The sequence below is a fragment of the Sarcophilus harrisii genome, chromosome 3 (assembly GCF_902635505.1).
Source record: "Sarcophilus harrisii chromosome 3, mSarHar1.11, whole genome shotgun sequence".
In the NCBI taxonomy this organism is placed as follows: domain Eukaryota; kingdom Metazoa; phylum Chordata; class Mammalia; order Dasyuromorphia; family Dasyuridae; genus Sarcophilus; species Sarcophilus harrisii.
In genome coordinates, this window is record NC_045428.1 from 76,865,983 (window position 1) to 76,999,350 (window position 133,368).

The 133,368-nt window shown below is 34.5% G+C and overlaps 1 protein-coding gene across 21 annotated transcripts; it reads right to left on the minus strand.

The window, feature by feature from the left end:
• Positions 1–4,403: 4,403 nt before the first annotated feature.
• ZDBF2 (zinc finger DBF-type containing 2) lies at positions 4,404–115,907 on the minus strand. Of its 21 annotated transcripts, none has more exons than XM_031958230.1 (14): positions 115,595–115,907; positions 71,501–71,620; positions 55,106–55,153; positions 53,508–53,547; positions 53,098–53,152; positions 47,900–48,023; positions 47,772–47,808; positions 47,060–47,157; positions 38,974–39,025; positions 38,012–38,062; positions 36,502–36,607; positions 33,377–33,504; positions 17,995–18,632; positions 4,404–17,628 (listed from the first exon to the last, which is right to left on the minus strand). In XM_031958230.1, the coding sequence occupies exons 11-14, from the start codon at positions 36,559–36,561 to the stop codon at positions 7,763–7,765; spliced, it is 10,692 nt and encodes a 3,563-aa protein (XP_031814090.1). In that variant the 5' UTR covers positions 36,562–36,607; positions 38,012–38,062; positions 38,974–39,025; positions 47,060–47,157; positions 47,772–47,808; positions 47,900–48,023; positions 53,098–53,152; positions 53,508–53,547; positions 55,106–55,153; positions 71,501–71,620; positions 115,595–115,907; the 3' UTR covers positions 4,404–7,762. The 21 variants fall into 21 exon arrangements, with proteins under 21 accessions (XP_031814090.1, XP_031814088.1, XP_031814082.1 ...); XM_031958228.1 differs by adding an exon at positions 40,895–41,026 and having other exon boundaries at positions 4,404–18,632; XM_031958222.1 differs by adding an exon at positions 47,439–47,455 and having other exon boundaries at positions 4,404–18,632; positions 47,060–47,152.
• Between the last annotated feature and the right edge of the window lie 17,461 nt (positions 115,908–133,368).

The following is a 133,368-nucleotide window of genomic DNA, read 5'->3' on the forward strand; positions in this document are numbered from 1 at the left end:
CATCCTACAAGGATAAGCTAAAGCCAGTTTGTAAAAGATTTTAAATACCAAACAGAAAAGCTTTTATTTTATCCTAATAGCAATGGATAATGAAACACTTCATGAATGAGAATGACAGGATTGGACCTAGTGATACAACTTTATGAAGACTGGAAAAGGGATAAATTGGATATTGAACAGCAGATTAGTATATCAGTCTAGGGCTTAGGGGTAGTAGAGGGCTTAGATCTGGTTTTGAGTCACTACATATTTATTCTATCAATCAGAATACTACTACTACAGCTTATATAAGATCATGAAAATAAAATCAGTTTATGTGGGGAAATTATTCTCTATTAATTAAGAAATACATTCTCCCAGGGCCATGGATGAACTGATACAGTATCCAACTAGGTAAAACTCAATCAGTAATTTTCTAGACTGCCCCAGTGATCTTAGAAAACAGGGGACAGAAAATTAAGTCATAAGAAGCAAAAGGATCTAAGAATTTGGAATAGCGACAATGAATAAATGAATATTTTGAAAAGTAACAGAAGATTGGTCTTCTGGGGGAAAAAAAGTAGGGAAAGCTAGACATCTGTCTTTTGATACTACCTAGCAAATTATTTGAAAAATAGTACATAACAATAAAATTTTCATTTTCGAGTCAATAGGTGAGATGTTTCTGACTAAAAGTGTGATAGCTCTGAAAATACTAGGCAGCTACAGATGCCATCTTTTTTAGGAAATGGTTAAAATCTAGACTTACCCACATAGTGGTCCTGATGGTACTCGTGCAAGTCAGGGTCTCTGAACTCTAATGTTTTCTTAGTCAATTCCATTTGATTCTTATGCGCTCCTTGATTCTTTTTCACCAACCTAAAAGTGTCTCTATATTTTTTGTTGGATGATGTGCTCTGGGCTTTCATCCTAGAATGCAGTGTGGTTTCTGGTTAAATGACCATGATCAGTATTATAATTTGCAAAGTCAGCTACTGATAAAACAGAATTCTGACAGAAATATAAGTAAACTCAACAGAAATGAACCAGACAGATGAAGGTATCACAAGAAATTGTCTATCATTGATAATAAAACTACACAATATAGTCATATTAAATCTTAATAATTATATAAAGTACTTCAATTAACTTTTAAAAATCATTTTCCTTTAGTCTTCACATACCTCTGGAAAGGAGAGGAAATATATAATTAAAAAAGTCATTGTTTTTCTACAAGAAATGCTACATTTTATATGTTAAAGGTATGAAGGTATTCATTTGACCTCTGAGGCTGATCATGAAAAAGTTGGGGCAGTATCCCATAAGACAAAGCTTAGAGTCACTCTGAGCAGCTTTAGCATTTTCTCATTCCTTTTGGATGCCAGTTTCTCCAAACATCTTAAAAATTACTAAACATATTCATTTACTATCCTTAGAGATAGCTGCTTAGCATGGTTACTATGTGTACAGTATCAAAAGGAAAAAATACTGAGTTGTGGTTTCCCCCGACCCCCAAGGGAAAATCTACTTCTAAAAATATAAAGGCAGCTGACTTTTCATGGGTGTGGAAAAGGCCCATTTTTAATAAATTGGTATCATTTCTGACCATTACATTACATTTTTAAATGTGCTCCAAAGCACATTCAGATTTACTGTATGATTATGAAGTAAAGTCAAATAATTTACACAATAGTATAACATGCTAAGAGTCTACAGTCTGCCTAAGGTAAAAGAAAATTAATTTTCATTTAAAGACTGAAAACTTTTGGCCTCATAAATCACATGGCTAGTAACATGAAATAGTACTTTAAGAATAAAGCAAACACAAATATCCAAAATCCAGTCTTTTATTGTTAAATCAAAATTTGTGATTTTTTTCTCAATAGATTTGGTTAGAATAAACTGATTCACAGCTTTAAAACACTGCAGGTTCCAAAACCTTAATTTATGGGTATCCTCACTGAAAAATACTTAGGTAACTTAGTGGGAAAATCCCCTGTCTGCTGAAACTATCTTCTCATTTTTTTCTTTCTTTAGTTGTAGCAACTTAACATTTGGTATATTATCTATGCTTTTATGTTATGCTTTTAAGCTAATGTAGTGCCATTTGGGCAATTTTTTGTAGGAAGAAATTCTGTTCCAATTTTTGGGTTCTTTCAAATACAAAATAAAATTTCCTAAATTTAAACCAAACAAATTTTTATTGATGAACTATTTGTCATATAAGAGGCACAAGTGCACATTCCAGGAGATACTTGGTGCTTGTCCTCAACAATATTAAATTTGTAAAACAGAAGCCAATATTAGTTAAATGAATTTAGAAATTGAGGGCGAGAAATCAATAAACCTCCCCAAAGGTCAGATTTTTTAAAAATTTATTTGAAGTAAAACTTATAAATGTAGCATTCACGAAGCCTTCAGATAAAGGAAATGCCAGATAGTGTTAACTGAACAATTTTTTTCTGAACTAAAAATCAGTTTTGAAATGCATAGAGGAAACAAGAGTTTTGAAAATAAAATATCAAGAAATATGGGGAAGAGAAAAAATCCAAAAAGAGAGCATTAAAAAAGCTCTCTTTTAAAGAGGCCAGAAATTAATAAACATTAACTTAAAGGAATAAACTGAAAATAAAGCATTAAGAATTTCAAGACAAAATTGAAAAATAAAGAAAGAACAAAGGAAGAAACAAAAGGTAGTGGCTTCAGACATATGTGACTAATGAATTAGGTTGGTTCCATAAGACACAAAAGTAATTCTCATAATTTATAAGCTACATACTAAATACATTCATGGAAAAGAAAATTTTAAATTATATGACACCACAATAAGTTTGAGATCATTTCCTATAGAAATTTTAACATCTTATCTTCAGAACTGTGTGCATTTTTGTTCTTTATTTTTCAATTAAAATTTTCTACATTTGAAAAATTTCTGAAGACTTGCAATTTCGACAACTCTTCCCTTTTCTTTTATTCTCTAACCACTTTCAGATGAATGGTAGCTATGTTTGATGAATTTATCTTAGTAATTTTACCAGGCCATTTTGACAAAGCAACAGAGGGCACAAAATGGATTCCAGGAGGGGCTGAAAGGTTTTGTTCCACAATAAAGTCAGAAATAAAATTGTGAAGGAAGAAAGGAATGCTACAGAAAAGGGAAAAAAGAAAAATCAAAGGAAAAATCTGGGAGGTATTAAAGGGAAAAGGAAGAGAAAACCAAATTCTATTTTAAACAACCATGTTAAATTTCTGAATATGTAATCCTCACAAATTGGTTTCTTATCAACTCTACTTCCGTTTCATCATCTATAAAATGAAGGGAGTTGGACCAGGTGGCTCTGAATTCCTATCCAGCTGTAGCCAAGAAAAAGCTAGCTGCATGCATGACTCTGAACAAATCATTAAACTTTCCCCAAGACCATTTCTTTAACTATAATTGAAGAGGTTATGTAAAATACTCTTAAAAGTCCCTTTTTAATTCTAGAACTATCATTCCATGGACTACAATTAATGAAAACAAACAAGAAATCACAAATAGTTAGACTCACAGGATCACAGGTTGAAAGCTTGGAAATTATCTACTCCATCACCCTCATTTTAGACATAAAAGAATCCTGAAAGCTTAAGTGATTTCCTCAAGGTCACAAAGGAGGAAAGCAGCAGAGCTTACAATTCAAGCCCAAGTCCTTTGACTTGAAATTTAGTTCTCTTTTTATGGCCCCTTCTCATTCCATAAGATTATGTAAGTAATGTTCAATGAACTTTTTTTCAAAAACTTAAAAAAGTTAAAAAACTAAAAGTGCTTTGAAGTCTTCAGAAAATTTAACGAGTACCGTATCTGTCAGACTCCCATCACTCTATTACTGCTGCTGCCTTCTACAAAATAAGAGCCAGAGCAAGGAGTCCTGGAACTAGATTTGACACAGAAAACCTATGGGACTTTGAACAAGGGATTCAACACTCTAAACCGCAGTATTCTTTTCTAAGATGGGAAGCTAAGAATATTTCCAGTGCTAAAATTGCATCATTTCATAGTTCTTTATCTTTTTGAGCTGAAAATGAATAACAAAAATGCCTGGATGCCAGATATGAGGAAACCACAATGAAATGACTATGGACAAACTATACTCAACAATAATAAACAGAAGGAAATGTTTATACTAACAAAATTAAAAATTAGATCACAGATGTGTTTGTATGTGTATGTCTCAAACACAAGAAAATACTTATGAATGAAGTCTACTTTATACACATGACATTTATATCTTTATATATATATAATGTACATACACAAACATATTTACATACATACATATACTTACATATACACTATATACAGATGGATACATGAATACTTCAAGGCACAGCTTCATAAATATGCTATTATTCTAATATCTAGATTAAGTATTATCTAATACTATCACCCCTATTTTCTTAAGTTGCATTTTAGTACCAAATTCCCAAAACATTTATATTGGCTATTTTCCAATTTTTAAGTCTTTTCTTGAATGGATTGTGATCTATTTTTCCCGTTTTTCTTACGTAAGCAGGAATAGAATATGTTTACTTTAGGAAACTTTAGACCCCTAAAAACCCTTTAGTTCTAAAAATGACTACTGCTGGGTCCAAAGGCAGTGTGAATCAATGTCAAATGACAATTTTTTAATACCCCACATGGCAACAGGCCCAACAATACCACAATGCAGAATATTTTGAATTGTGAAACCAATCATTGTTACACTGATCCATTTATTATGGATAAATGAAGTGAAATATTATAAATTACTAAATTTACTTGGGGTGATTTGACTAGGGCAAGAATACTCTATTCCTTTTTATCTAATTATTTCTCAGTGTATTTGTATTTTTCACATCATCATCAATACTCATAACTCACCATATTTCCACCATATTTCCTAAGGTTGTTTTTTTTTTTTTGTTTGTTTGTTTGTTTTTAATTACTGGCTCCTTTACTGTCAAACCAACTTTAAAATGTACTTTGGTTATCATAATTCTCAGATTTCTTGTGCAGTCCAAGAAAAAGTTTTCTAACATATACAAAAAATATAGGCAAAGTTCAACGCACAATAAATTTTGTTATCTACACATCTTTGAAAACAAAAATTTACTAAGACTTACCCTTCAAATGTCTTTCTTTAAAAAAATAGCACAGTTAGTCTTTATACTGATTTTAAAAGGAAATATATAATTATTTCAATGTTTACTTAAATATAGTTAATCTTTATAAAAAAAAAAAGTTTTACCCTGATTATGAGCCCTATTTACATTAAGGACTTAAATGCACAAATGCAAAACAATTTTTTATATCACATGGTCCACTTTTGTGTATCTTATCAGTTAATAACAGAAAGCTCTATCATGGGTCAGGGACAAAGTCATTCATGACAACTATTATTCATAACAGTGGCACTCACATTTTTGCTATTAAAAGTTTTCATGTATTCTCAATAAAACATACAAAATAACTACACATTCTCTACCATGATTCAATGTGTAACCTACGAAATGGACAAGAAAATTTTTTGGCAGAAAAGGCATTGCTTGTATCATACAAAATTATTCTAGCAATAAATTTTCATGATATTAATTTTTAAATTATATTTTAAAACAATTTATAATGTATGCAAAGTGCTTTTTAACTGCACGCTATATAAATGGAAGTTATTACTAAAACATTAACAGAATTTTAGTATCAAAAGAAATAAATCAATACTGTATTATAACTTATTTTCAAATAGTTTTAGTCTTAACCACAAGACTCCTTGCTAAACTTAGATTTAGAATGTACTTCTATCCTTTTTTAAGTTATTTATTTGCAAATTTTAAAATGTTTGGTCATTTCTGAATTATAAGAAATTTTCACTCATAGTGGCTATAACAATATCTTGCATTTATGTAGCGCATTTATTTTCAAAGTGCTTTCACATAGATTCTTTTTAATAAAAGCATGCAAAATTATTATTAAGAGTACTTAAGGGAATAATGTGTACGTATCAGAGACCCCCACTCCATCTATATCAGGAGTATTTTTATATACCATAATTTCTTTACCTTCCATCTGTGTAAAAGGATATGCTTTTCTTCTGAGACTAAAGTTTTATATGCCATTACAGGATCCATGGTCCATGACATTTGGCGCAAAGAAATGAAAACATGTTTTGCCATTTACATATGAGTGTTATTTTTTAAATATTACCTTTTTTATAGGTCTTATTTCTGATTCAATCTAAGATTTGAACTATATATAGTATTATTCCGTTGTTACTAAGATCTTATTCTTTGAAACACAGCTGCATACATTAAAAGTATACTGTAAGTTACCCTACAAAATGAACTATTCCCTAATAGTAATGTTATTTTAAAAGGGCCCTACATTAGATTTAGGTTTTTCTTATACCAGAAAAATAAATTCATCAGGCCATGTTGTCTACTAAATAAAGATATATATTTTAGTCACTGTGGTTATCTCAAACTATAAGCATTACATTTCTTTTTGCTTGTCTGTGGAGGCAGAAACTATTTTATGGAATCTCAATAATGGAAAAATGTAGGTGAATGTTTATAAAAACTACAAAAAAGGCTTTAGCATTTAAATGTCCATATTAGATCTTTTTAAATACCTGGGCTCAAGTCCCACTTCTGACACATACAGGCTATGTGAGCTTAGGTAAATAACTTAACCTTTGAGTGCTCTAGGCACTTTTCTTTTATATCGGATGCACCAATCTGACTGCTTAAGAGAGTTTTCTGATCATGAAGTCTCCAACATCAATAAACTGAGTCTCTATCCCTTCCTCTATATCTGGATAATATAAGATCATAAGACAACTTGAATCTTTATATTTTAATTATATGCTCTCTAGGGGTTTCAGATTTTAAAAAAAATCAAATGCAATTTCTAATGTGCAGGAAAAAAAAAGAAACAGAAGCAAAAGAAACTTAAGAGATTTTCCTCTCACCCACAAACCTAGATTGTTATTAACTGTAAAGTCAAAAGGGCATTTTTTAGTGGTGGTTGTTGTTGGTTTGTTTTTATTTGGTTCAAATGAATGAAACTGGAGCATGAGGGAGTTCATATTTCTATGGCTGAAAGAACTGATAAGACAATTTTTTGTTAACTGGGAGGTTTTGGAACTTCTTTCCATCTAAGTCTTCATAAACAAGGTTAGTTCTCATTTGCCAAATATTTTAGTAGAGACTCTACCAACAAGGTAAAGGATACTCAATTTTTCATCTCATGGTCCCTTCCAGTCTTATGATTGAACTGTATTTCATTTTCATTTGCTAGTCTCATACGGTACTGACACTGCTCCCAAAGCAGTCCTAAAACACATAATACATGTGCATACAACCACCAATTTGTCATTAAAAATATGACCGCATTTGTTTTACTGTATTTCCTGGGTGTCATTTTGACAATTTATTACAATCTGAGGATACGAGAGGTACAATCACAAAGACTGAGAGGGAGAGCATCAAACTGGGGGCCAATTTTAATATTTTATACTAAATTATAATATTATACAAGATCACAGTTTTTTCTGCAGAAAAGGGTGGACAACAAGTGCATTTAAGTCTAAAAATAAGGCCCTAAGTGCTAAATTCAAACAAATACAAAACTTCTGAAAAAACATTTATAGCAAAACAGTGCAATGTGTACTGTGCCCACATCCCAGCCATGTGAACTGAGTTATTAGCTTATTAATTTAAAATATATTTGAGCTGAGGGTTTTGAATCCTCAACTAGACAACACAAAAATCTTTAGTTCATTTTCTCGTTCAATTTGCCACTGGTTGATGGCAAGGAAAGGATTTCTGTGTTAAATAACGGTGTCCCAGTAGGACAAGATAAAGCAGGTAGTGTAGCAGTACTAGAAGGCTGTTTTTCTGTGCTAAGTAGTCTCTCATCATCACTCACCTCCCACCTTGTAACTTTGGAAGAAGCCCACTCTGATTGCTCCAGAATAGACTCTGCTGAGGCTCTCTCTGTTGTTTCAGTAGCACCTGATGTGACTGTGGAGTTCAAAAACATTTTCCTGGGTCTTTTCCTCTTCTTTAGCATTTTAAAATCAAGTTTTTGCGTCCTCAGGTAGTTTCCCACAACAGTTTTTCTAGCTAAATGTCCACAACCCAAAACAGCAGAATATTTAGAGAGCAAAGGTGATATATATTTTCTTATAATCTCATTCTTTCTGCTTCTAACCCAGGATATTTGTTTTTCTGAAGTGTTCTTAATTCTTACTCTAGCAATTCCATGATGAAGAACCATAGGTCCAGAAGTCTTTTTGGAAAAAAGTGAGTCCTTAGTATTTGCTTCTTTCCTTTTCCAGATTCTCTTTGGATTCTTCTTCATTAATAGCTCATTTCTGATAGACTTAACAGGCATTTTTGCAACCTTTTGCTTACATGAGGCTGATCTGGAATAATTTTCTTTTTGAACATGAGTAATGTCATTAGGTGAGATTACTGACAACTGATAAGATTTATCTGCAGGGCTATCAATGGAAATTTCACAATTCTCTGAAGAAGCGGAAGCTTCATTCAGCATTTGACTTGATGTTAAATTATCCCTTTTGGCTGAGGAAAAGCAAGGTCCATCCAGCATTTGACTTGATGTTAAATTATCTCCTTTAGCTGAGGAAAAACAAGGTCCATCCAGCTTTTGACTTGATGTTAAATCATCTCCTTCAATTGAGGAAAGGGAAGAACCATCCAACTTCTGACTTGATGTTGAATCATCTCTTTTATCTGGGTCTGAAGCATAGCTTTCAAGTTCTAATAAATCAGAAGGCTGGCTAGCTGGTAAACATTTTTTCTGAGAAGCAAGACCTTTGTTCAACTTAACATTTAAGTTGAGACTTTTAAACAGTTGTCTCACATGGGCAGGTTTTTTATCCTTTTCTCCAGATTCATCAGTAGGAATTGTTTTCAGGACTCGATTGGTCATTGAATCATAATATTTAAATGAACACTGTTTGTATCTATATTTTATAGAATCATTATCTATGGAACTGAGATTTCTTCTCATTTTAATTTCATCAAGAATTGCTTTATTCTGACTAGTTTCTGGGCAAGAAAGAACATAAACTACTGTTTCAGGTTGCACAGGACTCAAAATTTTGCTGTATGATTCAGGAAGCTTAAGTGTACAAAATCTGGTACTCATATTTGGTGTCCTATCATTCTCCAACCAAATACCTGTCTCGTTGTCACATAACTCTTCCTCAGTGAATGTGTGTCTTCCAAATATTGAATAGTCTATCACACTTGTCTGAGTCCCATGGCTGACTTTAACAACTTGGCATCGAGAAGCCATGCGCCATGTTCGCTTCCTAGGCCTCTTAGCTGGTGGTGCATTGCATAGCGTATCTGAGGCCTCAGAAAAGTTGCCAAAACTACAAACACTTGAAGTATCATTAAATTCTCGCAGTCCATTAGTAGATTTTCTAGCTTTCTGCTTATTTTTGCTGGTTTTCTTAGGCTCAGGCTCATCATTAAAGTAACAGCGGAAATTCCGGCCTTCCCGGAATTCACGCACCATAGCTTCGATTTTTAAGTCATCTTCATACATTATCTGAGTCCATGTTTTTCCCACAAAGGAAGGAGGCACATGAGGAAGTGCAGGAAGCACTGGCTCATCACAATGTTCCACTGTATTCACATTTGCTTCCTGTGTGTCCTCTACAGAACTAACTTTGAGAACAGAGCTCAAACGAGATTGATAGTTCTCATCTTCCAGGTCAACATGCACCTCAGTCAAAAGATCTATTTCTTTCACAGATAATGAATGCTGGCCAGCTACTGATTGAAATGGGGCATCACAATCGAAACTCATGTCAGAATCTGTTGTACTTTCATCCAAAATGGCAGATATATTTAAAAAGGAACTCTCCTCCTCTTGGCTGGACTGTATATTGGGCAGAATGACGTCTTCAACGACTCCGTTAACAGGAACTGTACCAATACTGCTCAACTTTGTTTCTGAGTTTTCTCCTAATATGGGGGTGGACTCAAAGTTTAGTGAGCCACCAGTACCCATACACATAATGCTCAATTTTGTTTCTAAGTTTTCTCCTACTTTGGGAGTTGAATAAAAATTTAGTGAGCCAATAGTCCCCATACCCACACTGCTCACCACTGTTTCTGAGTTTTCCCTTTGATTAGGAATTGACTCATAATTTAATGAGTCATCAGTCCCCATACCCATACTGCTCACCTTTGTTTCTGAGTTTTCTCCTAGTTTAGGAGTTGACTCAATTAGTAGATCATCAGTACCCAAATCCATACAGATCAATGCTATTTCTGAATTTTTTCCTAATTTGGTAGTTGATTTAAAATTAGGTGAGCCAGCAGTCCCCATATCCATTTTAATCAAATTTGTTTCTAAATTTTCTCCTAATTTGGCAGCTGACTCAGAGTTAAGCGAGTCATATCCATGCCCTATATCCATAATGGATAACAATGGGTCTGAGTTTTCTCCTAATTTGGCAATTGATTCAAAGTTTAATAAGTTATCATTCTCTATATTCATACTAGTCAACACTGTTGCTGAATTTTCTCCTAATTTGGGAGTTGACTCAAAATTGCAAAAGCCATCAGTACCCAGAGACATACTGCTTGATTTTATTTCTGATTTTTCTCCTAATTTGGAAGTTAACTCAAAGTTTAGTAAATTATCATTCCCCATATCCATAATGCTGAATTCTGTTTCTGAATTTTCTCCTAAAATGTCAGCTGACTCAAAGTTTAGTGAACCATCAGTCCCTACATCTATATTGGTCAACTTGGTTTCTGAGTTTTCTCCTAGTTTGGGAGCTGATTCAAAATTTGGTGAGCTACCAATCTCCATCCCTATATTAGTCAAATTTGGTTTTGAATTGGCGCCAAGTTTAGAAGGTGACCCATGGTTTACTGAATCACTAGTCCCCATAACAATACAGTTTATCATATTCTTTAAGTTTTCTCCAAATCTGGGAGGGTTTTCAAAGTTGAATGAGCCATCAATTCCCATACTCTTACTGATAAACTCCGTTTCTGAATTTTCTTCTACATTAGATGCTGACTGAAATTTTAACAAGTCCTCAATTCCTATGTCCACATTTACTGAACTTTCTGAATTTTCTTCTATATTGGAAGTGGGTTCAAAGTTAAATGAATCATCAACTGCCATACCCGTATTGATTAACTGTGATTCTGAATTTTCTTGTTTGGTAATTGACTCAAAGTTTAATGAATTAAAAGCACCCACTCCAATGTCAGTCAACAATTTTTTGGAGTCTGCTCTAAGTACAGGACTTGATTCAAGTTTTGATGATTTAAACATAATCTCCAAGTTTTTTTCTACTTTGTGCACTGACTCAAAGCTTCCTGGGCTACCAGTCCTCAAACCCACATTGACCAACTTTGCTTCTGAGTCTTTATCTAACTGGGGATATGACTTTAAAAATAATGAGCTACTAGTCCCCAAATTCATACTGATCAACTCTGTTTCCTCCTCTTCTGGAGATAACTTACAGTTTGATGAGTCAACAGTTGCTACACTCCCAATGACTAACTCTGATTCTGAATTTTCTCTGTGATTTTGAACTGATTCAAAACTTAATGACCTAACAGTCTCCAGTGTTACTGAGTCTGCTTTGGGTATGACACTTGGTTTGATGTTTGGTGAGCTTCTAGATGCAGTAAGGATACAGCTGAACACTGTTTCTAAGTTTTTTCCTATTTTGGGAATTGACTCAAAGCATAGTGAACTACCAGTATCCTCTACAATACCAGTCAACATTGTTTCAGAGTTTGCTCTAGGTATGGGACTTGACTTGAGGTTTGATGAATTCAACATTGTTTCTAAATTTTTTCCTATTTCAGGCACTGATTCAAAGTTTGCTGAGCTATTAGTTCCCAAACTCATATTGACCAACTTTGTTTCTAAGTCTTTTTCTAATTTGGGATTTGACTCAAAGATTATCGAGCTAACAGTACCCAAACCCATTCTGATCAACTTTGTTTCTGAGTTTCCCCCTGACTCAACGTTCCATGAGCCAACAGTTCCCATTCTCACATTGACTAATCCTGTTTCTGAATTTTCTATTTTGGAAGTTGAATCCAAGTTTGAGCTACTAGTCCCTACACTTGTAATAACAAACCTTCTTTCTGAGTTTTCTTCCAGTTTGGGAGTGATCTCAAAGCCATCAGTTACCATAGTCATACTGTCTAACTGCGATTCTGAATTTTCTTCTTTAGAAATTGACTCAAAATTTAGTGAGCTATCAGCACCCAAATCTATACCAATCAACTTTGTTTCTGAAATTTTCCCTAATTTATCTGACTCAAACTTTACTGAGCCACTATTTCCCAAACCCATGCTCATTAACTCTGTTTCTGAGCCTTCCTCTACTTTGGAAGTTGACTCAAAGTTTGAAGAGCCATCAGTTCCTATACCCACATTAATTAAACTTGTTTCTGAATTTTCCCCTAATCTGGGAGGTGAATCAACATTTAGTGGATCCCTAGTCCCTACACTCATAATGACAAACCTTTTCTTGGGGTTTTCTCCCAGCTTAAGAGTTGAGTCAAAGTTCACTGAGCTACCCATACTCATCAACTTTGTTTCTAAATTTTCTCCTACTTTGGGAGTTGACTCAACTGAGCCATTAGTTCCCATATCTATACCAACAAATCTTATTTCTGAATTTTCTCCTTGGTTGGGAGCTGGTTCAACAGTTAATGAGCCACTAACAATGAACTTTCTTTCATTTTCTTGTTTGAGAGGGGATTCATCAAAGTTTAGTGAGGTACCAGTCCTCAAATCCATACCAGTAAACACCGACTTTGAGTTTGTCCTGGATATGGGAGTTGTTGACTCAAAAGTTGAGCAGTGACAGCTTCCCATTAAAACAGAACTCATGCTAGTTTCTAAATTTTTTTCTACTTTGGAAGTTGACTCAAAGTTGAATGAGCCACTAATATCTACATGCCTACCAATAAACTTAGTTTCTGACAAACTTTGTTTCTCACAAACCTTTTCTGGTAATTTGGTACTTGACTCAAAGTTTATTGAGCCATAAGTCCCTATATCAATGCTAGTCATCTTTGTTTCTGAGTTTCCTCCTAGTCTGAGATTGGATAAATTGTTTATAGAGTCACTAGCCCCCAAATCCATATTAATTAACTCTGGCTCTGATCTTGCACCTAGTTCTGGAGTTGACTCAAAGTCTGTTGAGCCACTAGTCCCCAAATGCATGCTTATTAACCTTGTTTCTGAACATTTCACAAATTCAGGAACTGAATTAAAATCTGGGGAACTATCAATTCCTGCACCAATTAACCTGGCTTCTGAATTTTCTCCTAGTCTGGGAATTGATTCAAAGTTTACTCGGTCACCAGTCCCCAAAGTCAAACCAATCAACTTTGTTTCTAAGTTTTCCCCTACTTTGGGAGAAGACTCAAAGTTGAATGAGTCACCAGCCTGTGTACCAATGCTAATCATCCTTGTTTTTGAATTTCTTCTTAGTTTGGAAGTAGAAGCAAACTTAAGTGAGCGATAAAACCCCATACTTGTACGTCTCATTTTTATTCTTGACCTTGCTTTTAATTTTGGGGTCAACTCAAATTTTAACGAACTACTAGGCCCTATACCAACACTGGTAAATTTTTTTTCCGGGTTTTCTTCTCCTTTGGCAGCTGACTCAAATTTTAGTGAGCCACCAGCCCCAACACCAAAACTGGTAAACTTTGCATCAGAATTTGTTCTTAATTTGGGAGTTGATTGCAAGTTTACTGAATTACCAATCTCCATAGCAATGCCAGAAAACTGTGTTTCTGAGTTTGTTCCTAGTTTGGGAGTAGATGGAAAGTTAAGTGAACCACTACTCCATTGGATCAAGTTTTTTTTTGAGTTTTCTTCTAATTTTGGAGCTGATTTAGAATTTCCTGAGTAATCAGTCTCCATATCTATACTGAATAATCTTGTTTCTGAGTTTGCTTCTAGTTTGCAAGTTGACTCAAGGTTTACTGAGCTATGTGTTCCCACATCCATATGGTTAGACATGGTTTCTAAGTTTCCTCCTGGTGTGGGAGTTGACTCAAAATTTACAGAATCAAAAGTCTGCACGCTTACATTGATCAATTTTGTTTCCGAGTTTCCTAATTTGGGAGGTGATTCAAAGTTTACTGAGTGATAAGTCCCCATATCCATACTGCTCAACTTTATCTCTGAATTTTCTCCACAAGTGAGAGTTGACTCAAATTTTAGTGAGTGACCAATCCCCATATGACTCAATTTTGTCTCTGTCTCTCCTTTTAATTTGGGGCCAAACTTTATTGAGCCACCAGTCCCTATTCCAAAACTGCTAAATTGTGCTTCTGAGTTTGTTCCTAACTGAGGACTTGACTCAATGTGTAAAGAGCCATCAGTTCCTATAGACATATGGCTCAACCATGATTCTAGATTTTCTCCTAGTGTGGAAGTTGGCTCTAAGTTTACTGAGCCATTTGTCTCCAACCCCATACTGATCAACTTTGATTCTGAGCTTTCTCTTTTAGCTGACTGAAATTTTACTGAGTGACCAGTCCTCATATGGATGTGGCACAATTTTGTCTCTGACTTTGCTCCTAGTTTAGGAGTTGATTTAAATTTTAGAAAGCCACCAGTACTCATATCCATACTTCTCAACTTTGTACCAGTGCTTTTTCCTAATTTAGGAGTCGACTGAAAATTGAATGAACTACCAGTCCCCATATCCATCTTGACAAATTTTGTTTCTGAATTTACTCCTAATTTTGGAGCCAACTTAAAGTTTAGTGAGCTGCCAATATCCATACCCATATAACTCAATTTGGTTTTCAAGTTTTCTCCTAGTTTGGGTGAAGACCCAAAGTTATGTGAGCTACCAATCCCCACAACCCTACTGGTTAACTTCATTTCTGAATTTTCTCCTGGTTTGGGAGTTGACTTGAAGTTTAGTGGGCTACCAGTGCCCATACCCATATTTAACAACCCCGTTTTTGACTCTGTTCCTAGTGTGGGAGATGACTCAAAGTTTGGTGGGCCACTAATATCCATACCCATGCTGAACAAATTTGTTTCTGAGTTTTCTCCTAATTTGGGGGTTGACTCAATGTTCAATGAGCCATCAGGTTCCATATTCATATGGTTCAACTTTCTTTCTAAACTTTCTCCTAATTTGATGACTGACTCAGCCTTTCCAGTGCTACTGGTGTTCATACACAAATTGCTCAGATTTGTTTCTGTTTTTTCTACCAGGTTGGGGGTTGCTTCAAAGTTTAATGAGTTACGAGTGTCCATAGATATTCTACTCAATTGTGTATCTGAGCTTTGTCCTAATTTGATGACTGATAAAACTTTTAAAGAGTCACAAGTACTTTTAAGAATACTGCTCAATTCTGTTTCTGAGCTATCTCCAAATTTGATGACTGACTCAAATTTTTGTAGGTTAATAGTTCTCTTACTGGTACCACTCAATTTTGTTTCTGAATTTGTTCCTAATGTAGGGGTTAACTCACATTTTAAGGCAGTATCTGTACTTACATTTATACAGGTCAACTTTTTTCCTGAGCTTTCTCCTAGTCTTTTTACTGATTCAAAATTTACTAAGCTACTAGGGTCTGTGTCCAGACTGCTAAAATTTATTTCTGAACTTTCTTCCAGTTTGAGGGTTGATCCAAAATTTAACGAGCCACCAGAATTCTTACTAAGATAGCTCAATTTTGTTTCAGAGTCTTCTTTTAATTTAGGAGTAGACTCAAAGTTTCCTGAGAAACCAATACCCATAGAAGTACTGTTCAACTTTATTGTTGACTTTTCTCCTAGGTTAAGGGTTGACCCAAAGTTTACTGAGTCACTAGTATTCATGCTAATATTGCTTAACATCGTTTTGGATCTTTCTCCAAATCTAATGATTGACTGAAAGCTTTCTGAGTTACCAGTACATAAATTAACACTGTTCAATTCTTTTTCTGAATTATCCCTTAACTTGGAAGTTTTCTCATTCATTTTTAAACTGTTCAATTTTATTTCTGAGCTTTCTCCTAATTTGGGAACTGATTCAAAGTTTGGTGAGCCATCAGTACGCAAACTCATACTAGTCAATTTTGCTTCTGAGTTTTCTCTTACTGTGGGAGTTGCCACAATATTTGGTGTGCCTACAATACCTGTACTTATACTGCTCAACTGTGTTTCCGAACTTACTCCAAATTTAATGACTGATTCAAAGTCATGTGAGCCCATCATATGCATACTGGTCAAATCTGCTTCTGAACTTTCTCCAAGTTTAGGGATGGATTCAATGTTTCTTGAGCTACTAATATCTACATCAGTACTGCTCAATTTTGTTTCTAAGTTTTCTCTTAATGTTGAAGTTGACTCAAAATTTTGTGAGCCACCATCAGTTCCCATGCAGATTTTTCTCAACTTTGTTTCTGAGCTCTCTCCATATATAATGACTGACCTAAAGTTTCCCGAGTCACCAGAATTCATACCGATATTCCTCAATTTTGTTTCTGGGTTTTGTCCAAATCTGAGCAACTTAAAATTTTGTGAGCTGCCAGTACTCATTCTGCTTAACTTTCTGTCTGTATTTCCTCCCATTTTGATGGCTACTTCAAAGTCACCAATTCCCATATCATTAATGCTCACCTTTGAGTTTTCTCCTAGTTTGGGAGTTACCTCAACATCTTTTGAACCACCGGTACTTACATTGCTGAATACTATTTCTGATTTTTTCCCCAAATTGAAGGATGACTCAAAGTTAAGTGAGCTACCAGTCCCCATAGCAAAACAGCCTAACTTTATTTCTGAATTTTCTCTAAATTGGGTGTTTGACTCAAAGTTGCCCAAGTTACCAGTTTCCATACTCATATGGCTTAATTTTGCTTCTGAATTCTGTCCAAATCTGATGACTGTGTTTTGTGAGTCACTAGTACCTGTACCCCTCAACTTTGTTTCTGTATTTTCCCCCAATTTTGAAATTGGCTCAAAGTTTAATTCAGTCTTACGTTTTTCAATACTACTTAACTTTGTTTTTGAGATTTCTCCTAATTTAGGAATTATCTCAAAATTTAGAGAACTATCACTTTCCTGATCAATATTACTCAATTTTGTTTCCAAGTCTTTTCCAAATCTGATAATTGAGCTAAACTTTTGTGAATCCCCAATCCCTATACTTACACTGCTCAATTTTGTCTCTAGATTTTCTTCTACTTTGGGAGTTGAATCAATGTTTTGAGAGCCTTTGGCACTCATACCAATACTGTTCAATTTTGTTTTGGAGATTTCTCCTGGTTTGGGAGTTGAATGAAGGTTTAATGAGTCACCACTAGCCAAACCAATATTGCTTAAATTAATTTGGGGGTTTTCTCCCCTCCAAATTTGAGGGGCGGTTGCCTCAAAGCTTAATGAGCCACTAGTTCTCATACCAAAAATACTCAAATCTGATTCTGAGTTTTTTCCAAATCTGATAATTGACTTCAAATTTTGTGTCTCTTCAATATTCATACTCATACTGATCAACTCTGTTTCTGAGATTTTTTCTGATTTTGGGGTTGCTTCAATGTTAAATGAGCTACCAGTAGTCAGACTCATATTTCTTAACTTTGTTTTAGAGTTTTCTCCTACTTTAGGGACTGGATCAAAGTTTAATAAACTATTAGTATCCATACTACTATTTCTTAGTTTTTTACTTAATTTTCCCCCTAATTTGGAGGTTAAATCAATCCTTAACAAACCACCAGTTTCAACATTAATATTGCTCAACTTTATGTCTGGCCTTTTTCCAAATCTGAAGATAGAATTAAAGTTTTCTGAGCCACCAGTACCCAAACCCAAACTGCTCAATTTTGTTTCTGCATTTTCTCCTACTTTGGGGACTGAATCAAATTTTAATAATCCACCAATACCCATAGGTTTCCTGAGTTGGAAGTCAGCCTCCCAAATTTTACCCTGAGATTGTAAACCATCTCGTTGCAAAAATGATTTACCTGAGGTCATATGGAAAGAGTTCCCTTGTCCAACTTTAGGGCTCTGACGTAAAACTGAAGAAGCTCCTAACTGGAGTGATGACTCGAAAGAGTTAGGACATTTGTCCAACTGTACATCCTTATTGCACGTATCGTTCCTGTCTGGGGTACATCTGATTACCGAAATTGAATGATTTTCTGGGGATGATAAACTGGCATTTTCAGTCGTAACTGGACTAACAGCAGGATCTCGAGGTAAAGAACTAATAGAACTGGGGTACTCTGTAACCACTGGTGAACTTTGAATGTTATGGCTACTATTTGAAGTTTGAATACTTTCCTCAGGACTGTGGTTTATCATGTTGTTATCGATGCATATGGTCTCCTCCTGAGAGTCTTCCATAGACAGCTGCTGCTCATTTCCACTTGTTTGGGTAACTGTTGATTGATGAGAAATCTCCTCCATACTGTCCTGGGATTTACAAGAAGAACATGAATCTGCAATGGATTTCAAGTCCCTCATTGATGAATCTTCTCTGTCATCATCAAGAGAATCCTCATCCTCCTCAGCCCCATTTTCTGGAACCTGATCATTATCCAATTGAGCCTCCTTGGGAGGGGGCAGATGGGTGAGAAATGGCATGTCATCATATGTTGACCTAAAATATGGGGGGAATAAATTTCATTATACATACATACATACATATGCATATATATATATACACACATATACACAAATCCACACACACCCACACACCCCCCACATACACAAATTCTAAAGTACACTTAAAATTTTAAATAAAAGATTTTCAAGAACTTCAGAAATGAAGATTCCTCCTACGTAGAAAGGACAAATCAAGGTGACTGAATCAGTCTCTGCCACTGGGAGCTGGGAAATGATTCAGGGACCTGTTAATAGGAGAAAGAGATAGTTTCTGCAACTGGTGCTAAAAAAAAAAAAAAAAACCCTAAGACTCTTACTCACTTCAAAAACATTCAATTCAACAAAATCATTAAGCACTTGCTAGGTGCAAATTATGATAACTATATAGCAAATGCAAAACAGGAATTATCCAAATCAGAGATAAAACAGAAAATACTTGATCAAAATAACAATTACTACAATATAATTTTTATCAACTTCAGAGGTATTTATTATTAATAGTTTGACAGAATAATTAAACAATTATTAAGTATTTAAAATAGCTTTAATTCTAGACAAATGGAAAAAAAATTGTTACCCACAGGAGAATCACGTATGCTATTAAAATGTTACATTAGCTTTTCAGGACATTCAGAATTAGACTGAAACTCTGAAACTTTTCATAACACTGAATTTGGGTTTAGCGGCCCTAGATTTAAAAATGACCTTTGAAAAGTCACGATTTCTCCAGGTCTCAATTTCCTCCTCTGTAAAATGAAACAGACCAAATAACATCAATTCTTATCATCATCAAATGAATCATTTACGTACAGTGCTTTGCAAACCTCAAAGCATAATACTAATTATTAGTAGTATTATTCTTTCTTCACTAGTCAGTTCAGAACATGAACTGGCCTTCTAAATAGAAAGGGATAAGAAGGGAGTTTGGCTACACACGTCAGTAGAAACAGATGTGACAGGCAAGTTAATGACTTATCATTTGCAGTACTAGCTTTAGGGAAGACTGTTTACAACTGTTTCTATAGTGGGTTTGGGAATAAGCTAATTCTGCCTCCTTTAAAAGACTAGACACAATCAATATATCTTCCCTTTTTTAATTACCTAATACATATAATATAAAAACCTAAATCACAAGATCATATTTTTTTGTTTGTTATATTTGCTATGTATACTTCTAAGTTTTATGGGGATATTCAATCTGATCATGTGACAGAATTTAGGAATTTTTTACTTACCTGAAAATATATCAATATAAAAGAAGAGGAAATAATCATGCTGAGCAATAGATTAAAATTTCTGAGATCATAATTATCTACAACTTTTTTTATGAAACTTTTTATTAAAAAGTTACATAACTATACATAGTTAAAATAAAGGATCCAAATTAAATGTCACAAGAATATTTATTACCAAGAATATGAACCAACTCAGCATAAAGACTCAGATCTATGAAAAACTTTAAAGTGACTTAACAGAAAATTAGCAAGGTTAGTAACTACCATTTTTTATAATGAAATTAGTTAGTCTCCATTGGAGAATTACAGAAATCAAAAAGGCTTAAATTGCAAGATGAGGTACTTAGGTGAGATGTGAAAAATAATTACCCAACAATGAAGGTTATTATACACTGAAATCTTACAGGATCCACTTTGCATCTTTAAAAAATATATACATATATAATCTTATGTTTACAAAATGTTTTTGTCAATGTCCCTATCTGTATTCTAGAAGAGGTAATAGCTTTAATATGAAATTTCCTGGGTTCTTTTGGTAAATTTAGTTAGTGAAAAGTAATTCAAAATTATGTTTTGACCATACTTTCTAACTAGGGAACTTCAGTAAAAATCTGAGTTAAGAGTAAGGGTTTCTTTATAAATCTATTTTAACAAACAGAACTATCTATTGAATACTATTACTAGAACAAGAACCATTGCTGATATCAAGAATCTCAATCACTATGACTAAAGAAATCTGTATTAACAGGCCTTTAAGGGAGAACTCTCTAATTAATTATTTTGGGGAGAATAGTGGCTGAAAACAAACTATATACTCCTTTGTGACCTAGTTCCCCTGAATTCCAATAATAATGTTAACTTTGCTGCTGAAAAGATTTATCCTAACATTGCAGTTTTGCAGCTAAAATTAATTATACACTTTCCCTAAAAATTTTAAATAAATCATCTATTAAAAATACTTATACTCATCTATAAAAGTGTTTATATTAAATCTGTACAAAGATCTATATCTATATATGCCTATGTAAGTATCAATGTGTATCTCCCTATAACTCTACATATACAGTAAATAAATGCATGCACTGAATAGATGTCTCCCTGCCTGTGTTTATATATCCTGGCCATCTTCTCACCATCCACATTACCAACACGGATGTCTTTCAACAGTCTCATCACTTAAATGATGGAATTATGATGAAATCAATTCTGCAGTTGCAATTGGAAAAGCTGCATCAATAAGACTTTTCTATAGGTTACTTATCATCCTTATAATTTTCCAAAGCAAAATACTATCCCCCAAGGTGATAATTGACCTCTATGTGTTGTCTCCCCTATTAGTATGTAAGTTCCTTGAAGGTAAAGACTGTCTTCAATTTTGTATCTGTATCTCCACAGCTTAGTACAGTGCTTGACATATAGTAAGAACTTAAAATAATTTTTTTACTGAATCATTCATACATTCATGTACATGTGCATTCATTCATACATATATCTTAAGTATGTAAAAAAGATGCATATTATCTCACCAATTAAATAAAAATCAAAATATTTTAGTAAAATACTGGTAAATTACTCTAAAAAATTTACTACTAAAAAAGTTATGTGATTCCTCTAAACATCAGTGTTCATTTAGCAAAATTAGTTCAAATAACTAAGATGGCCAAATTGCCTTCCTGATAACCCTCAATTGTCACTGATAAGACTGTGCTTAAAAAACTAACTGTATAAAAGTGATAATGAAACATGCAAAATGTGTTGATGAGTATAAAACATTGCTTATTTTTATTCATTTTAAATTAATTACAAAAATTACAATATAAAAAGGAGGGATGATTTTATGCAAAAAACATTTTATTCTTAAAATGTATTTTAAACTTGAAATTGATGGCAATTTCTAGGGGCATATGTATGCTTTCATGAAAGTCATCTATTATTTATTACTCTAAATGGAATTACTCCCACTACCCTTCTTATTTTATGAAAGTATGTCAACTCTCATTAACATTAGGTTATACTGGAAAAACAAAAAAGTTGACCTTTATACAAAATACCTTTATTAAAACATAATGCTGCATTTAAAAAAAATTAAATTGTATTGATATGTTAATTTATTCAAAAAATAAATAAGCTTTAGTATAATTATTACTAATCCTGACTAATTCCCCAGTATATTCTTAATTATAGTCTCAACAATAGCTCTGGATCCCAGAGAGCATATAGAAGAGGAAAGAATCCTAAAAATAAATCAAATAAAAGGATAGTACAATTTCATAAATGACTGGGCCTAAGTGATTTTTGTGTTTTGATTGAGCTGCTCTGTTTGTATGTGTGTAAGACATGAATTATGACAGCTAAAATTTATAATAGTTATTTTACTTAGATTACTATTCCATTCTATCTTATCTCAAAGTTAATGTGCATAAAATAAGTGGTATTATTGGAATAACCTCATTTTTAACTTGATAGAAGTAAAAGCAACCATCTTCTATCTTATCTCAAAGTTAATGTGCATAAAATAAGTGGTATTATTGGAATAACCTCATTTTTAACTTGATAAAAGTAAAAGGAACCATCTTTTCTTATACTGTAAAGAATGCATCATTTTAATTGTTTATTAAAAAAAACAATACTTCTACAGTTTTACATTTTTATCATCTTAGTGGTTTTGCACAAACATTTTTTTTTCTTTCCTCTCTCCACCATACCAGGTATGGTGAGTAGTCAGGTGGCTCAGTGGTTAAAGAACAGCATTGGTCTTAAGAGTCAAAAACTGTAGTCAAATCTGGCCTCAGACAATTATCAGCTGTGTGACTGTAGGCTAGTAACTTATCCTCTGTCTGCTTCAATTTCCCCAACCAAAAGAGTTATTTTTAAAGCCCCAAGAATGGGGCCTGGCACATAGAAGGGCCTTAATAAATACTGTTGTTTCCCTTCCCTTCTCCCATGACAACTACTCATAATTTGAGAGAAGGGGTGAGAAATCCTTTCAACAAATACAAATAAGCAAAACAAATTACCGCACTGTAGTTTAAAAAAAAAAATTGTGTTTCACTTTGCTCGAAATGCATCCATCACTATTCTGTCAGAACTGAAAATTTTCTGTCATCTTTAGTCCTTTGGAATTATGAGGTTGTCATTGCACTGATCAGAATTCAAAGTTTTTCAAAGTTGATTTTCTTCATAATGTTACTATAGAGTCCTACTTCTATTAATTTTACTTTGTTATTAGTTCCCATAGTCCTCAATTCTGAGCAAAACCATACATTTCTTCATTTCTTAAAAAACAGTAATATCCCGAAACATGTACCATGATTTGTTCAGCTAGGAGCAGGTAGGTGGTACAGAACACAGAGCACCAAGCCTATAAGTGAAAGACAAATCTGATATCGGACATAAACTTTGTCCCTTCATCCTTAAAAATTAGGATGATAACAGTACTTAACTCCCAAATTTGTTGTGGGGATCAAATGAGATAATCAAAGTACTTAACAAGGTACCTGGTAAGCACTGGAACATTAGTGATTGTTAACTGTTATCATTATTACAAATGATAGGCAATCCCTTACTTTCCAATTCTATGCCACTACAAAGAGTGGCTTATGTTGTGGCTTATGTTGGTCCATTTCCTCTTTAACAATTTCTTTGAGGTATGCACCTATCTTTCTATGGATCTACCACTAGATCAAAGGATACAAACAGTTTAGTGATTTTAGATGGCAAACTCCATATTGTTTTCCAGAATTGTTAAACCAATCACAGCTGCAATGATGTTATTAATGTTATCTCTTCCCCACAGCACGATCAAAATTTATCACTTCTTTTTTTGTCCTCTGACAATCTGATAGATATGAAGAATTACAAAAGTTTTCTAGTGATTGGGAGCATTTTTTCCATCTAGTTGTTGATAGGTTAGAGTTCTTCCTTGAAAAACTGGCTGTTCATATCTTTTGACCATTTATCAACTAAGTAATGACCTTAATTCTTACAAACTTAAATCAGTTCCTTACATATCTTAGATATGAGATCTTTATTGGGGAACTTGTTGAAAAAATATTTTTCCCAGTTATATTTCCCTTTTAATTTTTAATAGTATGGTTTATACAAATGTTATTTCAATTTTGTGGAACCAAAATTCTCCATTTCATCATTTGTGAATTCTCTCAATCCCTTGTTGTCAGGAATTCTTCCTGTTTATAGAAAAATAAGGAGGTCAATTTCTTCTCCAAGTCATATAGCCATTTGAAACTTATCTTGGTGTATAATATAAGATATTGTTCAAAGCCTAATTTTGCTTAAATTGCTAAGTAGGGTTCCCACAAGTTTCTGTGGTAGAATGAGTTTTTACCCCACTAACTGGAGTCCTTGGATTTACTGAACACTATACTACTATGTTAATATGCTTTTATATATTATAGATCTGATAATGATCAACCTATTGTTCAATCAATTACCCAAATTGTTTTGAAAATTAATGCTTTTGAAAATGACAGTATTGAAAAATACAGGTATAGCTAGGCTTCCTTGTTCACTTTTTTCATTACTTTCCTTAAGATTCTTGATCTTCATTATATACTTCAACAACAATACTATATGATGACCAGTTCTGATGGATCAGGCCCTTCTCAGCAACGAGATCAACCAAATCATTTCTAATGGAGCAGTAATGAACTGAACTAGCTATGCCCAGAAAAAGAACTCTGGGAGATGACTAAAAACCATTACATTGAATTCCCAATCCCTATATTTATGCACACCTGCATTTTTTATTTCCTTCACAAGCTAATTGTACAATATTTCAGAGTCTGATTCTTTTTCTACAGCAAAATAACGTTTTGGTCAGGTATACTTATTGTGTATCTAATTTATATTTTAATATATTTAACATCTACTGGTCATCCTGCCATCTAGGGGAGGGGGTGGGGGGGGTAAGAGGTGAAAAATTGGAACAAAAGGTTTGGCAATTGTTAATGCTGTAAAGTTACCCATGTATATATCCTGTAAATAAAAGGCTATTAAATAAAAAAAAAAAAGAAAAGAAAAAAAGAAAAAAAAAAGATTCTTGATATTTTGTTCCCCTACATTAACTATTACTTTTTTCGTAATCCTTTATAAAATATTTGCATAATTTCAGCATTATGGCACTTGTAAATCCATCTGATACCACACCATGGTAATTTAATTATAGCTATTCCATTTTCCCCCCATAATATTTTGCCTTCTACTTTCTGAATATTTTATATTTTTCTATGTATTCACTAATTCATCTCAGTTGTTAGCTTTGCTAAGTACTTAAGCAAAATAATTTTTAATTTTTTTCTTAGTTCTTTAATTGTGGATTCTCCCATTTTATTTTTTATAACAATCTTTTTTCTTCTTTCTAATCACATTAGCTATGCCTATTTATTGTCTTACTTTTAATGTATTTGAATACAAAGGTTGTTTTTCCTTTCAGTTTTATTAATCTCTTATTTTTCTACTTTAATTTTTTATATTTTGTTGTTCAGCTGGAGTTTTGTCTATCATTCTCAGTATTTTAGTTGGCTCCCTAGTTTTATTTTTTTTCCTTCTTTTATCAATGAAAGCACTTAGAGATATGAATTTTCCCCTTAGAATCGTTTTTACCTGAACACAGTAATTTTTGGTTTTGTCTCATCATTTTCATTTTTTAAATCCAAGTTTTCTATTGTTCCTGTGTTTTTTGATATGCTAGTTTATTAGAATTAAACTACCTTAATTTTTAATTCTTTGAAGAAAGACTTCTTCAAAGTGTTTTGACTTTGACTTTGAAGAAAGAAAATTCTTCAAAGGTTTATTAAATGTATTTTTATTATATTGTGATCAGTAAAGAATATGTTCAGTATTTCTGCTTTTCTGTATTTTTGTCATCAAGATATAGGGTTGATTTCTGCAAAGGGATCATATACATACAGCTGATATATTTAAACTACTTTCTGTTCCCAATATTAGAATTCTTTTAACTCTTAATTTTTCTATATTCTATTATAGGAGTTTAAATTCTCTCTTGGTTATCTTTGTGTTAAGATATATATTTGGTATGAAAGAATTACATTGAGATTCCCCACTATTACAGCTATACTATTGTATGTTTAGAACAAAAATAACTATTATATTGACTTGTTATTCACTGTGACTTTAAGCATATTCTAATTTTCCTGTCTCTTATATCATGTCTACATTTACTGTACCTTTATTTGAAATCATGACTTGGATCCCTGCTTTTCTGAATTCACCTGAAACACAATGGATTCTGTTATAACCAATTTCTTTAACTTTATGTAAACCTTAAGTGCTTCAAATGTGTTTCTGGTAAAAAGATATATATTGTATTACACCTCCTAATCCATTCTATCATCTTTCATTTTATAGCTGAGGTCATCCTATTCAACTTTACAATTATGACTATTAATTATGTATTTCTCTATATCTACCCGATTATAGTCGCTTCCTCTCTGTCCCCAATCTATTCCCCATCCTTTACAAATAAGAAGGTAAGAGAGTTTGTCTATGATTGATAAATGAAGTGCTTTTCCCTCCTCTGATAACAGATTTTTTTTATTTTTCCTTTTCTCTCAACTTCCCATTCTTATCCCCACCTCCAATACTAGAGGTTGTTTTGCCCTCACCAAAATTGCTTTCCTTCTCATAACCTCCTCTCTCACCCATTCCCTGTTGTTTTCTATTTTCTTGTTGAATTTGATATATTTCTATTCCAAGATCTGTGTGTGTGTAATTATGTCAACCTTTTTATTTCAGATGAAAGTAGAGTTCTTGAGATATTGTTTCCCCTACTCCTTTCTATATGTTTGGATATTCTTCCTCTCATAAACTGCTATCCTGTGAAGTAGTAAGTGCCTTTCTCTCTCCTCCCCAGTATTGTCACTTCCCTCTCCCATTTCAGTATTTTCCTAAGATCCTCAAAAGAAAAACAAAACTAACTTCACCTCCCCAGGCCTTTGGTATAACTTATGTACTTCTCTCAGTGATTCTTTCTTGTAAGTTATTATCTAATATAGTCCCAAATGAACTAATGTATGTTTTTCTATATTTTTCTTAACTACATTTCTATTTCACTTAGCGACAATCTTTTTGTTGAGAATTCCTAGAAATTCTGTATTTCATTAAAGATTCATTTTCTCTCCAGTCCAATTTTAATCAGTTTTAATAGGTTATTTTTTTGAATATCACTCCAAGCTCCCTTCTCCTTTAGTGATAACTCCTGTTGTCAAATGTGGTTTTGACTGTGATTCATCTTTCCTTTTGGCTGCTTGCAATCTCTGATCTGAAAGTATTAGATTTTGGCTATGATATTTCTGGGTGTTTCATTCTTGGGTTTCATTTTGAGCTTTGCTTCTAAGTGATGTAGCTATAGTATCTCTATTTGTAATTTCTTGAAATACATGTCCAAGTTTACATTTTATTTTGGGAGCTTTTTTGGTCATGATTTTCAATTAGTACATATAAATATTCTTAGATTATCTCTCCCTTTAACCATTTTCCAGGTCAGTTGTTTTTAATATATTCCTTAAAATTTCTAATTTTTTCAATATTTAGATTTCATTTTAATATTGCTTGTTGTCCAATGTTATCCAATGTCATTTTTTAGGGATCAGTTTTGATTTTCAAAGCATTCAATTCTTGGTTATGGTTTCCCACTCTGTTGTATCAATTCTCCTTGCTATTCTTTCCCTTCCTAGTTATTCCATTTTGTATCTCATTTAAGTTCTTATAAGTTCTTCTGTATTCTTTATAGCCATAATTGCTCATATTACCAAATTTCAACTGAGGGTTTGTGCTTGAATTAAACTCTGCTCATATATTCTTGTAAGGCATGAGCAGTTGAGTATAGTGGCTAAGACATCTAAGAAATTGGCTGAATCATCTGCTATAACTCAGGCAGAGTTTTCATAAATGCCATTTGAGGCCCTTCTACTACTATTGCAGGGACTCAAGATTCCCAACTGTGGGACCCCGCTCTTGCTACTCTCTTTAATGGGAATCCAGGGACAACTTAGGCCAGATTCTGCTCAGGAAATCTCTGGAGCTGCCTTGCACCCAATACTACCATTCAAGACTTTCCTATTGGGATTCTGGGAACCCCCTCCTTTGTATGTCCATAGATTACGTCACAATATCACTGTATGACATCTTTCGGGCCAAATATTTCTCTGCAACATCTTTTATGCTATATCTTAACTGTAATTGTGGTTGATAATGTGTTTCAATTTGTTTTGTTTTATTATGCATCTCTACTTTTCATTCCAGAACTTAACTAGTCCTTTATTAAGTTATTCAGTTTGGTTTTAAATTTAAAGTCTTAAAGGAAGAACTGAAACTCTGAAGAACTGCTATTTCAAGACAAGAAGAATAGATTCAGGCTCACTTTAAGATGATTCATGAAGATGCATACATATACACATAAATGTGTGTATACACACTCATACATATGTATAGATATATATCTGTATCATCAATATGCACACATATATTTGCACATATACATATGTATAAGATCAAAGCATTAAGAGGGAATAGGAAGGAAAAAATAGAAGGTTTCGTTTATTTTTTTTCATTCTAAGGTGGCTCCAAATCTCCTCTCATGGTCTTGAAATCATCTATGTTTTTAGACTTTAACTTCACCTTCTAAAGTTTTAAAATAAACACCATACTGAACAAAAGGGCTAAAATAAGAAATGATGAGATATAATAAGACAAAAAAAGAAGAAAACAGCAACACATTCATGACAGAGGTTGGGAGGGAATATATGTGTATGTGTGTGTATGTATGTATGTGTGTGTGTATATATATATATATATATACACATATACACACAAATATATGTAAAATAATATACATATATACAGAGAGAGAGAGAGAGCACTTTAATTAAGATTTATTTTTCCTTTATACTACTTGGGAGAACATAGTAGGCCTTTGCTTTAGTCCAGAAGACCAATTAGAAGGCTACCACAACAGGCCAGGCAAAAGATGATGAAAGTAGTGGACATGAGTAGAAAGAAAAGGATGTATATAAGAAATGTTGTGTAGATAGAAACAAGATTTAACAACAAAATGAACCTGGGAGTCCTATACTAATGAAAAAACATCAGAGAAATGGTCCAATCCCCTCCACACATACACAGCCATATACTCTGTTCCTATTGAATAGACCCCAGTGATATTTTGTCAGTAATAAACTTTGTAGACCTAAGACTAAAGGATCCTTCTCTCTCCATTGAAGTTATGGATCCAAACACAAAATACTTCCTACTATACACTTGACAGTGGGCAGATAAAAAAGGTTCTTTAAAGACTCAAACTTAAGGTCTTTGAAAATAAACAATTACTACAAAGTTAAAAACTTCATAGACTTTTTTCCTAGCCATTGTCACTTACATAAGAGGTATTTGACACCCAGTGTAGAAACCAGATCAAAATATAATTGAGAAACACTTAACAAAATAATTTTTATAGACTATAAATGCTGTTAATATGTAGTTTTTTACAACAATATATAGCAGTAATTCCACTTAAATTTGGCAATCCTGATATGAATACAACAGTGAGACCAACAAGTTGATTCAAAGGTGGACCCACTGAAATCCTGGAGGACCATAATCCTCCAAATGGAGGCATTAAGCAGCAATGTTCCTATAGTTCTTCACCATGATACTGAGCCAGTCACCATTCTGCAAAATATTCTTCCCATAAATTTAGGTTCAGAAAAATTAACTTTGTATACATGTGTTAGACTTTATTTTCTGGCATGGCCCCTGACTTAACAAAATCACTATTTAGAAAACATTTGGTGCTAGGTCATAAGGAATAAAAAACAAAAAAGCTTGACCGATCAACTCCTTTGTCTATAATAAGCCCACTAAAGCCTTCCCAATTCAGATAATGTATTCAATAACTTCTAAGATAACAATCTGTTCTACTGAGCAGCTCTACTAATAGCCAACAAATAAGAAACCAGTATCTTGAATTCTCTTTATTTCTCAGGCAAATGATGGCTATAAAGATGAAATTAGATGTAAAATAATTTGTTATTATCTACAATGCTACTTTCTCAAGCTTATGTCAAGGATGGTCTTGATGTCTATTCCAATTATTCTCACAAAAACTTTATAGAGGGAAGAAAATTGGGATACTGGTCAATTGTTATTCTTTTTTTTTTTTTTGGATCATACTTTTTTGGTAATAGGTTCAAATTTTTTTCCAAGAAAATTCTTGTACTTTTACTTCAAATTCTTTCAAAACTGACCTCTCAATATTTTATTCAAATTTTGCAACTTCCAATATGGATTTCCTCTGTGTACCTTCATTCTAGCTAGTCCAAGTTCTCTTTTTTACATGTTTTCTTCAGACATTTCTACTTCCTTACTTGACATCCTGAGGGCTACGATGCTAAAATCCAAATGTAACAGCTCCACCATCACAAGGTAAAGAGGTTTTATGAAAACATGTACAGATTTCTTCCATTTTTGACCAATTTTCTGTACTCAATTTTCATCTCTTGGAATAAACTTTGTTCTCATCAAGCTTTCTATAAATTAGTTTCCTGCTCTATCAGTAGTACTGCTTTTCCCACTGAGAAAATATTACTAGTAATCTTCCATACCACCCTCCTTTACTAGATTTTACAAATGAGCTTATATTCCAAACTGGCATTGGCCTTGGCTGTCAAATCTCTCAAGACAATAAAATCAGACTTAAATGACACAAGTGGTTTCCAAGCTCTCTGCATCTCATGAAAACAATAGGTTTACCCTGGCTCAATTTCCTTAAGATATAATGATAGTTTCAGTAATTTAGGTTGTTTAACTCAATTTCCAATTCATTTTATTTAAATAAATCAGACAGAAACTGTCCTACTACCATGCCATATCTTCTTGTTATTATTATTATTATTTTTTTTTTTTTTTTTTTTTTTTTTTTTTTTTTTTTTTTTTGCTAAAGCAATTGGAGTTAAATGAGTTGCCCAGGGTCACACAGTTAGGAAGCTTGTTAAGTGTCTGAGGCTACATTTCAACTCAGGTACTCCTGACTTCAGGGCTGATGCTCCATCCACTATGCCACCTAGCTGCCCCTTATTGTTATTCTTTCACCAAGAAAAGCAACAAGCAATTATTAAGCACTTCTTACCTGCCAGGTACTATGCTAAGAGCTGGATTTACATAAAAAGGCAAAAGCAGTCCCTGCCATCCAGGAACTTGCATTCTAATGGCAGAAGGATATCTAAATAGCTAGGCATATGCAAGAAACAAAAGAAGTGCTTTAATCAATTCCAATTTGGTCTTTGATAAAGAGGCTAGACGCAGGATCTAGATTCACATCTATATAATATGATCTAACCTCTCTGGGTTTCAGTTTCTTCACCTATTAAATCAAAGGTTCCCTTCTAGCTCTACGTTTGTGCTCCTATGAAATCAGTTGTCTAACTATACCCAAGCAACTGATTTGAACAGGCCTCTCACATCAGTTACTAATCACATGCTGTTTAAATATAATTTCATTTTAATGCTATTGGCTGCCTAACATTGTTATGATGTTAACTGGTACTCACTTCCCAATCTTTTCTCAAAGAAAATATTCCAAATAGGTGTGAATCTTTTGGAAGACTTTATCTTTTTTATTATTAATCCTGAACCAAGATTTCTAGACATATTTTGTGCCTTTCTTCTCTGCCTATCTTTGTAGCTTTAGTGTCCAAGCACTAAGTGTATATTGATGTAATTTGAAGGCTCTTACTATAGAGTCTTCATAGAATTTTTCTAGCTCCTCATTCTCTACCACAGATGCTGATACATAAATAAGCTACTGTTATGTTCTCTTGCAAATGTTTACAAAATACAAACAACCAACATGTCCCATGAAGGTTTTTTTCTTATTAACCTTGAGTGCATGATTAAGTCAATTGTTCAAATTTATTTGTCACTCTAAAGAAAACCTCTGAGTTTTCCTTCTATTTAACTGCAACTTCCTTTCATCTTCTACTTTCATTTATAATAAAAATGTCAAGATTGATATAATTTAGATCCACAAACAGGCTAACAGTATTTATGAATAAAACTTGCCAAAAGCAAAAGATAGGATTCAGTGTTTCTCAAGTTATCACTTTAAGTTTCCATTAAATGGGCTTATAGATGTCTGAACCGTAGATGTAGAATGTAACAAAAGACTTTCCCAACTAAGTTCCCAAATAGGTCCATGAAAAATTTCCATAGCAGTTTCTTTTTACCATGATACTATATTCTAAGGAAACTTTTTTTTTTTTTTTTGAGGGAGGGAAGTGTGAGGAAATTGGGATTAAGTGACTTCCCAGGACAGCTATGAAGTGTTTGAACACAGGTCCTCCTCACTCCAAGGTCTATGTTCTATCCAATGCACCATTTAGCTGACCTCTAAGGAAACATTTTTAAAAACCATTTTTCTGATGCTTCTATATCATAGCTAATTTTGGGTTGATCTATTTATATATAGCTATATATAGCCTTTTCAGTCCTATCTTCTATCTGTATAAACTAGTCTAAATGTGGCAAACTCCCTAAGTCTGATTTTCTGCATTCTAACATATTTCAAGGATGTGTGATTTCATCTATATAGGACCTCCTCCCTCCAAAATATAGAACAAGCCCTCCACTGTGTTACTAAATGATTAAATTTTTCTTTTAACAAATCATTACCTCTTAGCCAACCTTCTAATACTAAGATTCTATGAACTAAATCAATACAGTCCTCAGACACATGCACTACAGTACAACGCTTATAGTCAAAAGCTCACTGTTAAATCACAGAGAGACAACAATGTTAAGATTTTTGTTTATCCTATCATTTGGCAAAAGAAAAAAAAAAAGTCCAAGATGATAACTATAAAATAAACACCTAACTGAACAAATCTCATCTAAAGTAAATGCTAGGTAATATAGGGGCTAAAAAAGATAAAGGCAATCACTATCACAAAGGAACTTACATAAAATATCACAGAAAAGGATAACTCTCTTAAAGGGTCTTTCTGTCAGTTCTTCTTTTATTACTTAAAGCTTTCTGACCTAATAGATTTTATTCTTCTTTTTCACTAACTTTTCAGTCACTAATATTTAAAAAATGTTTTCCAATGCATTGAATCTTATATTGACAGTGAATTGTGACACTGTCAGTCACAAAGACAGTGAACAAATTGACATTTGTTTCGAATGTGATATAGTAAGATACCATTTATCATCACTGAGCCAAAAATTTCTTTGGGAAAAAGCAAGAGAAGAAACCAAGTCTATGTAAATGAAAGTTCTTATTTTTAAAAACTTGACATACTAACAGAAATTTTTTATATAAAACTTTTTTAACCTTTGTTCTCTGATGCAAAAATTCACCTGGAGAGCTCTCTACTAAAACATTTCACACTTTTATTTACCGTGATGTGGGCTATACCAATGCACTATATCAATAACTTCTCTCACCCCACCCACTACCACCCTGTTTTACCTGTTATCATAATACTGATGTGGATGATACTGCATAACATCATGAAGGAAACGATCCAAAAGGCTACTGGTACCCAGTCGATATCTACAGTATGTAGCAAAGTATCTGTGTTGGGGGCTGATTATATGCTGAAAAGAAAGGAAGACATATTTTACTCAAAGGGAGGAACAAATGATACAAAGACAATTTCATGAAAAGGTTATAAGGTTCAATTCTAATCAAACCAACATACTTTTATGGTGTGCTGATTATCTGTGAGGTACTATGCTTGATACTGAAGACAAAAATTCCCAATTTTAAAATAAAAGATGCTAGATAAAACTTGGGTGATTATTTTTTAAATTCCATGCATTCCTTAAATTTCTCATACTTTGAAACATTTCTGGACACTTTTTATATTCTTCCACATCTTATATTCACTGCTTTTCTTATTCTATTAGATTAAAAACACAATTTATCGTTAGAAGAGACCTAAAAGATTCTCAGATCTAACTTGCTCATCTGACAGATCTAAGTGATATCCACCGAGGTATCCCCACAGTAGCAGCACAGTTAGCTCTGAATTAACCATTTCTTTCAAATTCAATGCTTTCCCCAATAAACCAAGTTCCTCAATTACAGGAATTATGACTGGTTTTACCTCTGTACTCCTAAACCTGGAACATGCTTTGGTCTAGCTAAACAAGCTAATAAATTATAAGTATTTGTTGGAGTGAATTGAATTCACTACATAATGTAAGGGCTCAGTTACTTTTGCTTAATTATCTTTGGCAATATGACAAGACTAAGAACACAAGTGTTTTATGTTTAAGTCATATTAACAATATTGGAAAATTGAATTGTCTCATTAATAGGCTTATGTAGACTTATGAAGAAGGATTTTTTCAAAATATAAACTGCAGAGAGAATTATCAGAAGTATTTCTTCCCCAGGGTTACTTGAAAATTCTGAACTAGGACCATTTATCACATTGATGGTCTCAACTAATCATGCCTATCACAACCTCATCTGACTCCAGGCTTCCTTCCAGCTGCTTTACTCCTTCAGGCCCTGACAAGATAACCTGAGAGATGGAAAAAAAAAAAAACAACCCTAAAGAGGAAAAAAATAAAGCCACATTTAAAATCTAATCTAGCCCTTATTCTCACCTTGCTCTTCCAAGAAAGGTTAGAGCCACATGATGGACAAGCAGATGATGACAAAGTAATAATGGCTCTGTCTTATACAAGCCACATCTAAAACCCCACCTACAAACTTTTTCCTCTCTTTCTTTCCAATAAACATACCATCTATCTCAAGAGAAAATACTGAGACTCCTCAAAGAGACTTGTAAAACGGATGTGTAAATCAAAATTAACCAAAAAAAAAAAAAGTTAATACTTTAAATTTTAGACAATGTAATTGAATTTCTATCAAGTCAATTTCAAAGGTAAAAAACCTATCATGTTTAGCTGTGTGTTTGGCAAAAGTACAAACCGACAAAAAATTCTTGATTAAGCGATAATAGTGCAAAAGATTAAAAGGGAAGACATATACACTTATCACAGTAGTGAAATGGTGTAACTGAGGGGTCCGCAAACATTTTAAATAGGTTGCCAGTTCACTGTCCCTCAGACTGTTGGTGGGCCGGACTATAGTAAAAACAAAAACTTTGTTTTGTGGACCTTTAAATAAAGAAACTTCATAGCCCTGGGTATGGGGGATAATCGTCCTCAGCTGCCACATCTGGCCCAGCGGGCTGGGCCAGTAGTTTGAGGACCCCTGGTCTAACCATTCTGAAAGACAATTTGGAATGCTTTAAAAAGTGACTCAAATACCACTACACTCCTGTGAGACTGGCTAGACTAACAGGGAAAGATAATGCAGAATGCCGGAGGTGATGTGGAAAAACAGGGACACTAATACATTGTTGGTGGAATTGTGAACACATCCAGTCATTCTGGAGAGCAATTTGGAACTATGCTCAAAAAGTTATCGAACTGTGCATACCCTTTGATCCAGCAGTGTTACTACTGGGCTTATATCCCAAAGAGATTTTAAAGAAGGGAAAAGGATTTGTATTGCAGGAATGTTTGTGGCAGCCCTCTTTGTAGTGGCCAGAAACTGGAAACTCAGTGGATGCCCATCAATTGGAGAATGGCTGAATAAAATGTGGTATATGGCTATTGTGGAATATTATTGTTCTGTAAGAAATGACCAACAGGATGATTTCAGAAAGGCCTGGAGACTTACATGAACTGATGCTGAGTGAAACGAGCAGGGCCAGGAGATCATTATATACTTCAATAACAATACTATATGATGATCAATTCTGATGGACCTGGCCATCTTCAGCAATGAGATGAACCAAATCAGTTCCAATGGAGCAGTAATGAACTGAATCAGCTATACCCAGGGAAAGAACTCTGGAAGATACTAAGAACCACTACATAGAATTCCCAATCTCTATATTTTTGTCCGTTTACATTTTTGATTTCCTTCACAGGTAATTGCATACTATTTCAGAGTCTGATTCTTTTTCTACAGCAAAATAACAGTTTGGACATGTAAACTTATTTTGTATTTAATTTATACTTTAACATATTTAACATATATTGGTCAACATGCCGTCTAGGGGAGGGAGTGGAGGGAAAGAGGGGAAAAATTGGAACAAAAGGTTTGGCAATTGTCAATGCTGTAAAATTAATCATGCATATATTAAAAATAACAAAAAAAAAAGAAATACTACAGTAGAAGAGTACAAACTGTCAGATTCAACTGATGTGTTGGTTAGTTTTAATGAAGGGTTTTTTGCTTCCTAATTTTTTTTTCTTTTAGTAAATAGATTAGGATAACATCAGGAATAAAAGTGATATAAAAAACCATTAATGTGAATTTACAATTAAGAGAAAGAACTTCATTATATCACTATCTAACCTTATAACCTCATCGTACATCTTTTAACCTGAAGACAACCTCTGAATTTTAAGTCTAAAATAGAAGGGGAAAGAAAACCTCAACTTTACAAATCTGAATCTCACTTCTGAAGATAGAGATCCTACAACACACAATACTTGAGATAAGAAAAGACACAGGTTAAAAATACATTTCCGTCTTGTTCTGCCATATCATCAGGCAGCTCTTACCTGTTCCAGGTTAATGTAGTGCATATGGCAACAGTTGCAATACCCTTGTCGGTTCTGCATGACGGATCTGTGAAGGCCAGCTGTCCCCTGGCTCTGAATCCTTAAGCTAACAGGAAGAGAGATGAACAACAGTCCCAAGCCCAGTAAGAAAACTGCTAAATATTTGTTACACTCATTTGTTTGTTTTAATGGGGGACAGGAGGGCAGGTAGTTAAGAAAGGAGCAAAAAACAAATGCTTTTTAATGAAATAAAATAAGTTTTTTAAAATTTTTAAAGAAAAAAATACCAGTGGGCAGAACTTCACTTCCTATTCCCAAGATACTATGTGCAGAATCTAGAAGCTACAACAGGATATCTAGCTCATCTCTAATAATCTCAAACAGTTTCCAGCATTTGGAAAAAATAGAGACTAGATTTACAATAATTTTTTCAAAGTTAGTCATTTTTAGTATTAGAATTGGATTCTGTGAGAATTAACATCACCCTAGGGAAGACCATAATATTTTACAAGAAAAATTACTTCTCTAAGTTACTAATACATCATGTACTTGAGTGTATTAGTTTAATATCTGAAACATTTCTATTTTTGCAAAGTTCCTTTGCATTTTAATAATTCAAATAAAGGATTTATACTACAATGTCAAGTGACACTATAAATATATTCTTAAAAACTCACTCCTACAATCTTTTTCCTTATTTTAAATGTCCCCAAGCTATATCTTTACTAATTAGATCAAAAATAATGATGATAAATGTTTAAAGTTATAACTGGAAGAGAAAGGGGTTGTGAACCTGTATCATTATCTTAGTAAATTCCAATGTAGACAAGAAGCTCATCTAAAACTTAAAATCCCAAATAGTTGTCTGGGACAGAAAGTGCTGATGTGGTCTGCCCCAGTTACTAATATTCATAGCAGATCTTACCATACTAGTGGAACTTGAAATTAATTTTAAGATTTGAAACATTAGACAAATCATACTATAAAGATTTTACTCAGATTCAAGAAAATAACAATATATAGGTGTGTTTTTTTAACTGATGTTTTTAGTTTCTCTGTTAAAAAAATGATTTATAATAGTTCTACTATAATAATCTTGACTACAGATAACTATAGTAATCTCTCACGAACATTTGGCACTATGTATTCTATGACATTATTCAAAGGATTTTACAGAAGTTTTAGGAGTGGAATGGCCTTTAGAAAATATCTATTCCAAATCCTTCCATTTTCCTGATGAGGAAAGAAAGGCCAAGAAGGTAATGACTTCCCAATGTTTAAATCACTACACTGAGAAGACATCTGGCTTTTCTCAATATTGAAAATATTATTGTATGACCCTACAATTTGGGTCATTATAAGCAGAGCAGAATAAACAAGCCACTATTTTGCAACTGAAAAGATTTTTATCATTAACATCAATGAAATACAAGATATAAAAGCCTTAAATATCCAACTGTTTATATTCTTTAAGCTAAAATGTCCATTTCTACCCCTGGAACTAATTTACCTGCGATTTCTCTCTCTCCTTTGAGAGCCTTTAATGGCCTGCTTCCGATACCTACAAAGAAAATGAAGTAATGTATACAATGAAAACATAAAGACATAAGGAAATGATCTGTAAGTTTATCTTTTTCTTTACTGCCTTACTAACTGAATGGAAACTACAATGCAAAACTCCTCAACTAGTTTTTTATTTTAGTAAGTATAATCACCAGACTTCAAGTCTTGTTTTAATTCTGAGCCATTAAAAAATAAGTACTTTCTATATGCAATAAGATTATTTAAGATCAAGTATAATTTCAACAAAAATTCTCATAAATATACAAAACTAAGTTTTATATCATTTATATCATTCAAACTTAATAATGTGCATATATTTTTTATGTCTCCCACTACACATTAATGAATACATAAAAAAAGTCCATGAACAAAATCAGGCCTGAAAGTACAGAACTACTATATAGGGTATTTCTATTATACTAATAAAATTCTTAATTATTGCAATTCTTACATGTGCTTAATGTTCAAAATAGGATTCTAAAAGAAGAAACTGTTCTTCAAGCTATTAAGCATTTAAATGTCCAATTTTTAAGTATAATGTATGTGAATTTAAATGAGTAAAATTCAATAGATACTAACAACAGCAAATATAACCCCCCAAAAATAACAATAGTGAAATACTTGTCACTATCATAGGCAATAGCAGATAACCTAAGGAGAAGCACAGATGAATAAAGGTTTCAGCCCAAAGAGCCAAACAAGATTCCTGTGTAGTAGTAAACTCTACCATTTAGATGCCAAATGAATGGTGAAACATTTAATTAATCAGGGCAGACTGTTGGAAAAAAGTTTTAATTTAGAATCTATGCTTACACTAATCTGGGTGCTTCAATTGAATTCATCTATCTTAGGAGCTTTATAGTACTCCATTAGTACTGAGTAGTTTAATAAAATTAACAAATATCCTACCTTAAATGGAAGAAGCAGAAGCCACCTCAGCAGTTTTAATCCTGTTAGACATCTGTGAATTAAAGAGTAGATAATTTATTTGCCTCAATTGCTACCTACCCTTAATTACTGAATGAGCGGGACCTTAGTCAGACTGAGACCTGATGAACACTTTATCTTAAAAAGGTCAAGGTCTCCCACAACATCCAGGGCCATCTCCAGTTATCCTGATCTGGAACTGCCCACTTCACCCATATGGATCTGGAGGGGAAGGGGAGGTTTTACCCAGTCCTTCTTCCCTTAAATCAAAAACACTTGAATGTCATAGCATTACCTCCTTGATGACCTGATCCTCATCCAGATTATGATTACTTTCATTGACTAAAGTAATGCTATCTCCAGTAGTAAAGACAAAAGTCTCACCTTTACACAATATTTCAACCCCAACAAGATTAGGAAGGATTGCTTTTTAAACAAAAAGCCCTTCAACAATTTTTCTCTGCGTTCCACTACATAACTTCATCAGAATGATGCTAGTTTTGGTAAGGATTCTTGAGCCATCAAACTTATCATGAAAACCTAAAACTTTAAGAAAGGAAATAAGAGCTACTAAACATACACTATAAGTTGTATAGCATAGCTCTTAGTTAGAATTAGAAAAGGGGACAAACAATATGGGAATTTGTTTTACTTTATTATGCTTATTTGTTAGCAGGACTTTGTTTTCTATTTTCTGGGGATTTAAGTGAAAAAAAAAAAATATATATATATATATATATATTTTTTTTTTTCAGGGTGTGTGTGTGTGTGTGTGTGTATTTCCCTATATCCCTATATAGGGATTCTATAGGGAATAGAGACAATTTTTTATTGTCAGGGACAATAGAGAAAAAAAAAGAACAACAAATGAAAAAATAAAATTTAATTTAAAAAAATACAGACACAAATGAAGACCTATATAAACTGATACAAAGTGAAGTTAAATACCACTACAAAAACAATAACGTAAAGAAAGAGGGAAAAAAAGATATATATAATACAGAGAGAGAGAGAAACTGAACAGTGAATAATTTTTAAAAATCACAGTTGGCCCTGAAGAAGAAATATATGAGAATGTACCTCCTTTTATTCTGTTCAAAAGAGAGAGAAGATAAGTGTGGAACACTGAAAAGAATATGAAATTGTATGCTAGTGATGTATTGGTTAGTTCCACAGAACTGTGCTTTTTTTTTTCCCTCTAATAGTTTTTCTTTATTTGCACAATTAATAATCAAATCAACGTAAAATAAAAGGCTAAAATCATATGGCAAAGGAAAAAAAAAAAAGAGGAAGTAAAGTAAATACTAAAGTCAAAAGAATCTTTAAGACCATAAGGAAGAAATTAATTATCTCAACACAAAAGTCATTGATTTCATTAAATGTAAGGAATTAGCAATGTGAGAATTCCTTCCACTCCCACAGCTAAAATCATAATTCATGCCTAAATCATAAAGAAGTCAAAAGAGGAACAAACAGCTCTTAACATCTGAGGAAGAGTGAACCCAGTGCTGTATCCCCTAAGGCACCCTGCCCCTACCCTATAAGAAAGAATTATTCTATACAAAACAAGACAAAATCTTAGATACTAGTAGGGTGAATGTGAGTTCAGATTCTAATCCAATCATAACTGAACAAGAGATTGTTCTACAACATCTCAAACAAGAGATTATTCCTGCCTTCCTGCAAAAGTTTGCAGCGAGTTCCTAGAAGCCCAATAAATTACCTCTTGAGGAAGACTATTCCACTTTTAGATAGCTTTAATCACTAGGGACTATTTCTTAGCAATCAAGTTAAAATTTGTTCCTCTGCAAATTTCTTAGTTCTGACTCCTAAAACAATTAGAACAACGCTAATTCCTTTCCTAATCAATCAATAACTTTTACATTAAGTATTAAGGTATTACCTTGTACACATTTCAGTCTTTAAACTTCTTCAACTATTTCGATTTTTACTCTCTTCAAAACTAAACATTTCTAGTTCTTTCATCCAATTCTCATATGGCCAGGCTTAGAGTTTATTTCCCATCTTGATTGTTCTACAATTTATAGATGTCCTCTTTTAAACATAGCACTCAAAATAAAAAAAAAAAAAAAGGAATAGCAGATTCCAGATATAATCTAATAACAATAGAGTAAAACAAAACCTTGCCAGCAACTCTCAGCACAGACTAAGATCAAAGCAGCTTTTTTGGCTGTTCAATAACATTACCGACTTATCCTGAGATTACAGGACACTAAAATGAAGATTATTTCTATTTGAAATGCATTTCTACTTACCCTACCTCGTACCTCATCATGTATTTGTAAAATTAATTTCTGAATCCAAGGGTAGGACTTTAACATTTATCTCTGAAATTTTGCTTTAATGAATTAGTCTCATCATTCTATCAAGTCAAATCTCTCTTGGATCCCAACTTCATAAAAAGACTACTGAGGCTCCATGTTATCTGGAGTTCTAATAAGCATTCTTTTATATCTCAATTAAATCACTAAACAAATTCTGTTATCGTTTGTCCTTCATTTCTTGAAGAGGACCATGACATCAGGGAGGGGATGCCAGGACATGCAAGCGAATTGGATTTAAGTGAGGGAGGGTTGGGCAAAATCATCATCAGCCTCCTTTTCTCCTCTGGATGACCCTCAGTATGCTGAAATTTCAAAATATATCTTGGAGTTTATGGGCTAGGTTTCTTTCTTAAGGAAATATAACCCAAATAACTCTGGCTCTCATTGACTGACCAATAATAGGTTTAGGTCAAACCCTATTTGGTCACTGTTTGAGTCCTGATTGATTCAGAGTGAATTTAAGCAGCAATTGTTTCTGTTTGAGCCCAGAAATCCTGACAGATACACACACACACACACACACACACACACACACACACACACACACGATGGATAGATGGATGGATGAATAGATATATACATAAAGAGAAATAGAGACATAGACTTTTTTTTTTAAACTAGATAAAAGAAGCCATTCTCGGTCTCAATTTTTATCTAGCCTTAATCATTTATTGCGTACTGCCTCAGTCAAACTGAGACCTGTTAAAAGACAACAAATAATAAAACACAAAAAACTAAACATAAATCCCTAGGGCTTTCCACCCCAGGATGACTTCCAAGTTAACACCAGCCCCTTTAATGAGTAGTCATCACTCATGGGTTTAGTCATTCAATCATTTCCAAATTTAGCTAAATATCTTCCCATTTTGACTGAAGGAACTCCTTCCTGATCAAGAGCTGCTAAATGATGAAACAAACAAGGAGTCAAAGGGAAAGTAACATTTTATATGAACTTAATTAGGAATGTTATCTTTTTAATCTTATCACATATTAACTTATTTTTATTTAATTTAATGGTCCAAGTATGTATCCCTACAACTAACCTGAGCCTAAACTACTAGACTTGACTGAGTTAAATCTAATAAATAAAGGTAGATAAGAACTTTCTCTGATTATCAATCAATAAGTTTTTATTTCAGTTACTTCTTATGTATTAGGCACTGAGCTAGGCACTGTGAATATAAACATTTTAAAAAATGCAACAATTTCTGCTTTCAAAGGGTTTTCACTTTACTCAAGGAGACAACTTGCACATATTTAAGTATATATGTAGTAAAAACAAGACAGTTAAAAATAAAGTACTTTGGAAGAAAGGGCAACAGAGGGGAATAGAAAAGGTTTTTAATGTAGGTGAGACCTGAACTGGGTCTTGAAGGAAAAGAGGGATTCTGTGAGATAAAGGTTAAGAAGGAATACATTCTAGACATAGGGGTCAGCCTGAAGAAAGGCAGAGATTGGAAATGGAGTGCCATGTAAAAAGAATAGAGGAAAGACTGTTCAGCTCAACAGGAAGAAGAAAAATAGATAAAAATGAGGTTTTTGTTTAATGAAGCTAGTTGTTTGGGACCTCGCCCTGGAAGCAAACAGCCAGCTTATGATAGGGGCAGGACTTGAAGCTAAGGGCTTTTGATTTCCAGGTGATCTTTCTACCCCATTGCACCACACTGCCTTTCACCATCTTTTTCATTTAATTTGTTGGGTACCCTTCAGGGTATGAAGGTTTCTCTAGAACTTTTTCATTCCTCTTTTTTTTCTTCACTGGAATTACTTCTGTTTAATCATCAAAATAAAATTCCTACATGTTTCACATTACTCCTGGACTAATAACTTCCCCCTAAGATTTTGAATATATTCAAAGAAATTTTGCCTTTTTTTCTTCTCTGAATATGTAATCTCTTCTCCCACTACAATATGTATTCAACCATGCCCAGCTTTCCTTCTCTTTTTTCATAAACTCTAAAATAAAGTCATAAGCTCCTTCCAAGGGTTTTAACATTTCTACTCAGCCAATAGTTGAATCCATACTAGTCATAATCAAGCCTAGAGTAGCATTTCTTCTTTTCCCAGCTTCCATCATTTTAAAGATACAACTCTCTCACCAAACAAAGACAAAATAGCCTTTGGCAAACTTGAATTTCTAATGCAGAACAAAAGAAAGTTTACTAAAATATTAAGTGACATTTAAAGAGATGACAAATACAATGATTTTAAGGAGAACAACTTTTATGGTATAGATTTGGTAATAAATTTTGTAAAAAGATTAAATAGGGAGTCCCTGGAATTGACCAAAAAGGGCAGTGACATGGTCAGACTTTTAGGAAATCATTTTGACAGGTTGAGTGAAGAATTAATTGAATGACATAGAAGATCGACCTAAAGGCCAAGTGTGAAGTGAAAAAGGTCTATACCAGGATAGTGTCAGAGGAAAGAAGGCAAATGACACTATGATAATCAACAGGGCTTGGTAACTGATTATATATGGAGAGTAGTACAGGGAAGAGACTAAGGAGAGGAAGATGATGTGTGTGCCCTTGGGAAACTGTAGTTAGAAATGGGAGACTAGAGGGAAGAGAAAGAAAGAAAAAGTCAGCTTAGACAAACCTGAGACTCATCCCCATAAGGATAATAATTGAATCTATGGGAAGACAAGATCACTAAGAGATGCTGCACAGAACCACAGGGGATTCCTAGGGTAGGTAAGCCCCGTGGGACCTGGATGGACAACCAACAACAGAGACTAGAAGGGGTAGTGCAACAAACAGGCAAAGCAAGAGATAAAAACACAAAAACCTAAAGAATTATTAAAAAGAGGGAGATGAACAGTCTCAAAAGGCTAATGAAAGCTCAAGAAGAAAACAGATTAAGAAAAAGGCTTCAATCTAGAAATTAAAGGGATCATGGGTAGATCTGAGAGGAGCAGTTCCCACTGAATGATGAAATCAGAAGCCAGAATACTTTTTGGAAGTTCAGAAGAAAATGAATGGGGAAGAAATGGAAGCACTGATTACAGATGGCCATCTTAAGAAGTCTGGTCATCAAAATGTTTGTGGCAGCCCTTTTTGTGGTGGCTAGATACTGGAAAATGAATAGATGCCCATCAATTAGAGAATGGCTGGGTAACTTGTAATATATGAATGTTATGGAATATTATTATTCTGTTAGAAATGACCACCAGGATGAATACAGAGAGGCTTGGAAAGACTTACATGAACTGATCCTAAGTGAAATGAGCAGGACCAAGACATTATTATACACTTCAACAACAATACTGTATGAGGATGTATTCTGATGGGAATGGATATCTTTTGACAAAGAAAAAATCTAATTCAGTTCCAACTGATCAATGATGGACAGAATCAACTACACCCAAAGAAGGAACACTGGGAAATGAGTGTAAACTGATTGCATTTTTTGTTTTCTTCCCGGGTTATTTTTACCTTCTGAATCCAATTCTTCCTGTGCAACAAGAGAACTGTTCAGTTCTGCACACATATATTGTATCTAGGATACACTATAACATATTTAACATGTATAAGACTGCTTGCCATCTAGAGGAGGGGATAAAAGGAGGGAAGGGAAAAGTCGGAACAGAAGTGAGTGCAAGAGATAATGTTGTAAAAAATTACCCATGCATTTGTACTGTTAATAAAAAGTTATGATAAAAATTTTTTTTAAATTAAAAAAAAAAAAAAGAAGTCTGGCCATGAAAGGGAGGAGTGATAAATTAACAATAGGCAGTAAACAAGATCAGACCAAGTGAGGTTTTTATAAGGATGAAGGAGATATGAATGTATTTGTAGGCATCAGAGAAGCAACCAGCAGAGAAGAGACTGAAAATTAGTGAGAAAGAGAGGATAATACTTACTGGGGCCTATCAACTGAAGAAGACAGGATGAAATCAGATAAATTATATACACAGAAGGGTCTGCCTTGACAGAAAAGGCTACCTTTTCATTGCAGATAGGTGGTAGAAATAGTGGCAGAAAGTATTTGAACAATATAAGATAAATCCTAATTATAATCAAGAAGAATTTAAATTATATCTATTTTTTTTCCACTAAGCTAAGAATTATATAATTTACTTGAGTAACACTGCCATTAAAAAAAGAATGAAACCCCAAATGCAGTTATGATGAAAATTCATTTAGAAAACAAATTCCCTACCTATATCAGATCACTGCATTTTGTAATTATTGAAGAGTTTCTTAAAGGCAAAAACCTAACCATTTCCAATTTTCTTATGAAGGCAGTTATTAATTGTAATGAACAAACACAGCCATACAAATGTTGAAACACACTTCGATTCTCTTAGTAGAAGAGGAGGAAACAATGAGTGCATATCTGTCAGAAGCAGTTGCTACACCAACTGTTTTTGATTTACTGTTTTTCTGTCACAAAGTCGAGTTCAATAGTGGAAATTGGAGGAAGGGAGGCAGAAAAAGATTATAGGTAAAAACAGAAAGCATCAATAAAAAAACTAAAGTAAAATTTGCAGTCTACAAAGCTACAATAAAAATATATTTAGTGCAAGGGACCCATTTATTCTTTGACAATTGCCTCAGTACCCCAAATAACTTTTCACCTGGAAGAAGCCACGCAAATGTGAGAATTCTAGAAATTCTCCCAAAGGTTTATAATCTACACAAAAGGTCATGGTGTACCCCAGTTCAGTCTAGTATCACTTATCTTTATGTGACTATGACTCTCAAAAGGGGATCAAAATTACAACCTACCTTTCAAGGTTGCAATGAGAATCAAATGAGATAATATCTCTAAAAAGCTCAGCACGGTACCTGGCACATAGTAAGTACTATAAAAATGATAGCTATAATAATTATTAGATTTTTTAAATTAAATAGTATTTTTCTGACCCATAGCGAATTTTAATCAAACTACTTACTTATTTGATTATCTACCTGAGTTCTCAACTACAATCTTCAAAGTTCTAAAAGCTTTTCTTTCATAAGGCTGGATCAACAAGAATGTGATGTTTAACAATGTTTCCTATACTGTCTGATGGCACAAATTATTAAATACTAGTGCTTACTGAGAGAAATTATGACATTTCTTGTGAGTCTTTCAAACATAGATTATCCACTAAAAGCAGAGGAATAGCTAAGTCTCAAGGTTGTTCACTGTAATCCTATTTATGAGCATGCTGTTTCTCTCTTTTCCCTTTACAAAATTAGCAAACTAATGAAGCAGGTGAAGAACCACAAATGCATGAAGAGGATAACTGCTAGAGCTACTCATCAAGCAACTGGGCAGAAAAAAAAAACAACACTAAAAAGCATTCTAAAATGCATTACTGCTAGAGAAGAAGCCCCAGGTTAAAACCTAAAAAAGCAGATGAATGCTTTTTGACAATTTTGCTTTATATTTTTCTTTCTGAAAAGAAAAATGAAAGGCATTTAATTAAATAAAAGTGTCTGCTGAATATTTTTAAGTCCATGAGAGGAGAAAAAAAATCTTCATTTAAGATTCTTATCTTTTTAATTTTGTGTTTCCTAGTCTCAAATCCAAAATTCAATAAGTGGTTCCCATATGCAATGAAATTTTCTAGGTCCTACAGACAGAGAAATAAGATATGTTCCTTTCTTTCAAAAAAAGTAACTACCTAATATCAAAGGCTTCATAGCATCATAAATGCAAAACTGAATTTGAAGAGATTGCTCATTTTACTGAGGAAATGAAGACCCAAGAAGTTTAAATAACTGACTTACCCAACATCATACTGGCAGTAAGTGGGAATACAGGTAGTAAGTCAGGAAGTAAATTTAGGTCTTCTGACTAAATCCAGCACTCCTGCCGTTGCACTACACTGAGATTAAAAAGGTAAATAAATCACAAGGAAATCAATCAACAACCATTTATTAAAAAGCACATATCAGACATAAGGTTAGAAAGACAAGAGTTTACAGATTGTCTGCAAAATCAGAATAACACCATGGAGTAGAATAGAAACTTTTTTATTTATTAAAAAAGTCATTTTCTTCTAGGAACAGACACAAACAAGAAATTAAGATACTTGTGTTTACTGTCTAACAGGATTTACCAAAAATTGTACTTTTTAAAAAATAACACTAAATTTTGGAAACTTACCAGAAATGTTAAAATACCTGTAAGAAAATTAAAGTTCATAACTTTGTATCAAGTTAGACAATGTAAAATATATCAAAATATTTTAATTAAAAATGGGTTATGTTCATAAAAGATCTTTAACTTTTTAATGGAGCTCCCTTAATGCTAGCACTACTTTGAGGAGATGAGTTTTCCTATAACCCAGAGTAGAAAACCTTAGATCACAAATGCATTCTAACTCAAACTGGGGAAATAAATAATACATTTATATTTTTTTTTATATCTACATGCAAATTTAATATTTCATTTTCACATGCAACACAAAAGAAGCAGTAAAGTGCCTACTTTTCTTACCAGAACATGATACAGTGTTGGTATTTTCATCAACAACCTGTTGGAAAGATAAGTACAAAGGGCCCAAATTGCCAATTTAGTTTTATAAGTCTTAAATATAAACTAAAGGAAGATTACTAGATACTAACCTTAATAGTAGCCCTTTCCCCCATAAAATAAGAATATTTCAAATATATCAGACATTAGATTTCAAAGTTGTAGTCTTCTTCAGTCTCAGGACTTTAAGTCAATACAAACATCTGGGTTGGAAACCTAAAAATACAGAAAAACATAAGAGTCATTGTTTATGGACATTTTCTAGCAATCATTAAGAAAATGTTAAAATATCTTAAAACTGTCCTAACCATAAATCTACCTTATATTTATGAAAAACTGATTAACAAATATTAATTTTTATATAAAAGACAAATAGCAAACCAGTTCCACTTGTTTAGTGATTAAGAGAGCCATCTACTCCCAGACAGAGAACCATGGAAACAGTGTGGAACACAACATAGCATTCTCACTCTCTGTTGTTATTTGCTTGCATTTTGTTTTCTTTCTCAGTTTTTCTTTTCCTTCCTTCTTCATCTGATTTTTCTTGAGCAGCAAAATAACTGTATAAATATGTATACATATATTGGATTTAACATGTATTTCAACATATATAACATGTATTGGACTACCTGCCAGCTAGGGGAAGGAGTGGAGGAAAGGAGGGGAAAATTTAGAACAAAAGGTTTTGCAAGAGTCAATGTTGGAAAAATTACTCATGTATATGCTTTGTAAATAAAAAATAAAAAAAGAGAGAAATCTATGTTACCTAAGACACAATACCAACGTATCATGGTGACCTTATTTTCAAAGGGTTTAACAGGAAAAGGAAGACATAAGTTAATTATAAAACTATATATCATAGCTATCCAACTACTCAGAATCTAACTTAATTGCAATTTCTTTCATCTAGGATAAGCAAAGAATCAGGAATAAGCAAAATCAATCTAACTGATGTGGAACAAGGACGTTAATCAGCAACTTTAATCCATCCAACCAGTTTCCATTGCCACAGAGTTAAACCAACTTGGGAGACTATGCTGATTAGCATATTTTAAGATAATCACAGAGCTAGTCAAAGTCATATGGACTCTATCAGATCCTTTGTTAGCCCCTCCCCAAATCTCCCCTAACTCTTCCCCTTATTCCCTAGACCCTGTCTTTATTTCCCTATTTTCCCCTCCAACTGTAAAAGGCCCACTGCTAGAAGCCCACTGCTTAATTATATATGATTCTGTCTTGCTCAGGCTCAGTCACATTTGGGTGAACTGATGAGCCATTTCGTGTACAAATGGAATCCTTTGGCCATGATAAATCAGTTCATGTCTTGAACTACTCTCCCATCTAATAACATGGTATTTCATCTAAATTATACCACTTCATAACCACCTATCAATGCATCCATCCATTCAACCAACATTTATTAAGTGTCTACTGTGTAAGAATCTATATGCTAAACACTGAAAGAGAAAGTTTAAATAAATAAGACACATCATCTGTCATCATCAAAGTAATCACAAATAACTAAAACACAACATTATAAAGTGTAACATGGTTGCATGCAAAATGCCAAATAAATGAAATCCAGAGGGAAAATAAGTGATACCAAAAAGTTCATGTACAAAGCTCATATATTTTATAGTTAAGTGCATCTTGCTCACAAGTAAAACTAATTTTTTTATTAATACCATCAATCAACAAGTATTAACTAAGAAATAACTGTGACCTAAGGTATTGTGCTAGGAATTGGGAATATAAATTCAAATTTTAGGGAGGAAAGAAGTACATATAAAATACATACAATATAATTAGAAAAGTAACAAAATACAAGTATATACAAAATAATGGAGCACAAAAGAATTTAGGAAGAGTACTAATAGTTGGGGAAATCAGGAAAGTCTTCATGAAGATGATGCCTGAGCTGCATCTTTTTGGGGAGGTCCAATTAACTGATGTTTCTTTTCTCCCTTTTCCACCTCCCCCCTTACATTGAAAAGAAAATCCTTCAAAGAAATATGATGATAGTCAGGCAAACAAATTTTCCCAATGGCCACATCAAAAATGCACCCTCATTTCATCAGACCTGCCAGAGATATGTAGCATCTATCATCACTGGCACTTGGAATTATGGCTGGCCATTAAAATTATCAATGTTTCTAAATGCTCCATAAATTGTCTTTGTGATGCTATTATTGTATAAATTGTTGTTCTGATTCTGCTTATTTCATTCTGCATGAGTCTTCCCATATTTCTTTGAAATTATCCCTTTTGTCATTTCCTATGGCATAACAGTATTTGATTATATTCACATAACTAAGCTATATCTTAAGAAGTAGAGAGGGATTCTGCAGTGGAAGTAAGATTTGTCCTTCACTCTCGAAGAGGATCATGACATGAGAAAGGTGATGTCATGACCTGCAAGTGAACTGAATTTAAGTGACAGCGAGCTATACAAAGTTACTAACCTTACTTTCCTCCAGAGCCATCTGGGTCCAGTGGTAAGGTATAGATTAAGACAACTAGAGATGGCCCTAGATGCTGTCGGAGACCTTGGCCTTTCTGAGCTAAGAGCAGTCTTCCCAGGTCTCACTTTGTCTGAAGCAAAGCCCATTCAGTGATTGAGGCTAAGTAAGAAATGAGACAGAGAATGGCCTCTTTTACCTAGTTTAAAAAACACCAACTGGGAGAAAACCCTCACGGTTTTTGACCAAAATAGAAAACAATTGTGGACTCACTTGGCCATTAGAGCCCAAACAATGACCAAGAGAGGTTTGAGCTGGGACCTACTGTCAGCCAATCAACAAGAACCAGAGGGACTTGGGTTTAAGGCATGATTCTTTTTTTGTTTGTTTTGTTTTGCTGAGGCAATTGGGGTTAAGTGACTTGCCCAGGGTCACACAACTAGGAAGTGTTAAGTGTCTAAGGCTGGATTTGAACTCCGGTCCTCCTGACTTCAGGGCTGGTGCTCCATCCTCTTATCCATCTAGCTGCCCCTTAAGGCATGATTCTAAAAAAAAAAAAAACTAGCACATAATCCCCAAGATCTCTCAAAAGGTTTCCGCGATCAAAGCTTTTATTGCTTTGTGCAGGAGACTGTACACTGAAGGCATTTGTCCTTCCTTCTCCAAGAGGACCATGACTTCAGGGAATTGATGCCATAACTTGCAAGGCAGTGAGGCAGAAATGCGAAAAGTCATCTGCCCCACTCCCTCAGAGGTCATTTGGGTCCCTTGAGAAGATACAGATCAGGATAGCTGGAGAGAGCAGCCAATAATGAGGGACAGCCAATGCAAAAAAAACTAATACTCGAGAAGGATTATCATGTTTGACCAACAGAAGGCTAGTTTGGCAGGATTGCAAAGATTGGGAAGGAGAGTAAAAGCCCAATGAAGCTGGAAAGACAGGACAAGGAGAGTTACATAGGGCTTTAAGAGCTAAACAGAGATGGTTTTATATTTTGTCCTAGAGGCAGCTATATCAAGCTAAGAGCAGTCACAATGTCAGATTTGTACTTAAAGAAAAATATTTTGACAGCTAGGTGTAGGACACATAGACCCATTAAGGTGGTTGTTGCAATAAGACTGCAGTTTATACAGTTCGAGAGATTCCTCCACAGACCAACCATGAAAAGTTAAGATGTCAACTAAGGTGTTAATAGCAGTGCTTAAAAATAACCAAAGTAACCAAACTACTAAGGAGTGTTCTCAACTTCTTCCTCATTTCCCACCACACACACACACACACACACACACACACACACACACACACACACACACATATATTCTGATATGGACAACATAAAGATCCTAAGATATTCATGAAAAAAAAGGCATTACTCATAGTAATGGAGAAGAAAAAATAAAAATATCATGCTTAATCACATATTATGTATGTAGACTATAACTTCTATCAGAATGTGATAAAGCCAATTCTAAAACCATCTTTAGGATAAGTGAAATAGACTACAAGCAACAGCCGAGTATGTCTAAATTCCAGGCCTATTTCAGAAATAGTGCCAATGTGATACTTGTCCGAAGTGGGCAACACAGTACAGCAGAAAGAGCATTGGCTTCAAAGCATCTGGATTCAAACAGGAACTTGGGCCTTAGACTAAAACTCCAGGGCCAATTATTTTATATGGATCCATGATCTTCCTTTGGAAAATATGGATCATAATTTCATGAATAATGCTAATATGTCCTCTATGCTACAGTCAGTCATACACTCTAAGAGTGTATCCTACCAAAACAAAGAGATGTTAGTGCAGACAGATAGGAACCAGATAATTGCAACAGCTTCCTGTCTCCCTGATTTCTCATCCCTCCACTCTGTCCTTAGTGATGCTGCCCCTAAAGTAATTTTCTTTATGTGCTGATCTGACCATATGACCAACTCGACCAACTCCAGTGGTTTTCTTTTATCTTTAAAATAAAATGTAAATTTTGCATACAGTCCTCTATAACCTGGCCCCATCTGAACTTGCTACTATTAGGGGGTGTCACCATACCTGGGCTCTGTCTGCTCCTCACTCCCCACATTCTCTTTCCTGTTCCAAAGCCTTAGCCTCAACGATACCTCACACATGGACCATCCACTCCTTGACTTACTTCTACTTTAAAGTCCCTTTCTTCCTTTCAGATGCAGCCCAGGCACCATATCTTCACAAAGCCTTTCCTGATCCTCAGATTCCTAGTGCCCTCCCTTCCCAAATGTTTCTACCTAATAATTTTGTGTGTATATGTATTTAATTTTATATGTTTTATACATATATATATATATATATACACACATACATATGTATATGTGTATGTACATATTTTTATGTACACATACACACACACACACACACACACACACACACACACACACACACGTCTTGACTCCCCCACCAAATAAGCTCAGTTAGATGGAATAAAATGTGCTACCCACCTCTGTTGAAGATGAGGAATCAAGAGAACATTATGAGATAGATGTAAAAACACCAATGCAGAACAATGTTTTGTTTGCTTATACATGTTGTGACAAGAGTTTTCTTTTTCTTATTTTTTTTAAAGACATACAAAGAATAAAAATAAGGGGTTGAAAAAATTTACTATGCTTTAAGTAAATCCAAAAAAGCAGCAGCTGCAATCATGCTAACAAAGTAAAAATAAGCATTTAAAACATAAAAAGAATAAACAAAAAAAATTATATTACACTGTTAAGAACCAGAGACAACAAACCAACGTCAATATTAAACTCATATTTTCCAAATAACTGAGGTTAGGATCTAAATTCACATAATGAACATTACCTGAGCTACAAGAAGACAAGAATTTTTGGTGTCTCTCCCTCACGTCTGGATAAATCTAATGAAAAGATAAAACAAAAGAAAAAATACAGACCTGAACAAATTGCTAAAGAAGCTAGACCTAAAAAAAAACTTATGGCATATTATAAATAAGACTGTAAAACAATATTTGTATTTCCTATAGCATCATAATGAACATTTTACTTTTGACCACATGAGAGATATTAACAAATGAAAAACAGTAGAAATATAAACACATCCCTACAGACAAAATCTAACAAAAATAGTCATTGGGTTCTAGGGTCACACAAAAAAGACTCAGAGATTTAACAATAATAATCTAATGAGGGTGTCAAAGAACAAATCATAGAAACGATAGTTATGTGTGAGAAAATGATAATGAAAAAACATACCAAAATTTTGAAGGTTCAGGTAAAGCATCTTTAAATAAACCTAAAATAAATAAGACGACAATATTGTAAATTAGAAGAGAAATAGATATGTTAGAAATGAAAAACAATATAAATATGATAATCTATAATTAATAGATAGTAATAAATAAGCTAGTAAAATCTAGATCTCCGGAAAGACTAATAAGTGATAAATTTTTTGCTAATCTGATTAAAACAGGCAGAAAACCAAATCAACGAAATATAAAATGAACTAAGTGAAATTACAACAAAATCAGAATAAAAAGAATAATCATAACATATGCAATTATGTGCTAACAAAATTGCAAACACCAAAGAAATGAGTAACTTTAAAAATATAAAATATTCAAACTATCAAAAGGCCAGATAAAGACCTTCCCTAATACAATCTCAGAACAGAAAATATAGCTAGTTTTAAAGGACCTACTTAAGAGGGGAGGGGAAAAAAAAACTGATCTGATGGATTCAAATGAGAAATTTAATTTCTCCTCTAAATTAAAGAACAGTTGATACAAATATTTTACCAGCTATTCTCAAAAACTAAGAAATAGAAAGAAGCCCTTTATGAAACAGATATAGACTAAAACCTAAACCAGGGAAAAACAAAATACAAAAAGAAAACTACAGGCCCATATACTAATAAATAACGACTCAAAAATTTTAAACAAGAACTTGTCAGACTATTCTAACTTATCCTAGGAATTATTCATTATCGCCAAATTGGATTTATACCAGAGATGCAAGCATGGTTCAACCTTAGGAAAGCAATCAACATCATTAACATTAAAAACAAAAACACCAAAACCACATGAGCATCTCAAAAGATGAACAGCCTTTGCCTTTGACAAAGTGCAACAGAGTCTTATGTTGAAAACCCTACAAAGACTAGACATACAGAGATACTTTTTAGTACCATAAAAATTACCTAGATAAATCCAAAAGCAAACATCATATGTAATGTGGATACACTAGAATCTTTCCTAATACCTTGAAGCAAGGATGCCCACTCTCCCCACCATTATTTGATATAGGTCTGGAACTGCTAGCAACCATAACAAGAAAAGATAAAGATATTAAAGGCATAAAGATAGGCAAAAAGGAGCTAAAACTGTCAATAACTATCAATTAACTTAAAAAATGCCTACTGTGTACCAGGTGCTGATGATACAACTTAAAAAATCCTATCAACAAGGACCTTAAGACAATTATAATGTTTCAGCAAAGTTGCAGGCTATCAAACCCTCAAAAATCAACCATTTTTCTATAGAACTTTCAAATCTCAAACTATATCAAAATTATTTATTAGTTGGAAAAATAGAAAAATCAATCAATGGAAGAGACTAAACAAGGTAAAATCAGAACCAAGACAATTCAACAACTCATTGTTTGAGAAGTGAAAAATATGTTACCCAAGGAAAAAACTCCTTATTTGATTAAAAAAAAAAAAAACAATTGAGAAAACAAAAGTTTAGATATTAGGCTTAGACCAACACCTTATACCATATTTCACAATGCATTCTAAATGGATATAGGACCTTAATATCATGATCAAAATATCAGAAGAGAAACAGATCACATACCTCATCCAGCTGTGGGTAGGAGATATATTCTCTGAACAATAGAGAAAACTACAAAAGATAAGAGAGATAATCCATATTACTTGAAACCAAAGCAGAGACAAAATCTATGTACCTAAGAAAGGAAGCAACTGAACGGGAAAAAAATCTTTGTATTAAATTACTCAGATACAAATTTGATATTCCAGATATATAATTAATAAATATATGTAAAAGTAATAGCCATTCCCCAAAAGACAAAAATAAACATTTCTTAAAAGATGTATTTATAGCCACATAAAAAAAATGCTCCAAATCACTAAAGAGAAATTCAAATCAAAAACATCCCTGAGGCTTCACCTCACAGACAGAAAACTGGCAAAGCTGATTTTAAAAATGGTAATAATCAATCTTGGAGGAACTGTGGAAAGATAAGCACACTAATACACTGTTGGTGGAGCTGTGAAAAAAAAAATCTCAAATTTCTTAAAGAAAGTGACTAAGATATCCAACAAACCCTTTGAACTAGAGATTCCATTACTAGGCTTATACCTTAAAGAAGCTATTAAGAAAGCCCCTACATAAACCAAAATATTTATAGCAGCACTTTTTGGAAACAAAGTAGAAAGAAGCCCATCAACTGAGAAATAGCAAAGCAAATTGTGGAACATGAATGTATTAGAATACTACTATATTGTAAGAGTGATGAATGTAATAAATATAGAGAAATGCAGATTTCCATGAACTGAGTTATATTGATTTTTTTCTCATCCTTCACTCCCCACCTTTCAAAATCAATATTATATATTGGGCAACTAAATGGTAAAGTGGATGGAGTGCTTGGCCTGGAATCAGAAAGCCTCATCTTCCTAAATTCAAATCTGGCTTCAGACACTTACTTGCTATGTAATCCTGTCACTTCACCCCGTTTGCCTCAGCTTCCTCATCTGTAAAATGAGCTGAAGGAGGAAATGGCAAACCATTCCAGTATCTTTGCCAAGAAAACTCTAGATGGGATCAGGAAGAATTGGACGTGACTGAACAACAATTTGTTATATGTGATAGCATTCTGGAAGAGAAAAAGTGAGGGATTCTGGAGAAAACGAACTTGATATATTAAAAAAAAAAAAAAAAAAAAAGTCAGGGCAGCTAGGTGGCAAAGTGGTTAGAGCACTAGCCCTGAAGTCAGGAGGACTCGAGTTCAAATCTAATTTCAGATACTTAACATTTCCTAGTGGTGTGACCCTGGGCAAGTCACTTAATCCCAATTGCCTCAGCAAAAAAAAGGAAGAAAAAGAAAAAAAATCATCAAATATAAAAACATTTGATTTCTTAAAAAGTTATATAAAAGAGATTAAAAGTTCCTATTTCTGTTCTTGGTATATGGAAATGCTGGTGCGCTGGTGTTCCTGATGTTTGTCCCAGTACCTGGGCACATCACTGGTAAGAAATAAATGTTCACCAATTTATTGAAAAACAAAAAATCAACATGATAAAGTTTAATGATGTGATATTGTCAAAATATATAATGTCCTAGGACTAGAGGATTTGGATCTAGAAAGCACTTCAGAGATCATTTAGTCTGATCTCAGTGGATAAAGTTCCAGAGTCTGGAGTCAGGAAGGCTTTCATTCAAATGTGACCTCAGACACTAATAAGTGTCTGTGTGATCCTAGACAAGTCATTTCACCCCATTTGCCTGTTTCCTCATTTGTAAAATGAGCTGGAGAAGGAAATGGCACACTACTCTAGTATCCCCGCGAAGAAAACCCCAAATGAGGTCACAGAAAATCAGGCAGCACTGAATAACTTCCTGACTCTAAAACTAACACTCTTTATCATCAACTGCAATAGGAGCTATCATGTGTATCTATAGTGCTTTACAGATTCAAGATGTTCCATGCTGTCTTATGTGAGGTAACACAGAATGAGATACTTACACAAATGAGCTGAAGTCAAACTTTTTAGAAGTTTGAATGTTAGAAATTTATACTTTAATCTATAGGTAATGAGTAAGCACTGAATAGAGAATGATAAAGCAGCAAGGTGTTGGAAGGAAGGATTACTCGGGCAGCCATGCAGAAGTCAGAGTGGAGAGGGGACAGCCTGAAGGGGATAAGGATAGTTATACTATGACTACAATCTACACTAAAGTGAGGGTCTGAATTATTATGATGGTGGTTGTTGTCCAAAGGAGGAAGGGGTCACTATGAAGGTAGAAAGAGGAACTGGCAACTAATTGGAAGGAGAAAGAGAAGTTAAAGGTGACTTCTGGATCATGTGTATGGGATAAAGGGACTGGATGAAGTAAAGCCCAAAATAGGTGAAACTATCAAGGGAGAAGAAATCACTAGAAGAACTATAAAATGTACAACAGCAGCCTTAGGGCAATATCTAGTTTCTCAAAAAAGAAAGAAAGAAGCTAATAAGGATTAAAAAAGAGAACTATTTGTTTATATGATGTGCCTTCATTTTACAGATTAGTAAACTGAAAGCCAAAGAGATAACCTGACTTTTCCAAAAACTTAAACAGGCTCAGAAGTGGTCAGAAAGGGACTGAAATCCAAGTTATCTAATTCCACAATTATTTATTTCCATGACCTAAGAATGTCATCTTAAAGAAATAAGAGAATGCCTTTGAGAAATAAAGAATGACAAATAATTGGAAAGATGATTCATCATTTATGTTTGGAATATGGCAATATGATAACAAAAAATGGTATCTAAATTCATTCACAGACTTAGTATGTTATCAAAACTTCCAAAGAGATATTTTATATAACTAGACAAAAAAATAATGCATTTGAAAGAATAAAAAGTCTGCAATCTTCAAAGAAAAAAAAAGTGGAGGTGAAAAGGGAATATAACAGCACTTCTACACCTCAACTTTTATTCTATGAAGTAAAATTTATTAAAACCATTTGGTACCGATTTTTTTTTAATTGAAAATAAAAACAAATCGGTAGAAAGACAAACAAGTGAACTCAAAAACAGAATGTAGAAACATAAATAATAAATTACTTCACAAAAATTCCTTATCTGCAAAGATTTTCTGAGAAGACTAAAAAAGTAGTTTGGCAAAATTTTGATTTAGAGTAAACCAATATCCCACAGCATATGCCACAATAAAAGCAAAATGCATACATACAATGAATACTAAAGATCACACCATAAACAATTATGAGACCTAGATCAGGTATGTTCAGTAATAGCTAGGGAAAAGATCACTTAATCAATTAAGGAATATAGGTGGTGGATCACAAAGCTAAAAACAGGTCATTTCAAGTAAGTGAAATTTAAAAGTTTTGCTGAACACAACTAAGAAAAGGGAAGTATAAATATAGATCAAGGGAGAAAAAAATCTTCAAGATATATTAAATATCTAATAAGGGATCAGATACCAAGATAAAGACTAACAGTCATACAAGACAAAGAGTTACTCTCCAAGGATGAGTAAAGGACTTGAATAAATACTTCTCAAAAGAATTATAAACTATTAATAATTATACACAACAATGTTAAGTGACTAATAATGAGATATTCAAATTAGAACAAATAAGGTATCATTTTATACAGAGCAAAGAGTCAAAAAAAGAAGTAAAGTCAATGTAGGAGTGGCAGCAGAAAGGTACACTAAAGCTATGAATTATTCCAAATATCATGGAAAGCAATTTTAAGCGACTAAATAAACACATCTATATTCTTTATCTATAGGCCACACTGGTTAAGGCATATACTTCCCCTACACTGACAAAGAAGATCAAAAACATAAAAATCCTATATATTTCCAAAAGTCTTGGCAGAACTTTTTGTAAAAAGAAATAAACAGAAAAAAAATTAGATGCCCATCAACTAGTTAACTAATCAAGTTATGTAAATGGAATGGAATAGTGATGCTCTGTAAGTAATTACCAAATAGTGAACTGAGAAAAGGATTGGGGGACCTAAGAAATGATGCAACGTCAATAGAACAGGAAAAAAAACTGTCCCCCCAAAGTTAAACTAAATACCGTGCGATTATGAAAGAACAGATGAAAAAATGTGCTTCTCTCAGCCTCTCTGCAGAAAGCATAGGGGCATATCCACATGAAACCGACTTCATGCTTTGCTGTATTAGATTTGTAAAACTACTCTTTAGTTTTTTCCCCTTTGCCTTTCAGCTTTTCTTCCAAGTGGGATAGGGGAAAGGATGAGGGAAATATGTGAAAATAAAGTTATCAATAAATAAAATTTAAATTAATGAAAATAACGAGGGAAGATTCCAGAGCGCTGCTAATGAAAGACACCTCTCCGCTCTCAGTCGAGTAGATCCCTTAACTAAGCCTTCAAGTACAGTTTGGTTATAACGTGTAAAGATTCAATGGAGAGGGGAAGGAAAAAAAAGATTGGGAAAATGATTGTCACAAAACAAAAGGCAACAGAGTTCTAAAAACAAATGGAATAGCAGTGTGGAAAGCAAACCAAGAGCAGAGCCACAAGGAAGGAAGCTCCAAGCTGTCCAAAGGCTCGCAAGAGAAAACCCCCGGGAGACTGGGGAGTAACCGCTCGCGGACAGCCCGCGAAAGCGTTTTCAGCAGCTACAAGAGCGAGTGGCCGGGTGAGGGAATGAGGAAATGAAAGCCTCCGGGGAGAGGGTCGGGGGGCGAGGCAACGGCAGCAGAGCTAACAGAACGGAGGGCGGTTTTGTTTTTAAATGCCGGGGGGACCTGAGCCTCCAGGAGCCGCGGAGAGGGAAATGCAGCATTCTGGACACAAAAAAGGGCCACTCACTAAAGGGACCAAACCGCGCCGCGGTGACAGGTGGAAGGGCTGCATCCCCGAGCCTTGTCTGGACAATTAAACCGAGACCCGAGAGGCGCTACCTGGCGGCGGCCCACGGCGGCCCGCGCAGTTCCGAAGCAGGGCCACGGGCGGCCTCCCAGGGCTCGGGCCGGGAACGCGGGGGCTGCATCGCGCTCCTGGGAGAAGCGGAGGGCAAGGGGGCACGGCCGCAGACGCCCCGCTCCGAGGGCTCCCCCGCCGCCAAGGAGAGTGCGGAGGACGCGGGCAAGGGCCCCGGGGGGCCGGGACCGCGGCGCTCAGTCCGTCTCTCCTCAGTCGATCCCTCTTCCCGCTGCCTCCTCCCTCTCTCCTCTCCCTCCTGACACACGCGTGAGTCCGGCTCAGAGAAGAGCCGCCGGGCAGTGGGAAGAGGGGGGAGGGGCCGAGAAAGGAGTGGGGAGGGGGAGAAATCGGCGCAAAAGCTGGAGAGCCGGAGGAGGCCCCGAGTCCGCGTCCGACAAGCGGGGGCAGCAGCCAGTGCAAAGCGAGACTAGGCGGCCGCTGCCTCCCGGTCCCCGAGCGGGCTAAGCCCCGCCCCTTGGGTGGCGCGCCATCGGGGGCGGCCGGGAGCCCCCAGCCGGGCGAAGTAGATGGTCGGCGGACACCCGTTCCGAGCCGCGCCCCGTAGAGCCGAGGGCCCCTAGGCACCTTTCCAGCCGACGGGAGGGGACGCCCCACGGTAGTCTAGGGGCCCCCACGCGGAGTAAACGGGGGAGCCGTGGGCCCTTGTCTTCTACCCATCCCCTCCCCCTCCCTGACACTCACCTCAGCCGAGTCCCTCGCGGACTCCTTCCGGGCCGCAGAGGGGTCGGAGCTGAGGGAGGGGGGGAAAGGGGGGGGTTTCTCTTCCTTTTCCGGGGTCAGTGAGGCGGGGAGCGCCCGGGCTCAGGGAGGTGAGGGGCGGGAGGGAAAGGGGGAGAATAGCAGAGGTCGGCTCGCACGAGCCCCGACTCTCCCCACGGGAAGGAACGGGGCTGCGTGGCCGCCGTCCGGCGCGCTCACCCGGGATGGGCTGGGGGATTTGCGACGGCCTTGACAACCCAGTCGGGATTGGGCGCCAGCAGCCGGCTGACCCCACCCCCAGCCGCGCAGCCGCTCGGCTCCCGGCTGGGCCTGCAGCCAGGCTACCCGCCACAGTATGCACGGATCGCGTTGGACCCTCTCAGCCTCAGCGTCGAGGATGCGGAGCTTGCCGGGATTGGTCCCCTCTCCCTCAGGTGGCTATGCCCACCCCCGCAAAGCACTGACGAAAAGAGGGCAGGCCCGGAGGGGATCCAGAGAACCCCCCTCCCCCAAAAACGACCACACACCCACCCGCTCAACCAAGCCCAGCCAACTTCCGATTACCGATCCGAAAAGAGCCCTCGCAGCTAGACAAGGTCCGCTCGACTGCCGCTCCAGATGCGAAAGGAGACGATCCTGTGACGTCATTTACCAATAGCTTTTTCGCGTCATGACTGTCGGGCAGCTGGAGCGATGGAGCAACCCTAGCACTAATTTCCCAGGGAAGGAGCACCTAAGATACAGTGTATATACGGAGCTTTGCAAGCCACAAAGCAGTGCATAAGTGCAGTGAGAAATCAAAGCGAGCCACGTAGAGGTCACTGTATATCACGGAGATTTTCCTTTGATTTCTCCCAGTCCGAAATCTCGGACTACCCTCTGCAACCGCATTTTGTAATAGGCGAAGAGCTCGGAGTAGATATTTTTATGTCCCCAGGGCCTAGCATTAAGCACCTTGTAATTAGCAGATGCTTGTTAAATAGTTTTTTTTTTTTTTTAATTCGCTTGAGACCTGAATAGTTTTCTGATTAGGAAGAACCCTTGGGACTCAACCCTCTCAAAAAACTCATAGGGGCACAAACAAATATGCCTAATGAAACATGGTCAAAATGTTGACCATGAAAAGATGAGTAATATTACCATTCCTTGTAGAAATCATGTGCTAAATTGCACTTTGACTATTAATAGGCTTATCTGTCAAGTTTATTTTTGTCAGCTCAGATAAGTTACATTTCCATTCATTAAAAAACATAATCGACTGTTTAATTTTTTCATTTTCAGTCTCTTTATATCACCATTTTTTATCTACAGCATCCTATTGCCTCTTTGTGCTCTTGATTCTCTTTGCCAAGTAAACACCGTGTTTCTGAGTTACTAGATTTATAAAACTACTATAATGCTACCAAGTAGAGAATAGAAACTAGAGCTGTGATTTCGCTGCTAAAGGAAACTCTTTCCAAAGCTGGTCAACATCTTTTCTACAACTTAAAAGTCTTAGAAAGTTATTTCCAGTAATTTGCTGGAAATCCAGGAAGCTAGTTTGTGCCCTAAATAGAATTTGGACTAGGCTTCTTGACTTCTTGGACAATTTCCACCACACACGCGAGTACCTCCTGCCACTAGCAGTCATTTAACCTGCTGCCTTTTCTCCAAATTTTCATACTGTGAGTAAAACACAGAAACTTTGCCCTTACTTAGAAATAAATGTTTCACCCACATTTATTTCCTTATTCACGATTAATCTTTTTCTGATATTGCTTTATGAAAATATCAAATCACCAATCTATCCTTCCAAGCTAGTATTCTGACAAGTGGTGGCATGAAACTCCTAACAACTTTCTTCTACCTCTCTGATTTCAATTATCACCTCTTATAGAAGCAACTCCAAAATCTCTATATCCAGCAGCACAATATTTCACAAACTCAACTGTACTTCTACTTCCTATACATCACCCAAATCTGCCATCAGTATTTCATCTTAACATACCCAAACTAAAATTAGCATCTTTTTCCTACCCCAAATTCCCTAGTTTTGTTAGCAATCACCCAGACTCAACATCTTAACTAATAAGCATCTCTTCCCTCTATCTTTTTTCAGTTCACAGTCTTTATGCTTTGAGGCCCTTATCACCTCTCACTTAAGTAACTGTAATAGCTTTGTAACTGCTCCTGTTTTCAGTTGTCATCTTGCAACCATTTTTCACAAAAAGGATTCATTCAGTGTGCTGGGAGCCTTCCTCATTCTCTGGATGTTGGGTAGAAACCCCCAAAAAACACATTAACTGTCCATCAATCATTTTTCTTGTTATGTGACAAGTCCCGTCTTTTTTTTTTTAACCAGCAATGAATTTTAATGACATTATCCCATTCTCCTGTTTAATTCCCTAATTATAATGTTTCAAGTTCCACTTGCTCATTTTCACTTCTGAAAATGATCTATATTTTCTCTGTATCTTACAATAAAAATCATTTCTTTAAAAAAAAAACAAAGGATTCCTTATTTCATAGGGATATAAAAAATTAACAAAAGACTATACATATTATAAACATTCAACATAAAATCCATTAGTAATATTCAAAGGTTAAAACCCAACTTGCTAAATAAGATTACAAATTTATCATACTCTTGAGGAAGGATAAAGTTTCGAAGTTATAGCAATTGTGTGCTGTGAAGTTATCAGGGTAATATCTGATTTGTTAGGAAGGTGTCAAAGGAAATAGATGAGGTTTTAGAAGGACATCACCAATCCAAGATGAAGGTATAAAGGCATAAGAGGACTTCTGTAATTAAGACATCTATTGAAACTCTCTGCCAAAAGCAAAGTTGCTAATAAATTCTTATCTTGCTAATGATAATTTCATCCTTGAAAAGGTAAAAGTTGCAGCTAAGGAAACTGCTATGCTGCTAAACCAGATTCTCTTTAATTAATACAGAGGAACTAGTAGCTGAAGTAGAAATGAGAGGAAGGGAAGTAGTCACTCCATCTTAAAGTTTGTAATAAAAGAAAGTCAGCCATCATCTAACATACATATTAAAATTAGTGATTGCAAATTTCAAAGGGCTCAGAGATAGTATAGACTAAGATTCTGCAGGGAGAAGTCAGCTGAGGAACAGAAGAAACTCTTAAGGATAAAATTCTCAAAAGACAATTCCAATAGGAGGAAAAGAGGAAAATGTCAAGAGAGACTAGTCTTGGATACTCAATGAACACTTCAACCAACTTGGTATTTCTTAGGCAGACAGAAATATGGATCAATATCAATTCAAAAGTTTTAATAAAACCAATCCTGGCAAAAGATAGTGCAAAACAAACAAAAGATCTCATCCCACTGTGCTTAAATCGAGATGAAGAAGAGTTTGATAAGGGCCGAGGTGGGATTGGCAGAGAAAACCTGATAACTGATAAGATTGTAATATTCCCTGAGGCAAGCAGGGAAGGACATTGATAGGGATCAGCTCAGCCTTACAGTCTTATTCCTGTGGAGGTTTTGGGAAACCCCATCTTACTATATCCAATCAGACAGCCCAGTTATGATGTCAAAACTCCAAGGTTAAATTTCCCCAATAAATCTGTCCATGACCTGCGCCAGTTTTGCTGAATGCCTATTGGAGATTCTTCCTCATGGTGTCTTTCTCTCCTTCCCCTATGCCTCATAGTATCTTTCTTCTTGTCACAGCTCTTTTAGTCTGCTAAACTCTACTAAGGATTTCGCCTGCTAGTGAATGGCTTACTCCCACCTCATGGCATATTTCCTTCTCCTCTGGTTAATTGTGAGTGCCACTAGGAAATTTGTCTTTTCCCTTGTTAATTGTTAAAACGACTTTCCTTGCTAACTATATTGTCTCTTAATACTATTTCATATTTACCACTTCTAGTAAATTTACCCACTTCTGATGTCTATTTTACCTCTTCATTTGTCAGTAACATCTAGTAAAGGTACCTTTTGGCATAAAAAATTGTGATGTTAAGACTAGGAATTGCTACCAAACCCCATCATTTGGTGCTAAATTTCATTTCGATCTCATCAGTTTGACATTAGGAAAACAATTATGTTAAAAACTAAAACATCCCAAACTATATGATAATATTAATAGATGAATAAATGATTTATAATAAATACTGAAGAAAAAATCCTATAAAGCATAGGTAGAGAATAAAGTTTTTTTTTTATCATGTTAAAAAGTATCTATCTATGGAAGCATATTTAAAAGCCTCTTTTTGTAATAAAATCAAAAATATTAATACACTACAAACTCTAAAATCTTTTCCATACTCCTAAGCAAAGACCCTTGAAAAGGTGGGTGATGGGTTAATAGTAAAGAGACCTTCCATGGGGAAATGGATTGAGAACTAACTTTTATTTGGTTTACATTATTGTCCTCTTCACCCCAGAAGTGGTTGGAGTAAAATCCAGGCATCTCAATAAAAAAAAAAAAAAAGAATAAGATATTGATTGAAAACATAACGTTTAAAAGAAAAAGATAAAAAAAAACTCCAGACCACCAATTTCTTAAGGGGGGAATGATTAAAGAAGTAATAGAATTCAACTTGTTTGGAATATCGACCCCAAACTGTGTTTTTCTAATTTGTTATCTTGTGCAAGATTCCTGTTATCTCAGATCATCTTGGGGAAAACAGAAATATTTGAGAGCAGAAAGAAATTTCTATTTGACAAGAATTACTGGGGAAAAAATTGAACAGAAGTCTAGCAGAAATCTGTTGTAAACCAACAGCTTAAACCATGTCTCATAATAATTTGAAAATTGATATTATTTGCATATTAAAAATCATACCACAAAAATTTGAAGATGAGACCATATACATGTTATAGCTATGGATGGGTGATGAATTCTTAAAGCACAGAAGTAGTTTTCAAAAATAAAATAGATAATTTCAATTTCATTAAATTAAAAAGCTTTTACATGAGCTCAATTAAGGAGAAGAAGGGAGTGGTCAACTGGATTTGCTATCTAACAGACAAATAACAAAAATATATGATATGACTAAATCTCAAAAGAATTTTAAACTATTAATAATCATAAGAAAGAATTCTCTGGCTCACTAATAATAAAAGAAATACACATCAGCATGATAACAAGGTTTTACCTCACACACCCAGAAAATCGGCAAAAATGACAAAAATTTGAATAGACAGTATTGGAAAGCTTGTAAAAAGGTGGGAATGTAATATGTTGTTGTTGGAGCTGTGAATTAGTATATCCTAGTATATCTAGAAAGCTATCTGGAATTTTTGAAGAAAGTAACAACATTCTGTATTTTATTTATACTCTCTGGGGCTATATTCTTTGGCCACTGCTATACATGGACCTAAGAATATAAATGACAAATGGCAAAGCTCTCACTATATTAAAATATAATATCTCTTTTTGTAGCAGCATAAAATTTAAAACAATGAGATGCTCATTAATTGGAAAATGGCTAACAAGATATATTATGTAAATGTAATGAAATATTCATGCATTATAATAAATTTCGAAAACAAACAACTATAGGAAGACTTCTATGAACTCAAAAAAATAACAAAGCCAAGAAAACAATATACACAAAATACAATAATGTAAATAAGAATAACAAAACCACCAGAACCAATGTTTGCAAGATTCTAATGATCAATTTAATTTCAAAGAAGAAATATGAGAAGACAGTACTCCCCTAAGCTTTTTTGCAGAGACCAGAAACCATAAATGTCAATTGCTATATATAAAGTCATATTTTTTTTAACAATAATTTGTTTACTGAACATTTTTTCTTCCTTTTTTTCCCTTTATTTTACAAAAAGGCTCTCTGGGAGAAGTTTGGGGTAGAAATGATGGAAGACATAGAGAATGTTTAAAAAAAAAAAAAAAGACACTAATTAAATTTTATTTTTTAAAAGATGTGAAGATGGAATGTCAGAAAATTACCAATAATCATATGTTCCCTTTCATGCATTCCATTCCCTGCATAAACTCCAACCAAAGCAGCCTATTATCTGTTCCTTGAATTTAACACACTATATCACGTGTTTGGGGGTAGTTTGCCTCCCATTGAATGGAAAGCATTCTCTTTTTTACCTTTCCCTCTAAAAATATAGTTATTTTGTATTTCTTTATCTGTGTATAGGCTGTTTTCCCATATTGACCTAATCACCTTGAAGGCAAGTAATATCTATATATCTGTCTAGCCTCTAAGTAGTGTCTTTCACAGAGTATATACTTTCTAAATATTAATTTTATTGACTAGAATACTGAAGTCTAAAATTAGTAATATGGTAACATACCCCTTATGTTCTTGATAAGTTTCTTTACTAAAGTTCAGAAAAAACTCATGCCAAAATACTGGGGGAAAAAATAGTGGATGGTATTGATTAATTGCTTTTAAGTGATATTTGAAGCATAGTGAAGAATGGAAAAGGTTTTAAGAAGCACTAGTATTCTGCTGATTTTCAAACAAGTAAACATTAAAGTCAGCAAAACTAGTTATCAGTGAACTTTGATCTTGGCAAAATTCTTGAGCAGGATTTGTTATTTTACATTTAGTAAAGGATGTAGTGATCACAAAGAGCCAGCCAGCATAGTTTAATAGTGTTTAGGGAACTATAAGGGAATGCTTTTGACCTATTATAGCCTTATTTCAGCAAAGCATTTGATTTAAGTATCTTATGCTATTCTTTTAGAAAAGATGAATAGATGTAGCATAGATAATAGTGTAAGGAGGTGGATTCAAAATTAGTCAAATGAGTGGTCCCCAAAAATAATGATTAATGGCTAATTGTCAACTTGGAAGCAAGTTTCTATTGGAATATTCCTTTGTTCTATGTTGTTTTGACATTTTTGTCTATGATTTAGATGGAACCATAGTTCCATGTTGCATATAATGCAAAGCTAAGAAAGATAACTAATATGTTAGAGAGCTGTCAGTATCCAAAAAGAAGCTAGAACACTGGGATGAACCTAAAAAGATGAAATTTAATTGGAATAAAATATCACACACACTTGGAGTCCCCTCCCCTGAAAGAAAAAATCAGCTTCACAAAATACAAAGAGAAGATTTTCCTAAAAGCAGATTGCTTGAAAAAGATATGTATGTTATAATGGACTACAAATTCAATATGAATCAATAGTATTCAGCAACTAAAAATCCTAATATGATCTCAGGCATACACTATTCAGTATAATAATAATTCTGCTGTCCTTTTCTTTGTTCTGAATTTGATTTAAAATATTGAGTTTAATTTGGAATGCCACATTTGAATCCAGACATTAATAAGCTAGTGAGTGATCCCAGAAGGATGATCAGGATGAAGAAAATTCTCAAGATCATGCTTTTAAATAATATTTTGAATTGGGAATATTTAATCTAAAGAAGAGAAAATTTAGAAATAACCTAATAGTTGGCTTCCAAGTATTTGAAGAGTCACAAAGAAAAGGGCTTAAACTTAGTCATAAAGTTAATAAGACAGTGTATATTCAATGAAAACAGGATGTTTAATAGTTTATTTTTTCCACTCTGTTACTGAGCATAGTTCTTAAATATTGTAAGGAAGTGCTTAAAAATTTTTAAATGAATTAACCCAAACAATCTTAAATTCATCATCCTCAGTCTGCAGAGCTAAAAGAATTCATAGTATTCTCCACTTTATTTTAAAACCACAGTAAGGGTACTCTTGAGCCTTGGGTCAAGCCCTAACTCCATTAGGAGAATCAACAACCTAGTCTACAAAATAGAAATTACGTTTTGCCCCTACCCTTAATTCCCCCTCCCAAAAAAAAAAAGAATCAGGTTCTCCATCTACCTGGCCTTTTTCTGAGTACCATTCTCCCAGTCACTGAGGCTTGAATTCAATCATCACTGAGTCACCTTTTTTTCATCCCCCATATTTTATCCCCCATCAGCCACCAATTCCTTTCATTTTTTCCATGTCTTGCAGATCAAACCTTTCCTCTCTATTTCTGATTGTGCCTTCAAGTTTATCCTTACTTCCTCTCCTAAATTTAATCCTATATTGTCTCTAAAATCTCTATTTTATCATCTAACCAAACGTTATGCTCCACACAGCACCCCCAATGCCCTTAGTATCTCCCTGTTTTCTGTGATATAAAGCACTGTACAGTACTTGCTTTTGGCTAAAAAAAACTTGCTTTTGGCCCACTTTTGCTTCTTTTACTTCTCAGCTAAAGCACTCTACTTTACTCGAACCAAACTCTTCATCCCACAAATGTGCAGTATTTGTTTTCATCTCTGTGCCTGTGTAGGGAAACTTACATTGGAAGGGAAATTAAAGGCCATCTAATCCAACTCCTTCACTTTACAGATGAGGAAACTGAGACTCCCAGAACAGAAGCGACTTTCCCAAATCACTCAGGTAATAAATACATGGCTGAGCTAAAAATCCAACCCAGAGCTTCTGCTGGTTTAGAGCCCTTGCTATTTCACTGCCTAGCCTTTCACTTGAGAGGTTCCTAATCAACTGCCTGGGCTGAAGCACCCCATTATCTCTCTCATCTGACTTCTCTTCATTTAAACTTAAACTCAATAGGTCCATTATCTTTCCCCAAACCTTTCCCTCCTCCCAATTGTTGTTATTGTCAAGAGTACCAACATCTTCCCAGTCACCTAACTCCTCATATGCCCTCACTGTACACATGCAATCTGTTTCTAAATCTCATTTCTGCCTTCACAGGAGTCTCACCTATGTTCTCCTCATATAGCCCATGGCTTTTATCTCTTCCCACCTGGACTATTTGAGTAGTCTCCTAATCGTGCTCCATTCAACTGTTGATGGAATTTTCCTAAAGCAAGGATTTTACCACATCACTTCTTCATTAAATTCCATTGACTCTCCATGATTCCCTGCATCAAATATAAAACCCTCTCTTTCCATTTAAAGTTCTTCACCATTCGGGATCTTCCTACCTTTTCAGACTTCTTTCCTTTTACTACTCTCTACGTACTCTACAATTCAACTACACGGACTTACTTTCTGTTCTTTGTACCTCACAAGCCCTCTGCCTTGTCTGGGCCTTAGCACGAGTTGTTCCTCACACCTGGAATTTTCTCCTTCCTTACCTTCAACTTTCAGGCTCCATGAATTCCTTCAGTTCAAATCTCATCTCACCACCTAAAAAAAAAGCCTTTTCACCTACTCCCAAGGGTCTTCCCTCTGAGATTAACTACAATTCATTCTGAAAATCCCTTTCATGTATGTTTTCTTACTCATTATAAATGAGAGTTTCTTGAAGGCATGAACCACGTTTTTACCCTTTTTTTTGTATACTCAGTGCCAGGCAAAATTATGGGCACATAGTAAATGCTTAAAAAAGACTTGCTGAGGGGTAACTAGGTGGTGTAGAGGATAGAACACCAGCCCTGAAGTCAGGAGGACCTGAGTTCAAATCTGACCTCAGACACTTAACACTTATTAGTTGTGTGACCCTGGGCAAGTCACTTAACTCCAATTGGAAAAAAAAAAGACTTGCTGAATGACATTCATGTAGCTACCACCCTAGCTTAACCTTAATTACCTGAACTATTCTAATCATCAACTAATTAATCTCCCTACTTCCAGCCTCTTTCCTCTGAAATTTATATCCCATAATGCTGACAAATTGATATTCTTTTTTTTTTTTAAATCTCATTATATCAAAAATCCTGACTGCCTTTCTATTTTCTCTAGGATAAAATACAAATCCTTAGCTTGGCACTTGAAACTCTATGGCTCCTACTCACCATTCCAAACTCTTTATGTTGTTTTCTTCACACATTCTTCATTTCAGTGAACTGCTGTCTCCTTATAAGACATTCTGTGCCCAGCCTGAGTATCTACCTTTAACACAAGTCATGTCACTCAGTGATTAGAATACACTCTAACTTCTTAGAATCCCTAACTATCTTCAATGGACAGCTCAGAAACCGCCACTTCTGATCTAAACCACTTCATCTCCAAGCTGTTCATTCTCACTTCCCTTGAAGTTATTTGATTTCTTTTAAGTTGATCTATCTGTGTACATATCTGTATGTGAACTTTATCAATATTGATATTCTAGCTGTAAACCAGAAGAAAGAAATTGAAGTTAAATGGAAGAATGAATCTATAGGTAAAGGAATTGATACAGTGAGTTTTATCATGTGTCTACAGACAACAAGAAATACTCTTTAATGGAACATTTGATCACCATGTGCTGCAGAACTAATGATATGTATTTGCGCATGTACCAACAATAGTTGCTGAGGATGAAAAAAGAGAGGAATTCTAAAAAGAATTTGATAAAACTCTGCAGATCAACTCAACATAAACTGTGATGCTTATTTACTCCAATTAAAAGTTTAAAAAATAGATAAAGGAAAAGGAAAAAGATAAGGGTTTGGAGAAATACATGAGAAAGTTTGGTCCAGGAAGAACGTATAAGACCAAAGACTTATAGATTGCACAGAAACCTCACATCTTTATATCAAGACTTATTTCTTTAAAAAAAAAAAAAAAAAAAAGTTAGTGGGATGTAGCAAGTACCAGACAATACCATAACAATTATCAGTCAACTTGTCAGAATATCACATTTAGTTTTTTAAACCAAGAAAAAATAATAATAATGAGACAAATATGGCATATAATTGAAATAACCTAACCTTGAACTTCTCACATTTAAAATGGAAAAAATGGGAAATGAATTATAAACTCTTTTACTACAAATTGTCTCCTCTTCATACAACAGTCATCAAGATTCCTTGGAAGATTACAACAGAAACAACATATTTAATAACTCTCTAATTATAAATATATGGTTAGGAAAAAAAGAGGGAGATGCATGCTCACCAAAAGGTCCAGTGCAGATTCCAGGTCACATAACAATTCACTGTGGACTATAGAGTCTTCTAGAAGTTTACTGCCGACATTGTGCTGAATGCATCAAATCCTGGAACATTCCAGAGTCTCCTGAAAAAAATTTTTAATCAATCCAAAATTTGTCCTGCCCATCCACCTAGGAAAGACCCAGGTAAATGAAGAATGTTGCTCAGATTTTGGCATGCACTTGGGATAAACAACCAAGGAGGAACTCAAAAGAACAGGAGTAAAAGATGTCATCAAGGAATTGTATGATGGGAAATCTGTCTAGCCTGACAATACTTACTTGTTTTAAGGGAGAGTTTTGGGGGTAAGAGAAGTGCGTGATTAATGATAATGATGCAAGAAAGAAAGAAAGAAAGAAAGAAAGAAAGAAAGAAAGAAAGAAAGAAAGAAAGAAAGAAAGAAAGAAAGAAAGAAAGAAAGAAAGAAAGAAAGAAAGAAAGAAAGAAAGAAAGAAAGAAAGAAAAAGAAAAGGAATTATCTAAAAGGAAGAGGGTCACATGGCCAAAAATGAGCTATGACATGTGAATTGCCAGAGTGCTCCACTGGTACTCTTTCAGCCATGGAAAGCCTCCAGCATGTTGAGTGGACCTTCCCTTCTACGTTTTAATTTCTAGAAGAACATGGACAAGAGTAGCACAGGATTAGCAAGCACAAGTAGGTTGAGATTTGCCATGTTGGAAAGAACCATCAAGCAGATGAAATAATGGATCGGTCTGAATATAGCTGTAGTTCATTGTATGCCAGCAAGGGAAGGAATGTAAATTCCTTAAGGTCAGGGACCCTTTTGTCTTTTACAAATTCTCAGAACCCAACACAATTCCTTAGACACTGGAAGCAATTAATAAATAAGTGATGAGCTGAATTAAGTTGAAGCACCGAGTTAGCAGTGACTCAGAATTAATAGAGTCGTATGGTGCAACATAAAGACAATTTAAGTATGCACCACAGGTAAGGCATATTTACCAAACAAAAAAAAAAATACATACATTTTCTAAGTTCTACCATCTGAATTCTGTTGCCTTTTGATATCTAGAGTTTGAACTTAAATTGAAAACCACCTTCCTATTGAGTTCCCTAATAAAAGAAACAACTCAATGCTAGGCCTAGGGAACACGAAAGCAAAAAAGGAAACAATAGCTGCCTTCAAACGCTTTTCCCCAGCACGCATCCTTCTGGTTCCCCAGTCCGGATCGCCCTCCGCCCCCCTCCAACCGCCAGGTGCCTGCCCCGCCCCCTCCTGCTCCCCCACCCCCCCACGCTCACCAAGCTGCCCCTCCAGCAGCTTGCACTCCACAACGCCCATTTCCAACCCCAATCTCCTCGTTTGTCCACCCTCCCCACTCCCTCCTTTACAATCAATCTTTCCTTCACCTTGATCATGACCTCTGTTGTCTTCACTCCTTCCCGTTCACCTAATGCATCTCCCCTATTATGGCTCCACTTGCCTCTGTAACCCCTCTTAGCTTGCCATTTTAGTGAGCATTGCCATGGAAACAGGAGACGCCCGGGAGTATCTATGGCAACAGAGCAGGCTTTTACCCACTTTTCATAGGACCTGATATGCCGACCTTGGAGGAGAGGACTCTGGGAAGAAGAAGGATGGGGAGAGTCCATCTTGGCCAGCGGGGGAGGGGGAAGGGGCAAGCCCGCGTCCAGGAGAGAGGGATTCAGAGGAGCCCGGGGACGCCGGGTGGCCATTGACGCCCTCTCCAGTCACAGCCCCCACTGCCACTGAAAGGAAAGGAGAGTGAGGAGAAAAGGGACACACACACACACACCCCACTGTGTCACTGAGGATGCTGCCTGAAAGGACAGGAGAGTGATGACATGAGGAAAAGCTCCAAGAACTCACACACCAAGTCCTGGACCAGCCCTTCTTGTACCTCCATCCATCCCCAGGCAGCACATCTCTCACACACACACACACACCCCTTAGCACTAGTCTAAACATTTGCCTCCTGGCTCTCCTTTGTCCTGAAAAGGGGAAGACTTAAAGAAGAAAAACCTATTCTCTCCCCTATAGGCTGCCACCGTTCCAGTTTATTGTAATCTGTTTAATCTTTTTTTGCTCATAAGTTTGTTTGCAATGATGCAAAAGAAAATCTAGTATCATTAAAGCTCTGATTGATATAATTTAAGAATAATGAGTTTGGCAAGATTTGGGAAGAAAATTTGAATGAGAGACAGGGTAGGGGGGAAAGGTGGAGTAAGGAAAGAGAGACCTAAAAAGAGATAGGGAGGCAGGGAGGGAGAGAAAGATATATACAGAAAGACAGAGTGGTCATTATGCTCCACTTTTCAATAAGAGTAACCATTAAGACAACTATGAGTCAGAGAGAAGGGGACTTTGGTCAAGGTGAGTACTAGAAGAGGAAAAAGGCAGCTACTGACTGGTACTGAGGCTTTTTGGGTCTGGGTTAGTGTAGCCAGTCAGTTAGCTAGAAGAATTTACAACATCAAGCCAGTAATCCTATCTCATAAGAAGAGTTTCTTCATATCTCACATTAACATTTCATATCTCACAATAAGAATAGATATATGTATTATTATTACACTCAGATCATCATTACTATTACATACAAAAATGAGAATGCTCATTAGAGTCCATTCTTTATATTAAAAACTTTCCTGAGAAGTATAAATGTAGAAAGCTATATGCATATACCTCATCCTATACATGTATATTTGTTATACCAGTCTATGTAGGTTTATTATTATCCCTCTGTACCCAGTCTTAATACCATGTTTTCCACTTTAATGATTCACTAGCCATGAATCTTTTCCTTTCTTGCCTTCTGTTATTCCCAACTACTAATTCTTCAATCTGAGTTCATGCTAGAGTCTAGTATAAAGAATATAGTCCATATTCTTTATACTAGACTCTAGCATGAGCTTCAAAAAATAACCCCACAAATTTGAGCTGATTTCACTTGTTATAAATGCATGAAGTATTTCTAGCCTCCTCACCATAATTCTGTAATATTTCTAAAAAATTTTACTTTTTTTTTTAAATGAGCAAAAACCTTCCTTCTGACCATTCCATTCTCCCACCCTACTTCAAGTGAAAAATAAAGCCCTTTACAAACATGTCAATCAAAACATATTTTTACACTGGCCACATCCAAAAGAAATTTTCTTATCCTGTATTTTGAGTCTTTCACTTTTCAATCAGGAAGTAACTAATATGTTTCATCAATCATCCTCTGGAGTCATGGTTGGTCATACACTGAAAATTTCCTTGTTCTTTAAAAGTTGTATATTACCATATTGTTGTCAGTATATAAATTGTTCTCCTGATTCTCTTCACTCTGCTTTACTTCTTACAAGTCTTTCCAGATTTTTCTGAAAATATCCCCTTCGTCATTTCTGATAACATAATATTCTATTGCATTTATATGCTGTAATTTGTTCATCCATTCCCTAATTTGATACTAATCCCTCTTATTCCCATTGTCACTTCAAAAGACCTATTAATATTCTTCTACCTCCTTAGAATTGGTTTTGTTTAGAATTAATCTTTCCTTCTAATTCTTTCTCCCTTCTCCCCTTTTCCTCCTCTATTCCTGTTGAGTGAAATTTATTTCTATATTCAACTCTATGTATGTGTATATGTGTAACCAGTACAGGTTGAAGTGAGCTTGAAGTGTCAGCTGCTTCCTTCTCTTCCTCCTAAATTGCATGGTTGTATACCATCATTATGGTGTAAACAATTCTCCCTAACCCTTCTTTCTCTTTTCTCTCCAACTCTACTGTATTAAATATCTCTTCACTTTCTATTCTTCTCTTAACAACATCAAGACAACAGAATATTCCCAGCCTGTCTAATTAGCCTCTTTCTATGACCCATTAAATCAGTAGAGTTCAGAGGAACCCATGTATCCATATTAGAATATAAGCAGTTCATCCTTTGTTAGTCCCTTATCATTGCTCATTCACATTTATCTTTTTGTTTCTCAACTTTGTTGAACTTCAAAGTTTCTATGAATCCTTGGAAGTTCTCTATTTCATTAAAGATACTGTCCCCCCATGTGGTATTGTACTCAGTTTTGCTGAGTAAATTATTCTTAGTTGCAAGTCCATATCTGTTGCCTTTTGGAATATCACATTTAAATTTCTCCCCTTGTTTATAGTGGTGACTGCTAAATCATGTGTGATCCTGATAGTGGTTCCTCAATATTTGAATTCTTTATTTCTAGCTGCTTGCAGTATTTTTCTTTGACTTAGAAGCACTGGATTTGACCTATGATATTCTTGGAAGTTTTCATTTTAAGGTTTCTTTGGAGGATTCTTTTCTATTTCCACTTTAATTTCTTGTTCAAAGAGAACTGGACAGTTTTCTAAGATTTCTTGAAATGAGCTATCTAGAATTTTTTTTGGTTTTGTTTTTATTATGATATCCAGGGAATCTTTTTTCTCCTCAATCTGTTTTCCAAGTCAATTGTTTTTTGCCTTGAGATTCCTTACATTTTCTTCTTCTTCTTCTTCTTCTTCTTCTTCTTCTTCTTCTTCTTCTTCTTCTTCTTCTTCTTCTTCTTCTTCTTCTTCTTCTTCTTCTTTAACAGCTTTTGTAGTTAATTTTAACATTTCTTGTTGTCTTGTGGAGCAAAATGTACCATGAATTTACTTTTGAATTTAATATGCATTATTAGAATGTTCTCCATCACTTTCTTAAGCCTAGAAAATCAATAAATCAAACCCTGATTTGTAGCATCTTCTGATTTCCAATGTGTAAATGCTCACACTGATCATTTTAACAATTGCTTTTTCTTAGCCCTACATAGCTTTAGCATTGCCCTGTCAAATACCCTGAGAGAGTAATGAAGTAGATCTTACTCTGGGAGAACATGCAATCAACTATAGGAAGGAAATGAAGTAAAATAAAAAGTCTCAGCTGAGAGAGGGGAAATAGGGAATGATGATGGGGAGGAAGTCAAGGATAATGAAAAGGTTTGGAAAAGCCACTGTGGGATAATGAGTTGATTAGAGAGATTTAAAAGCATTGCCTTGTTGCAGTGATATGAAGGATGAAAGAGGAAGAGGATAGAATAAGATCTGTTAAGAAGTTATTGCAATAATTCAAATAAAGTATAACAATGTCCTCTAATAAATCTAATAAATTCAAAAACCCTTCTCAGGCTCAAGTGCTAGGTACTTCTATGCCAGGATCTTTGCAGTTTTGGCTCCAAGTTCATCATGGCTTAAAATCCCAGGTGCCACGAGGATCACCTTCAGCACATGAAATTAGGCTCACAAATGTTAACAAACACCCATAGAGCCATTTCTCAGAGCCAGGATAGAAGGGCAATCAGGGGACCCTACCTCTGGTTCAGTTCATGTCACTCCTGCTGTGGGTGACTGGGATATCCATTCTCTGGACACAGCCAGAAGAAGAGGCTGAAAAGAGTGATTTAAAAAATGACAGTGGGCTCGATCTCATGGTTTAAATATGCAGTCAACCAAAGCAGGCTACCCTGACTCACCTGGTAGGCCATTATGTTAGGCAATCTGGACATCCAAAAATACCTCAAAAGTGCCTCTATGAGACCTACACAAACTGATGCTAAGTGAAATGAGCAGAACCAGGAGGACATTATACACGGCAACAAGACTATAAAATGATCAATTCTGACAGATGTGGCTCTCTTCAACAATGAGATGATTCAAAGCAGTGCCACTTGTTCAGTGATGAAGAGAACCATCTACATCCAGAGAGAGGCCAGTGGGCACTGAATGTGGATCACAACATAGTATTCTCATTCTTTTTTGCTGTTTGCTTGCATTTTGTTTTCTTTCTATTTTTTTTTCTTTTTGATTTGATTTTTCTTGTGCAGCATGATAATTGTGGAAATATGCATAGAAGAATTGCACATGTTTAACATATATTGGATTATTTATCATCTAGGGGAGGAGGTGGGAGGCAGGGAGGGAAAAATTTTAAAACACAAGATTTTGTAAAGGTGAATGTTAAAAATTATTCATGTATATTTTTTTGAAAATAAAAAACTTTAACATATAAAAAAGTACCTCCATGTTAGATCAACATACTCCCCAAACCCTAAAATGTAAGTGAAATCATCTTTGGCTTTTGAAGCCCTTTATAACCTGGTCCCTCTCTACCTTTATAGTCTTCATTGCCTTATTCACCCTCCCCACTCCATATTCTTTGTAGTCCACTAATCTTTCTTTCTGTATCTCAGACAAGACAACTCAGTCTCCTGACTGCATTTTCATTGGCTGCTCTCCATTTCTAGAATCTTATTATCTCTACCTCCTTGTTTCCCTGGCTTCCTTCATATCTCAGATAAAATCTTACCTGCTATAAGAAGCCTTTCCCAATTCATCCTTGATTTTAATGTATTCTTTCTGAGATTGTCTCCAATTTACCTGTATATATTTTGTTTGCATATGGTTACTTTAATGTCATCTCCTCCATTACGTTGTGAGCTACTTAAGAGAAAAGCCTATTTTTTGTATGTTTATAAATACATATGTGCCTAACATGGTTTATAAACAAATGTGTATTAAAAAAAAGTTAATACACATGTATAACCAGAAAAATAAAACAATTAATTAAAAATAAATGTATATGTAACATGTATTGGTCAACCTGCCATCTTGGGGAGGGGGTGGGGGAAAGGAGGGGAAAAATTGGAACAAAAGATTTGGCAATTATCAATGCTATAAAATTACCCATGTATATAATTTCTAAATAAAAAGCTATAAAAAATTTAAAAATAAATGTATATGTATATACATATATGTGTATGTATGTATGTAGATTTTTTGCCTTTACTTATACCCCAGTACTTAGCACAGTGGCTGGCACATAGAATGGGCTTAAGAAATGCTCCTTGACAGAATCCTCTGCTCCAAAATTCTGCAATGACTCCCTATTGCCCACTAAATAAAGTTCATACTCCTTTTCCTGGCACTCAAAACTCTTCATATTCTGTTGGCACCCTACTTTTCCAGTCATATCTCATGACATAATACTACCTGTCATGTACTCTATACTCTAGAAAAATTAGACTATACCTGTCACTCCAAACAAGCCCTTTTCTTTCTCTGCATTTTTTTTTTAATCCTACCCTATGCATTAGATGTATCCCACCTTCCATTTGCTTTCACATATTGAATTCCTAAATACCCCTAAAATTAAATATTAGCACCTCTGGAAAAGCTCTCCTGATCCCTCTCATCAGTACAAGCTTTCCTTCCTTGAATCTCACTTAGATTCATGTCTCACATTTTGCTTCACATCTCATGCATTCCAAATATATTATTTTATAGTATACCAGAGGCAGAGTAGAATGACAGTGACAAATGGCTTTGAGAGGCGCTGAGGGAATTATAAGCGGCAGAGTTCTGGAGCAATGAGACCTAGCTGGTTGCTAGGAAACAGGGCCAGATGAGGAGTTCCAGCCATGATACAGCCATTCCTCACTTCATAATATTAGCTTATCAGGGAATGCATGGGAGTCTTAGACTTTGAATATGTGTGTATTTTTCTTTTTTTTCCCCCACTTATTTACTCACTTTGCTATTCTGTCTCAATTAACTGCTTTACTATTTAAATGATGGTTCCTATCTGTTCTGTTGATAGAGAATGGACTGGATAAGGACCAGAGTTTTATTTGCATAATTATGATTAAGCAAAACATACCATCCTGAACCTCAAATAGGAAGAAGTTTCAGAATTGAGAGAGACCATTTCTATAATTGTATGGTTGTTTATGATTTTTAAAGACCTGAAGCAGCCTTGCTGCCTGGATAAAAAAAAACCTGCCCTGGACGTTTTAACTCTTTACTCTCTGAAATTTCCATCAAAGAGCCCTATTCCTGACTAGTGACTTAATCACCTGACTCCTATTTCAGAACCATGATTCATTTCACTCCCTAGCTATCTTCTTGACAGCCTCCCCACAGAGCAGCCTTATCAGGTCTCCAAAACACACCCCGCCCCTCTCCAGTTTTTGGAACCATGGTCAAATAAACCTTGCCATTTTTCTGGAAGGGATGTGTTAAGTATCATAATTTCTTAATCTCTTCATTTCCCTATTACTCTACAGACATCATGTAACTTTCTGTTCAAAACTGCTTCTCTGGTCACTATGCCCTTAAAGGCATTATCACTCCCTTTTAAAATGCAACCTTTATGATGGTTTTTGTATTTTTATCTTTTTTTTTTTTTTATTAAAGCTTGTTCAAAATGCATGTACAGATAATTTTCAACATTCACTCCTTGCAAAACCTTGTGTTCCAAAATTTTTTCCCTCCTTTTACCCCCTCTCTGAATGGCAAGTAATCCAATATATGTTAAACATTTGCAATTCTTCTAAGCTCATTTCCACAGTTATCATGCTGCACATCCACAAAATCAGATCAAAAGAAAAAAATGAGAAAAACCAAAATGCAAACAACAAAAAGTGAAAACTTAAAACAATATTTGGCTTAATGTTTTTGTCATTCATTTGTTATTTCTTGATATGAAAAGCTACCTGAATTTTTATTGCAAAAATGTATTGAGAACATTTTTTCCCCTTCAAAGTCTGAGCTATAATTTGGCAGCATTTTTTTTTCCTAAAAAAAAGCTTGTGACCAAAGAGCTATCACACTGTGCATACCCTTTGATCCAGCAGTGTCTCTATTGAGTCTACATCCAAAGAGATCATAAAAAAGGGAAAGGGACCCACATGTGCAAAAATATTTGTGGCAGCTCTTTTTGTAGTGGCAAGAAACTGGAAACTGAGTGGATGGATGTCCATCAGCTAGAGAATAGCTGAATAAATTATGGCATATGAATGTTATGGAATGCTATTGTTTTGTAAGAAACAATCAGCAGGATGATTTCAGAGAGGCCTGGAGAGACTTACATGAACTGATGCTATTTGAAGTGAGTAGAATCAAGAGAATATTGTACACAGCAACAAGAAGACTATATGATGATCAGTTCTGATAGACATGATTCTTTCCAACAATGAGATGATTTAGGCCTGTTCCAATGGTCTTGTGATGAAGAGAGCCATCTGCACCAGAGAGAGGACTGTGGGCATTGAGTGTGGATCACAACATAACATTTTCACTCTTTCTGCAATTATTTGCTTACATTTTGTTTTCTTTCTTATTTTTCCCATTTTAATCTCATTTTTCTTGTGCAGAACGATAAATGTGGAAATATGCATAGAAAAATTGCACATGTTTAACATATGATTGCTTTCTATTTTAGGGGAGGAGGTAGGGAGAAAGAAGGGAGAAAAAAATTTGGAACACAAGGTTTTACAAGGATGAATGTTGAAAACTATCTATGCATATGTTTTGAAAATAAAAAGCTTTATATAAAAAGAACGAAAGAAAAAGCTTCTTGGGGAGAAGGGGGACAGCTAAATGACACAATGGATAGATCATTGACCTTAGAATCAGAAGGACCTGACTTCAGATCAGAAATCTGACACTTAAAACTTACTAGCTGTGTGACCCTGGGCACTTAATCCCAAGTGCCCCCCCCCAAAAAAAAGTTTATGACCCAGGAGGCAAGTTGATTCAAGGTGTATTGAAATGTATTCAATATAATTGATTCAATTGTATTGAAATTTCATTCAATTTCATATATCATATGTTGGAACTAATAGACAAAGACTACTCAGGAGAACTGGTATTGAGTGGTGGGGTTAAACCCGCATAGGACTATTGATTAGAAGCTGTGAGTGTGATGGAATTGTCTCTCTAATACTCAGAATTGATCCACTCATTCTATGAAGAAAAGAAAGAGTATATGGACAGTTAGAATGCTAAATCACTAAAAAAAAAAAAAAAAAGTTTCACAGGATCCAGACAATCAAAAGTTTCTACATAGTCTGTTGGTAAAGAATGAACAAGATGGAAGCTTGAGCCATATTTGCAAAATTATGGTTATCTAAAGTATTCCATGATGAACCATGGATAACAAGGAGTTCCAAAATCAAGGAGTACTCATGTAACCAGTAGTTACTTTTGCATGTGTATATTTTATTCTCCTTTCTGGACTGTAAGATAATTGAAGGAAAAGATCATGGGATCATTGATTTAGTACTTTAGTGACTTAAATTTTGGATTTCACCAAATGTCTTGCACAATATTCTGCACATGTTGAATTGAATTTGGAAAATAAGGTGAAAATATTGAACAATAATGACAGTGTCAGGTAACTAATAGAGATAATAAATACTTTGATATTTCAAGGGGAGGAAAAATGAAATGTTATAGTTAGGATAATTTAGGACTACTAAATATTTTTTAAATCTGCTTCATAAATAAGTCTGTCCAAAAATTAAAAGGTTTCTACTTTCAGGCATATTATAGAGATGCTTTCTGTTCAGAAGATGGTTGGAGTAGATGATCTCAGAAATTCCCTCCAAATTTAAGGTTGTGATTTTGTGAGATCATTTCTAGTTAGGGTTGTTAGGGAGGAGTAGAGGGCAGATTTCCATATATCAGAGATGGGAATTCTGGTGCAGACATTAGCTAGGGTGGGAAGGAGGAGAAACAATATAATGAATAAAAGGGCAAAAGGAAAAGAATATAAGACATACTCAAGAGACCAAGAGACAATGACTTGCTCCCCTTAACTAGAACAAAGAATTTGTGTAGGTGACTTGTGAGAAATAAGAATGGAAAATCATGGTTAATATAGGGTGTAGCCTTCTGAAGCACAACTTTAATAACAGAGTTCTAAATCATTTCTTTCACCATATAAGATGTAAATACTTTGGAAAAAGTCCTGGTTCCCAAATTTAAAACAATCTCATATTATGGGAATGGTAAATGAGGTTAGGTATCATCATCCCCAATTATGTCATGCTAATTCAAAGAAATGCAGGATTATTTAGGGAATGGTTAACTTTTTTGTAAGGTAAACCAAAGTTATTCAATTAAAATCTTTTCTTTAAATGTTTATTTTCAAAAATGTTGTTTGACATTATTTTTATGTGACATTTTGTAGCCTGATTAATATAAGTAGAAAACATTTGAATGTTTTACTTTTAGATACAGGTATATCTGACTTGAACCAAAATTTTTACTCTTATTCTTGTATTGTAAAAGTGCAATTGCTCATAAATCAATGTAAAAGTTCAAACAAAGTATGTTTTCCTTGACCTTCTCAAAAGTCAAAATACAATATTTTGGAGTGATGCCTAGAAAAGAGTGGGAGGCAAATGATGGAAACAACTGGAAATTCAATGACCTATAATGTTTAAATTCAAAACATCAGTTCTATCATTTTATTTCAATTATGTAAGTGTGAAATAAGTAGTATGTTAGTGTTTTCCACTTTGGCTTTAACCCAAAGATGTGAAATTGAAAAATATGTCCAAATCCATAAAACTGTTATAAGTTAGAATGACCCGTATTACAACTTGGGTCTGGCAAGTAGTATGCACAGAAAGCAACATGATTTTGTGGATGAAGCTTTGACTCAGAAAGTCTTAACTTCAAATTCTGCCTCAGATGCTTAATAGCTATAATATAATATAAATATATATTAAATATGTTATATTATATGTATTATAACATATTATAATATATAATAATATAATAAATAATGGTTTGGGGCAAGTCTCCTGTGACAGATGATAGATGAAATTACTGAGGGAACAAAGATTGAATCTTCAAAATATATTGATTTATTACATAAAAAATGCTAATTGCCTAGCAAAGTCAGACCAGACCTCCGCAGTTTAGGCCTAGCCCCAGAAAATAGGGCAAGACAGATTTTTATATATTAAAAATAATTAATCAACCAAATAAGACTAATCATTTAAAAGGAAACAATACAACATTAAGAAATCTGATTTCTAATTGGATTCATTTAAAAGGAAACAATACAACATTAAATAATCTGATTTCTAATTAGATGAAAGATTAGGGATTTTCCCACTTGGGAGGAGGAAAGCAAACAAGTACAATTCCCTAAAAAAAAAAAAAAAAGTGTCCCATTCTTCCCATGTCTGTAAACAATCAAATGAAAATGGAAAATGGAAACAATAACTGATCAATCAATGTGGACCAATTTTCAGATAAGACATCTGGATTGCTTGAAATGTACAGTTGTGCATGTCCAAAGGACTATCAAATTGTGCATACGCTTTGATCTGGCAGTATCTCTACTGGGTCTGTATCCCAAAGAGATCATGATAAAAGGGAAAAGGACCCATATGTGGAAAAATGTTTGTAGCAGCCCTTTTTATTGTGACAAGGAATTTGAAATTGAATGGATGGCCATCAGTTGAGGGACGGTGAATAAATTATGGTATGTGAATGTTATGGAATATTATTGTTCTGTAAGAAATGATCTATAAGAAATTCAGAGAGATCTAGAGATAATTGCATGAACCAATGCTAAGTGAAATGAGCAGAACTAGGAAAAAGAACTTTTTTTCCATAGTAACAGCAAAATTATGCCATGATCATCTATGATACACTTAGCCCTTCTCAGCAATACAATGATCCAAGACAATTCTAATAGATGTGGGATAGAAAACGCCATCTGCATCCAGAGAGAAAACTTTGGAGACTGCATGTAGATCAGAGCATACTATTTTTATCTTTATTTTGTATGATTTTTTTTCTTTCTCATGGTTTTTCCCTTTTGTTTTGATTTATCTTTCACAACATGACCAATGTGGAAATGTGTTTAAAATGATTGTACATATATAACCTATATCAGATTGTTTGCTGTTTTGCAGAGTAGGATGGGAAGGGAAAGAGAGAGAAAAAAATGTGGATTTCAAAGTTTTACAGAAATGAAGATTGAAACTTATCTTTACCTGTAATTGGAAAAATAAAATACTATTGAGAAATTTTAAAAAAAAAAAAAAAAAGAAAGAAAGAAATGGACAGCTGTAAGTAAATTCCTTACCTCAATCTTGGGATCTGATTGAGTTTTCAAGTCGGTATAACCTAGGTTCTTGGTTAGGGTTTTCTAAGCAGCACAGAGAGCTGTTTTATTTTGCAGCCACTTAAGACTATGTTCAAACATGCACTAAAATTTTCTCCCAATTTCCACAATGAGTGAAGTTTTCTTACAAAACAGAAATTGAACTGGACCCATAATTATTCCCTGAGTCAAAAGATGGAGTCCCCCAATTAACCATCACTGTCTTAATACCTTTCAGCTTCCACTTCCATATCTTCAAGATGGAGATAATAAAAGTGTCTTCTTCACAGGATTGCTGTGAGCATTAGATAATGCACATAAAGTTGCAGGCTAACTATATATATTTATGCTATTACTATTATGAAAATGGCAAAAACAAAACTTGGGAAAGGAAACTGAGTTTCACAATCAGCATGCTATTATTATCTTCATCTTAATCAACACATCCCTTTCCAGTGTTGCTGTACTACCTTGAGATCTGATTGACTATTCTCCTACTGCCTTCTCTTTCCCTCCAATATATACATAGGCACACACACACACACACACCAAGGTTTATGAGTCAATGGCAGGCCAAGTGGCTTAGCTCTTTATTAAGAAAATAAAATTATTAAGAAAAAATCTTAAAATAAGAAAAAAAGAAAATAATTTTGGCAAAGAAAAATAATGAATTCCAATATAAATATAATGCTCAAACTGAAATAATAGGGGGCAATTGACAGAAAGCAAAAAGTGAACTTCTATTCTTTCTATAAATTCAGAGCTCACAGTCTCATTTTCTACCCTTAAAGTCAATTCTATCCCTGATGAGATCAAGATACTTTACAGTAAGATAATACATGTTCAGAGTGTCAGGTGCTACTCCATGTCTGTAAGACAATCTATGGGTTAGAATTCAGAAACAAGCTTACAAACAGCCTAATTTACCTCACTAAAATGTACATGCTTTGAAGTAAAATCGATCAAACAATAAACATTTCTTATGGGCCTACCATGTGCCAAACACTGTACTAAGTACAAGACTCCTTATAAATTTTCTTTTGCTAAATATCTGTAGATTTTAGAAACTATTTGGAAGCCCCATTTTTTTCCACTCCCTTAGAATGCCACTTTCCAAGAGATTTCCATTGATGTCTACTTCAAGTGGTCTTGCTTAATAAGCTTGATGAACATATGGACTTTCTATAAAACCTATCTGCATCAGTATCAGTCTAAACCATTGCCCAAAATAGTTTTCAATTCTCCGAATTCAATCCCAGGAGCTCCTTCATAATTATACCAGTTGATTCTAACCATCATCAAGGTTTTTTTCTTTTAGCTCTTCCCAAGGATCTTCACTTTTTGCAACCAATTATGGCTACAGAAGGATTTTAAATTAGATTATTCATAAAAATAATGATTAGAAGAACTAGAATCCCAGCCAGTTTAACAAAGGAATAGTTATATATTCCACTTCTACTTATGTGCCATCGATTTCTGGCCCCTTCTATTTCCCTCCCTCCAATAGCCCAATTTAGTTCTCCACAAAAGAGCACCATAGTCAGGATACAGAACCTATGGCAAATTTAGGCTCTTTATTTCCATTGGACATTCACCTCCTTTCCAGAAGTTTTCCCAACTATAGCAGTTCCCTTTGATGTTTCTCTTTTCATGGCCTTCATAACAATGGTGTCTATTTTTTGGGCAAATCTGCAATCTCACCTGCTTTGTAGATATTTGCCACTTGCCTCAGATACTTCTGGCCGCTCATTTCCAGAAACAGTCTTTACTAAGTACCGCCAACTATCCAACACTACCAACTGCTGCTCCTCTCAAAAGTCTCCCCCTTCCCAGAACTCCCCAGTTTCCAGAAGACTTTTGATGTTGTCTAAAGACTTAGATGTCATTCTCATAATATCATTGGTCCTCTTTGAGAATGGAGGATGGACAATAACGTCATGAATCTCAGTCCTCAGTATTATGGGGAAACAAACTCTTCTTATCAGTGCATGTGCCTTCCTTCTTTCTTCTCCCAACCCTCATAAAAGCAAGAGTGAGGAGGAAAAAGGAGGAAAAGTTAAATCAACTACTGCTGGCTCCTTTACGAGATCTGGGTTCTCATATATAGATATACCCTCCATCAATACAGATCCTAACCTATCCACAATCTTTCCTCTGTGAATTCTTGTCCATATTTTCCCACTGGTCTTCCTCAAGGTCTTTTAAATTTTTATGGGTACTATCTTGACAAAGAGGAAATAGACAAAATATGCAGAATGAGAAACATTCCCATGTAGAAAATTTTTTTCATTTGTTTGATTGTATTTATACACTAGGGCTTTCTTTTTCTAATTTTCTCTAGTGAAAGGATTGGGGAAGGGAAAGAAAATTAAAGTTTGTTCATTTAAAAAGTTAAATTTAATTTAAAACTGTCATGGATGCCAGCACAAACACTTAAGACTATCTATTTGCTATCTCTTACTCTGAAGTGCAATCAGCCTATCTTCTTTTCCTAAGATTCATTTTCTGGTCATTTCTCGTGTATAGGTCATCTTTGGTAATATGTTACAACCTACATTGCCTTTTAAGTTACCTACAATTTTTCTTTTTCAGATACTGGTATTCCAAGATTCAAAATCATAGAGAATTGTACAACTTCCAAAATGCAATCCAGTCCATACACTCCAGTTTAATTCTGACATAGTATATTGGTAGATATAGCTAGGATAGATATAGATAGGATAAGTAGATGTAATAGTAAATGTAAAAATCATGGTCTCTCCAAAGTTGAAGCTTTTTTTTTTTTTAATTAAATTAAACAAATTAAACATTTTAAGTTTAATCTGTATTAATGTTGTCTTCATTGTCTTAAAACTGGACAACCAACAAATCAATATATTTAGCTCTGATTTTCAGCCTTTATAGATTTAACTGCAAATTTTACTGCAAGATTTCATTGCAGCTATTTGCAGATTTCACTGCAAAATCCACATTGAAATTGGTTCTCTGATAGGGTGTGACAATCTTGGATAAGCCCCATAGATGGCCTGTGATATGGACTACAAAGGTTATAGAGATGTATTTAGCTCCTTAAGACAAATCTACATGAAATGTCTAACCTACTTGTGTGGTAGACAAAGTACTAAATGGATTGAGAGTCAGAAGATGTTAGTCCTAGTTCCCATTCTGATATTTACTGTCAAGTTCAGCATGCCATTTAATTTTTCTGGAAAAATAAAAAAAAGAATATCTGAAAACATGATATCAAAAATATCACTTTTTGTAATTATATTTTATATTAAATTCCATTATATTATTATTTTATATTAAATTCTTTTTATATTATTTTATATTTTATATTAAATTCTTTCATGTGATAGTTGCTCCTCTCTGCCTTACACCTACCTTGGATCTTGTCACACTCTTATACTTTCTATCATTTTTTCTATCAACTTCCAGGTTATTAAAAAAAAAAAAAAGAACCTTCTTTATTGTTTGATGTCTGTTTAAATGAAAATTATCTCATTTCCTTCTTCTGTGCTATAATAAAGGACATTTCCTATGTAGCCTAAAAATAGTACTGGCCTATTTTTTTTTTCTCATGGCGTGATGCAGCATAGCATCGTGGAAAGATCACTGGCTTAGGAGTCAGGAGACTGAACAATAGCATGAGATAAAGCTGGAAAGAGGGCATACATAGCATAAGATTATAGAAAGCTATGAATGTCAGGTTAAGAAATTAGACTTTACTTGTCTGAGAGGAGGGAATCATTGAAGAAAATATGAATATGTTTATACAAAATATGAATGAAATACTTAGATTTTTGTATAAGGTAGATTAATTTGGCAATGTTGTGAAAGGTAGATTTGGGTTGGAGAGAAACTAGGAGCAAGGAGACCCATTAGAAAACTGATGCTATTGAAAGTCATATACTATGGTAGCAAAGCCAAAAGTGATAGAAAGAAGGGAGACAATTTGAAAGAAAAAGATCTTTGAGAAGGTATTGAAAACTGGAATGGACATCCAATAAAATGTAATCTAGTCTAATACTCTGATTTCATAGATGAAGAAACCAAAGTCCAGATTCATTAAGTAATTTCTGCAGTCACACAGGGAGATGAATTGACCAAAGGTAGTTTTGAAGAAATGAAGTCCAGAAACAGCTCCAGACTATTAGAAGGTAGAACTTTTTTCTGATAAAGGTAAATACATAACTCCTTAGTCAATTCCACTCATATAGGAGATTTGGGCTTTTATAGCTTTGTTTTAGCATAAGAAACTATTTTTGATGGGTTCTTTGCAAATTCAAAGTCTGAAGTTAGTGTGTAAGTACAATAGTCTATTATATATGTAAATAAAACTTACATTAAACAAAATTATTAATAATTTTCTTTTCTGTGAATATTCTTTAGAAATCATTCAAGATTGTATTTTTTAATAACAAGTATTTCTTTTCCATCAAGAAAAAAAATTTAAAGATATTTTTATCTATCTCCAATGTCTAGCCTGACACATAGCAATTAGTAAATGTTTGTTGATTGATATAAGTCAGTCAATCAATAAACATTTATTAAGCACCTACTATGTTCCAGGTACTGTGCTAAATGCTGGACAAGTCAAAAGTAATAACAAATTTGATCATGAGCCATTAGGTAAATGGCAGAACTATTGATAAAAAAGTGAAATAATGTGTGATCCTGGGCAAGTCACTTAAACCCAATTGCCTCAGGAAGGGGAAAAGTGAAATAAGAGGAAGGATCAGTTTTTGGTGAAAAGATAATAAGATTGGTTTTATATATTTTGAGTTTGAAGTGTTGGTAGGTCATCATCCAAATACCAAATTCGGCCATGAGATGTTAGGTAAATGGTAGTATTGATAAAAGTGAAATAAGAGGATAAAAGTGAAAAGATAATAAGCTTGGTTTTATACATTTTGAGTTTGAAGTGTTGATAGGCCGTCACCTAAATACCTGTATTTCCATTAGTGTCAGCCAACAGGTAGTTATTAGGTGCTTAGTATTTGCCAGGAACTATGAAAAGTGCTGAATATTCAAAGAAAAGCAAAAACACAGGCTCTTGTTACTGGGAGCTCAAGTTCTAATGGGTGAAACCATACACAAATGACTGTATGCATACAAGATATGGACAAGGTAAGCAGACTAAAATGACCTCTTGTGCAAGGTAGAATATAGACAAAGAGAAAAGGAGGCTTAGAATAAAAGATATAGCTTATAAGGAAGGTAGAGAAATGAAGGGACATTAGAATCTTTGAGACCTCAGTGGCCTTTTTGAAATCAAGTTAATTTCCAAATCAAGTAGAGAATTCCAGATGGTAGTTAGTTATCCCCAAGTTCTTCCCTTTGTTTATTCCGTCACTTTTTAACTTGTTAGCATACACAAACCCACAAAAATTAAATGCAGGGCATACTTAAATTTTCAGAAAGGTAGCTATTACAGACATCAAAGCACACCTGTACTTCTATTTCAGGCTGTCTACTTAATAAGCATGACTCATGAAGTCATTCAAGTGCTTCATAAAGAACATCAGAATTTAGATTTTATGTTGTAGAAAGAACACAAGTACAACTATACCTTCCAGGCATTAGTAAGGAACATTTCTTGAATGGAGTCTTTGAATGCAGGAAATGCTTTCATTTTATTTTTCCATAAGGTCTAATTTTTTTTTTTATTTAATAAGTAAGTTTTTTTTAAAAAAAATTAGAAACCAAAAGGGGATACAGCTTTGGACTTCGTTACTCTTTATATCATTCTTGGCTTTCTGACTCTTCCTCATCTTTTCTCCTTTAAAAAAAAAAAAATCATCTCTTCTACTAAATTCAACACATTTTTATTGTACTGTAGATTTATGAGCTCATGTCCCTAGTCTCCTGCCAGGTCTAATATGTAATAAGAACTTGACTAGAATCAAGTTGCAAGATGGTGGGTCACATCCCTGGATGTTTCCCACCAGCTGTGGGCTTGGCAAAATTGTAACATGTACTACATCCTGCCTTTTAGATTAGTTAGAATGAGGAAATATATCCAGTCTCAGATGAATTTTTAAAAATGTGAAAATGTCAACAACTGAGGTGAATTTGAACAATTTTGTTTCCCATCAGTGATCCTGAATTTGCTATAGTGTAGCTGAACTGCAATTGGGGGATTAAGGATTAGGTTTAGTTTAGATGTTTTGAGTTGTTTTTTAAACAATACTTTCTTAGGAGATCTAGAAGGTACCGTTGGCCCATACATACTATTTGACACAAAGCATGCTTGAAAACCATGTCTAAATCACCAGATGCAGCTACTAATTCAAAACAGATGCATCTTTTCAAATATTCTGAGGACTATGCAACTCCCATAAGCAAGAATTTCAGTATTCTGATTATAGATCCTGCTCTCTGAGCAATTTTTTGTTGCTCATTATTTTTTAGGATGGTCACAGAAATTCCCAAGTGTAGCTGAAATAGAAAATGATAGAGAGACCTATATCCATGAAACTCTCTGGCCTCTTCTTCATTCTTCCAATAGATGCTCTTGGGATGCCCTTATATGAAAATTAATATATATTACATATATGTAACTAAATAAAAATGTAAATTAAATTAAAATTATATATTATATATAGAAAATTAAAATTTTCTATAACTGAGGTAAGATCTGGTTAAGATCCAAAAGGCAAGTGTTTAATTGACTTCAGTTATAGAAAATTTTAATAACGCCTCTTCTTTATAGTATAGATATACTGCTGAAGAAGGTTTTGGTGCTCTTACAGAATAAAGCCAGGATAGAGCTAATTTTCCTTTCTGGTGACTTTTAACCCTATTATAAATATGCCTGTGCGTTTATTTGAAGAGCTTAGAGATCATTTTTGCCAGACAACTCTAACTTAATTAAGGGCCTTCTTAGGTAATGATGTCCTAAAGACATTATAAATCTCCAACTTCTGGGAAGATAAGCACATCCAAGAAATACTAGAACAAAACAGTGTAGGGTACACTAATTGTCCTGATTATTCCCCTCAGTGGCTGAATGAACCAGCCATTTCAACTCCATGTCATTGTAATATCTACCTAATAAAGCATGAGATGCAGAATAATACATATACAAATATCTAAGATAAATCTTGTACAAAAGATCTGTTTTCCATACTAGGTCATCACCTACTTTGAGGACTATAATAACATCAATATGAAAAAAGAGCAAATAGAAATAAAAAGCACTGAAAAATGAAAGAAAATGGCCTGAATAATAGCTAACATTATCTTTTTTGCTATCCCAATGCTTAGCATAGTGGTTGGCAAACAGTAGGTGCTTAATAAATATTTAGAGATTTATTTGATGCTCTCAACTCTATAAAATAGGTACTATTATTATGCTTTTTTTTTTCCTCTTAAAAAAAACCTGAGGCTGAGAGAGATTAAGGGATCAACCTTAACTAAATCACATTAATTAAGTCACATAACTAATTAGCATATAAGGCAGTATATGAATTCACATCTTCCAGACTCAGGCCAGAATCCCTTTTACTAGGTACTTCCCCCACATTGTAATTCCTCCCTCAGGATCAGGAAATAAGTTTTATTTATGACTGTTCTTTTTCTCATTATCCTTCCCCTAAGTACTCTCTGTCCCCTACTTATTCCCTACTTATTTCCCTGTTTATTTTGATGTAATTTCAAACTCAACCCTGTATATCTTGTCACTGTGTGTCTGTGTAGTCATCTCGTGTTCCTTGATCAATGAGTTCTATGTCTAGTTTACAGGTTTTTTTAATCCAACTCAACTCATGCTTTCATAGAGAATTTTAATATACATATTAATTCTTCCTCCAACACTCTAACGTCCCAGTTCCTCGATTTACTTGGTTGTAACCTATCTCTTTTGCCTTTTAGAATACTTTATTTGAAGGTTTCCTTTCACTTCTATTAGAAACCCAGGTTTTATGTGATTTATATTATAGCTCCCTGGTTCTTGAACTATATTTTTAGCCTCATTTTAATTATTTTTATTTAGTATTTTATTTTTCCCCAATTACATGTGAAAGTAATTGTTAACATTCATTTAAAAATTTTTAATAAACTACTTTTTATGTTTCATTTTATTTATTTTTATTTTTACTTTTTTTTATTATAGCTTTTTATTTACAAGATATATGCATGGGTAATTTTTCAGCATTGACAATTGTAAAACCTTTTGTTCCAATTTTTCCCCTCCTTCCCCTCCCCCCCTCCCCCTAGATGACAGGTTGATCAATACATGTTAAATATGTTAAAGTATAAGTTAAATACAATATATGTATACATGTCCATACAGTTATTTTGCTGTACAAAAAGAATTGGACTTTGAAATAATAACAATTAACCTGTGAAGGAAATAAAAAATGCAGATAGACAAAAATAGAGGGATTGGGAATTCTATGTAGTGATTCATACTTATTTCCCAGAGTTCGATAAACTACTTCTTTATGGATGTTTATAGTATTTTTTGTTTGACAATGAAAATCTGCATTTTGACTTTACCATTCTTTTACAGGTTCCTTTCTGGTACATGGATTTTCATTATCTTTACTCCAGCTCTTACATAACTGGATACTCTCCACTTATAATTTCTTAGAATTAGCATTCTATATATATATATATATATAAAATATTATATATATATATATATATATATATATATATATATATATATATTTAGTCATGATTTTCAAGGAATCCAGTGATTCTTAAATTTTGTCTCCTCCTTGAGATATTGTCCAGGTTAGTGTTTCTGATATTTGATATCTTGCATTTTATTTTATTTTTTCAATCTTTGGATATTTCCTTCTGTTTCATCAAGTCATTGATTTCTGCTTGGTTTAATTTAGTTTTCAAGCAAGCTATATTCTAATGGGGGAAACCAAATGCAACCAATTACAAACATACTAGTTGTAGAGAGATAAAATTTCAGATAATCTCAGAGGGATGATCATTGCATTGATTCAAGTTATTACAGCTTTCAAAGCTTTTTGTCTTTAAAATGTTGTTATTGTATTAACTCATCTTCTGGTTCTGTTCATTTCATTCTTCAGTATTTTATAAAAGTCCTAAAAAATGTTCATTTTTATAACAGTATAAATTCTTCTTCTAGTTCTGTCCATTTCACTCAGGATCGGTTCATACAAGTGTATGCATGTCTTTTTGAAATCATCTTTTTCCTCATTTCATACCACACAATGGTATTTTATCCCTTTCTCATACCGCAGTTTGTTTAGCCATTCCCGATTAATGGACATCTCATGAATTTGGAATTCTACTAGTATTATCCTGGCAGTGAGGAATACATTGGGGAAATGTTGGGTGCCCGAGATTGTTTCAGAGAAGAAAGGAAATAGCATTTATTAGACATGTGCTATGTGCCAACAAATATCTTAAATATTTTGCAAACATCTCATTTGATATAACAATTCTAGGAGACAGATGTTATCATTATTCCCATTTTGCAGTTAAGGAAACTGCAGTAAACAAGTTAACTGGCATGCCCAGAGTCATATAGCAAGGAAGTGTCTGATATCAAATTTGAATTCAGTTCTTCCTAATTCCAGGTCCAGTACTCTGTCCACAGTACAATCTAACTGGCTAGTTTATATAGGGACACTCTATAGAAAAGGATACTTTGAAATTTAATCCAAATCTCAAGTTTTCATCAATTCCTGCAGACTATTTCAAGTGCCCTCTGTTATTTCAGGAAACTATTGCATTATGGACTGGGGAAAGAAATACTTTGAGACTTTGTCTTGACTTCCAATTGGATTCACTTATATGATTCAAGGATTCCTGAAGAGAATTTTAGGGTCCTACATTGTTATAAGGACCCAAAAGAATTTTGTAGTAGTAAAGCTTGTCTGTGAGGTGGGTCCAGAGCAGAAAGGGGTCCTATAGTGGAAGAATGACAGGGCAAGTGCCCTAATCTCCCCTGGATTTAGTGCTAGTTTGTTGTAGCATTTGGCACCTGACTGTACGTTGCTACACAAATATCTGTTGGGCCAAAGTTTCCTTTTAATGTCGTGATCCAGTTTCTCCAATTGTCCTATTTAGTTATTCTGCCTCAGGTTATAACCTTTCCCTCTTAATGTTTGATGAGATAAAGGTCTACCTCAGTTGCTCTGCCCCAAAACCTCAGGGCATAATCATTCCCTCTTAAATGGTTGATGAGATGAAGGTTTTATATCTTTAGGTTATAGAATTCCTTCTTAACCTTTGACAGGATAAAGGTTTATCCATTTTAGATGTCATTAAAATATCAGTAACCTCCCTCCCATTGTGTCATCTTAAGGGCCTCCCCCACCATTAGGTTTTCCCCACCTGGGTACCTCCCCCACTATGTCATTGTTCTTGTTATCCTATAAAAAAGCTTGCTGTCCCAGTTACACAGGGCTGGACTCTTTGAGATGATAGTCCCATCCAGTCCTGGGACCAAACATGGATCCATTGGTCCCAGTATTTCTCTCCATTTTAATAAACTATTGAATTGGTCTCTAATCTCTGTCTTGCTCAGTTTCTTTGGCATTACAATATCAAATTAAATATTGTTGGTTTCACACCCTACAGTCTGGAGGTAATTTCCAGTAGACCCCAAGTCTTAAATCCTTGAAGAAATAGCTCCATAAACTATGCCCAAAGGGCTATCAAAATGTGCATACCCTTTGACCCAGCAGTGTTTCTACTGGGCTTGTATCCTAAAGAGATAATAAAGGAGGGAAAGGGACCCACATGTGCAAAAATGTTTGTGGCAGCCCTTTTTGTAGTGGCAAGAAATTGAAAACTGAGTGGATGCATCCATTGGAGGCATTGGAGAATGTCTGAATAAATTATGGTATGTGAATGTTATGGAATATTGTTCTGTAAGAAACTCTCAGCAGGATGATTTCAGAAAGGCCTGGAGAGACTTACATAAGGTGATGCTAAGGGAAGTGAGTAGAATGAGATCATTATACACTTCAACAACAAGACTATATGATGATCAGTTCTGATGGATGTGGCTCTCTTCAACAATGAAATGATTCAGGCCAGTTCCAATGCTCTTGTGATGAAGAAAACCATCTGCATCCAGAGAGAGGATTGTGGGAACTGAGGGTGAATCACAACATAGTACTTTCACTTTTTTTTATTGTTGTTTGCTTGCATTTTCTTTCTCATTTTTTCCTTTTTGAACTCATTTTTCTTGTGCAGCAAGATAATTTTGGAAATAGATATTGAAGAATTGCACATGTTTAATGAATTAAATTACTTGCAGTCTAAGGGAGGGGGTGGGAGTAATGGAGGGAAAAAATTTGGAGCACAAAGCTTTGCAAGGGTGAATGTTGAAAATTATCTATGCATATGTTTTGAAAATAAAAAGCTTTAATAAAAAAAAAATAGCTCCATGTATTCTGAGAAACTCTATAGAGACCAAGTTTCCTTTTGAATGAATGAAGAATTTAAGAAACACTTATTATGTACAAAGTACTGGGCTAAGCATTGGAAATAAAAATAGAAAAATAAGATAGTTCCTGATCTCAAGGAGCTGCCAGTCAGATGGAAAAGTCCTGTTGTCCTTAAAGAACAGCAGCAAAACAGATGCTAAAGCTTCTTCTTTCGTGTCATTTCCATTGATAAAATTATATCTGTTTCTGATACTGAACCAAAATGACAATAATAGCAGCTGCAGGAACAGTTGCTAAGCTACATCCATCTTCACAGGAGTTGCTTTTCAATATGACGGAGAAGCCATTCAGCTGAAAACACTGCTATCCCCCAGGCTCTTGGGTTAAAGGTCTTGAGCTGTCCCCATAAATGGGGAAGAGAGATGATAGTCAAGGTGTGGTGATTCAACATGTCTGGCACCTGCTGCCTCTCACTCTCTCTCTCTCTCTCTCTCTCTCTCTCTCTCTCTCTCTCTTTCTCTCCATGTCTCTGTCTCTCTCTCTGTCTGTGTCTCTGTGTGTGTGTCTCTTTCTCTCTCTGTCTCTGTCTCTCCTCTCTGTCTTTGTGTATATGTGTGTGTGTGTGTGTGTGTGTGTGTGTGTGTCCATAGCTCCCTCTTTCTCCCTTGCTTCTTCAGCTAATAATCTTGATTTTCTTTTTGGTTGTTTTTCTTTTTTTTTTAGTTGCCTTTGATTTAACGGATGTCATTTTAAGCACAAACTCTCTTTTAAAGCACTCATCAAGCAGTAACTTTTGATGATAAAGTGTAAAATATTTTTTGTTGATTTGTATAATCTGTATTTGGAAACAATTGTGACTTCATATATTTATATGGATGACTGTATAAAATGTATACTACATTGACTGTTTCCTAAATGATGAGGAGGAAGCACATAAAAAGAGAATCCTTAAGCCTTCTTGGACTTGGACTTGACTTGGATATAGTAGAGGCCTACTATGGATTGGAGAAATGGACAGTGTGTTCTAAATGTAGGCCAGCCTATTTTCTGAGAATGAAAATTTTTTTAGTGTGGGGAAGAACACAATAGGGTAAATAGCCACTGAGGGTCCATTCCTTAGCACATATGCAGAATTCTTTGAAGTACATAAAAAGGCTTGAAGAACCTCTTTCTGAAAATAGATAATAGAGGGGATTCGAGCATAAGCAGGGCCTCTAACTGTTTCCTGTTAGCTTACTACTGAATGGTGACCAAGTCTTTTTAATGCTGAACTGGAAATGAATGTGCCTACAAAAAAGGGTTCTCTCTTCCCTGGTGGTGAAGGAAAGAAGAATGTTTTTCAGGCTCCCAAGAGGGGAGGGAACAGTCACCAACTGCCATATGGCCATGCATGCATGACACTAATGTTGTGTCTGTGTCTATTCTTTCCTAATTCTAATTGAATGTGCATGAATAAGATGGGCAAGGTCCAGCAGTAAGTTGTCAAAAAAAATTTAATTCATAAAAAATGAGTAGATTCATAAAAAATTGAGGAATGGCTGAACAAGTTGTGGTATATGAAGGTAATGGAATATTATTGTTCTAGAAAAAAAATGATGAACAAGCTGATTTTAGAAAAGCCTGAAAAGATTTCCACAAACTGACATTGAGCTAAATAAGTAAAACCAGAATACATTGTACACAATAATAGTAAGAATGTGGGATGATCAACTACAAAAGATTTGGTTCTTCTCAGTAATCCAAAGCAATCCCAACAGATTTACACAGAAAATGTGCCACAGAAAATATGTGCAATGTATCATTCTTGATCCTGGGGATACAAAGACCAAAATAATAATAATAATAATAATAATCCTTGACCTCATGAAGCTTACCTACAACTCGTATGAATAGGGAGAGATATTTTTCACACACACACGTATATGTATATATGTGTGGATAAAAACAATACAAAAAATAATTTTAAGAGGGAGTGAATTCAAATAAGTGAAGAACTTATGAAAGGTACCATCTCTATGCTAAAAATTTTATGAGGCAGAGGAGATAAAGGAATATATTCCAGACATGAGAGACCAATTGTGCAAAAGTATAAAGGGGGAAGAAAATTAATATTCAATCTAAATTGATTAGAAAAAGATTTCATGAAGGGAGGTATTTAAATACCATGGTTGGATTTTTCTATTTTATCCTAGAGGCAATAAAGAATCATTCATTGCAGTTTTTATTGTCTTACCAATGAAACTAGTAACCCAAAGTAGGTGTCAATGCTTCTTTTTTTTTTTCTGGTTCCTAAAAGAAAGTTGATTTATTTTCCTTTAAGATAACTTCTAATTATTTTAAGTTTACCTAGAGTTTAGAAAAGAAATAAAGATAAAAAATAAAAAATAAAGAAAAAAAAAAATAAAATAAGATAAAGTGGCCTACCTAAATAGGAATAAAAGAGAGAATGTTCAACATATAGCATTCCAAATAGCTGGGAGAGAAAATATAACTGGTGCTAATGAGGAGGAAAAGGGCTAGGCACAACAACCCTATCAGTCAAGTTAGAATCCACACCCAGCATAAAACTTCAATTTGTAGTCAGTTAGCCTCTATAAATATGCTGATTACCCTCCTTTTCCCCCTGAGATTTGCTCAGTGTCAATTGTTTGATCTTAAGATAATCTGAGTCTTTTCAAGAAATTGTTTTGTACTATAATATTCTCTACTCATTTATGCTACCTCATTGGTAAAGCCCATATATACCTTTCAGAAAATTTTTAAGTGCATAAAATAAAAGACATTGGATCACAAAGGAAATCACTTATTTTAAAATCAAACTTTAAAAACAAAACAAGTTTGAGGATTCCCAGATCAAGAACCCCTGTGAGCATACCAATTCTACCTCTGAACCTTCTCCCAGGCACTAAACAAGCAATTTGACATCCATTTAGCTTATTGTAATTAATAATTTGATTTTGTAATTATAATAGTTTCTTCAGGCAATGTACAAATGATATGGAGCAGTCATTCTACTGCCTAATGCATGTGTAAATACTCTCCTTCAGGATCTAAACCTCAAATTGCCTTCCTTTCTTTTCAGCATTGATTTTTTCCATTGAAAAAGGAACTAGTCTGATAGAATGAAAAAATTCCAAATATCAGAAATATCTAAAAATGAATAGAATGCCATATGAGATAGTAAAATCCTTATCATCACAGTTCTTTAAGGAATACACTACCAAAAGCATAATTGACTATGAAAGTCAATCAAAAGTCACAGATGAGCCTACTGAACAATTGCTAACACTTTTATTAGTTTATCCTTGACTGCTCATTCTACATAAATATTATCAACCAAATGATAAACATCTTCACCACCTTCTTTTATGGAGATCTCTCCTAGTTAGGAGAAACAAAATATCAAAGTTGTCTGGTTCATGTAGTTCTTAATGGTAATGAGGAGGAGGAAGAGTCCACTATGTCCAGTAGGACTGTTTCTTCTCTCTGATCCCACAGGTAGTCCAAAAGGTTCTCAATGACCCCTGCTCACTAGCTTAGAAGAGATTCTTGTTCAGATATACATTAAACTAGAAGGCCTGTGAAGTCCCTTCTAACTAACTTTCAGGGATTCTGGGATGAGAGACAGATAGATAGAAACAGAGACAGAGAGAGAACCGTGAACTGGTGAAAGATTGACTAGTGTGGGCCCAGGCTCCAGGACACACATATGCTAAAGCTCAACTGCCTAGAGATCAGGTTTTCCTGACACATCTTATGCCTCAGTCACTTGCTTGTTGTGGTATAGTTAAATTTTCCTGGGCTTTTACCTCTAGGTCTTTAATCTTTATTAGTCAACTCAGAAAAAAAACATTGTTTTCAGCAGTCTAATTAGAGGTATCAAACTCATAGCTAATGGGCCCCATAGGGCCTTCAAAACTCCCTAGTGCAGCAAGAATCAAATTAATATGTAATTAGGAAATGTTTAACAAAAGAATAAAAAATACAACATCATATTAATTTGGGGATTTCTGTATCAATATGTGTCTTGCAAGGTCTGTTCTATTTGAGTTTGACACACTGGCTTATTTTATTGCCACAGATGACCAGACTGTCTCTTATTAGTGCCGCATCAGCTTTTTGTCTAAAACTTCCTAAAAGTTTGATCCCTGGGTAACCTGGGGTCTTGGAGTTTATTATATGTCCAAACCACTAGCCTACCCATGCACCTGGGGAGAATGAGGAGAAGGAAAGGGATAGATATCTTGCCTTTTGCCTTGCAGAAGCAAAATTTTATGTGACTAATTACTACATAATTGTTTTTTGAGCTTTGGAACAGCAGAGAATTATAAGGCATATGTGTCAACTCAGAAAGTAGTGATTATCATCCCAAGGGGTACACCAGATATTGGTAGGCACATGGCTCCCAAAAAATAATCCCTAGGTACACTATAGACTTGATGCAACTATTCTTTCCTTGAAGGTTGGGATTCTCACAAGAGGTGATAGACTGCTAATTGGTACACAACACAGTTCCCTTAGGATATATGTCTGTAGGGAAATTGTAGACTAGGTGTTAGCAATCATTACAGATAACAGAGAATAGTATATAGAATATGGATGGGAAGCTATGAAACCCGAGTTCAAATTCTATGATGTTTTATGTGTAATCATAAATAAGTCACTTCCCTTCTCTTAGCCTTAGTTGCCTATCTATGAATTGGAATGATCATAATAATATCATACATAGATTTTGAAATAAATGGCTATTTAGTCTAACCCTTACACCTAAAATAGCTGTGTTTTATCTAAGGTTGCTTTTTTTTTTTTTTTTCAGATGCCTCTTTTCTCTGATTTGCCATTTCTCACTGCTGGACATGGGAGTTTCTGCTGTTGTTGCTTCAGTTGTGACATCAATTCTTCCAAGCTGTTTGATGATGATCTCTGCTAACAAATGCTAAAAGTACAGTAGCCAGTAAGGAAGTATTTAAGCTTTTTTTTTTTTTTTTTTTTTTAGTAATATTATTCTTGTTCAGTCATTTCTAACTTTTTTGGACTCCATTTAGGGTTTTCTTGGCAGATTCTTGAATGGTTTGCCATTGCCTTCTCCAGCTCATTTTATAGATGAGGAAACTGAGGCAGACAGGGATTAAGTGACTTACCCAGAATCACACAGCTAGTAAGTGTCTGAGGCTAGTTTTGAACTCAGGTCTTCCTGACTCTGGATCTAGCACTCTATCCACTATGCCCCTCCCTGCCCTTTTTAGTGCATAACCTACCACAAATCTAGGCAAACAATTAGCAAAAGGCAAGAGGGCCACAAATTACCAGTCAATCAATATACATTTTTAGGTACCTGCTATGCACCAAGCCCTGGAGGTACAAAAAGAGGCAAAAGTTAGTCTTTTCTTCAAGCAGCTTACAACTTTGAAGGAGGCGATATGTGAACAAATATTTGCAGAGAGTAATAAATAGGATACAAATAACAAGGACTAGAATTGAGGGATATCAGAAGGCTTCCAATAAAAGATAGAATTTTGGAGGAAACTTAAAGGAAGCCAGGGAGGGAGGAGAAGCAGATGTCCCAAAAACCCAGAGAGAAGAGTGTTTCAAGACAGTGTCAAAAGCAATATGGAGGCTAAAGACAATGAGAACAGAGAAAAGGTCATTGAATTTGGCAACTAAGAAATTACTAATAACTTTGAGGAGAGCAGTTTTCTTTTGTTTTTAAAGTTTGACTGGTGTTTTTTAAATTAAAAAAAAAAATTTCCCCAGTTACATGTAAAAACATTTTTTATTATACATGTACATTCACATTTTTTATGTATTTCCTCATAAATCATTGGGAGAGAAAAATCAGAACAAAAGGAAAAAAACATGAGAATGAGAAAAAAAACGAAGAAAAAGTGAACATAGAGTATGTTGATTTACATTCAATCTCCATAATTCTTTTTCTGGATGTGGATGACATTTTCCATCCAAAGTTTATTGGGATTGCCTTGGATCACTGAACTAACTCTATCATAGTTGAGCATTGTACAATCTTGCTGTTGCTGTGTATAATGTTTTCCTGGTTCCACTTGTTTCATTCAGCATCAGTTCATGTAAATCTTTCCAGGGCTTTCTAATATCAGCCTGTTCATCATTTTTTATAGAACAATTATACTTCATAACTTTTATATACCATAACTTATTCAACCATTCTCAGATTGATGGGCATCCACTCATTTGAGATGAACAGTTTCAGCGGCATAAGTTTGAAAGCCAGATTTAAAAACAACAACAACATTAAAACAAGCAAACAACAAAAAAGGTAAGAACACTGTGTTATGATCCACACTCAGTTCTCATAGTTCTCTCTCTGGGTGCAGATGGCTCTCTCCATCACAAATCTATTGGAACTGGCCTGAATCACCTCACTGTTGAAAAGAACCACCCAATAAGTATTTATAAAGCATCTCCAGCTAGGCTGTGCAGTGGGTTTGAGTCAGGAAGGCCTGAGTTCAAATCCAGTCTCAGACATTTTCCAGCTGTGTAACCCTGCAAAAGTGACTTAATCCTGCTTGCCTCCGTTTCCTCATCCATCAGAGAAAGAAATGGAAAACCACTCCAGAATCTCTGGCAAGAAACATCCCTCCTGTAGATAGAGCACCAGCCCTGAAGTCAGGAGTTCAAATCTGATCTCAGACACTTAACACTTCCTGGGCAAGTCACTTAATCCCAATTGCCTTAGCAAGGAAGGAAGAAAGAAAGAAAGAAAGAGAGAGAGAGAGAGAGAGAGAGAGAGAGAGAGAGAGAGAGAGAGAGAGAGAGAAAGAAAGAAAGAAAGAAAGAAAGAAAGAAAGAAAGAAAGAAAGAAAGAAAGAAAGAAAGAAAGAAAGAAAGAAAGAAAGGAAGAAAAGAAAAAAGAAACATCCCTCTTTGGGACAGCTAGATGGGGCAGTGGATATCTTGGGAGACAGGAAGAACTGAGTTCAAATCCAGCTTCAGACACAACACTTCCTAGCTGTTGTGTCACTTAACCCTAATTGCCTTTGCAAAAAGGCACAAAGAATTGGACACAACTGAGAATGACTAAATGACAATATTTGGATTGACATTGTACTAATCACTAGGGATACAAAGAAAGGCAAAAGACAATCTTCACTGTCAAAATGTACAAAATTTACAAAATGTAAATATTTATATACAAAAAAGATATGTGTGTGCATATAATTCTTCATACACACATATATGATTAGAAATAATCTCAGAGGGAAAAACACAAAGAATAAGGAGAAAAGATTTGTTGCAGAAGATAGAATGTTAATTGAAATATGAAGGGAGCCATGAGGTAGTGATGAGGAGAGAATTTTTTTTTTTTTATTTTTAGGAGAGAATTTTTCAGTCATAGAGAATATCCAATTGGCATGTCTATAGTCTGTAGATGGAGTATATCTTATGGGAGTAATAGCAAGGAGGCCAGAAATGCTGATTGCAAAGTACATGGTGGAATATGAGGTACAAGATCAAAAAAGTAAGAGGTGGTAATGATGCAGCCATTCTGGAGAGCAATTTGGAACTTTGCCCAAAGGGTTATGAAACTGTACTGTATTCTGGCCAAACACTGCCACTATGGGTCTGAAATGCAAGAAAGTCATAAAAGAGGGAAAATGCTCATCAATTGGGGAATGGCTGAACAAGTTATAATATATGAAGGTAATGAAATATCATTGTTCTATAAAAATGATGAGCAAGCTGATTTTAAAAAGGCCTGGAAAGAGTTACACGAACTGATGTGAAATGAAACAGAACCAGAAACACATTGTACACAATAACAGCAAGAATGTGTGATGATCAACTATGAAAGACTTGCTTCTTCTCAGTGGCTCAGTGATTCAAGGCAATCTCAAGAGACTTTGGATAAAAAATGCCATCTAAATCCAGAAAAAGAACTATGGAGATTGAATGTAAATCAACACATGCTATGTTTACTTCTTTTTTTCTGTTTTTTTTTTTATTATTATTATTCTCTCCCATGGGTTTTCCCTTTTGTTTTGATTTTTCTCTCCCAACATGATTCAGAAAGCATTGTGTATTAAAAATCAATCTAAAAAAAAGTAAGAAGCAGAGAGTTGATTATTAAAGATTTTGAACACTAAACAAAGATTTTCTATTTGGTCCTAGAGGTAATACTCAACAGCTAGGACAAAAATGTTTTAAGAGGAATCTCTTCTTCACAGTTCCATTCAGTGCCTTTATAATTTGCTAAACAGAGTCCATGGGATAATTTGAAGGGAACATAGTTTGTGACTGAAGGATAAATAGTTTGAGCTAAAATAACTTTTAAGACCATAACTTGGATAATAATTTAAGCTGAAGTACTACAAAAGGCGGAAGGAGAAAGGGCACTCAAAATGCATACATAAGAAATTCTGTAACTAGCTGACTGGGTGCTGCTGGCTGCAGAACTTAAAATCACAAAAGAGCTAAAGAAGTCCTGGGATCATCAAATGCATTGTTCCCCCTGAGATAGCATGGCAGTCAGTGACCAGTAGATGGTAGCAGAGAGCAGCAGCAGCAGCATTAGAATTATGCTGGGAAGAATGGACACTAGAGTGGATGCATCCAGCACAGAAGAGCACAGCAATAATAATAGAATGGCAGAAGTCCCCAATTTAGCAGAAGCGGCAGCTCTATGACATCCCTAAATGACAATGGCAGCTCTGTAGCATCAGAAGGGATTAGCTGCTGCTGCTGCTACTCTGTATTATGGTCTACTAATATTCCAGCCTCAGAGGGAAGGATACTAAGTATCCAGAAGCCCTAGAGAAAGAAGAGATTGACAAAAATCCTTAATTATAGGATGGGGAGACTGGTGGAAACCATTTGCACTAGGTTTCAAAAAAAAAAGAAAAAAAATGAACTACTGCTACAAAAAGATATTTTATTTGCAAAAGCAAAAGTAATAACTTTTAAATCTATAAACCCAACCTTAATTTCTCTCTCAAACTGTAACCAATTGTCACATTGACGTCTTCACCTGGATGATCCAAAGGCATCTCAAATTCAACTTGCAAAACTTGGGGGTAGAAAGAAAAGCAAAAGATAGTCCCTGTCCTCGAGTAGCTGATAGTCTAAGGGGAAAGACAACACTTTAAATAAAATCTGAAAATAGAGGCAGCAAAGGATACCCAGCATGGGGACATAATGAAGTCCATGAGTACAACTAAATGAGAAATTATGAGATTGCACTCTCCTTAAAGGGAGACTTTGGGAAGAATTCTCCCCTGTCCATCCTCCATCCTCTCCAACTATAGGGAAGAAGAGACCCCAGGAACAGGGAGTACTGAGGAGATTGTTTCATGGTTGATGTGATTTTGCAGGATGATGAGTCCAGAGGGCATAAGTAAGCCCAGGAGTGCAGCCAGGTTAAAAATTTTAAAAAGGAGACTCTTCTTACCCAAGAATGTATATAAGGTTGTTTCCCTGTGATCTTATTCTTGGTCTTAGTCCTGATTAAATATTTTTCTATTCTGATTTTACCTTTTTTAAAGATCCTGTTAACATGGTGGGCAATTGTATATCTAGAATGACTTTAGGAGTTCCAATTTTCAAAGTATATCAAAACCAAAAAAAATCATAAGAATGAATGGATGAAATATTTGTTAACAATTTACTAAGTGCAAAGCGTTGCATTTAGTGCTATGGATGGAAATTGAAATGGAAGACAGTTCCTGTTTTTGCAGAGCTCCTAATGTAACAGGATGAATATGAGATGAATTATTCCCATAATTTAAATCTTAATAATCCAAATAAATCCAGAGTTTAGCAGCACATAGATTACATGAATAAAGAGGACTTATTCCCCTTATTCTTCCAAATTGGTGGAGAAATGCCCCTAGCTTTTCAAAGGTCATGGCAGCGGTAAAAAGGCAGTTTGGCATGAAAGTTAGAATTGATTTCATGTTCAAGTACACCTGGCTTTGAATGTCAGTCAAATGTCATAGTCAAGTACACCTCTGACACATACTGATTGAATGACCTTGGCTGACTCACTTAACTTCACAATACCCCCAAGCAACTTTTGAAGAGTAAGTAGTGGGGCATATTTTGGTGCTATGCTGGTAGGGGAAATTCCTCCTTGGAAGCACTCAGTTGATGAACTCAAGGCCCAGTTCTTCAGAAATAATCCTATTAGCATGACACATAAGCTGTCCCAGTTCTTATCAAACCAGAGAAGTTTCAAGTATCCTCAATAGAAATAAAAAAGTTTAAAAGAGGAATGAGTTTCAGGGATAATATGATGAGTTTCATCTTTGTTGTACTGAGTTTGATATGAAAGGACATCCTGCTGGAGATGTCTAGGAGAAAGTTAACAATATAGGGCTGGAAGTCAGGAGAGAATTTAGAACTGTATATATAGACCTGGCAATCATCTTTATAGAAATGATGAATGAATCCATACAAACCAATGAGATCAAGGGAAAATGTAGTGCCAAGAAGAAAAAAAGGCCTGGGGCAAAATGTTGAGAAGTTCCCACATTTAGTGAGAAGAAGATGATGAAGTTGAGGAAATTAAGAAGACCTATCAGATAGATAAAAGTATAACCCATTGTAAATGATGTTGTAGAAGCTGGGAGAGAAAAGAAACATTCTCAGGAAGAAAGTAATTGATGTGTCAAAAGCTACACAATGGTTCCAAGCTCTTTTCAATATGCTTGAATTCTATCATTGGCTTAAATAATGATAGAAATTGTTTATCATGAGATAAAACTGTGTGTTTTTTTTTTTTTATTGAGACTGTAATTAGAATAAAAATCTATCATTTTCACTATATCTATCCTTAACTATAAGTTAAAGAAGAAGTTGTCTAGATTACCTGTAAAATAGTTTTGTCTTTTAAAACCTAAATTTCTTCAGGAGCATAAAGGAATAGAGAACATTATATTGTCCATTTTAACTTTTCATAACCATAAACAAAGGTTAAAACATTTCCCAATATGTAGTGATGCAGTGCTTTCCCGAAACAAGAAGAGGGGGAGGAAGCAAGAGCTTCCAGAATTCATCATCACAGAAAAATAACAATTTCTATATTTTTCTTCAAATAGTCAATCCCGGGATGCAGCTTCTCTCCTAGATGAAAAAAAAAGTTTTCTTTATTCTTCCCCCTCCTACATCATTTTCTACTGTACACACGCCAATAGTTTCATCATTGCTTTTAAAGCAAATAGTCAAGAAGCATTTATTAAACCCTTATTATGTGTCAAACACTATGCAGACACTCATTTTTTAATTGTTAATTGTCATGTGACATCTTCCTCTCAATATATTTTGCAGTTTTATTAATATAAATGTAGACTTCCTTTGAATATTGCTTTTATCCAACATGTCCCAATCAATTTCACATTACTTGACAAAATTTATCATCATTATAATATTGTCATCTAGTAGTTCTGATTCTAATTAAAGAAGCAACCCAGTGTGGTAAGTAGAAGACCAGTCCTGATATGAGAAATGCCTGGGCTGGCGTACTGCCTTTGACACAACCTAAGCTATTGAACCGTGGGTAAAGTATTTAAATTTTTTGTTTTCCCTCTCTGTTAATTCTCTAAGATCACAAGTTACAGAGGAATTTCTGATTTTTAGGATGGAGAGAGTTTCCACATGAAGAGTTCTTTATACTAGTGGAAATCACAGCTCCACAACAATAAAAATCCCTTCCTCTGCTGTCACTAATGAGCTAAATTCTAATTCTGCTTAGTATTTGAAAACTGGTCCTGAATTTTGTCAGCTAAAACCCGAAATGCACTATATGAAACTAAATAAAACTATCAATTTTTAATCTTTTAAAATTTCTTTTTTCAAAATTAGTAACTGAATGCTACTTACAACTTATATTTTTGGCTTGTGTTACTCATAGCGATACATTAACTCATTTCTTTGTTTGCTGTGACTTTGGATCCATGCATAAATAAATTCCTTAAAATCATTAGTGTAAATGATAATCTTTTCTCACTTCATTTTCCTGATGTTGACAGATATCTACTCCTCCATGGAAACACTACTTCAGTAAAGTATGATAATATGGAAATCTGGGAATCCAGAAGTCTGGGGAAATTCTTTTGACAATTCACTGAGTAATATTTCTGGGTAAAACTTATAATATTTATTTTAGATAAAGGATGATGTCTCATCTCCTATTCATCAAGCTGACAAAGAGGACAAACAAAGAAAATGGAAATTGTTGAAGGAAAAAATTGTTGAAGGAAATATGGAAAAAGAGGCATATTGGTGTACTGTTGGCAGAGTTCTGAATTACTGGTTCAATCATTCTTGAAAACAATTCATAATTCTACCCCAAAAAGCACTAAACTGTGCATATTCTTTCACCCAATAATACTGGGCCTAGGCCTCAAAGAGATCAAAGAAACAGGGAAAAATCCAAATTATTCAAAAATATTCAAGAAGGAACATTTTGTTTTTTCAAAGAACTGAAAATATAGAAAGTTCCCATCAATTAGGGAATGATCAAATAAAGAAGGGTGTATAAATGTGATGGAATATTACTGCTCTATTAAAAAAAAAAAAAAAAGACATACAGAGAAACTAAAAAAGACTTGTATGAAATGAAAAGAAAGGAGACTAAATGAACAACAATTTATATAGAGTCTACAACATTGTAAAGAAAAATAACTCTGGACAACTTACTCCAGACAGATCTAGAAAATGCACTAGACTGGATCGTGGTGGGGGAATCCAGAAGAAATCACTGTGAGTCCTTTGACTCTCTTAACATAAGGGAATTCTGGTCAAGATCTGACTTTGAAGATGCACTCTCTGTATATAGAATACTCCAACATACAAAGAAATGCTGTGTACTGACTTAAGAGGAGATCCTAGACCTTTATAGGGGCACCATGACAAGGGCAGGTGCCAAGTGGCAGCTTTGTTGTCCCCTACCCAGTCCCTGGTTATAGATCCAGGGTGGAGCAAAAAGAGATTTGCATAAAAGTTTCTGGTTAAGGAAGTCCTGAGTAGTATATGGAAAAAGAAGGAGCTTCAGAAGCTAGCAGCAACACAGTGTTGTGTGGCTCAAATTGCAGGCTCCTAGCAGGTTCTGATTTCTGATGTGTAGCTCCAATCTGCAAAGAAATAACCAGGGACAGAGTTCCAGATCAAGGGGAACCTACAATTCCTGCCACTCTGAGCCAAAAGAGCTTTCCACTGGTTGATAAAATCCAGCAGCAGTCTTCTCTTGCACAGACCTAAATCCAGGTCAGGAACTTGGAGAACTCAGTCCAAGGTGACAGAAATCAGATGTTGCCCAAAGCTTGCAGGTCCTCAGCCTGCAATCTCAGATTCCTTAAATTCTGAGATCCTGGAATATTATAATGCTTGATATCCCCTCAAAAAATTAGTATTAGGATCAGCTTAGATCTTCTGAAAGTGCCACAGAGACCAATTCTAATATCAAGTCTAAAATTAGGAATTAAGTTGGAAAAATGGGCAAGTAAAAGGAATTCTAGCATAATGAGCTATTACAGTGGCAGGGACACTTAAGTCACAAACCAGGGAATGACTCCAAAACATCTACAAGCATTACCTTGAAGAAAAGAAGCTTGGGCACAAACTCAATTAGAATTTCTGGAACAGATGAAGCAAAAGTCCTTTTTAAAAAAAGTTTAAAATGGTTTTATATGTTGAATGAGAGTGCTTACAGGAAAAAAAATTATAAAAGAAATGAGAGATATGGAAAAAGGAATTTGGAAAAGAATGAACAGCTAGACACAAGAGGTACAAAACCTTTTCCAAACAACAAACTCCTTGAAAATTAGAATGGACCACATAGAAGCCAATTACTCTGACATTTAATAAGAAATATTAAAAACAAAGTCAAAAGGCTGAAAAAAAGGAAGATATATAAGGGATCTCATAGTAAAAATAGCAGAGCTAGAAAACAGATAGAGGAGAAAAAAGTATACGAATCATTGGAGTATCTGATCACAATCAGTAAGAAGAAAAAGAGAATATGTTTCAAGAAATCTTGAAAGAAAACTGCTCATGTTACTTTGAATCAAAGATTAAAGTGTAAATAGAAAGAATTCACCAGCCATCTCCTAAAAGAAACCTCAAAATGAAAACTCCCAGGAACATGAAAGCCAAGATCAGAACTTCCAGGTCAGAAGGGGTGGAGGAAGGTGGAGGGGAAGTATTGCAAACAAACAAAAAGAAAGAATTGAAATACCAGAGAGCCACAGAGAAGAACACACCTGATTTAGTAGTCGCTACTATAAAGGAACAGAGAACCTGGAATATGATATTCCAAAAAGCAAAGGATATGGTTTTCAATCAAGAGTAACTAAGCAAATGCTTCAGTGGAGGAAATGGATTTTTAATGAAGTAGAGTCCATCCAAGCATTCTTGATGAAAAGACCAGAGCTGTGGGAAAACTTTGAAGTACAAATATAGGAATGAAGAGAAATGTAAAAATGTAAACATAAATGAACAATGATGAAGGACTAAACTATTTCACATATTTACAATCAAATATTAGGAAATGATAAATGTGTTTCTTCTGATCCATATCATCCTCAGGGTTCATAGAAAAAGTCCAATTGAATAAAGACTAGGAATGGTTCTATTATGTTTTACTAATCTTAAGAATGGACAAAGAAAGAAGAAGAATTCACTAAAAGAAAAGGGAAAGAAAAGAGGGAATGTTATTTTATAATGAAGGTACATAAGTTGACATTTATATATAAACAAGAAGAAGAGAGTGGGAAGAAGCAGCTGATATTTTGGACCTCACTCTCATCTGAACTGGTCTAAAGAAAGAAAATATATATACATAGAGGGCTGGATACCTAATTGCATTTCACTTAATAATAGGTGGGAAAGGCAGAAGGGGAATTAGGGAGAAGGTAAATTAAGGAAGGTCAGATAGATAAATGAATGAATTTGAAAGATGTACAAAAATATAGCTCTTTCTGAAGTGGCAAAGAATAGGAATCTGAGGAGATGCATGTCAACTGGGAAATGGATGAATAAGTTATGATATATAAATGTGATTGACTACTATTGTGCGGAACTCTTATACACATAATAACCACTTAGGATTTCAGAAGACTCATGATGAAATATGCTATCTACTTCCTGACAGAAAAGTGATGAATTGAGAATACATATTAAAGTGTGTTTTATTTAAGACATGGCCAATGAGAAATTTTGTTTTGCTTAACTATACATTTTTGTAACAAGGATTTGTTTTTTCTTCTTTTCTCAGTGAGAAGGGAGGAAAGAGAAAGGGAGAAAAAGCTGATCTTTGAAAATAAAATAAAATTCAATTTATAAAAATTGAGAAAGAAAAAAAGAAAGAAAAATGACTTCAAAATACTTGAGATTTTAATTACTGCAATGAACAATCACAACTTCAAAGGATTGATGATGAAGCATGTTATCAACCTCCTGACAGAGAGACAAGATAAACTAGAAGTGACAAATGATATATATTTTTTTCAGAATGATATATATAGATTTATTTTCCTGAACTGAATATTTGTTACAAAGGAAGTTTAGTAATTGTTGTTGTTTTAATTGTGATGGAGAATAGGGGAAGGGGAGAGCTAGAGATCAAAATACCAAAAGAAGGAAATAAAGAAAAGAGTGTATTTGAAGCATTTTAAAGAAGCACACAAGAGAACAGAAGGAAGGTTGGAGGGGAAAAACAGGCAAATAGAACACTTTTGAAATTGGATTTATTAAATATTTTTAAGTTTATGCTCTACATAATAGAGATTCATAGTTTTCTATGCAATTCTTTTTTCTGTTCTTTGTATAACATATGTATACATATACGTACATATATACATATATACCTCCTACTTAATATATTTATATATGTGTGTATATAATAGTACTATTTCTTCCCTCACTGTTAAGTAAAACATTTCTATACTCAAATCTGTGTGTGTCTGTTCTTCCTTCTTTTGACCAGTTCAGTTGAAAATTAAAAAAAAAAAAAAAGTTTAGGAAAATCACTTTTGTAGGTGTTTGGAGGATGGATTGGAGTGGGGGAAAGACTTGAAGTAGAGAGATTGATTAGAGTATATTACAACAATCCAAGAGAAAAAGAATGAGGGCCTGAACCAAAGTAATGGCTATGTGAATGAAGAAAAGGTTTTGCAGCTAATGTATATTACAAATAAAACAATTTTAAAATTTGGCAATTAATTCGATATGTAGAGAGAAAATGAGGATTTGAATGAAGCTAAAGATGCAAATCTGGGAAACTGAGAGGATGATAGTACCCTTGAGAGAAATAGAGATGTTTAGAAGAGAAGTTGGTTTGGGAAGAAAGATTAATTCTGTTTGAGATATTCTGAGTTTGAGATGTTTCTAGGATATCCAGTTCAAAACTTCTAGTAGGAAAAAATTTTTTAAAAACAATCTCTAGTAAATAAACAGTTGGTGATATGGGATTGGAACTCAGAAGAAAGAATGAGGCTGAACACATGGGAGTCATTTGTATAAAGAACCCGCAGGAACTGATGAAATCACCAAATGAGGTTATATAAAGGGAAACTAGAAAAAGGCATAGGGCAGAACCTTGGGGGATATTCATAATTAGTGGAAATGAAATGGATAAAGATCCAGCAAAGGAAATAAAAGGAACCACATGAGAGAGAGAAAAACAGACAGAGATGGAGACAAAGAGAAACAGACAGGGTCATAAGTATCCAGAAAGAAGAGAATCTCCAGGAGGAGTAGGTGGTAGACATTGCCAAACGTTGCAAAGAGGCCAAAAAAGATTAGATTGAGAAAAGTCACTAAATTTAGCGATTAAGAGATCAGTGTTGTCTTTGGAGAGTATTATTTCAGTTAAAGCGTGAAGTCAGAAGCCAGACTGAAGAGGATTTAGAAGGGAATCAGAAAAGGAAATGGAAACTTTGAGTATGGATGACTTTTTCATGGAGTTTAGTGATTAGAAATATAGGATAATAGCTGGCAAGGATGATAGAATCTAGTGAGAATTTTGTTTTTAAAGAAAAGGGAGAAAGACATTTTTGTAGACTATAAGGAAAGAACTAGTTTATAACGAAAGATGAAGGATTAAAGAGTTGGGATGACAATGATTTCAATCTGCTGGAGAAAAGGGATAGGAAAGGATTAAAGGTAATGGAGAAGGGCTAATTTTAAGAAGGAGAAAGAGCACTTCATCCTCAGAGATTAAAGAAGATAGTTTATAACATCAAAGGGATGTAAAATGATGGTAAATAGGAGCTCTTGGAAAATAGCCTTGATTTTTAACTTGAAGTATGAATTAAGGACATTGGCTGATAGGATGATAAAAAGAGATGTTAAGTGAAAACTGGAAAGAAATGAAGATTTGGAGTAGCCACTATAGTGAGTGCCAAAGAAAATCATGTTGAGAGAGGAAAGAGGATTGCCGTGCTGCAATGAAAGGCTATTTAATATTAGTTAAATAAATGTTTGTTTACTGACTGACTGACTTGGGCCATGGTCACCAAGACACTGGTGCTCTGTAAAGCTTCCTCCCCATTCTGTTCCTCACATTCCCAGCCCAGCATCCCCAAAGCCATCAATGGACAAATATTTCTATTAACTTTGAAAGGATCCAATTAATTATTCAACCTAATATAATTATATTTCATTAATAAGATGTTTTCTGAGAATGACATTTGAATTTTAGGAACCTTGTATATAAACAATAAAAGAAATAGCAGGCATTGCATGGTCTAAAAGAATAGCACCAGAATAAGTAGTCAAAAGATAAAAACAAGCAATTCTCAAAAGAAGAATTGCAAGTTACTAACAATTATAAGAAAAATTGCCCTAAATCACTAATGATCAAATAAAGTAAATCATAACTCTTAAGATTTTATCTCACATATTGCAAATTGACAAAGATATAGGATGGTCATAGGAATTGGACAGGAATTGTGGGTGGAGCTATGAATTGATCCAACCATTCTGGAAAGCAATTTGGAATTATGCTAAAAGTGTAACTAAAATGGCTACAACCTTTGATCCAGAAAGCCATCCCCTATTAGAACTATACTCCCAAGGGCATTAAGTTGGGTACTATATATGACACAATTTTTATTGCATCATATTCTATAACAATTAAGAAACCAAGTAGATACGATACCATTGGAAGAAGGTTAAACAGATTGTGGCACACAAATATAATGAAATATTACTGTGCTGTAAGAAATCATGAATATGAAGACTAAAGAGAAGTATATGAAAACATATGAACTGATGCAAAGTGAAGTTAGCATTAACAAAAAAAAATAATATATACAACAACTTTCTTATTCAGTCATTTCAGTTGTGTCTGACTCTTTGTGACCACATTTTGGGGGTTTTTCTTGGCAAAGACACTGTACAGGTTTTCTACTGCAGCTCATTTTACAGATGAGGAAACTGAGGCAAACAGGATTAAGTGACTTGACTGAGGTCACCCAGGTAGTAAGTGTCTGACACCAGATTTGACTTCAGGAAGATGAGTCTTCCTGATTCCAAGTCTGGTACCACCTAGGTGTCCCTATAACAACAAGGCAAATGAAAATAACAAGAAAATGAACTGAATGTTATGTAATCCCGTTGATCAAGCTTGGTCTCAAAGAAGAGATAAGAAAATGTAACTTCCTCTCTTTTTTGCATGTACATCATTTTATGGACTATAGGACTTGGTTGTTTTTACTGAACTGTTTCTTCCTCTTTTTTTTACATAACAAAGGATGGTTTTCTGGGTAAAGGAGGGTCTAGGAATATACTTGGAAATGAAAATGACATTAAACAAAATATATCAATAATATTTAAAAACAGAATAGTGCCACAAACTCTAAAGCTCAGACTCATCTGAACCTGGGCATGGATGTTAAGGATAACAAACAAAACCCAAAAAGGTTTAGTTGTGTTTTCTTTTTAACTAGGGTTGAGGGAAAAAGGCAGGTCATGGAAAGGACAGGACCACTGCTCTAAAACAATGTATGAGGTTATCATAGATGGCAAAAAAAAAAAAGAAAAGAAACAGAATTCTTGAACTTCGTCTTGTTTCTGTTTTCTATAACCAGAAAACTATTTTGGACTAGGAAGCAAAAAGGAAAGAACAAAAATGATTAATAAAGAGATGAAATCCAAAGGTAAACAAAGAGATTGAAAAAGAGTAGCTAACTGTCCTTAATTGGTTTGAGTCATCAGCAGATGAATTTAGCCACTGAAAGAAATAACAGATTGCTGAAGAATCAGCAAAGGATCAAAAGGAGGCAAATATATTGCCACAGAACTAAAGAAGGACAAATGTCCCCATTAAAAAAGAAAGAAAGAAAGAAAGAAAGAAAGAAAGAAAGAAAGAAAGAAAGAAAGAAAGAAAGAAAGAAAGAAAGAAAGAAAAAAAGAAAAAAAGAAATGGAGTACAACCATGAACTTCACTTTGATTGCTGGTAAAATTCAGCTCTGGATTCAATGTGCAGTTTTTCAGAAGATAAGTATATTTCCATTATCCCAGCTCAGCTACTAACTTTTAACATCATCTGATCTCAGTTTACATCTAATTAATAGATCAAATAAGGAATGTATATTGTGACAGAAAAAGAAATATTAAAGATTAAAACAATGATTAAAGAAGCTTTTAAAACACACACACACACACACACATACACAAATACACTATGGAAGTAAGTGTTTCAACCCCAAGCAGATAGTGGGAAAATTAATACCTTCATGCTTTAGTATGAGAATGACAAGGAAATGGAAAAAATTCACTCATACCTTCTCTGTATTTCTGCTCAGCATGTTCACCAGTTTTTTTCCCAGGCAATCACAGCAGAATTTCTGTTTCTCTTTCAGCTTTTCTCAGCAACCAGGAGCTATATTGCTGCTGTTCCCCTTTCTGTATCAAGTACTATCATAAACATCCTCTCCACGTATGTATTCTGCTTTCTTCCCTTCCCTAACTATGTCTCTCTCCTGAAGCAGTCACCCTGAGGCTGAGACACACAGTCTCTGAGAAACAAAATTGTAGGAACTTTAATCAGATCCAACCTTGAGGCCTAGAGTGTTCCAGAACATACAGTTCTTCTCTCTATTGCAATATTACTAAAGATGAGCCTTTAGAAAAGGAAGTGATGGTCATTAAGAGGTAGCATGGTTTTATCAAAAATAGGGAGATTACCTAGTGAGAGGGGGAGGGGGAGCAGAGAGGGAGGCAGAAAGAAGAAGGGGGAGAGAGAGAGAGAGAGAGAGAGAGAGAGAGAGAGAGAGAGAAGAGAGAGAGAGAGAGACAGAGACAGAGACAGAGAAAAAGAGAGAGAAAGAGAGAGAAGAAAGAGGCAGAGAGAGAGAGAGACACAAAGAGACCCAGAGAGAGAGAGAGAGAGAGAGAGAGAGAGAGAAGAAAGAGAGAGAGAGAGAGAGAGAGAGAGAGAGAGAGAAAGAAAGAGAGAGAGAGAAGAGAGAGAGGTAGAAAGAGGGACAAAGGCAGAGAGAGACAGAGAGAGAAGAAAGAGAGGCAGAAAGAGAGACACAAAGAGACCACAGAGAGAGAGAGACAGACAGACAGACAGAGAGAGAGAAGAGAGAGAGAGAGAGAGAGAGAGAGAGAGAGAGAAGAAAGAGAGAAAAGAGAGAGGCAGAGAGATGTACGAGAGAGACAGAGAGACGAAGAGAAACAGAGAGACAGAAAGAGGGAAAGAGTCAGAGAAAGACAGAGAGAGAAAAGAGAGAGACAGAGAGAAAGAAGAGAGAGAGAAAAGAGAGAGGCAGAGAGGCACACACACACACACAGATAAACACATATGTGTGTATATATACATATATATGTATGTGTTTGTGTGTATGTAAGGTAAATGGGAGGAAATCCAAGGACCAGGACAAGGAAGCATGATAGAAAACATTTGGATGAAGATCAACAAAGGCAGAAAAAGAAATGATGTTGCCACTGAATATACTACAGACCACCTGGACAAAAAGGGGAAATAGATGAGGAGTTCAGAAAACACAAGTTTGACCCAGAAATATGATTTAAAAGCTATGTAGGATTTGAATTATCTAGACATCTCATTGAATCCCATCTTTGTCTACTTAGATTGTTTTTTTTTTTCTTTTGCGCATCTTAATAAGTAATTCAAACTTCAAAATATGGAGACACTAACAGATAGCCCATTCTAAATGTATTTCTGACCAATAAGTTGGAACCATTCACTGGTATAGAAATCATGACAATGTTGGAGAGAAGTGACCACTAGAGCTAAGAATTTGTCTTAGAGGAAAGAAAAATAGGATATAGTATAGGTGCATATTATAGTTAAGAACAGATTTCTAAGTATTCAAGGAAAGTATATTAGGATCTAATATACTAAATAGACTAAAATTCTAATGTGAATGTTAGAATGAATGGAATAGGAAGCTCTCAAGAATGAAATGCTAAAAGATATAATTAGAAACACTTCTTATGCAGAAAGAAAAGAATAACTTACATCAATGTAGATGTATAGGGAACTCACCAACCAATTTAGATTTTTTAAAAATATATAGTTGGAAAATGGGAGGGAACATAGGTAACCAAAAAATAAATAAAACAGTATAGTATAGTCTTTTTACTTCTCTTCATGCCCTTCTGCTTTATCTAATTCTTTCCTACTCCTAGTCTTCCTTTTTTCCTCTTTCCCTCATATGTTTCACTTTTCTCTTTATTCCACATTTTTTCTTATTTTTTTCTTTTAACCTTTCTTCTCCTTCATTTGATTTAAGTATTATTTCCTTCTCCTTCAATTTCTTCTTAATACTTCCAAAATTTTTCCTCCCCAATTTCAATTGTTCTTCCCCAGTTCAGTCTTCTTATCTATTCCAAAACCTTCAAGCCACTTTCTTAATTTGTTTTTATTCTTCACTTTCTCTTTCTTCTTCATCTCAAGTCTTCTCATTTTCTCATAAAAACTAGAAGAAATAGGGTACCAACCAAGATTTTTTAAAAAATCATAAAGTGGTATTTGCGACTTTCTCCAGAAATTAGATCACTGAATTAAGCTTTGACCCTTTCAGGGCATTTAATTATTCTCCTTATTTGGCACTTCTATTTTGTCTGTTGAAAACTCCCCTTGATGATCTTATAAGACTTTGTGTTTGCCAAGGCAGAGCACCATGCCAAGGGTAGAACTATATAAGGAGTTGCCATGAATGCCCACCCACAAGGCACAGTCATGCTTTGCCCTGGCTCTAGCTATGCTCCCACCTTGTTTGCTTCCTAAGTATTACTTCCAGATGTGGGCTACCATAAATAAGGGATAGGCTGTTCTGAAGGAACAGGTAGGGCAAAGGCCCTAAAAGGTCTGACTGGGCTATGTAAAATCCATATCTGTGTGGTGGCTCAATGATGAGGGAATGGATAGGAGTCCCATTCTTTTTTTTTTTTTAATAATAATAGCTTTTTATATTTCAAAATATATGCAAAGTTAATTTACAATCTCCACCCTTGTAAAACCTTATGTTTAGGAGTCCCATCCCATTAACAAAGTTATAGTAATGAATATTCCGGATTTTGACCAGTGAATTTTCCTTAATTAATTATAGTGGGAATGTAAATGGTGATGATATTCACATTTTAGAAGCTATACTTAGGTCTTTAACCTAAGCTATATTTGGATTTCAATTAACTATAACTAAGCATATAATGTTTGAATAACTTTTAAAACAATTAAAATTTCAAAAATCTGATACCTTTTTTGTCATTACTTTGAAAGTTTGTTCAATAAATAGGCCTTTTGTAGGAAATCCATTAGTCCTCAAGAAATCTGATTTTTCTTCTTCCTACAATTCATTTCCTCAATGGTTTTTTTTTTTCCTCATCAGCTAGACTATTATCTCAACCATATAATTTGTGCCTCACACCTTACTGATCTATGGTGCAATGCTAATTTTTTTTTTTTATTTTCTAGGCAATTTTCTGAAAATGGTGATTTTTGCATAGTTTTGCACAGTTTGCATAGGTTAAAGCTTGAAGAACAGAAGCAAAACGTTAAATAGACTCTTGCTCTTAAAGTATGCTAAATTTGTATCCATTGAGGACATTTTGTTCATTTTAGCTGAGATTACATGTTCCCAATGCTGTTGCTAACTACTTCCAGGGAGTGCAAGGCAGGTCATTATTATTCAAGTTCAGTCTGTTCATAAATCAATGCAAATTCCTCAGCATCCAGATTCATAGACCTCATTAAAATCAAATGGAAAATAGTAGCCAACCTAATGGCAGAGCCACACCAAATAGCATTCTTGGCACTGCTTTGAAAAGTTGAAATATGATGGTTCGTTATTTTAAATGTCTCATTATAGTAATTACATTTCATCAAATGTGCCTGAATCTTCCTATCACATCATTATCTAATTTTATGGAAAAAATTTTTAAATGGGATGCTGACACATAATTCCAAATTCTTTGTGTGCTGATTTCTAAACTTACATCATAATAAACAAACTCTAAGCAGCCATGGATTAGATTTTAGTTTTACCCTTAGAATTCTGAGACTAAAAATTATCATAGCTGATCACAGATCAGCTTTTACTATTTTTATTTTAGCTTAAAATTTCATCATTTAAAAGGTAGTCTTGATAAAAAGTGTTTTTATATCCATTAAAATGATAATAAAATTGCCATGTTTAAAGTAATTTGGTATCAGTGCAATGACCATATTATGCCATATCATTGTATCTAATTTTAAGGGCAAGGATTCTCATTCCTGAGATAAGATCAGTTCTCAATTTCTTTTTTATCTTAGGACACCTTTAAATTCCTAAAATTTATTGAGGACCACAAAGAACTTTTCTTTATATGTGTTATTTTCATAAGAATATGCTATTTCTATTCACATATAATGAGTTTTTATCTTATTTTAGATGATTTAATAAAGTTGGTTTCAAATATAGTAAATAGCAATAGATACAACATTTAAAAAAATAAAAGTAACTTAATGAGAAGAGTGGCATTGTTTTACATACTTTTGTAAATCTCTTTAATGTTTGGCTTAATAGAAGGGAGGTGAATTTTCATATCTGTTTCTGCATTCAATCTGTTGACCTGCACTGTTCTGGTTAAACTACATTATGAAAACGATCCAAATATCCAGTTGGAAAAGGGAGGAGTATTTTAATATGCAAATGACATTTTAGTATTATTATGAAAATAGCTTTGACTTCCCAGATCCCCTGAAAGCATCTCAGAGTCACACTTTGAAAATCACTGCCCTAGATCTCTGTCAACCATAATCATGCTAAAGGATTTTGGTACCATATTTATAGCAGTTTTTTTGTAGTGGCAAAGAACAGAAATTGAGGGATGCCCATCAGTTGGGGAATGACTGAACAAACTGTAATATATAATTGTAAAGGAGTACTAATGTGCTATAAGAAATTATAAGCAAACTGATTTAAAAAAGAAAAACCTGGACTTATATGAATTGATGTTGAATAAAGTGAATAAAACCAGGAAAACAATATTCCTAATAACAGCAATACTCTATAAAGTTCAATTATGAATGACAACTATTCTCAACAATACAATGATTCAAGACAATTCCACAGGACTCATAATGAAAAATACTATTTTTCTGTAGTATATCACTGTAGGAGAAAGAACTGATGTAGTCTGAATAAAGATCAAAGAATACTATTTTGCTTTTTGCATTTTTCTTTTTTTTTTTCTTTAACTCTATCTTCTTTTACAACATGACTAATATGGTAATATATTTTATAAGACTAAACGTGTAATCTATAATTGCTTACTGTCACAGGGAAAGGAGAGGGAAAAAAGGGAGGGAAAAATTTGGAACTCAGAATTTGTTTTTAAAATGAATGTTTAAAATTGTCTTTACTTGTAATTGGAAAAACAGTTATGTGTGTGTGTGTGTGTGTGTGTGTATGTAAAATCTTTGGCATCTGTGGCAAGAGTTCTAAAAACCACATAATTCTTTACAAGAAGTGCTAAAATATACAAGTTTACTTCTAACATACATGTATATGTGCTGGCCTAAAGTTCTTAATTCTATCCCTTTCTCGTTTGTTTTTCTCATTCCTTCTCAATTTTGTCCCTGAGTTCTTTCAGCCATCATTCCTCAAAAACACCATTTAGTAATTTTGTCTTAACTAGGATCAGAAATTTTTATAGGTCAATTGACCACATGGCCTGTGGGATTTTTTTTTTTCTAAGAATAGACTACTGTTCATTATTTTTTTCTTTCATCTGGCCTTTCTCATCTATCTGAAGTCTACTCATTCTTGATGACTTTGCTGAAGTTCTACTTCTTTTTTCCAAGTGATCCAGCCCATAACTGTAATCTCCTGCAATTACCTTTGTCATTCTGAACTCTCCTTTAATACAATGCTTTGAATTGTGAATGTGTTTTGTTTCCCTAACTAGATTTCCCAATCATTCACTTAATTTATTTTGTAATTCATTCAATTGTGCTTATTAGTGGACTAAACACCATCAGCCTTTACATCAACAAACATTTATTAAATATCTGCTTTGTGGGAGGCATTCTGGTTGGTGCTAGAATAATAGAATCCCAGAGTTGGAATGGACCTTGGAGGACATTTGGGCCAATCCCCTGGCTAATGGGTCTATCCCCATTTGTGATACAAAGAAAATTCGAAGTTCTTTTATAAGCTATGATCCCTGGTCTCAAGGAACTTAAAACTTAAATTGTAAACATAGTGTTGTATAAAAGTAGGCACAATCATAGTTGTTAGTAAATTATGGCATTATGGGAATTCAACTGGAGAATTAGGGGAATTACTGGAGGTAGTCTGACTGGTTATAGTGATAGAGAATAAATAATATTTCTATTGTCAGGAAATCAGTTCAAATAATTGAAAAAGAGACAGATTTATCATAAGTAAGTGAATATTCATTTTAAGACAAGATTGGATTCTATCAAAATAGAATAAAATACCAGAAAATCTATACTGTTTTCTGACTTTGTGGTTTACTTGGTTTATCTTTTCTGACACAGGTATCCTTTGATAAAATGAAATTACAGCAACTTTTATTTTCTGGTCAGAGCCTTATGATTAAATTATATACAAGGACTATGACATATTTAACATGTATAGGGTTGTTTGCCATCTGTGGGAGGGGGTAAAGGGAGGAAGGGGAAAAATCAGAACAGAAGTGAGTGCAAGGGATAATATTGTAAAAAATTACCCTGGCATGGGCTCTGTGAATAAAAAGTTATAATTATTTTAAAAAATAATAAAAAATAAAAAAATTATATACAAGGACTACCCTTCCAATAACTCTGTCTTGCTAAATTGTTTGTGTCCCAAATCATATTTTATATGCCAAATTATCTCTGGAATGTGTTTCATTGGTAATAATCTAGCTTTTATCTTAAACTTTCTCCTTTCCTGGGATATACTTCTTCTTGCATTTATGATTTTCTTGATCTCCTTTCAGTCCTGGTTTCAATTTCACATATACCCCACTAACTTTTGGGTCATAGTAGGAGAGTTAGAATACCACTTGTTCCTCTCTACCACTTCCAAGTTTTCCTTCTGCTATCCCTTCTTAGTTATCCTCCTTTGAGATTCATTAAGTCCACATTTATCACCCAATCAAGATTCTGGTGGTTGTTGCTTACCAATTTCTGGGACACTCTCCCTCCATTCTCAAAGTCAGTTACCTGCTTCACAACCTTTCTCTCCTTCCCAGTTCCTGCCCCCATACTAAGGAACTTCATTGCACATCTTGATAGTCCCTCAAGCATCCTAACCTCCAGGTGATTTAATTTATTCATTTCTCATAACCTACTCCTCTATCCCACTATAGCTCACACACAAAAATGTCATACCTTTGAATCTTGCCATCATCCACAAATGCGTGGCTTCCATGTTTATACTTCCTAATTGTCCCTTAACCTCTTTGCCTCAGTGTCCACAACTGTAAGACGGGAATAATGACAATAGCAACTGCCTCCTGGGATTGTTGTGAAAATAAAATGAGATAATAACAGTGCTTCACACATTTTGGGTGCTATATAAATGCTAACTTATTAATTATCATTGATATTTTTATTTAAATATAAAATATATCCATATTGATATTTTTGTTATTTTGTTTTTATTTACATATTAAATATATTTGTATTATTATAATATTATTGATATTAATTATCATAATTATTTCTACCCTTCTGCCTCACAATCCCCCAAATCTGCTCTTTGTCTTCACTGGGACTTCCAGTCACTCTAATTCCTCAGTTCTTCCCCAGGCCATCACTCAATACAGGCTATACTCTTCTCCCTTCTCCATCTTGTCAACTTGATGAACCAGTTCACTTCTACACTGTTCTCTTCTCTACATTCCCTTATTCTCTTGTCTTATCAAAGACCATACCCTGCAAAATTTAGTCAGTCTTGGATTAGTCCCACCATCTGTTGCTTCTGATCCTATTCAGACTGCTGAATGTAGATGAAAAAAATAATGAAATTGTGCTAAATCCACAGCACATTTATATTATATAAGCTCAATTGTACCCTTATTACACCAAGGCAATCCTTTTACACCTCTCTAACTAAATCTCCACCCTGCTCATTATAGGAGCTTTTCCAAGCCTTTCATCCTTATTCAAACCTCCCACAGTTCCCTGGCACCCTACACGCTTGGCTAAAATCCTTGTCTTATATTTCACTGAAAAAAAAAATTTGAAGCCCTCTCTCTTCCCTCCTCATCTCACATCACTCAGATGTCTTCTGTGACTTTCTTTCTTCATCCCACTCACTCATGAAGAGGTGGTTCCCCTCCTTGTTAAAAAAAAAAATCCCTTTACTTGCACAAATCAAGGGAACCCATTCCAATCCATCTTCTCTACCGATAGCCTCTGTTATGCACATTATCTCATTATCTTCCATCTTTCCCTGTCTACCGGCTGCTTTCCTACGGTCTAAAAACATTCTCATGTCTTACCCATCCTCAAAAAATGTTCACTTAATCCACGCATCTCAGCTAGCTATGATCCTGTATCTCTGCTTCCTTTTGTGGCCAAATGCAACTAACTCAACTCAGGGTCAAAACAATTCATCCAAGTTGCTATAGCCCTAAAGATTTTGAACGTGAGAAACAATTCACTCAAGTCAGACAAGAATACAAGAAGAACTCTGTTCTTCTTATTGGGTAATAAGAGCTTTGTAATGCTTTAGAAACTTGTTGAATGTTGATAAAGAAGGTTCAGTAAAATGCACTCCTGCTGGCTTCCCTGGTACCTCAGACACTGCTTTTCTGAAAGTAAACAAAACCTAAGGCTGTATTTGATAACGCACGTTGAGTTTGCAAAAATCTCGTCTTCCTGATGCTGTATTTCTGGGGCCTTGAAAACTCCACTGTGGGATTGCTGGCCCATCTCCTAGCCACTCCACCCCCTCCACCTCACTCCCAGATCCCAAGAGTTGCCTTAGTCATGAGGGCATTTCAGTGCTGGGCAAAGTCTTGGCAGCAGGCCATTACTAGTGTTCAGTAGGATAAAGACCTTAAAGTCTAGCTTCCTGACCATGTCCGCCCTGAAGAAACAGAGCAAAGAATGGCACTAACATAATGAGGCTGTTATGTCAGGAGAAAAAAAAAAAGAAGTATTTTTTTTTTCATTTTGACAAACATTTAAAAATAAAGATAGTTTATAGAGTGACCTCTTATCTCATGTATAAAATTATGTAAAGGTAAATAAACAGAAAAAAATTGGAAATGATTTTCCTTAATAAAAATAATTTCATTTTGACAAACTTTTTAAAATAAAGATAGCTTATAGAGAGTGACCTCTTATCTCATGTATAAAATTATGTAAAGGTAAATAAACAGAAAAAATTGGAAATGATTCTCCTTAATAAAAATAATTTCATTTTGACAAACTTTTTAAAATAAAGATAGCTTATAGAGAGTGACCTCTTATCTCATGTATAAAATTATGTAAAGGTAAATAAACAGAAAAAATTGGAATTGATTTTCATTAATAAAAATAATTTATCTACATAAATATTTCTGTAATGTGACGTAAGCTTCAGGGAACTTTGAGCAAGAGTGTTATTTTGCTATTAAACAGTAAGGGGAGAAAGTAATGATTTATTCACAATCAATATACTATATAGCAAGAATTTGCCAGAGTTCAAGAATGAAGGGCTAAAGTTGCAGCTCCCTGTTCTTTTTTTTTCCCTGGAAATAAAGAACCATTCTGGACCAATGAACTGGGCATAAGAAATATTTCCCACCTCTAAACATTTTGTCAATTGGTAAAATATTATGATGCAATCTTTTCTTTAAAATTTTTACACAAAGTTAAGCATATCAGCCATTCACACTTTAGCATGAATTACTTGGATCAGATACTTTAGTTTATTTTTATGAGATCTGCTATACGAAGTACTGGAAGTTTTAATCATGGGAAGAAGAGAGAGAGAGAATTTTGAAGCATGAGATAGAGGACAAGCTTGGGTGGAGTGCCAAAGTGGGAGGATATGAATACCTAGAAGGTAGCATGATTGTGGGTGGAAAGAGCACCTGGAATTAATAGACAAGCACAAAGAGAGAGGAGAGTAAATGTCCAAGGTGGAAAAATCATACCTATATTTTTGTATCATATCTATGACTCTAAGATCTGTTCAGCCATGTTGAAAAATGAGTCTCAAAATAAAATTCTTCTAAGAAATGCATCTTTTTGCTTTCTCTCTTTCTTTTTTTCTTCATTTTTTCATCCTTTCATTTATTTCTTTCTTTTCAGCCTCCCTCCAAAAATCAGTGAATAATGTGGGAGAGATTTTTATGTGAATGCATGTATATATGTATGTGCACAGGTGTTCAGGTTTTTTTTTTTTTTTTGCTTCTGAAAACATCCCTAAATGGAATTTAGATATGAAAATGAATTTCAATAATCATACAGAGAAATAAATAGAAATTAGTTTTGGGGAGAAGAATGATGATATATACATTGTTGCTAATGTGATCACACTGAGAAAGGGGGTCACCTGGCCCTTACTGAGAGACTGATGGAATACCACCAGGCAAGGTGAAAGGATGAAGATTCCCTCAAGGAGAAAGGACACTATCTCTTTGGATGTTAGTTATGGCTCTGACTCAGAACACACACAAAAAAAGAGATCTACATGCTTGATATGAGTCTCCCCTCAAGGAAAAGGATTCATATGAACAAAAAATAAATATTTATAGAAGCTCTTTTTGTAGTAGGAAAGAACTGGAGAGTTCTTTCTTGTAGAGAGTGCCAATCAATTGGGGAACTGTTGGCTTTGTTTTTTGGTTTTTTTTGCTGTGGCAATTGGGGTTAAGTGATTTGCCCAGTGTCCAATTGAGGAATTGTTAAAGCAATTATACTATTTTCATTTAATGGAATGTCTTTGTACTGTAAGAAATGGTAAAAGATATAGTTTCAGAGAAGGTTTGGACTTGTACAAACTGATAAAGAGTGAACAGAACAAAAACAATTTACAGCAGCAAAAAAAAAAAATACAACTCTGGTTTTATATACTATAATTAGTAATATTGCTATTATATTAAATAAGTTTAATATAATAAAATAAATAATTTAATTCTATATATATATACACATATATATTTGTGAAACAAAGACCTATGCTTTTTACAAATCATCATAATAAATGAATATGATATTTTTAGAAAAACACAACTCTGAAAGAGTTTTAAAAATTTTATCAGGCAGTGACCAACCAAAATTCCATAGGATGGATGAAGCATGCTGTCAACTTATAAGGAGATAATGGATTGGTGCAATATGAGACATACACACACACACACACACACACACACACACACTCACGCACACATATATAGTATATATATATATATATGGAAATAACCAATGTGGGAATTTTTTAAATTTGATTATAAATTTTTTGTTATATCACTAACAAAATCCAACAGTCAGAGTTACAAAGAGAAATTCCATTTAAAGTAACTACTGATAATATAAAATATTTAGGAATCTATCTGCCAAGGGAAATTCAGAAACTTTATGAGCAAAATTACAGACCACTTTTCACACAAATTAAGTCTGATCTAACCAATTGGAAAAATATTAAATGCTCTTGGATAGGGCAAGCAAATATAATAAAGATGACAATATTACCTAAACTAATCTATTTATTTAGCGCTATACCAATCAGACTCCCAAAAAACTATTTTAATGACCTAGAAAAAATAACAACAAAGTTCATATGGAAAAACAAAAGGTCAAGAATTTCAAGGGAATTAATGAAAAAAAAATCAAATGATGGTGGCTTAGCTGTACCAGATCTAAAATTATATTATAGAGCAGCAGTTACCAAAACTATTTGGTATTGGCTAAGGAATAGATTAGTTGATCAGTGGAATAGATTAGGTTCAAGGGATAAAACAGTCAACAAATATAGCAACCTAGTCTTTGACAAACCCAAAGATCCCAGCTTTTGGGATAAGAACTTACTGTTTGATAAAAATTGCTGGGAAAATTGGAAACTAATATGGCAGAAACTAGGCATTGATCCATACTTAACGCCGTACACCAAGATAAGGTCAAAATGGGTTCATGACCTAGGCATAAAGAATGAAATTATTAATAAATTAGAGGAACATAGGATAGTTTACCTCTCAGACCTGTGGAAGGGGAAGGTCTTTATGACCAAAGCAGAACTAGAGATCATTACTGATCACAAAATAGAAAATTTCGATTATACCAAACTGAAAAGTTTTTGTACAAACAAAACTAATGCAGACAAGATTAGAAGGGAAGCAATAAACTGGGAAAATATTTTTACAGTCAAAGGTTCTGATAAAGGCCTCATTTCCAAAATATATAGAGAATTAACTCTAATTTATAAAAAATCAAGCCATTCTCCAATTGAAAAATGGTCAAAGGATATGAACAGACAATTCTCAGATGAAGAAATTGAAACTATTTCTAGTCATATGAAAAGATGCTCCAAGTCATTATTAATCAGAGAAATGCAAATTAAGACAACTCTAAGATACCACTACACACCTGTCAGATTGGCTAAGATGACAGGAAAAAATAATGATGATTGTTGGAGGGGATGCGGGAAAACTGGGACATTGATGCATTGTTGGTGGAGTTGTGAACGAATCCAACCATTTTGGAGAGTAGTTTGGAACTATGCTCAAAAAGTTATCAAACTGTGCATACCCTTTGATCCAGCAGTGTTACTACTGGGATTATATCCCAAAGAGATTATAAAGAAGGGAAAGGGACCTGTATGTGCACGAATGTTTGTGGCAGCCCTTTTTGTAGTGGCTAGAAACTGGAAACTGAATGGATGTCCATCAGTTGGAGAATGGCTGAATAAATTGTGGTATATGAAAATTATGGAATATTACTGTTCTGTAAGAAATGACCAACAGGATGATTTCAGAAAGGCCTGGAGAGACTTACACGAACTGATGCTGAGTGAAATGAGCAGGACCAGGAGATCATTATATACTTCAACAACAATACTAGATGATGACCAGTTCTGATGGATCAGGCCATCCTCAGCAACGAGATCAACCAAATCATTTCTAATGGAGCAGTAATGAACTGAACTAGCTATACCCAGAAAAAGAACTCTGGGAGATGACTAAAAACCATTACATTGAATTCCCAATCCCTATATTTATGCACACCTGCATTTTTGATTTTCCTTCACAAGCTAATTGTACAATAATTCAGAGTCTGATTCTTTTTGTACAGCAAAATAATGTTTTGGTCATGTATACTTATTGTGTATCTAAGTTATATTTTACTATATTTAACATCTACTGGTCATCCTGCCATTTAGGGGAGGGGGTGGGGGGGGCAAGAGGTGAAAAATTGGAACAAGAGGTTTGGCAATTGTTAATGCTGTAAAGTTACCCATGTATATATCCTTTAAATAAAAGGCTATTAAATAAAAAATAAATAAATAAATAAAAATAAATAAATAAATTTTTTGTTACAAGGCTTTGATTTTTCTGTTACAATAGTAATGAAGGGGAGGAATAAATAGTTGTCAATTAAAAAATAAAACAAAATAATTAACATTAACGATAAATCTCTAAAATAAAATTTAAAAAATTAAAAACCTATAACCTTAAAATGGTTTTTGAGGGAGCGATTGGATTCTATTTTCACTCAAAGCAAACAATATAATAAAGATTTGTCTTTCAATTAATTTATTGTTTGAAAGATTATGAGTTCAAACATTTGGATGGAAACAGTCACTTTTCCTGTTTGTATTTGTGCCTTCTCATTTATTTATAATGTCACCAAAGAGCAGGAAATAGAAGGTATTCATTTTTTTTTTCTTCACAAAATTCACATAACACACGTGTAATTTAGGGAGGTATTGCTTTTACTGATAATGGAGTTCTCTATCATGGTTTCAAGTACCTATAATGGAAAGGCACAGGAGCTAGCATTCATTAGAGTAAAATAGAAGATTTCAGAATCCTGTGATTCTTGTGCTTGGATAATGGAAGTATGATAGAAGGCATGTCATTGGAAATCAGCAGAAAAGTAGACAGAGGGCATTACTAAGCTGTCCTGGATAGTGTGCAGAAGAGCCAAATACTGTCGTGGGGCAAAGACTCTGAGTCAGAGTCAGAGAAGCTAGCCCTGCAGCTTACTGTCTGCATCTTTGAGTTTAGTAATTACAGAGGGTGGGAACTCAGAAGATTTATTCCAGATGAAGGGAACTAGTAACCCAGAACCAGGGCCAAAATAAATATATTCCCAATTAGCTGTACTAGATCTTTTTGCTGTTCATGGAAAGTGACTAGCAAAGAGGAGATGGAGGAACAAGTGACTTTCCTTTTCCTCTTCACCAAACTGCAGGAGGAATAGTTTGCCCACCTCTGTATGTTTTCCTTGAGATTTTTTTGTCAGTGCTCTAGTAATTTAGTCATAGATATTAGGATTGAATACAATTGATAATCTGATCTTTTTTCCAGGTGCTCTTTTCTTTTCTTTTTTTTAATATTAATTTAATTATGATCTTAATATAAAAATCAAAACAATTAGACTTGCTTCACAAATATTTTAATTTAAAGAACTTAATTTTATAGTACAAAATGTCATAATTTTTTCAATCAGGATTCTTTGTCCTTTCAATTCTATTTATTTTTCCTTTTCTATAGTCATAAATTAATGTATATTCCATTCTTCTAGTTCATTATGTATTATATTATAAAATTTTTGTATAATTATTTATATTTCTTATACTTATTGGTATTAAAGGATAGATAATATTTCATAAATTAATGTACTCCAGTTTTATTTAACCATTCCATGTTATTAAACTTTTAGGTTATTTGTAACTATTATTTTGAACTGCCAGATTGTTTTCCAAAAAGATGTCCTATTTTGCAATTTCACCAACAATGACTTCTTTTTCCACAACTTTATCAACATGGGATTTTTATTACTTTTGGTTAGTTGACAGTTTGATAGCTGTAAAGTAGTACTTCAGTACTACATTATCTCTTTTATTTTTAATGAAATTGAGTATTTTTCCAAGGTATTGTTGTCAATGTATTGAAAATTGTTCATATTTCATTTGTTATATTCTTAGTGATTCATTGAGGAAACTGCATCTCTTACTAGAATCAAATGGGAGAATGAGAAAAATAATAGTTAATAATCATTTCCTAACATGGGGGGATCCTGGAGTTTTTTTTTTCCCCTTTCTATTTCTTTTTCCTCATTTAGTTACTATGTCAAGACAACCTCTGAAAGACTGGGGTGATGATGAAATTGGGTTCAGTCTTGCACAGGACCCCACCCAACTAGGAAAGCTTAGTTCTGATTAAGGAATAAATACCATCTTATCTAGGTCAATTCCAACCCATTGTTCAACTACACCAGGGATTTGGGTGGAAGATAAGATACTTTTGTACAGACTGTTGGAGACAGAATGATCTGAGTGGAGAGAAGTCTTTTTGTCCAAGAGAGATAATCAAAGTCATCCTTTAAGCCCCATTAGTTGAGCCTCCCCTTGTTTGTTTGTTTTTGTTAACCAATTAGAGTTGATTTCCACCTATCAAGAAGATCCACTCTTCCAAGGATATTTAAGCATTCAGGGGCTATCCAAGGTTTGCTTTTGATTTACTAGAAAAAGTCATTCCACTCAATCTATTAATTATTTGCTAACCATAATTAATAAATTGATTATTAATTACCCAGAAAAAAGAAAATTGTTCATAACTTATTTATCCATTGTAGAATTCTAATTTCCAATAGTCCTATAGCCTGAAACAAATCTCCCCTATAATTGATTCTGATTTTTAAAATTCTTTCTTTTCCTCTTCATCCCTGGCTACAGATTTACATGACTGAGTGAAACAGTCAAACAATTATGAACTTATAAAATATGGATAATTCATAATAACAAAAAACAAACTTCATGGCCTATCAGGCCTAATGAGGTCCAATTAACATTTTGTTTATGTCATGTGCCTTTTTGGTGGTTGAGTAAAGCCAACGGGTTCCCTTAAAAAAAAAAAAGCTTTTAAATGCATAAAATGAAATCTATAGGATTAGAAAGGAAACAGATTTTATTAAAGTAACTATTAAAAAATAATTTCATGGTCCAACTTCATGGACTCTTTGATCTAGAATGACTGATGTTACTATAGATATAATGGCTAAATATTCAATTATACAGGCTTGCTTTATAATAGCCAATCCAGGGGATCATCAATAATAAGAATAATGCCTTTGTTGTAGCCCTTTTCTAAAATCTTGAAATTTTTAAAATCTCTTTTTCTTCGTATTTGCATCTCCAACAATTAGCACAATGCTTGGGGACAACTAGGTGGCATAGTGGATAGAGCACCAGCCTTGAAGTTCAAATCTGCCCTCAGACATTTAACGCTTCCTAACTGTGTGACCCTGGGCAAGTCATTTAACCCCAATTGCCTCAGCAAAAGAAAAAAAATTATCAAAATGCTTGGCACATAATAGACATTTAATAAGTGTCGACTGACTAGTAAGCATTTATTAAGCACTTACTTTGCATCAGGCACTGTGTTAAGTAAAAGGGCTTATTGATTATTGCTTTCAGCAATGATTGAGTAGTCTGTTCTGTGCATCCTTTTAGGCCTAATAACTAACCCAAATAGTCTTCAGCCATGTAATATACACCCAACCTACTACATCTACCACTTTTAAAAAAATATTTAGATTTTTAACTGTCCATCAGTTGGAGAATGGCTGAATAAATTGTGGTATATGAATATTATGGAATATTATTGTTCTGTAAGAAATAACCAACAGTAAGATTTCAGAAAGGCCTGGAGGAATTTACATGAACTGATGCTGAGTGAAATGAGCAGGGCCAAGAAATCATTATATACTTCAACAACAATACTATATGATGACCAGTTTTGATGGACCAGGCCATCCTCAGCAAGGAGATCAACCAAATCAGTTCCAATGGAGCAGTAATGAACTGAACCAGCTACGCCCAGAGAAAGAACTCTGGGAGATGACTAAAAACCATTACATTGAATTCCCAATTCCTATATTTTTGTCTGCCTGCATTTTTTATTTCCTTCACAGGCTAATTGTACAAAATTTTAGAGTCCGATTCTTTTTGTACAGCAAAATAACGGTTTGGACATGTATACATATGTTGTATTTAACTTATACTTTAAGATATTTAACATGTATTGGTCATCCTGCCATCTGGGGGAGGGGGTGAGGGGAAGGAGGGGAAAAAATGGAACAAAAGGTTTGGCAATTGTCAATGCTGTAAAATTATCCATGCATATAACTTGTAATTAAAAAAGCTATTAAAATTAAAAAAATATATATTTAGATTTTCTTTCTTACAAGGCACTTAGCAAGTGCCTGCCAGTAGGCATGTGCTTAATAAAATGCAATAAGTCAAAAGTCAATAAGACTGACAAAAGTATTAAGGTCTTTTATTGTAAAGATAGTGGAAAGGACAGTAGATTTGGTATCAGAAAACCTTGACTAGTATCCCAGCTCCAATATTTAATATGTGTGACCCCAAACAAATTATTTAATTCAGACCCTCAATTTCATCATGAGTGAAGTAGGGATAAATTATATTAGTGCTGATGACCTACAGAAATAATATGAGGATGAACTATAGCAATATAAGCAAAATATTTTGCAATTGTAGGATGTTAATATAAATGAGTCCTTATCATTAGAAGTCTGGTTATCTAAAAATGAAAAAGCCAAGATAACACCCCCTCACCCCCCATCAGTTACTTCTCATTCTTGCTGCAGACAGATGTGCTGGAAGGGTAAGGGTGGAGGTGGGGATGCTCAGCAAAGAAAAGCAAAGCTTCAATTTTTCCAAAGCAGTAAAATTCTCCAGAATTGCCCAAGGCTGGTCTTAAAATACACAGGGGAGTTCCCTAGAAATGAAACCATTCTTACTCTTGTGTACTAGCATCCTTTCTCCAAAGAATCTTAAAATATAAAATAAATTACTATCATTAATTCCACCTACTCCATTATTAAGAGATACCCTGTAGGTAGATAATCAGCAAA

What these genes read in the sequence shown, in the direction of transcription:
- ZDBF2 (XM_031958227.1), bottom strand. Translation starts at nt 36,561, where the DNA reads ATGCAGAACCGACAAGGGTATTGCAACTGTTGCCATATGCACTACATT. An exon ending in ACTACATTAACCTGGAACAG is followed by an intron (nt 33,505 to 36,501) that starts GTAAGAGCTGCC and finishes CTTTCTTTTCAG; the next exon opens with CATATAATCAGCCCCCAACA. An exon ending in CATCAGTATTATGATAACAG is followed by an intron (nt 18,633 to 33,376) that starts GTAAAACAGGGT and finishes CCCATATTTTAG; the next exon opens with GTCAACATATGATGACATGC.